This window comes from Mchenga conophoros, linkage group LG19, assembly GCF_057382185.1.
Source record: "Mchenga conophoros isolate Kocher_MC1m ecotype Shallow Benthic linkage group LG19, M_conophoros_male_GT1.1, whole genome shotgun sequence".
Taxonomy (NCBI): Eukaryota; Metazoa; Chordata; class Actinopteri; order Cichliformes; family Cichlidae; genus Mchenga; species Mchenga conophoros.
Window position 1 is genome coordinate 22,058,537 of NC_140544.1, and position 125,930 is coordinate 22,184,466.

The 125,930-nt window shown below is 39.8% G+C and overlaps 5 protein-coding genes across 11 annotated transcripts; 4 read left to right on the plus strand and 1 right to left on the minus strand.

The window, feature by feature from the left end:
• Positions 1–21,952: 21,952 nt before the first annotated feature.
• Positions 21,953–46,037, minus strand: rps6ka5 (ribosomal protein S6 kinase A5). 2 transcript variants are annotated; one of them, XM_085256588.1, is made up of 18 exons: positions 45,906–46,037; positions 45,659–45,743; positions 42,493–42,564; positions 42,099–42,317; positions 41,764–41,879; positions 41,577–41,678; positions 41,159–41,242; positions 40,961–41,064; positions 40,716–40,866; positions 40,449–40,610; positions 39,047–39,172; positions 37,750–37,883; positions 36,926–37,019; positions 35,818–35,988; positions 35,307–35,498; positions 29,957–30,116; positions 29,238–29,401; positions 21,953–28,782 (listed from the first exon to the last, which is right to left on the minus strand). In XM_085256588.1, exons 2-18 carry the CDS (start codon positions 45,726–45,728, stop codon positions 28,477–28,479), a joined length of 2,427 nt encoding a protein of 808 aa, XP_085112714.1. In that variant the 5' UTR covers positions 45,729–45,743; positions 45,906–46,037; the 3' UTR covers positions 21,953–28,476. The 2 variants fall into 2 exon arrangements, with proteins under 2 accessions (XP_085112714.1, XP_085112715.1); XM_085256589.1 differs by lacking the exon at positions 42,493–42,564.
• Positions 46,038–47,566: 1,529 nt separating this feature from the next.
• Positions 47,567–57,040, plus strand: hadhab (hydroxyacyl-CoA dehydrogenase trifunctional multienzyme complex subunit alpha b). The gene is made up of 20 exons (XM_085257284.1): positions 47,567–47,705; positions 49,618–49,659; positions 49,755–49,825; positions 49,912–50,045; positions 50,171–50,309; positions 50,403–50,522; positions 50,865–50,967; positions 53,005–53,127; positions 53,217–53,335; positions 53,529–53,585; positions 53,677–53,786; positions 54,149–54,283; positions 54,433–54,604; positions 54,707–54,793; positions 54,928–55,068; positions 55,159–55,227; positions 55,345–55,540; positions 55,646–55,760; positions 55,956–56,101; positions 56,208–57,040. The coding sequence occupies exons 1-20, from the start codon at positions 47,639–47,641 to the stop codon at positions 56,351–56,353; spliced, it is 2,292 nt and encodes a 763-aa protein (XP_085113410.1). The 5' UTR covers positions 47,567–47,638; the 3' UTR covers positions 56,354–57,040.
• A 134-nt stretch (positions 57,041–57,174) lies between these two features.
• On the plus strand, positions 57,175–63,415 carry LOC146552212 (kinesin-like protein KIF3B). Its single transcript, XM_085256489.1, has 8 exons — positions 57,175–58,891; positions 59,001–59,102; positions 59,186–59,308; positions 59,582–59,700; positions 60,215–60,331; positions 61,036–61,150; positions 62,134–62,309; positions 62,596–63,415. The coding sequence occupies exons 1-8, from the start codon at positions 57,497–57,499 to the stop codon at positions 62,744–62,746; spliced, it is 2,298 nt and encodes a 765-aa protein (XP_085112615.1). The 5' UTR covers positions 57,175–57,496; the 3' UTR covers positions 62,747–63,415.
• Positions 63,416–63,626: 211 nt separating this feature from the next.
• asxl2 (ASXL transcriptional regulator 2) lies at positions 63,627–79,618 on the plus strand. 2 transcript variants are annotated; one of them, XM_085256487.1, is made up of 12 exons: positions 63,627–63,781; positions 65,490–65,572; positions 66,495–66,603; positions 66,831–66,972; positions 70,006–70,124; positions 71,014–71,134; positions 71,422–71,481; positions 72,079–72,239; positions 72,510–72,606; positions 72,715–72,820; positions 74,149–74,881; positions 75,194–79,618. In XM_085256487.1, exons 1-12 carry the CDS (start codon positions 63,725–63,727, stop codon positions 76,982–76,984), a joined length of 3,579 nt encoding a protein of 1,192 aa, XP_085112613.1. In that variant the 5' UTR covers positions 63,627–63,724; the 3' UTR covers positions 76,985–79,618. The 2 variants fall into 2 exon arrangements, with proteins under 2 accessions (XP_085112613.1, XP_085112614.1); XM_085256488.1 differs by lacking the exons at positions 63,627–63,781; positions 65,490–65,572; positions 66,495–66,603; positions 66,831–66,972 and adding an exon at positions 67,017–69,285.
• Positions 79,619–80,507: 889 nt separating this feature from the next.
• Positions 80,508–121,599, plus strand: dtnbb (dystrobrevin, beta b). 5 transcript variants are annotated; one of them, XM_085256372.1, is made up of 20 exons: positions 80,508–80,708; positions 82,943–82,988; positions 84,932–84,999; positions 85,211–85,291; positions 85,409–85,622; positions 91,199–91,284; positions 91,543–91,697; positions 91,797–91,902; positions 92,519–92,685; positions 98,223–98,347; positions 106,747–106,821; positions 111,511–111,601; positions 112,582–112,670; positions 113,118–113,231; positions 114,903–114,999; positions 115,327–115,347; positions 116,546–116,705; positions 116,814–116,903; positions 117,085–117,138; positions 117,536–121,599. In XM_085256372.1, the coding sequence occupies exons 3-20, from the start codon at positions 84,933–84,935 to the stop codon at positions 117,559–117,561; spliced, it is 1,818 nt and encodes a 605-aa protein (XP_085112498.1). In that variant the 5' UTR covers positions 80,508–80,708; positions 82,943–82,988; position 84,932; the 3' UTR covers positions 117,562–121,599. The 5 variants fall into 5 exon arrangements, with proteins under 5 accessions (XP_085112498.1, XP_085112499.1, XP_085112500.1 ...); XM_085256373.1 differs by having other exon boundaries at positions 91,800–91,902; XM_085256374.1 differs by lacking the exon at positions 115,327–115,347.
• The last annotated feature ends 4,331 nt before the right edge of the window (positions 121,600–125,930 follow it).

Below are 125,930 nucleotides of genomic sequence, written 5' to 3' on the forward strand. Positions count from 1 at the left end.
TCAAGGCTCTGTGGGGTTTTGTATCTGCAGCAACACACCAACAACAGAGAAATCACAGACAATTAAAAAGCATTCAAAAGACAGGTAAAGCTGAGAATAAAGACAGGACAAGTGATGGAGATCTGTATATTCTAGTTGAGAATGAAATCAGAACAGACAGGACTAGTCTTCTATCTGAATAATGAAAGACAGACGGACAGACAGACAGACAGACAGATATCCAATATTGATCTGCCTCTTGGCAGATTTAACAGATTTCTTCAGCTTCTCAGCATCTTTTGATTATATTATGTGCTGTATAAAATGAAATACTCAAACAAATACTCTGAGGAACATCATTCATAAATGACTCCACAATATGCAGACCAAGTTCTTTTGCAGACAGGGCAACCTTTGCCCATCTTGACCTCTAAGAAAGTCTGCCTCTCTAAGATGCTCTTTTTATACCCAGTCTTGTTACTGAACTGTTGCAAGTAAACCTAATTAGTTGCAAAATGTCCAGGCGACTGTTTCTTTTTAGTACCAGGTACTTTTCGAGACTTTTGGTGTCTCCGAATGAAGTAATATTTTTCATTAAATTGTAAAATGTCTGAGTTTAAACGTTCAATATGTGTTGGATGATCTATTTTGAATAAAATGTGAGCTTATGAAATTTGGAAAGTTTTGCATTTTGTTTTCACTTACCTTTGACACAGCATCTTTTGGAAAACATTAACATCGATATTATTTATATGAAAAATACATGATCAAGCATCTTTTTTTATGTTGAACTACAATATTACACTGTGGAAGGCTTCAGCTGCACTGAAAACTGTGTAACAGACAATAAGTGCCAGTCATGAAAAATATAACATATTTTTAAAGTGATATGAGTTTAACAAAAAGATAAAATATCAGTATAATTAGCAAATGTTTCCCTCCAACATATTTTTTCTGTGCTTTCATGGACACAAGTGTACTGACTGTTCACTGACTAAGCTTTTTCAAAATTCAGCTCCTTACTTCTAAGGCATGCTCAGACTGGGCCTGAGGTTTCCTGCAAGCAGTATAATATTATAGTATAACATTGTTATTATACATTGTGTGTTACCATCCCTGATATGGTTATCGGAGCTGTTATCTTACTTGTAATTTTAGAGTTTTGGTTCTATGTTCTCACAGCACCATTTCTCTCCTGCAGTTTCCAGATGTTTTCAGTCAAATGTTTTTAATAAGAGCTCTAAAAACATCCCATTGCATTCTACTTGTCGTATTTGTTGTTCTAAGCAGGGTTTTTTACCTTGAAAGGTGATCACATGTCAGTGGTGTGTTCACAACTCATTCCCCACTAAAGTAACAGGTCATAAAGTTATTAGTGTTCTAATATTTCTTATTTTGTTAAGCCCATCAGAAGCTATCGATTTCACTACTCAAGGCTGCACATTTACCTGCAGCTGCTTGGTGCCCATAAATAACCTCAAATTTCATCATCACTCCTCATTTTTCTTCCTAATTTATCTTCAGGTTTGAACATTTCTGCCTTGCGACCTCTTCAACCCATTTAGTGCTCCTGTCAAAGCCATTAGTTTGAGCTCAGCAGGACATACCTGATGAATTCTCAGTCACAGGGATTTTACCGATATTCTCTGCACATTATCTCAAAGGCCACACTCACCAAGACTGTGTGAATCAGTATGTGTCTGTTGTTGTTTGCATGCAAGTGGCTCGGTGCAGCATAACCGTGAATCCATGCTTGTGTGAATGTGGACATGTGTCTGCATGCATGGATATGTGAACAAATGCCCCTTTTTGTGAGTGTCCATGAGTGTGTGCTTGCACTTGTGTGTGATAATGGGCAGTGTCCATCAGCACACAGAACACGAGCCTCTGTATCAGGCAGAAGACACACTTAATGCCTGTCACAGGGTCAGATCAAGTGTGTACAAAGGAGAATTGATTCCTTTGAAAAACAGAATCCAACCAAGGACAGTTTTCCCATTTGCCAAGGAGTAAGAATGAGAGAGGTGTATAGAAAGAGAGGAGAGGGAGAAAATGGGAGAGAGAAGTGGTGTAGGTGCCTGCAGGAGAGAAATGTGTTGATCTTTTGAGATGAAAAGCCCTACTTTCACAGGCTGCGAAATGGAATGGTGGGCTTCAGGGCCAAGGCTATAAGAAGAGGAGTTTCTTTCCCCTCTAGGTTCTTTTGTTATTCGCCCATCAGTCCATCACAGAAGAGGTGGAAGTATAGTGTTAGGGCCTGGGAGGAGGTGACTGTGTCAACTCTCTGCCGAACTAGCAAGAAATGGACTCCCTCCCTGGCCCTCAGGGGGGTAGATACACAAGCTACCTTACACTGGAGATGAAGATGGGCGCAAAGAAGAAGGTGTGATTGAAGTTTGGAGCTGGCACAGAGTAGAGGAGGCTGTTAATGAGGGGACAGCACAAGTAGAAAAGGTTCCACTGGGCTCTTTTTTTAGAAGTTGGCCCCTCTCGCATTATATTCTTGACTCCCCTCCAGGAGGGCCTAATGACACTCTCCCAGGATGGTGGAAGAGGGGTGTGGGGATGTGGGTTGGGGGAAGGGGGAAGGGGGCATACTGGGAAGAAGCACCCCGAACGCCACAGAGGAGGTAGCCAAGAAAGGGGAGAGAGAATGGCGTCCCCACTAGAGAGACGAGTGAGAAGGAGCTCTTTTCTTCAAGACTCTTCATGTGCCCATCTTCCTCTCATTTCAACCTCTCTCTTCTTCTCCACTCACCTCTCCACCTCCAGCCATCCTCCCCTTTCTTGCCGCTCTGTCCTCGGGAGCAGGTTGGTAATTGTCACTACAGAGTAGTACTACTTTCCATTTACTTAAGCATGTACAAGGAGCTAATATCTAACTGAGATAAATGTGCGCTTAGGTGGGAGTTTCAAGCTCCATCGCCTGCAAAAGCACCAACCGTGGCATATGCTTTAATGTATATATAACATTTTTGGAGAATTTCTCATCTTTCTGAATGTGTTTTCTTGCAATTTCAGAAACACATTTAGAACTCACACCCATCCACCCACAACCCCTTCTTTTCCCCAAGAATGCCAGAGTATCCATAAACAAAATCAGAGGGTACAGTAAGGTCTCTAATCAAGGCAATCAGTACTGTTTTCAGAGGTGTACAGCACAGCAGCAGCGCTGGTCTCATCTTTGTCTGTGCTTTAATTACTTGCTTTTGCATTTTGATGGAGGGGGTGATGGGTGTGATTGTGCCTTATCACCTATCTCCAAGGATAAAAGACAACCCAATTACTTTGTTTGGATGCTAATGATTGCATTTCATTAGTAGCCGCTCTTAGCCCTCCTCACCCAGTAAATGAATGAATATGCCGTAATTTCAATTATTGGAATTATGAAAATTGCTTTTAAAAAGACGGCACGGGTATCATCAGCTTTCCACTGTGACATAATGCCATTTTAATTTCTATAATAGTTTTAATTGTCAGTGGCCCCTCTGTGCATTAATCATTTAATTGTATTGTCTTTTTCCTGCTGCAAACACCTACACCCCCTTAACACCCACCCACACGCTTTCCCGCCCCAGCTTTGAAAATACAAATCACAATCAGCACTATCATCTTGAGAGTGGATGAGACACGATGAAAACAAAACCAAGTTAGAGGCGTGATTCAAAGTTCTGAGACCGAGTGAGACTGTTTTTCTCTGGGATTTTTATAGAGTATATGTGCAGCATGTGGACGACGTGTGACCTTGGATTTATTCAATCTCTTGTTCAAGTTTTCAATAAAAAAAAATAATGAAAGTAAACTGAAGAAGGTGAAAAAAGAATTTTATTGTAGCACTGCACTGCAGGATTTAATGGCATCAAGGCTTCATTCCCAAGAGTTTTTTGCAACTTCTGGACAACACATTTTTTGCAAATATGTAGAAAGGTCACAAGCCAAGGACATCACACAGCCCCCCAGTGACAAGAATAATCTCTTTGCCGCCAGAATGACTTCCAATAACCCCACTGCCACCCCAACACATGGACACGCAAAGAAAGGAAATTCCTGGTTCTGAGCATTTTGTGTGTGTTTTTTGAGTCTACCTCGCATCTTCTCCTGAATGTAACAATGACACAAGTTAGTTTTTAGTGCCAAATGTAAAGCAAAAAGAACTTTGTTACAAAACAACTATAAAGAGCAGCTCAATTAATTCAAATTTCAATTTCAAGGCTGTAAGATGTTTTAAAAAAGGGTAAAACCACAAATAATTCTTATAAATAAACACTACGAGCCAGAAATGCAGTAATTTGTTGAACAAAAAGGTGTAGCATCAAACACTCAACATGACAATTTATTCACTGTGTTTTCATTGTGGAGGTGTGAGCTGAGACATCCATGAGAGGATAAAGTCTGACTGGCAGCCCTGAGAAGCTCTCCACTGTCTCCTCCATTGCTCCTCGAGAGGGAGGAGGTCAAGTGTACCCCCTCAAACAAACACACTCGGATGCCCATGTAGAATACCTTGCCAAGCCTTTTAGCCGCAGCTATTTTTCTTAAACTCCTGTCGTCAGGAGTACCAGGAGGCATCTCTCAGGCTTGAACTTCAGGTTGTGCGGAGTGGGCCAACGAACGGGCAGGAAAATACACGAGGAGTGTGAGTAGGATCAGAAAGTGTGCTCCCCTGTGAATACATTCGATGCCTCTGCCTCCAAATGTTTTCTTGCTATAGTGTTTTGAGCACAAAAGAAATTCTGCGAGGATACCATGTACATGTGCAGTTGCACTCTGCTTGGTTTGAAGTGTGTGCCTTTGCCACAGCTGTGCGATACTTCATATTTTTTATTATATATTTGAAAATCTTTAGAAAGTTACGTAACAGATCTCGTTATGCCATCATCCCATAATGAGTTAATGCAAGAACTATTTCAAGAGGTAGCAGTCATTCTTTTGTTTACCATTAGGGACTGATCAAGTCTTTTCTGACTGTACACGTTAACACTTAATGGAAAGCAAGTAAATCAATTTTAACTCACAGTTATTTCACATATTCAGTTATATAGCACCTTATTGGAAAGACAAGGCCACTTTTCACCCTCTTGAAATCAGACATGTTCAAAGTAAAGCATTCTCACTGAGTGCTCGCTGCAAATATCTACATGTAGCCGTATAGCCAGCTTTGTTTCCATCGAAATTACATGCAAAGACTTATCCTTTAAGTTTCGCTGTCTTTTTTAGCTGTCATTCAAAAAGAACCCTGAAAGTAACAGAAAATACACTCATGCACCTGGCATTGTAAGCAGGTTGCAAACTATCTATGTATATATTCCTAATGATTGCTTTATTAACTGTATCTGCACATTCTAACACAGTCCAGTACAACAACAATGCCTTACAATGTATTTTCACAAAGCTCGAAATGTTAATTTTTCTGTCGATATATATAATCATATGTTTATTATTTATAGGTGACAGCTGTGGTCCGCTGGGCTATGATATACTGAGAGGTCATTTTAAGGTCATAATAGCAGAAATAGCTGATTATAAACAATTTAACAATTTAAGCAATGTCCTCCTGGTATTAATAAATAATAGTATCAACAAAACTGAACATTCTAGGTATTATATGACTTCATGGCAGGGCACCTGTGTCGAATTGACTCTATATATCTAATAAAATGCACAATGTGTCCAAAATTTGAATCGTGTATAACAATCTGATATTTTTGAAGAGAATGGTTTCATTAAGCAGTGTAGATGTTTGAATTTGACCACCAGTCTGTTTAAAATAACTCCCTTCTTGATTTCATTTTTTTTTAAAGGACAATTTGTACATTATTGTATTGTAATCTTATTTATTTATGTATTTTAAGATAAGGAAGTCAAGTCCATAAACATGATTTTTCAGTTTTTGGTTGATTGATTCACATCAGTCCACTTATATCAACAAAAGTTTAGAGTGGGCAAACTTTCCTTGAAATTTCAGTGAAACTGCTGATTCTTAAAGTTTCTGAAACACTATCCTCACTAAGCAAAGGATGAAGAAATTCAAAATGTAGCCTTCTTGATGGGGGTCATTAACAATGTCCACACCTCCTCAAAGCAGGACAAAATAGCATTTTGAAGACATTTCTGTCACATTAATTTCAAAGTCCAGGGATAAAAAAGGATCAGTGTAAAGTCCCTGTGAGAAATCTTGCCATATAAAACACAAGGTTTACCTTCAGTGAGGATATTGAACTTTTATTTAAACTTAAAAATCTTCAAGTGATGCTCTTTTTGTTAAGGTTAGGCTAGCAGATGCTTAAATAGTTTTTAATCAAGCAAATGTCCTGTAAGCTGCAGAACACCGGGAACCACCGAGTCGGTTTCTGCTGGTGTTTTATCCCAGCTAAAATTGACAGCCATTAAAGTTGTTGAGGACCAGACACTGTCACTCAAGAGAGCAAGCAAGGACAGAGATAGAGAAACAAAGGCTTGTGTGTGTGTGTGTGTGTGTGTGTGTGTGTGTGTGTGTGTGTGTGTGTGTGTGTGTGTGTGTGTGTGTGTGTGTGTGTGTGTGTGTGTGTGTGTAAGAGAGAGAGAGAGAGAATAAAAAAAGTGTGAGATCGAGCGGAAGACAGGAAAGTACACTCGACTAAGGGGAGGATTTATAAAAGACTCGCCCTTGGTGGGTTTGAATTATATGACTCCATGGAAGGGCTACATACTCTTCATCTGATGCTTTCTTTTCAACCAACATTTTTTTTTTTTTGCAAAACTAAAAGACCGTGACATTTTGGCAACTTGTTAACACTGTCTTCAGGGCAAAGGGTCAAGAGGTCTCTTAACATACAGTGCACAAAGATGGATATACTGTTTTCTATGACTGTCTAAGGAACAAGACCTCAGTGACAAGCTTTTTATATTGCATCAATGGCACCATGATGAATGCCAAGCTTGTGACCAGTTCCTACACAATTGTGCCACCTTCTGGAATAAATGGGAAACTCTATCAAGGACAGGCAAGAATTCAACAGGGACTGAATTTAAGAATTATCTTTTTTGACCACAGTAAGACGAGGGAAACCTGCTTTTCAGTGTACGGTATGTATTATTTTCTCTGGTTCTGGTTCTGTTCCTTCTCTGCAGCTCTGCAAGTCTGCTTTACTTCTGCTTCTTGCAACTTTAACTGAATTCCTAGAAAGTATTACATTCATTTTAATTCACTTTCTTTATTAAGGTAGAAATGCTTTATTTAACTTTAAATGTCAGAATTATTTTTAAAACAGCTTTAAATACATCAACTCCCCGAGCATTCTGATCAGTGTGCAGAAAATCAAAAAATACATTTTATTTTCTTGAGTCAATCATTTAGCATTCAGTTCAACACGAATGGGCCATATTTCTTTATTTCACGTTAATTCCTTTCCATCTCTAATTAGTATTACACTGGTTCTTTTTAAAGAACTTTCTTTAATAACAAATTAGTTGAACATCATCCATATGGAAATAAGTCATGTCTTATAAATCCAACAGTTTTGTTTTGTGTTAAAAAAACAAACCCCACAACAACCTGAATTGAATTTTCCAAGTATTTCTGCAGGGTCATCCACACAACTGGTTAAGGTGGACATACTGTATCTGTATTTCATTTTTCATGTCTTCAGATTTAGGGTTTGCAGAGCTGTCAGCAAGGCTTGGGTGGGGGTTCCAAGGGGCACTCATGAAAGCATGGGTGTATGGATGTGTATTTGGGGTGTGGGGGCCGGGGGATGAAAAGAGAAGATTGGGGAGTGATTCAATCGCTACACAAATGGATTTGGCTAATAGAACGAGCCTCTGATCCTGACTGGTACACAGCTGGAGCTCCCCTAATTGGAGAGGGTGAAGAGTGGAGAAGAGAGTGGAGAGAAGAGAGAAAGAGAGAATATGGCCCCAAGAGAAAATGCACCTCTGCTGTAACACTACTGACTCAACATGGACCATGACACACGTTAACAGGACCCACGCCTGGAAAACAGGTCATGCGGAAGCACATGGTACCTCAGCGTTCATATTCTCAGCTTCAATAGCAGCTTTGTGTAATAATTTCCAGTGTTTTAAATATCTGATGAAGTGTGCCATAGGAGCAAAAAGTGGACCACTTCAAATCAGCAAGGACCATTAGAGAAATATCTTGTTCTGATAGGTGAAAACGGGAGCCTCATAACCATCTAGCAGCACTAAGTACTCCCCACTTTTTGTGAATTGGATTCATTGCGAGACAAAGCATGCAATTCACTATTATTGACGACCTTTGTTATTAGCGCTGCCTCTGAAATAGCTCAAAGCAACAAATGTTAGGCTAGTATGAAAGTATGAAATGATTTCACTCTTAAATTCCTGAATAGATTAAATTGAGTGAACATCACTTCAAGGTACATTTCCAGTTTGCTGCTGCCTTTGTGAAAGTCTGAATAGTTGAGAGCGTGTTCAAAACATCCAAAAACGAGCAAGGCTCATCATATTGACGGCAATAGTCCAGCAATGACAGATTATAAGAGCTGTTATCCTGTAATATTCCACCCGTCAGACGATAGCTAACAGAAAAATGGAGGGAAACTAAGCACAATTTCTATAAAATTTTGCATCTGAGCCAAAATGAAGACATGCGGTGTGCATAAACCTTGTTTACTTGCTCCTCCATTATTAGTTTCTGACAAAATAGGATAGTTGTGATGTGAGCAAACATGTCCAAAGCATCCAAATACATACATTTTCAAAACAGTGAACACAAACACATAATAAATTTCTATGTTAAAACTGCAGTACCCAACAAATCAAAAAAGAAAGAAAGAAAATCCATAACAACCTTTGGCCAGTATATAGTAGGCTAGTATAAAGAGTGAAAAAGCACACATATGAAATAAAAGTGGACTTTCACCTAGTAGAGTAGAGTATACCCTCCAGTGTGAAACTGAATGGGCACTGCCTTATTTGCCTTTGTGACAGGGGAGAGCTGGAGAAGGAGGGCAGTCTGGGGAGTGATCCTGCTCTTTTTTCTCTCGAAAGGTCTCCAAACCTCTCAAACTACAGCCAAAAGTTTTGAGGATTAAGAAAAAAATCCGAGGTGATGCAAGAAATATGTGTGTGTATGTGTGAGACAGAGAGAAGCAGAGTGGGAGAGCGCTTGTGTGTATTCTAAAAGAAGGGGGTTCTTCCCAATCACCGAAAATACAAAGAGCTGCCAAGCATGAACTCACCAGGGGGGCTCTTAGGAAGCCTATCAGCTCACATAAGGGCAGAGGAAAGGCTTACATATAGGAAACATGCTCTAAAGGAGGAGCACACAAAAACGCCTGCACTTTCATCTCTGTGAGGATGCTCTGTGACATAGGAACTTCTTAACTCTCAAGCTGCACCAGAGTATCGACCCCAAATTACACATTTGGATGTGTGTTGCAAAGTGGCGAAAAACGAAGGTCACAAAATTTGCTTATCTGAAGTAGTTCCTCACAAAGATACAAATACAAATACACACACTGTCTCAAATCCTGCATGATGCTCTTATTCACGACAGAAGTAGGAGGAAAACCTCTTACACCTCTTACGCTACTTGAAGGGGAGTTCCTACAGCACAAATTGTCCGTTTGATAATCCACAATCAAGATCAACATATTAATGAGCAAACACAGACATACTGACAGATATTGCGGGAACACGTATACAGGGAGGCAGTCCGGCCAACCCTCCCACTGTGCTTCCTTTGTAGCGACCATTGTAACAGTTTTGTCTGAGCCATATGGGCTGATTTAGGGATGTGGACCCCCGGCAGCTGAGGCTTTGTCCCTGTGTCACAAAGGTCGCTGGGATTGTGTTCCCAGCTAATTCCCTCTTTCAGGGACTGCAGATCAGAGTCTATAATGATCTGGGCGGCCTAGAACAGGGATTACTGCTGCTGCTCCTGACATCAACAGGCTTGTGTGTGTGTGTGTGTGTGTGTGTGTGTGTGTGTGTGTGTGTGTGTGTGTGTGTGTGGGTTGGGGGTGCGAAAGCGCAAGGGAGATAGCGAGAGATGACATCTTAAGATGAAACATTGTTGCTACTCCTTTAGCAGGAATCAATTGATTCCCTCCTCACACCAAACCCACCCCACACACAGAAATAGATCCACCCCCAACTCACACACACACACACACACACACAAACACACAAGTACACTCCGAGTTTTCCACCTCATTTCCCTCAGTCCCGCTTAGGCAAACATTATTAGCAGAGAAAGTGAAGGCAGTGAAGGAAAAGTAATAGCTTCTTGTGTCTTCACTTACCTCCATTGTCATCATGTGGTCTCCAAATTAAAGGCTTCTGTCTGGCTACTTTGTTTAAATCTTACACTTCCAGTATTGCTCCTTCAGGATAACTAATTAGTGCAGCATTTATTACGAGATATTGTATGCAATAGTAGCAATAAAAAGAAAAAGCTATCCCTACCCAGTTCAGCTTAAACTTCTGCAGTCTAATACAGGAGTCCTACAACCTTAATTAAGGCTTAATTAACCTTAGATTGTCTTAAAAGTTCCTTTGAGGGCTGTTGATTCAACTATATGAACATTTTCGAGGACATCATTTTTGGTTTTGCTGACACAAAAAAGGTGGATACAGCATCAATCCTAAATATAAGCTTCATGAAGGATGGATTTATTGAAGGAAGGCTTTTTTTTAGACTGCATTAGCTTTGGCTGGGTTTACCTAACACACTAAGCGGCTGTTTCCAATATCCTCTAAATAAACAAATAAATGAACAAATTGAGGCACAAACTCAAGAAGGCTTTTGAATCAGAGCTCTTCTTATTTGCAATGATCACAGATAAAAAGGATTACAGCAAAGTAGTCTGTTAGTCAAGCATTACATTTCACACTTTAATATACCTTACGTTTCAAAAAATCAAATTTTAGGAAAAATGCCTAGACTATTACTTTGGTAATTAATTGGTAATAACCCGCTATCTCCATATTATTACCTTCTTGTTTCCACCTTAGTACACCATTATTACCACACTATTTCTTATTATTAGTCTTTCTAAATAAATAATGTGTAATCAGATAAAATTCTTTAGTATGTAAAAAGATGACACTCTAACATTTTTCAGTGAAGTGTACTACTTGTACCTAAATGACTTTTCATCAGTGTTTACCTGTAACTTCAGTGAAACACCAGGAATATTCTTCGAGTATGTTTTCCCTCTTTAATACTAGAAACTGAAAAAACATTATGAAAATAAAAATCAGCCTCCACATGGCTCCATCACAAGCTATAACTGTCAGCTACATCACAAATAGAAAATACAGGGTTTGAATGAAAGACCTATTGATACAAGGGCATTTCATTTACTTCAAGGGAAAAAATACAACACTGATGTTGCTGTACCAGACTGCTGTAAACAATCCTGACCAGACAGACTTTCAGGAAATCTAAAAAAAAACAAAAACACACACACACACACAAAAAGAAAACTGAGTAATCAGGTATATGTGTTCTCAAGAAAAGACATGTCTACATGCTGAATGAAGAGCCCTCACATGGATACATGCTCAGGATGAATCACCTTACCTTTATAATGTTTTCCATTGTTTTATGGAGAGTACTTTCAACAAGGGAGCTGAAAACAAAACTTGTTTGCTTTCCTTCAACCCTCTTTTAATTTTCTGCTTCCAATTGTTTCTCTAGGCATTTTCCCCCCGGTATTTTATTCTCTTTCTTCTTCCCCCCAGTGAAAAGAGACTTTCATTGAAATTCATTCTCTCAAGGACCGGCACCCATGCAAGGCCAGAAGATAATAGGCCAACCTATTTATCCGGCAGTTTTATTTATCTTTTTTTCTCCTTCCCTCCACCTTTTCCCCCTGGCTTTGGATTGATCATGGTCACAGCAAGATGACAGCTGTCTCCTGTGCATTAGCAATGCAAATGAATTTGAAGAAAAAGAAGTGGAGCTTCAGTGTGCTGGGCCATAGGTCTGCAGTCTGGGCTGAGACATAGAAGACCACATCCTGACCAGGTGCTTCCAGGACTCTGAGGGACAGGGAGCAGCTGACAGTAGGTCATAGTGGCTACACTGTTAGCTTTAACATTTCATGTTATTCTTGATGAAGGTAGGTAACAGGAATCGAAATGCAGTAGTGATTCAAAGGGGTACATTTAAAAGATTTATAAGGTTTCTTTATGCACCATAACATCAATTTGTTTGCAATTAAAGGTCATGCAAAGGTTGGTGTTAGCCTTTTTTCTGCTACCTTCTATTACTAGGTGGAGTCTCTCATCAATAATTTCTTTCTATCTTTAAGAAAACAATAAACCTTAGTTTCCACATTGTATCATACAAATCATAGTCCCACAGCAATAACTGAGTCCATCCATCCATCCATTCGCTTCCGCTTATCCTTTTCAGGGTCACTGGAGCCTATCCCAGCTGTCGTAGGGCGAGAGGCGGGGTACACCCTGGACAGGTCGCCAGTCTGTCGCAGGGCCAACACACAGGGACAGACAACCATTCGCACTCTCATTCACTCCTAGTGGCAATTTGGATTATCCAATTAACCTATCCCCACAAGTTGCATGTCTTTGGACGGTGGGAGGAAGCCGGAGTACCTGGAGGGAACCCACGCAAACACGGGGAGAACATGCAAACTCCACACAGAAAGACCCCGGCCTGATGATGGAATTGAACTCAGGACCTTCTTGCTGTGCGGCAACAGTGCTAACCACCGCACCTGAGTCATTTTACAAAAAAATACATTTTCATTTTTCATGAGGATTTTCATTCTCATTTGGGAAAAAAATCATCAGGCTTTTCCAGAATCATATTTCACCATTTCAGCTGTAATGTCTTAAGTCTAACAACTTCCAGCTTTTTTCTCTCTCTCTTCAGGTATTTCTTTGTAATCATCTACAGCTTGTATGAAATAATGACAACTAAAAGCTGCTACCAATAACATCAACAATAATTAGATCATTTTTAAAAACACAATATAAGTATTAGGATGCGATACTAACATTCATGACTTAATGACAAGGCATTAATTACAGGCTCTACTGACACAGCCGTTGCAAAACTATGGGTGATTGTTACAAATTGTTACATAGTGTAATGGCTTACATGTTTGCTTAGCAAGTCCAAGGTTGCTGGTTCAACCTGAGCTGGATACACAAAACCTCTCTGTGTTTGCATCAAGAAGGGCATTAGGGATGAAATTCTGCCAAATCAAACAAATTGCACTCCCTTCTGTGGCAAGCATTTTACAAACCAAAGTGAAACTTCAGGTTTCTATAACAGAATTTAAGCTTTGATGGGTTAACCAGTGTAAGTATAAGTAAAACTAAAAAAAATACATATTTACACAGTGATATAGAACAGAAAATAAAATATGTGTCATATAGGTTTTTATTTATGATCATAAATTGGTATTTATTTAAAATTTCTGTGTTTCACTATTATGAGTTGTTGCCCCCCCCGCCCCTCCCCCGATGGTCATTAAGATATTCTTAGTCCCTCTTTTTCATGACAACTCACATAGCATTTCTTTTACCCAGGATCTTCAGGGTCGCTCAATGCAGCGTTATTGATTTTATTCATATAAATTAACCATTACAAGGATGTTGTACATATTGTGTGTTGAAAGAGCATGCGTGGAGGTAATAAGTATTTACTTTGACCATGTAATGAATGGACCTTTGTGAATCCAGAATCGATTAACACAATTTATTCGCACAGTCATGTATCTTGGGACGCAAGGACAACTCATATTAAGATCACTTGTACATTGAAGGAATACAAGGAATACAGGTAGGTGATTGTCCCAAACCTCTCTGAAGAAGTATTGTCATGGTAACCAGTAGGTACTTTAGACAGCACTTCATGTATCCTCATGACTAAGAACTGGAACGCACACATGAACATGAATGTATAAGCATAAATAAACCAGAGAGAAAACTAAAGGTGGTGTTGTGAACGCTGCTAAAAAATTAAAAAATAAATAAAAAAATAGAAGCATACTCTTTTTAAAATTTATCTGGATCCTTTTCAGCCCGAGCAGTTGGTTCTCTATGTTGCTCTTAATGAGCAGTAACTATGTGCCATATCTTGTGCATATTTTTCTTCCTAGGAGCTAAATTGTCTTGTTATTTTTTATCTTGAGCAATACTTCTCCAAGCTTTCTGAAGGTCTTTCAAAAAAAAATTTTTTAAACATGGCTGCTTTTTCAATCATTTTCAGACCAGTCCGTGTTCCTGATCACTTTCAGACAAATGATCTATTGTTCACGAATAGTCTTAGTGGAAGGGTGGCTGTCAAGAAGCCATGTTTAAGTAAGAGAAACAGAGAGATTTTGATCCACCATGCAATATAGAATATGAAATTAATGAAACTGATGACTGCTAGTATATATAATTATGCTAATTTATATCTAAATGATATCTATTATAGATTATAGTGCTAAAGGGAACTGGGGATAAGGATGAATATGGTAAGTCTGTAGAGTGTTGACTGTGGGGTAGGGATTATTCCAAGTCACCGAGACTTTGTTTATTTTGTTTGAGCAAATATGTGTACGTATGTGTACATGTATATGCAGGTATCTGTGTATATGTGTATATACTGGTCTGTTTGCTTTATATGTCCAAAATAAGAGTTTATCATCTGGAAACCATCTTATTGGTAACGGCTACATTTTTTAGCATGGCATGACACTGGCATGACAAACTGGCAATGCGGTAAAAGCATACCTGGATAGAAAAACACACAATGGAACACCATGAGTCAAGGATTGTGCTCCCCAGAGCCAGACGTCAACATTAATAGTAATAATGGATTGCCTTTATATAGCGCTTTTCAGGGCCCTTAAAGTGCTGTACAATTCCACTATTTATTCACTCTCACATCCTGGTGTGAATGCAAGCTATAGTTGTAGCCACAGCCACCCTGTGGCAGGCTGACAGAAGCGAGGCTGCCATATCACACCATCGGCCCCTCTGGCCATCACCAGTAGGCGGTAGGTGAAGTGTCGTGCCCAAGGACACAACGACCGAGACTGTCCGAGCCGGGGATCGAACCGGCGACCTTCTGGTTCCAAGATGAACTGCCAAGTCTTTGAGCCACGATCACCCATTATTGAAGTAGTGTGGGATCGTCTTGACCGAGAATTGAACAAAAGGCAGCCAACATCCAAAGAAGAGCTTTGATTGTCCTTCAAGATACCTGGAGAACTATTCCTGAAGGCTACTTAAAGGAATTACAAGAAAGCTCGCCTAAGGGAGTTCAGGCTGTGTAGAAGAATAAAGATGGTCATACCAAATATTGACTTTGAAGCTTGTTAGAACTGTACAAACTCTGCTTTTGAGTTCAATGCTATAGATCCATGTATGTCTCTAAATTGCCTCTATTTCCCTTTTTCCTAGCAAAATACAAAGAAATAAGGGGCAACTTGAGACTTTTACACAGTACTGTAGTACTCCAGTATGTTTTTTAAAATTCCGCTACACCTATTGACTGTAGGACCTTTCCTTTTTACATTTGACATTGAAATTTTACATAAGAAGAACAAGCTTATCATAGCAGAAGTCTCCCATTGTGCAGAATTCACCTACACTGTGCTGTGTGCAGAGTTTTCATTCTCATCTTGACCTGGCAGTTTTTACACATGTACAAGCAAGGCTTTTGTGTATGGTAGTTGTTTAAAAAGCAGATCTTAGCCCAGGAAGGCCAAAGGTCTTAATGTGTGATTGGGTCCCCAACTTTTTTTGCCTTGTTGGCACTCTCCCAAAAAGTAATATTTAATTGGATTCCTTGTCAATTTTCAGATGTCTTGATCAGCTTCATTTAGATACTATAACAGGTCAATCCCAAAAGAGGTAAAGTAACAAAATATTTTACAGAAAAAGTCAACCCCAAAACCCCATGGACTCTTGGAATACACACTTTCAGAACCATTTATGCTTTTGCTGCATTCTCCTCTACCTAAGTAAGAATTTAATTTCAGGGCTTGTAGTGTCACCCTGCCATACAGGAACTCACCTCACTAAATGTATGTCTTCCATCACTGTTAATAAGAGTCACCTGAGAAAGATCATCTTCTTAAGGCCCCTCAGAATACATGGGTCCAAAGAGAGGCACAGAGGAAGGACAAGCAAACTGCCTGAATCCTTTACAAACCTAGAGTGGCCATCCTCCTGCCAGTCCTCACACAGGGCCACAATTAAATTCTTCGCCCACTTATTCTTCTCCTCTTTTTTTGTCTCTTGAGAAGACACCTCACTTGAAAAACCACTGAGGCTGCTTTTTAAAGGTCCCTGTGTGGCAGGGTGACAGAGGACACCACTCTCTGCCTTTTCTCTAATTTGGAAAGACCGGGTGAAATTGAAAAGGGGGTTCTCAGCTCCCTCCCCAAAGACCCTCTCCACTCCTGCCCCCACCCCATCACTACCCCCCGCATCCCCAGCGTGGCCTGGGTGGACTCCCCTGGTCGGTTCTCAGACCTCCCCTGTCTGTGTGATACCAGTGGTATTGTGAGAGGCTGACAAAGAACAGGAAGCCCAGGGGTCGGTAGGGCAGGCCTGAAGGTCAGCTCAATCAGTCTCTACATGATGGATGCAGCATGGGGGCCAGGTCACCTGAAAATGTACCAAGCAAGATGTCTACATGCGCACTCGTCTCCGCTCACTTTACCCATCCAACTTTCTATCTTTCTACAAGAAGTGTGGGAAACATCTGTGTTTTCTGCACATTTGAAGAGCAAGATTTTTTTTTTTTTTTTTTAAATAATTAACATTTTAGGGACATTTTAGGTCTAACAAATTTTTGTGCAGAAACTTTTGTTTAAATTAAAGCATAAAAGTGATAATAAAGGCACTTTTTATCTACAAAGCAAATTCTACACTTTATTAATAACACATAAATATTTTTAAAGCAGTGTCACAAAGTTTTTGGACTTTACACAACAGTGTTGATGTAACACAAACCAAATAATGTACTGAAAGGGTCATTAATATTTGTCATTTACTAAACATCATCATGCATGCATCATGCATCTTAGATTGTGTTTTAAGGCGTCAGCTCTTTCAAAAGCAGCAAATGTATTTTTACATTTTAATGCATACAAAATGAAGTGTGTGTGAGTCAGTGCGTGTGTGAGTGAGTGGAGTCCACAGTCGTCATGGAGACCTCTGGCTGTGGGAAGCAGTCCAAACATGACAGAGCTGAGTTTACTGACTCAAGGTGACTGGGCCGAGGGTGCAACAGCACACAACGGGGGGACAATGGCTGCTCCATTAGTGCTAATGGGGGACACATGTAACAGAATTAGGGTGAGGACACGTGGGGGGAGACCACATGGGGAGATGGTTCATCCCCATCCCAGCCCCCTCACCACCACCCCCCACCACCACCCCAAACAACCCCTCCCTGTCCTGTCCCACTCCATCAAACTTGCACAAACCCACAAGTCATATGCAGAACGATCTTTGTTTGACATTGATGTTTGACATTTTTCAGCACCTTAGCGTCAACAGAAAACTATGCCACCATACTCAAATTCATCTAATTTTTTTTTTTAAAAAGCCTAAAGGTAACGCCAAACAAATCTTTATGGTGAATGAAGTTGAACATCATGTATTTAACCAATAGCCACTGGGGAAGAAGGGACAAATAACCAAAGTGAACTGCATTAACAGGAAGTAGTGTTGTCATCCTGTATTTGGAGCTGCTTTATAAAACTGATGTAATATTGAATGAAATAAAGTCAGGCTAAACTTGAAATAAAATGTGCAGGAAAGTAGAAGTACACTAGGATTAAATGAAAACGGATATGTCAATTTTTTTGAGAAGAAAAATGTGTTATTTTGGTCCAAATAAACTAAAATTAGTGTATTATACATCTCAGAAATATTGTCTATGTTGTGAAATTAGGTTGGACTCTAAGACTTTTTGAAAAATATCTAATTGCAGCCAAATTGGAAAGTTTTAATATTGCAGAACTTAAAAGTTATTGACTTAAAAGTCATTTTAAAAAATAGTTTCTGTGTTACTGCAGTGCAGCCACCTCCGCATTGCCTCCTATCTTGTCCTCCTCACCGCAGTGTAAATCAAACGGACATAAATCTGAAACAGAGGTCAATGAATCTCTGCTGGTGGACTGTGAATCTTCCTCAGTCATCCCGCCCCTCCATCGATCCCCCTTCTGCAAATTCCTGCACTCTGCCCAAGACACCCAGTCAATTAATAAGACATTGTCTCCTCCCCTTGGAGCCTGTGCACAAGAGGCCACCCAGGAGCCAGCGGGCCTTCCCTCTAAAAGCTGCTTCACTGGTGGCCCCCAGGAATGCCAGTCGCTTTGGGAACAGGCAGAGCAGGGTAGGGTGGGGGTGAGGTGGAAGGAGGGGTCTGGGAAGTTGGATAATAGGAACAGCCCCATCATCCTCATGTGCTGGGGCAAGCCAGTCAAAAATTGGAGGGCAACAAAAGGAAATGCGTTCCACTCCCAGGGATCGAAGGCACTTCACCTCTCTGGAGTCCAGCTTAAACCTCACCCTGTGGAGTACAAACACACACATGGTGAAACACACACATTACTTTGCCCATACCAGAGAGACAACAATGCCTCGGTTTATATTTACTTCCTTCTAAACTTCAACTTATTAAGATTTTTAGATCTAAAGCAGTGAATCATGACATCATAACAGAGCTACACAAAAAGATTCTGCCATGATTCGCCATGCTCACTCCCCAACACCATCTAATTTATTGCAACATCCTCCAGTTTGAGGAAGTTCTCAGCTCTCTGAAAAATGTTAATAAAAAAGTGTTGGTCCTGTAAAGGTATATCACACATACACATCAAAACCACACTCCAAGTTCAACCTCCTCCCTTGCCCTCTGTCCCATTTTGCATTCATCTCTCAAACGCTGCTCTCCTCTTTGAGGACATGCCTGGGAGGAGCTGCAACTAAATCAGAGGCTGTGCAAAACCTTTGAGATTTGTTGGTATATTTGCTTTTTGGTTTAAAATATTCACTTAAAGAATTTGTTGCTTTTAAAAGCAGCTTTTCATTCATAACAGAAAGCATTTGTTATTTCTTCTTGATAACGATTATCTTTAATTAATCTGATTAGGTCTACTGCAAAATATATGAAAAAATATTCAATACTAGTACTGGGACAGTAGAGCCCAAGCAAGGGATGTGAAAAAATAATTTGCTAAAAATTTAAAAACTATGATGTAATTTTATAAAGTTAAAATTTAAACCACTATTAAGAATGACAAAACAATAATTATATGTCCAAATTTCCCACTTATGTTATATTTAGGAACTAGAAATTCTAGGATAAACATGATGCATCATGTCACATCCAAAGTATTTAGAGTAAAAGAAAGTTGAGTAAACAAATTATTCTCATGGCATCTTAAAATTCTAGTAAAATTATTGGTTATTGTTTATTTAAGAGGGGGGCCTTTGAACATTTGGATCATTTGGAATATTTTCTCCAGGTCCTTGGCTCCATCAAGTTTAAAACTGTTTCTATTAAGAAAAAACAAGTAGAAGTAAAACAACAAATTTTCTCATTTGAAAAAAATGAAGGCCTGGAATGATTAAATACTTGGCATATCTCTTAAATTGTAACCTTCTTTATAGACTGACAAATTATAGCAATATCATATATAAATTATTGCACATTTAGTCTTGTTTTAATTGTAATTGGCATTTTAAGCAGGTTTTGTTTCTAATCTGAGACGTTATTTCAGCGTGGCGATGCATAAAATAAGCCATGTGCCTAACTGCATGAATTATCTTTGAGAAATGTCTGTAATCATTTTAACATTTTGCGTAGTGCTGAGTAGTGGCAGATGAGGAGAGACGAAATGCGGACACAAACAAAAGTAACATTGTTTCAGGTTGTGCTCTTTGAAGGTGAACAAAAAAGGCTTTGCATAAATTGTGCTGTATCATACAAAGGTCTACATTGTTTTCACTTTACTACAGTTAGCTGAATTTCTGGTGCTTTGCATTTTAATCACTGTGCCACTACATGTCTACCATAAACCATATCTTACACACAGGCACCCTTGTGATTATGCAGCACATGGTTATAAGATGTTCTGCTTTCTGTGTTTATTTTTGTCTTTTTTGGTGTATTGGCAAATAGTTCTCAGTTATGGGTTTTAGAGCACAGACCTTCCATCTGAATACTTACCTACTGTATACCACACATTGTTTAGTAATGGCTAGCATGTTAGTGGAGAGAGAGATTTCAAAGAAAAGAGATATCATGTCCATGTCCATGTACACACACAGACACACACACACTGTATAATGAGTTTCTCCTGCAGAGCGTCCATGTTGCAAAATTAGCCAGGCAAAAGTGCTCTGTAAGTGCACCATCTGTATTGTTGCATATAGTAGCAAGTGGGGTGAAACCACAATAAGTGGATTGAAAGCCATGAATAGGAAAAATCTTCTTTGTTTTTTAAATATTATGCAGGAGTACTGTCTGTGTCCTGCAGAATCCAGCTTACACTCAAAAACATGACCTGCCTACTGGCTTGTATTAAAATGGCATTTGATTTGATGGTGGAAAAAGGAAAGTATAAAGGGAACAGTATCTTTTTGAACACCCTGCAAAGTAAACATTTGCATGAACAAGTGCGGTTTTCCTGTAGAATTTCTGCTGCCATGTCCTTCAAAAAACAACCCTATAGCTACAAAATACAACATGTTTACATGAAATATTTTTCATAACTGTTATGACGAATATTTAATGTAAACATGTTGTATTTTGTTATAAAGAATACTGATGCAAAAGAAACTGTGACTGGTGTTGTACATTCTTTTGCCTAAATATATAAAACTCCGTCTCCTTCACTTTTCTGGGACTTTTTTCAGAAGATGTAGATGAATTATACTGGACATAGAGTCCTCTTCGGTGAGAGGTGTAGAGCATCCTCTCCTGGTAGCATATGATATTACACAGTAACTTCCAGCTAAGTAAACTGGCAGAAAACTATTTCAAAAACTATATTCATACTTCACCGATTCTGAATTGTGGCACGTATGCTATGATTAATAACTTAATCGACAAATGAGTAAAAAAAGCTAATGATTTACAAATAATTTACAATTTAGTGGAAAAGACATTTAATATGTTGGTATTGAGGAAAACAGATAAAGCTGGTTTAATAAACATCATTCTAACACTAAACACAAACAGTAATAATTTTGCTTTTAAATATTCTGAGAACCCTTTTTTCACATATTTCCAGATGATTAAATTATTACATTTGTCTTATATCTATAAATACTGCCCTGTATACAAATAAGTAAATCAAAACATAAAAATGATATAACAGGAGACTGGCATATTTATGGAGAGAAACAGTCTTAGGGTGCTTAACAAATTTAAAAGACAAACTGTAATAAATGCAAGAAAACACAATTATTACTATTTTAAATTCATCAAATGTGTTTTTAAAAGTAAAAACTATATTGTTATTTATGAGGCAAATAAATTGAATTCTTGTTTTTATGCCTAAATCTGAAATGAATCAATCTTAATATTCAACCCCTTCAAAAAAAAAAAAATATTATTACTATTACTACTAATACTATTTTTATGTTTTTGATAAACAAGAAATTTGAAAATTCACTTCATATTAAGAGCTTAACTGGTGAATTAACCATTAAGGAAATATACAAAATTATTTTGGTAATTATCAATAATGTTAATTTAGGGCACCCATGGCATAAACCTTACATCTGGTGGTGATTTAAACAACCTTGAAGACACAATTTATTGTAGCAATGTTTAAGATAATATATGCTAAACATAATTTTCTACTTGTTTCTAAAGGCTTATTGAACAGTAAACTGCTCTTCTGGTTAAACTTTATTAAACACTGCCATCTGGTGGCTGCCGTCTGACATACTTTTAAAACTCTTGTCAACATGACAAGTTCACACCTGATTTATTAAAATCAAAATCCTCAAGTGAACAGGAAATCGTACGTTTATTGTCTTTTTGACAACTCATACACACAAATCCTGGTATCACAAAATATCTTCATTAATGACGTAAACACTTAAAAATACAATGAAGCAGAGGATCTATTAAAAGACTCATTACTGGTATCAGATTATCAAACGTACACATGTATTCAGCTAGCACGTAAAGCATTTATTGAAGCAAATCGAGGGTTTTTTCCCCTCATACTATCGACGGTGTGCCCAAAAGTCCTGAAGGATGATTTTCACAGTGCCTTAAGAAGCAGGTACGCACATGGTGTCTCCTCGCCGTATCTAAAAAGTACTACTGCTGAGGTTTATTTTATCTTAGAATTATCTGACAACAACCATCAAGAGAAACAGAAAGATGAGAAACATTTGAACCTGCACAAAAGAGGACATTTTTCCTGCAACATATGCGTGACTAAATCAACATGTAAGTGCAAAGTTTTGCCCTTAAAGCTTGATATTGTGTTTTAAACCAGTTTAGTGACCAATCTCAAAGGGATTCACTGCTACAGTACGTTTGGACAAGTTTTGATAAGAACAGAAAGATTGACAGGAATCAAGCAACATCAGCACATGCATGATGGCTGCACTGGTGACGAAAATGATGATGATCACGATGATGAGGATGATGCCTTTACATCCCTTACAACCCATGGATGTGGAAGCATTAATATCTGTTACCAACTTTACATAGAGCAACACTCGCTGAGTCAAATAAATTAACGCAAGAGAACACGTCCTCATGCAGGTAAGTGTAGCTCAGCAAGGCCACTTTGTAGCTGACCACTTGCTTTTAAAAGGCTGAACTGTAAGGGGGGTATATATACATATGGCTGTCACTGCCCCAGAGATATCAGTGTAGTTGTAGTTGGATACTTTTAATCAAAGTAACTGTTAGCATATACTCCCAAATTAAAACAAAAAAAGTTCACATATTTCATTTCCTGGCTGAAATGATTCTGGATATTATTTAACATTATTAATTCCATTATTTGTATCCAAAGTGGAGCGTATTAGGTCCTTTTTATCTCAGTAGTGCCATTTGTGGACACTACCAGGGTGCCTTTGCATGATTAACCTTTCAAATGAATCTCTTTTTTTTAATCATATACTGAGCTTTTCTCCCTTCCCGCTCCCTTCAAGCCAACTTTCTGTTGATTGGCTGCCCATATCTGGGATATCTGCTCTCACTGACATCATAAAATGTCAGGTTCAAAGACCAATAGACCAAAAAAAAAAAAAAAAAAAAAAAAAAAGAAAGAAACCAAGAATTCAGAGCGGTCTGAAGTCTGAGCTTTTGCCACGCAGAGATTACATGTTCAGACATTGAAGTATTTTAGACTTTGATATAAACATCTACAACACAGAAGCACAGCAAAGCTGGACATTTTAACCATTCACTCTTTCTTTTCTCGCTCTTGATCAAAGCTGCTACACCTGACTCATGACTGATGAAAGCTCTACCTTACTTGGAAGTGCTCTAAATTGTATCAATAAATATTCTTATCATTAGCCATAGCGGGAGATTTTGTTTGTTTTGAAGCACTTTTTCTGTGGATTCGTTGAGCCACTTAACAATCATCATGGTCATTTTAAAGGATCGCACTATTATGCTTCTCTCAAACAACTGATAGTTTGAGCACTTCAGCACCTTGGACAGCTCCATACATAAGGCAGTGACCAATCAACATGTCTTGAGTCACCCATCACTTCTTTGTATTTTGCTTCCAAGGAAACATACTTTGTTAACTTTTTTTAACATTTTCTAGAGCAAAAGTTCTGTAATCTTTCTAAAAGTTGGTCTGTGGACACTGGTTGCTTTTTCATTCATTTTTTAGACAAGAAAAAAGAAAAATCCAACAAAGACCTAACGCAGGACCTGAGATAGACATCTGGTCCTGCAGTTGATCATTAGAAATGATCTCAAATGAATAGTGACTAAAGAAACCACTCTTAAAGGAGGGAAACTGGGAGAAAAGACAGGTGTGCCAACTATACAAGTGCTGGACTAAAAATAAGTGGGAAGGTCTTATGGAGTGATGAATCCAAATTTTAACATTTTGGAAGTCAGGAGAGAGGTACAACAGTCTACAGCCATCTGTAAAACACAGTGAAGGTTCAGCCATTGTTTTGGGTTTGATTTCAGCAAGTGGTGTTGGCGATCTTTTCAAAACTGATGGAATCATGAATGCAGACAAGTAGCATCAGATTTTATCCACCATGCAAAAACAAAAAGCATCTCATCGGCACTGGTTTCAAGTTTTAGCATGACAATGATCCCCAAACAAACTGTTAATGTGGTAAGATCATCCAAGAAAGATCATACAATGAAACATTTTGTACCAACTCTGATTTTGCCTGTATACTGTATTTCCAAGTTAGTTTCTATGTGTCCGATAATTCACTGCACATATTTCCAATTTTCCTGGCAAAATATAGAGAAATGAAGCTTGGCTCAAGACTCTTGCACAGTACTGTACACGTCCTTAATGTTGACAAAAAAGAACAACACTAGCTGCAAGGTGTGTCCAAAATTATCGACGTTCACAAACAACACATGCACACGAGCACCATACTGAGAATCAGTACAGGATGTCACTCAACGCTGCCCTTAGTGTCTTAATCCCATGCGTGACTTCATGGACCGGAGCACTAAAAACACACCGCAACATCCCAAGCCAATTTCTCTGACTAAAGTGTACAACAGCAGTCGCTGGTTTACACAAAACAATTCAAACTACCAGCCCTCTAATTAAGTGTTGGAAAAATGCTAAAAAGGTTTAGCATCATTAGGCGTGACGCTTTCAGGCTTAGAAACGAGGAAGCACTGTAGGCAGAAAAGGAACTTTCGTTAAAATTTAAGGGAACTGACAAAATAATGTATCAAAGGCAACAAGGCCTAAAATAAGAACCGGCCTCCCTCTGTCTCTCTTCCTCGTGGTGGCACAATAAACAAGGTGTTCATCAAAAGAAGGAAAGCCTAGTTTGGAAATCAGCCCCAAGAGACATTGATACTAAACCAACCCTTTCCTGTGATGCACTGTTATTTTCCCTACAAAGAAAGTGAGCCGGGTCCCACAGAGGCAGTGAGTAGAGTACGGTATTTTCTTTCGAACAAACAGCACTGCAGCACATCAGCTAATAGAGCCTGGCTCCCAGAGGGGAGCTCAATATAGGACACTCTTCCTCTTCCTCCACTTGAGCTATTAATACACCCAAACAAAAGAAAAGAGGCTTAATGAGGCAGCAACGGGGAACTCATGCGAACTAAGTTAGACGAGAGCTTTGTAGTGTTTAGCTCCAAGGATTCCAGCTTTTTCATACTGGGAATCTTTTCCATCTGTTCCATTTCTACAGTGGCTGACGTTATGGGAGTAAAAGTACAGTAAACACTGATCAGCCAAAACATTAAAAACACTCTCTGCAATGTTCTGCTGAGAAAACTTGGATCGCACCATTCGTGTGGATGTTCCTTCACCGTACGCTTCCCACCGAAATAACTGCTTTTCCCAGCAGGACAGTGCACCTTGCCACACCACAAAAATTAAACAAAAAACATGAGCAAGAGCCCAAGGTCTTAAACTGCTCTCCAAACTGACTGACAGCAGTCCATCTGCCCTGTCCCAGAAACTAACAGCATCTCACGTCTGTTCTCCAACATGTCAGAGCTGTTTCTTCTGGCACAAGCTGGACATTACACAATATTTGGTGTTGTAGACGATCAGCGTATAGAAATTTTGTTACACCTTTTTAAGCACTCTGCTTAAACCCATTCAATGAGGTCTTTGTGAAATGGCAAAACAAGCAACACAAAAGTGTAAAAGAGATGCATAGATTTAAGCATGATAATGTGCTGGGTATTGATATTACTGATTCCATAAAGAATCTCTGAAGAAAACACATTATGTGCTGTTAAAAAAAAATAAAAAATCATCTGTACTAAAAAATATCGTTCATTGAATGGACCAAGAAAAGAAACTCGAACAAACAGAAAATGTGATATATGAAGCTTTTTTTTTTTTGCATATTTGCATGAAAGGTCATGTCTCATGCAGCTTAAAGCAGCTACCTTGAAGTTAATGCTTTGGTTCTGATTCAGAGTAAAAATGGAAGAGGATGACAGCGTGTGTTTAAATGCACACAGTAGTCCAACTGAAAATCTGTATCCTGGCTGAGCAGGAGGATCTGATTCTAGGTAGCTTCACATACGGATCACCAAGTACCCCACACAACAGCAAAATACAGTATTTCAATTATTACAATGAAAACAGACAAAGACGTAATTAAAAAAAAAAAAAAAAAAAACAGTTAACAGAGCATGGCATTTTTTTCCCCTAACTATCCCAACTAACACCAGAATTGTAACACTGGGATATTACAATATTTAGGCTATTGTAACAAGGGGTTTTGTACACCCATCACAATTTTAAACAGTAAAAGTCCCGAATTGAAAATTGGTTAAGCAAGTAAACAAACTCACATTAAATCAAGTAAGAATCTGCCCCCCCAAAAAGCCCACAAAGGCAAATAAAGGAAGTGGTTGATGTTTCGGGTCATATCATGCACTGGGGACCTAATACTAACAAGATATCTGCCTCAAAGTGCGAGCTGTCACACAGTGCAAAGATCACCTTTTCAGTCATGCAGTACAACATGGTAAATAGAGCAAGGACGGCATCAATAGTAAAAAGAAGCATGTGGTAGGGATGCACTGATTGTTAACTTCTGGGCCGACTGGCAAATTCTGATGTACTTATTCCACCTTCTGTTCCAGGGAAGCAAAGAAATCTTCACTATAAATAAGCATAACTGAACTTGAAGTCTTTCAACGCTTCATCACACTATACTTGAACAATAAGCCAGTTAAACACTGATATGATTCGCACATCAGACATTTTTAATTGCTGAAATGAGTCAACAAGGCCCACAACAGCCAGATACCAACATTTGGCTAATATAATCAATCGGTGCATCCCTAATTTGATGATTACAAGTTGTTGAGCACAAAGTTCGGCATTTTGCAGTAGTTTTATGACTGAAGACAAAACGGGGCTACTTTTGCTCTACATTGTCTCCAAATGTCCTAGTGTCTGACCGTCTTTAAACGCAAACATTACCATTCAAATGCAGTTTGGCACATAAGCCTTCCTTTAATTAATATTTTTTAATCTAAAAGAAAAAAAAAAGAGGTCACTTGAAACTGCCCTCAGGCATCTTGGTTCCAAGAAGGCTCAAATCTCAAACTACTTGACGCATTCGACCCTTACGCTAAGCTGATCTTCATTTTCCATTTGGGACATTCTGCTCAATCCAATTGGTTGTAGTGATAATGAGACAATTAGGTCTCTACTGCTTGGCTAAATACTGACTTCAGGATCAGACCACATGGAACAGCAGCAATGCTAAGTCCGGCAGTAGCCATACTCCCACATAAGAGACAAAAAAAAAGTCTAAATATAGCTGTTCTAGTCAGGTTGCACTGCCTCAGGCAGCAGTACTCGCTGATAAAAATCACAGATTTGGCTGAACATACTACATCCACATTTGGTTCTTACAAAAAGATGTGCACACATTTTCATCTTTTATATGAATCAGGAAATGTATATTTTTTAAGCCACTAAACAAATATCAATCTTAAAATTCACCTTAAATAATTAGCAGTACCTATAAAGAACTCTGGTTTCATGACTTTGACTCTTACGATGTATACAAAACAAACTAAAACTGACCTACTAGACTCTTCGATGTGTCTAACTAGAAAGATATATGAAAGATCATTTCACTGTATGGAAAGTTTTTTTGAGCTGATAGGAAAACACACACACACACATACACACACAAAATATCTTCTTTTTTTAGTCTCACTGTATCCATTATTTTTTTTCAGATCATAATGAATCATAAATAAGTTAATAATATAGCTTATCATAAATAAATTTCAGTCTGCAAAATTCACATATAAATAAGCTGCTCCGTATAGCAGAGACGTAAGATTATCCTCCGGCATGTGGCCTTTTGTTTCTCTCTCCTTTTGACAGAAATTACAAAGCATCCGTGGTGTAAACACTGACTTTCCCTTTAAATCTCTAAAAACTCGGACAAAGACAGAAAAGGAGAGGACAGATGTTGTGATTTAATGACGAGACTGAAGATGTCTCTCCATTCTCTGGACCGGGGGCAGTAGGGCAGCCCTTTTCTTTTAGGACACTGGTGACACTTCTTCCTGGTCCAGTCCCTGATTGATAGTCTGTGTGAGAAAGTCAGAGCAAAAGATACGATAGGATAGGCTATTGCTAGTGATGATTGATTGATTGATTGATATAGAGGTGACAGTGCTGCTCCTGCTGCATGCTTGGTTTTAGAGACGTGCTGACATCCATGCAATTGAGCCAGAGACAGAGAGAAAGAAGAAGGATGTCTCTATACTAGTCCAAGCCAAACTTCTTCTTCTTTTTTTTTTTCAGACCCAACTGTCTGAATCTGGATTCTCCTCAGGCTGTCTTACTGTCCTTCTGAGAAGGGAAAGGCTGGAGGTGCTGGCTGGTGCCCAGAATCTGTTCCAGAGGGCACCGGTGTGTTGACAGGGGTGATGACAGGAGTGATGTTAGAGTGCTGTCGATTTGGGTCTCCTTCTTGAAAAGTTTTCTCCTGTGACTGGGAGGAGGAGGAGGACGAATGGGTACTCTCGCTGGAACTGCTGCGGGTCTCTGTGCTGGTACTTGTTTTTTTCATCTTCCTCCTCTTGGCTAGAGGCGCCTTGTCCACCGTCTGGAGGCGGAACCCTTCCCGCTTACATTTGTTAAATGCCTGCGAGTACAAAACAGATGTTTGGTTAGACTTTTACATTTTAGTTTCAATGAAATGCACTGCTCTCATCTTTTTTCAATGGATCTTACGTTTCAGATCCCATCAATATTTGGCCAAAACCCAGGTCACATAATTATATCATTAGTCGCATTAATATCCATTCAGCATTTTGATGAATCGCAATAACAACACAAATCCAACCTCAAGTAAGACAAAAACTAGCATCTGCGCTTTGTTGCAGTATCAAAGTGCCTTTTGATGCATTTTAAATTACTAATATCTTTAGCATTTGTTTGAATTAATCTTCCCACAATACGGTTAATATAATGTGGTCTCCATCTCTATTAATAACAGCCGGTTGACACTTAGCAGAAGCTACACAATCCAAATTTTACACTAGGTTGGAACGTTCTGACCTACTATCTAACATTAGCACCCTTCTGAACATTTCATACATTAAAAGTAGCTTTGACACAAGTGTGGACAGAGGCAGTGGAGGATCCGAGAATGTCTGGGGTCATAAGTGGGTTGGAGGACAACTGGCTGTCGTCCTGGAGCCAGGCGTTGTAACGGAGGCCACACATCTTAATCCTCTTGTTAGGGTCGACCGTCAGCAGCTCTACAGGAACAAGACGCAGATAATTACCTTTAACGCTCTTAATCCAGGTGGGAAAAGGTGAGACACAGGCAGGAAGTTATTTCCTCTTTAGGAAACCTGATCTCTGAAAGCTGCTTTGTGAGTAGAAAGTTCATCCAAAACACGTCATCACTTACTGACATTGCACTAACGGAGCACTACTTGTCCATTTCTTCTTCCAGACTCTACCAGCACCACCAAAATCTGCCCTAAACACGACTCAAAGCTTTTGCATAAACCTCATTTTATTTATTTAACTAATTTACAATTTCACAAAAACAGTTCATACTACTTTATTTTGAAAGTCGATATTTTATTCTGAAAAAATGAGCCTGGAACAAAGACTCTACCGATAACAGAAGTCTTGGAGCTGCAAGCTAACACTACTCACTTTCATAACCATACCCTAAAATTTGTAGTACTATTTAAGTGGAATTTTATAAATTTAGTGCACTATGTTTCTATGTTTTTAATGGGAAAAAAAGAAACCGAAGCTCAAGTTATTCAAAAGAAAATGAGCCAGTTTTTTCCCCTCACCTTGTATGAGGTCCTTAGCTTGCTGGGACACGTTTCTCCAGGCCTCTCCTTGAAAAGAGAAATCTCCCTGTTTGATTTTACGCATAATCTCTTCAGCACTGGTGTGGGTCAGGCTCTTCTCCTGGCACTGAAAAGGCACCTGGCCGGACAGCATGGTGTACTGCAAACAAAGGAAGACCATGCAATCTGCTATGAACATAAACATATTAAAATAAAGATGATTTAGAGATCTCAATGCAATTTTTACAATACAGTCACATTTAGACTGGCTTACCAGTTTATAATAGCTCTCGCTTAGCTTTTCAGTTATAGACTTTAAAGAGAGAACAACGTTTATTTAGGTTTTTGTTACATTGTTGAGAAAAGTCTTGGAGTGAGGCCAACTGTTGGTCACCTAGAATTAATAATTATTAAATTATTAGTTTTTTAATTTTTCTCAGCTCTTCTCTGTCTCTGAGCTAACAATAGCTGCCACATCATCAAACTGTGGCGACTCAACCATAGCTCGCCACAAAGTGTAGACGCACCTCTGACACCTACTTCCTGTTAAAAGAGAGGTTTTGCTTCCCACTGTCACCAAGTGCTTTCTTAAAAGGGGTCTGATTGCTGGAATTTTCTCTGTATTATTGTAGGGTCTTTACCTTACAATATAAAGTGCCTTGAGGTGACTGTTGATGTGATTTGGTGCTATATAAATAAAATAGAATTAAATGTGAAAGATGCTAGTTTGACAAAATTGGGTAGCACAAATAGAACAACTGTGTCAAAACTTGAACAGTGTTTTTGTGAAAAGCTTTACTACAAAGTTAATAACGACTCCATTATTTTCCGTTTTCAGTACAACACACTCTGCAACTTTGATTTCCAGGAACTGGAATGCTGTGTAAAATGTATATCACCAAAATATCACAATAATCCAATGATTTTGAAGAATTTATAAGGCCTAAATAAAACAAAGAACAATATAATCTTGAAAGAGACATTGCACTGTTACTAAACTCATTTTTTCACAGTAAATATGAAAAATCTGAACATCTCTTTGAGACTCATGGATGCTGCGTTCTGCAAACTACACAACACACTATTTAAAACCAGCATCTGTGATAATTGGGAGCAATAGTGCATATAGAATTAGCTACATAGACATGTGTAAAGGCACCATTAATGCAGATTATGTATACAGGTTTGGTAGCGACAAATGCTCTCATCAGGAAAACCTCTTTTTTGGGGAAGATCTTGGCTATTCTAGCAACACAACATCAAACCCCATTCTGCACAGATCAGTGTGGCTCTGTAGTAAAACATTCAAGGATCCTAACTGGCCTTTTAAACATGCTGTCATTAAATTTGAAATGAACAGATATTTTAAGCGGTTTGACATTTTTCTTTTATCTTTATATGTGCTTTTGATGGTGAATAACTGCATTGCATTTTTTTTTTAATTTACATCTTCTAAAACATCCCAACTATCTTTTTTCTCCATTTAAATCTCTAATGCCTTTGTCCTCAGAAATCAGGTATCTCTAGTGAAAATCTAATTTATACACTTTATACAACAGCTGCGGACGAAAAAACACTATGTGCTCATTTTTGTCAGTGCCACACTACCTTCAATAAGCTGGTTAAGTAACTAGACGTAAGTGTTTAAACACATGTACTGTTAAAATAACATGTTTTAAAAGCGCCCTTGACCGATCACGACTGTCCACATTTTTCCATTGTTATGCTGCAAGTTGTTGACCATGGCTGAACTAGCACTCAAGAGAAGAGCGGTTTGTGCTCAGCTGAAAGAACAGGATTCTCTCACCTTGGCCTGAATGCATCTGCCCTCATATTTCTTATTAAAATGACAGTAGTTGGGAACAACCCTTTTGGCAGCAAAGGCTCTGTTGTGCTGTGATCTCTCTCTCCCTCTATATCTCAACTCAGTTGGCTTCCAGGGCATTGTGCACAAAGCATGTCAGTAGCCATTTCATCAAACCTCCAAGAGGCACAGTACACCCATATCCCCCCAGGGGGCGACGGTGGGAAGCAGCACTTAAACATAGAGCCATGGCTCTGTACGGATGACTGGCCAACTACAGAAATCTTTCTCTCAACTATGTGTCCTTTCCTTATCCTGTCTACCTCTCCTTTTAATTCTTCTCTTCCATGCAAAAAAAAAAAAGTTGAATGAGGATGACATATCCGCATAGCCTTTACCAGGTCTAAGAGTGGGGCAGGTTTTGCTTCTTTTTGTGGTGAGCGTAAACTGTGTCAGCTCACCACAGGATGCTGAAGTTTGTACCGCTGAACAAGAGGAGATGAATATCATCCAACACAGATTAGCCTAAACTACTACCAAAATCAGTTAAAATAACAGCTGATTGCTTAATCAGAGTGGCCTGTGTCAAATGTTTAATCCTCAAACTGGATAAGATGTGCAAATCAAGAGTATATGAAGCTTCTGATTAAACATTTATTTGGTTATAGAAACACTTCAGTCAAAAGCATTTTTAGACAAGCTTTAAAGTGGGAATCTGGGTTCTGAAAAGATTTGTGTAAATTATACATTTATATAATCAGGTCACTTTCCTGGAGCATTGTGGAAAGTGATGGCGTTAAGTCACAAAGAAGGATGCTCCTGAATAGGGCTAATCAATGATCAGTTATTTAGTTCTATTACAACCTGTGAGAGCCATGAGTTTCATCAAAAATCTACCTTTCATGTACAGAGCAATACTTTCATAATGTCTTTGAGCTACATGAAATTTTACTTACCAAGAATATTGCATTTCAACAAGCAAAATAACTTAACGCACTAATATACCCTGGAATTTATATTCTGCCTTTTTTTTTACGAAAAAGCACCACACCTATGAACAGCCAACCATTCTTTGGATAACAGATACTACTAAGGATGACAGGTTTGGTATGGATCTTCTTAAGTGGAGCTGCATGAGGGAACGTCTAGCAGAGGCCCCAGTCCGCGAGATCTTCAACGCACACCTCCGGCAGAGCTTCGACAGCATTCCGAGGGAGACTGGGGACATTGAGTCCGAATGGACCATGTTCAGAGTCTCCATTGCCGAAGCTGCTGCATTGAGCTGCGGCCGCAAGGTGGTGGGTGCCTGCCGTGGTGGTAATCCCCGAACCAAATGGTGGACACCAGAGGTGAAGGGAGCCACCAGGCTGAAGAAGGAGTCCTATCGGGCTTGGTTAGCCTGTGGGACTCCGGAGGCAGCCGACAGGTATCGACAGGCCAAGCGGAATGCGGCTCGGGCAGTGGCTGAAGCAAAAACTCGGGTGTGGGAGGAGTTCGGAGAGGCCATGGAAAAAGACTTTCGGACTGCCTCGAAGAGATTCTGGCAAACCGTCAGACGTCTCAGGAGGGGAAAGCGGTGCTCTACCTGCACTGTGTATAGTGCTGGCAGAGCGCTGCTGACGTCGACTGAGAAAATTGTCAGGCGGTGGAAGGAATACTTCGAGGACCTCCTTAATCCCACTGACACGTCTTCCGAGGAGGAAGCAGAGTCTGGGGATGAGGGGAATGACCCGCCAATTTCCGGGTGCGAGGTCACTGAGGCAGTTAAACAACTCCTTGGTGGCAGAGCCCCTGGTGTTGATGAGGTCCGCCCCGAGTTCCTGAAGGCTCTGGACGTTGTAGGGCTGTTCTGGTTGACACGCCTCTGCAATGTTGCGTGGCGATCAGGGGCAGTACCTGTGGACTGGCAGACCGGGGTGGTGGTTCCCATCTTTAAGAAGGGGGACCGGAGGGTGTGTTCCAACTACAGGGGGATCACACTCCTCAGCCTCCCTGGGAAAGTCTATGCCAGGGTGCTGGAAAGGAGAGTTCGTCCGTTAGTCGAACCTCGGATACAGGAGGAACAATGCGGTTTTCGTCCTGGTCGCGGAACACTGGACCAGCTCTTTATCCTCTCCAGGATACTTGAGGGTGCATGGGAGTTTGCCCAACCAGTCTACATGTGTTTTGTGGACTTGGAGAAGGCATTCGACCGTGTCCCTCGGGGTGTCCTGTGGGAGGTGTTGCGGGAATATGGGGTGTCTGGCCCATTGCTACGGGCCATTCGATCCCTATACAACCGTTGCAAGAGCTTGGTTCGCATTGCCGGCAATAAGTCGGACTCGTTCCCGGTGGGTGATGGGCTTCGCCAGGGCTGCCCTTTGTCTCCGGTTCTGTTCATAATTTTTATGGACAGGATTTCTAGGCGCAGCCAAGTGGCGGAGGGCTTTCGCTTTGGTGGCCTCAGAATCTCATCTCTGATTTTTGCAGATGATGTGGTTCTGTTGGCTTCATCGGGTGAGGGCCTCCAGCTCGCACTGGAACGGTTCGCAGCCGAGTGTGAAGCAGCGGGAATGAGGATCAGCACCTCCAAATCTGAGGCCATGGTTCTCAGCCGGAAAAGGGTGGAGTGCCCACTCCGGGTCGGGGATGAGTTCCTGCCACAAGTGGAGGAGTTCAAGTATCTCGGGGTCTTGTTCGCGAGTGATGGGAGAAGGGAGCCGGAGATCGACAGACGGATTGGGGCTGCAGCTGCAGTAATGCGGACGCTGCACCGGTCCGTCGTGGTCCCCCCCCACGACGGACCGGCCCCCCCCATCCGGGAGGGGCTCAGAGTAGAGCAGCTGCTGCTCCACATCGAAAGGAGCCAGCTGAGGTGGTTCGGGCATCTGACAAGGATGCCCCCTGGGCGCCTCCTGGGTGAGGTGTTCCAGGCATGTCCCACCGGGAGGAGGCCCCGGGGCAGACCCAGGACACGCTGGAGAGATTATATCTCTCGGCTGGCCTGGGAACGCCTTGGTATTCCCCCGGACAAGCTGGAGGAGGTGGCTGGGGAGAGGGAGGTCTGGGCCTCTTTGCTTAGGCTGCTGCCCCCGCGACCCGGCCCCGGACAAAGCGGATGAAGATGGATGGATGGATGGATATAAAAAAAAAAAAAAGAAGGCCTACTAATCTATTAATTATATAACCATAAAAAAGATCAGCTATAACTGTAATCAACAATTGTACCTAAAAATATTAATAATAGAACAGGTTAATGGAATTCAAATTAAAGCCTTAAGTCAGGATTTAAAGTAAGTTAAAGATCCAATACCCTTCCATTTCCAGCCAACTCAACCCTACCAACAATGCAACAGTCCTAGGCTCACCACATGAACATCAATAAATGCACTACAATCTATGATTCATATAGTGTAAATGGTAACGTTAGCATAAACAGCTTGTTCACCATTCAAAAACTCAGATAACGGTTTGCTCGTTGTTCTCTCCCCAATTGCTGAACAATCAATGATCCTCGGTCAAATTAATAGTGCTTTGATTTAACCTGAGCGTGGCTGCTCCACTCACCAGGATGACCCCTAGACTCCACAGGTCACAGGACTCATCATAGCCATCATATTTGAGTATCTCTGGTGCAGCATACTGTAGGGTGAAGCAGGGAGTCTTTAGGAGCTGATTGTCTGGTGGTTTCAGTCGAGCGAAGCCAAAGTCTATGATTTTTATCTCAGAGTTCTCACTCTCATCTGTGAAGAGCAGGTTCTACAAAGCAATTTGAGACACGCACAGCAATCATTTTTCTCAGCTCAGCAGAACTGGTTCACTCAAGTAGTAAATTGTACATCATGACTGACCAGGTACTTGTGACCCACGTTGGGGTCAAACAATTTTACTCTTGTTTTGTAAAAAAATAGCAGAGTGAGAACGAGAGAAGGACAGATCATACAAAGTTCAGAAAAACACAGTAATTCTTTTTCAGAAACGTACGATCCAGCCAGCCTGCATTCATCACAAAGACACAAACTGTGCTTGGACAGAAAGAAATCTCTGGCAATAGCTCAGCTGAGAAGCTCTCCAATACCTCCGGTTTAAGATCCCTGTGCACAACTCCTACATCATGCATGTGACTGACAGCAGACACCAGTTTGCGCATGATCCGGCTGGCTTCCGTTTCGCTGAAATGTTGTTTCCGGCGGATTCTCTCCAGCAACTCCCCTCCACCAAGCAGCTCCAGAACCAGGTATGTGTGAAGCTACAGCAAACACATACAGGATAAGGTTACATCTGTTACACCCACTCTTAACCTATATTCTTTAACAACCCTTGAATTAGCTCGGCATGCACAAACACTCTTAAATGTTTGGCAATTAAATAAATATTGGAAAGTTTGTCTTTCCTAAAATATCATCAATGTTGCTTTCAAAGCTTGAACACCACATTGAAAACAACTGAAAAGTGATGGGTGAAACATTAAACTGTAATTTTTCTATTGCGTAACAAACAGAAACAAACACACACAAAAAACCATCCTTGATCTCATGATGGTGACATTAAACCACATTGGTATTAAGTAAAAATGAAAGGGGCCAGACAAAGTGGCAGGAGAATGATGTGCCAGAGCAGCGGGGTTGAGCTTCTCATTAGTGCAGGATCTAGGGAACAAAGACAGGACTCAGCTGAGGCGGGTGAGGCAGCGCTGCTTTGATCTGGGTCACAGACCTGTGAGGTACAGTAATAACCCCACTGAGCTCATCAGGACTAAAGTGGTGCTCCTGGGCATGAAGGACCGAGGCTAATGAAGCTGTACACAGTCACACACACGGTCACACCTTCCATATACCGGGGGTAAGCTACATTTAGAACATATGCGCGCTTAGTTTGGGTTAAGTGTGCGGCTCGATTAGCAAAACAAGTGAATCTAGGTTGTTACTATTCAGTGGCGAAAAATGGATGTTTGTGCAGCTGCAGTTTAGAAATAAATCAGAGGCGAAATATTGAGCACAGTGTGAGATGTTCATGAAACAATATGCAAAGAGATAAAGAAACACCCAGAGGGCTACCAGCATCCCCATTAATCTGCCTTGTTCCATTTCCTCGACTTAATAAGGCTGCAGTCCCCACAGACTAGGCAGAGAGCTATGGAAAACAGAATTTATGGAGGCAAATGTAACGGACGCGATTATCTTTACCTGATCGTGGTAAATTTCATGTAACTTGACAATGTTGGGGTGACCGTCGCAGAGCTTCAGGGCTGCTATTTCCCGCTGAGTCTGGGCCTCCATCCTACAGCAAAGCCAGTCACATATACACACACAGGACAAGTGGAACATTTTCCTACTTTTGCATTACGTGTTTAGGAGCACAATATGCTAAGATTTTCTTTTTTTTTAAAGAAGACAAAACATTTACACACATTACAACACTATTAGTTGTACCACGTTAACGTTTTCTTATAACATGCTCAATACAGTATAAAAAAAAAAAAATCCTTTTATAACCCAGAACACACTGGAAAATATTAGGTTTTAGGAATTAGGTTTCTTTTATTTATTTTGTTTACTTTAGGGGAATTTCCAAAATACTTTAGGGCAGTTTTGCTCTAACCAACGAAGAGCTAGAAAATACTGGACATGGGTTTGCCTTGCATCAGTCCTAATGTCAACTATAATCAGAACTATAATACTGGGTGCCAAACTGTGGAGGAGTGTATTATAAGCATACATGGGATTTTACAGGACGTGGCAGTAAAAACAACCAAGTGATCTACTTATATAACCTGGATTTTTCATAGGGAAAAAAAAAATCAGGAAAATATGTAATCAGGTCGAATTATGACATTATTTGGCCTTTGTTAGTTTAACATTTATTAGTCTTCTCAGACTGGCTTCAGACTTGGCTGAGCAGGGGATGGAGGAGGGTGGCGGTCCAACTGATCCAGTAAATCTATAAACAAAAGACAGAGCCAAAAGCATCTGAGTTGACAAACACATGTGTGCACCCAGTGAACTCGTACCTCTTGCTGACAATCTTGACTGCATATTTCTGCCCAGTCTTCTTGTGTGTGCACCGTCTGCAGATCGAGAAGCTACCCTCCCCCAGAGCACTTTCCTTCAGGTCCATTTCATAACTCATATAGAAAGGCGAGTCCTGCAAATACGCATAAAAATAATCACAAAAAGTAAGAATTATGTGTATATTTTATTATCACGCAAATAAAATTCACATTAAATATTATAGCCTGATATAGGATGTTTGTTTGTAGAATTAAAGTAGAGATTTTGCAAGTTCCTACATTACTTATGACCAAATTAATTTGCCAATTATCTGAGTATTATCTCAGGGCCTTAGTTGCTTTCAGTTTTCTACAGAGAATACTTGGTACACTTGACATTCTTCATTCTTTCTATTCCCTTTCTTTTAGTCAAGTCTTTTCTGGAGGTTGTATGCAGAATTTATATTAAAAATCCTGATTCAATTACAGCTAGAATCCCCAAAGCTATCCCTCTTCTCACCCATAATAATGTTCATAATAATTCTTCTCTCATTCTAGTTTTATGCTACACAAAGGGTTGTTTTTAAGTATATCACCACACCAACCCTGTACACTTCACATGCAAAATCGAAAAGAAGAAATACAAATGTGACGAGGACTTTAAAAAAAATAGCACTGAAAGTCTCGACTTTAGATCTGAACTAAAAGAGTTAAGATCGTCACATGATAAGACAGAAATACCGTTAATAAGCTTCCTGTTTGCTAACCAGAATCTGGTTTAAAACCTATAATGTGCACCCAGTGGAAACTTTAGAAAAGAAAAGCCAGCTACTGTAGTTAAACCACTAATTTCCTTCATTGTTTAGATACAATTTAAAAGCCCAATTTCTTGTTTTTCCCTCCGTTTTCTTGGATTATTGAAGCAGCAAACTGAAAAGGACTAAGATAAATAATTACAATACCTTTCAGCATTATGACTAATCTCATAATAAATAGAAAATGCTAAGGTTTGCAAAACAGCTCAGTTTCCCAGGATGTTGTTGAGAAAGCTTTAAGCTAACTGAGCGCACAAAAAGCACTGCTACCTTTTCAAAAAGCATTATGCTGCAAAGACACGCAAGTGTATTCACGAACAAATGCTATTAAATAAACAGGATTAAGCCTGAAACGGAACGTGAGTGCAGTAAAACTAGCACAGAAGAAAAATAAAGTTCAAGTGGAATGGAAAGGAAAGGAAGGAAAAGTTCTCATCTGTCTGTGACAGCATCCATTAGCTTAAGTGTGTTTGTGCTCGGAGAACCAAGTCCATTCATTTTACCTTCATCATGGCGCTGTGGGCCACCGCAGCTGAGCCTGGCTTTTCAGAACCCCCACACAGCTGGACAGGGTCATCCATCACCACATTCCTTTTGAACAGGATGGAGGGGGCCATAAAAGAGTAACCCTGCAAATAAAAACACAAGAGCCCTAGGTGTTTACATTTTACTAAGACATAAAGCGAGAGATGGACTAGGGCAGGAGAAAAGGAAACTTCCTCCACTGCCACAGAAAAATAGAGTCCCTTAAAATAAAACAAAATTGCGTAGTTTTCTTTAAATCTATCAAAACCAGCCTGTCAGCTCAACAATAAGCCCAATTCTCTTCATGTGTGACTGACAGTGGCTGTCCAGCTGTTCCTATTGTTAGGCCTGTCATTGTGGAGCGCTGCCTGCTTAATTCCAGCTGTGGGGAGCACAGAGCTTTGAGCTGGCATTAATCTCTCCCTCTCTCTTTTACACCGGCACACACACAGCTGTGTGATATGTAGTGACAGCAATGGATGGACGGAAGGATGGGTGTTGAATGAATGAGATGCCCTAAATTGCCGGGCTTGAATATTTGATTGCTCTGCTGTGAAATTACATCTTGGCGCTCTTAATGCAATTTTAATTTTGTTTTGTGCGACACGGCGGGGGAGCAAGTGCACGGTTTAAAACTGGGATTGCTGTCGTTATCGCAGAGATTGCTAGGCTTGCAAATTATAAAGACCACAAAATTTCAGACTACATGAATGGCAGCTGAGAGTGAAAAAAGCCAAGATGAAGTTGGCAATCAAAGACTGAAGGCGTAACCGAGACAGACGTGGTGATGCTCTCAAAGTGTAACCTTTTATTCCATGAGAGAAGCCCGTTAATGGATCTATTGATCTAGCATGCTCAAGGATCCAGAAGGCAATCAGAGTTGAAATTTCATGCAATACATCAGACAGCCATCAGCTGGCATGGAGTTGTGGGCCATATTATGGTTCAAAGCTACATCAAAAATAGTCATTCACATCTGTTACTTCAATAAGAGCTGCATATGGCAGCAATTACTTCAATAAAAGACCCTTTAGTCAATTTGAATACCAATGCACACAGACAGACTCATGTTGACTTACAGCAACCTTTTGAGGACATTCAAAACTTCACTTGATTACTTCAATTGCTGTGAAGTATGTCAAATATAGTCACAGACAAAAAGCGGATAATGTATAATGCGATTTTTCATCCGTGTCAACATTTCACACTGCCTGCTACCAAAGCCCAGACAAACACGGGCTCTAAACAAATGCCGATAAACGGTGTCCTGTGCGATGACCTCCAAGGAGCACAAAGAAATATTCCTGTCTGCAAACAGCAGCAGCATGAGTCACAACAAAACACAGTCTGCTTGTCTAAGATGTCTTCCTTCCCTCCCACCTGGAAGATGCGGTCACAGTTCTGAGGCAGAGCTGCGGGAGAGTAGGTGGGGTCCATCTCTGTGAACTCGTCTGCAAAGTTGCTGACGTCCAGCTCATCCCGAATCACTGGCTTGAATGGCGCAGGCACCTTTTTGGCTGCCAAGTCCTCCCAGTTAATTTTCTAATGTGAAAACCATGTAGAAATACTCAGTACAAAACAATGACATCTCAGTCCATTAGTTATATTAAATATCGTGACCATTACAAGACAGGCAATGAAATCCACCTGGTAAAATGGGTGTTTCTTTACATTCTCCGCTCCATTAGGCCCCGACCCTAATCTCTTCTTTGGATCTTTAATGAGGAGTCGCTGGATTAGGTCTTTGGCCAGTGGTCCCATGTCTTTAGGGAAAGGGGGATCTTTTTTGGCAATCCTCCTGTGATGTGCGAGAGATATACAGCAGCATTATAGACTGATTATAACTGAAATATAGCTGCAAGCTGAGGCTGATGATCAAGGAGAATTCATACTTGGCAATGTCCGTGTGCGAGTTCTCATCTCCATCAACAGTGAAGGGCGACCCACCAGTCAAAAGCTCATACATCAGCACGCCGAGGCTCCACCAGTCCACCGCCTGGAATGCATGAAAGCACCTAACCGTGACTTCTCACTGGAGAGTGTGCAACATGATTTGATCAAACAGGCAATGACATGAAACTAGAATTTACCTTGTCATGTCCAGACTCTCCTCCTTCCACAATTTCTGGAGCCATATATTCAATGGTGCCACAGACAGAGAAAGCTCTTTCAGCCTATTTTTTAAAAACAAAACCAAACATTTCGTAAGACAAATATGACACAGAATAGAGATAAAATACTCTATCCTAACAGACGCTGCATCCTAATATTTCTCTGCATTTGTAATGAGGAAGTGAGAAGTGGTTATATCTCTATACTGATGAAAAAATATCTCTAATGTGAAATACCCAAACCCACACTATTTAAAGTAAAAATCTGGCTTCACAGTTGGGTTTTTGAGGGCATTAAAGAAAAAGCAAAATGTCCTTTTTGGGGTTTTATTAGCTAAAACGTATTTTGAGAATAGAAAAGGTTTGAGAGGTTTAAACACATAAAGGCAAACTGTACCTGATCAAATTCTTTACTAAGGCCGAAATCTGTGAGAACTATGTGACCGTTTGAATCTAGTAGAATATTCTCAAGTTTAAGGTCCCGATAGACAATCCCAAGCTGGAACAAGAAAATGAAACACAGGTTAATCATCAAGGACGGAAGAAGCGCTACTGTTTACTGTTGAGCTAAATCTGAAGGTCACCTCGTGTAGATGTTCTAGTGCCAAGACAATCTCTCCACTATACAGGGCTACTTCTTGCTCCTTAAACCGCACCCTTTGCACTAAGTGCGTGAAGAGCTCCCCACCATTTACATAATCTATAAAGGAAAACATCATGTTTGTTATGTAAGTTAGTTAATGTCCCTACAAGGAAAGACAATTTTTATTCTCTGCGTACATTAATATATTTAGCTGTTAAAAATGTGGGGGTTTTCCACTGGGTTCAGACAGTTGCCATAGGCCTTAAATCTTTGATATAACAATTTAAAATCTGAATTTATCTTAAAATTTAAAAAATTATTATCAAATATCCTCACCAAGAATGAGGTGCAGCTTGGTTTCTGTTTGGAAGGCATAGTGAAGTGTGACAAGGAATGGAGACTGGCGAATGTGCTCCAACACCTGCCGCTCGGTCCGCGTGTGTTCTGCAGTCTTGGCCTTCTGTACAATAGTGGCCTTCTTCAAAACCTTCATGGCATAAAGCTTTCCTGCATCATGGCCACTGACTTTTCTCACGAGGAACACCTTTCCATATGCTGGCAGGAAAATAATCACAGACAGGGCAAAGTTCAATGAAGGTGGGTAAACAGAAAAGACTCGTTCGACAAGCTTAGCATTCCAAAAACACTCTTTTGTTGGATGACAGAATGGCGTGCAAACAAATTTCTGAATGTTCAAGTTTACATTAAGGGAAAGTAACACTGCACTTACCTCCGGTACCCAGCACCTTTAATAGCTCAAAGTTTTCTATCCCCACCCTCTCTACATGGCCCGTCAGGTTGGCTGAAGTCAAAGTAAAAATAACAATATTAATATATTTGTAGTGAATACTTGAAATAATAAAGATGGCTTGATTGTCAATATACACAGACACTTGAAAATATATTCATACTGTATTTTTGGCATGAAAAGTAATTGTCAGTGAAATTATATTTTTAAGATTTCTCCAAAGCAATTAAATCACATAAGGTAAAGTTTATTAGCACTGAAAGATCACTTAATGCTTACTACAAGAAAAACTTTATATTTAGGGATGCTCTGAAATTCTGGATATGACTATTTTTCATTTTTCATTTGGTTTTTGTTGTTTTTTATTCCCCCTTTTGCTCTAGGGAAACAGGCAGGCCAGTGCAAAACGGATATAACACATAAATATTGGCCACTGATATTTGCAAATGCGATTTTGTTTAGCAATATCCCAGTACCAGGCTAATATAGGCTAATACCAATGTTCAGCAAATGTCTCAGTGCTTCCCATAGTGCATCCTTGTTTATACTCACAGCCTGACTGTATGCAGTTGCACTATGAAGCTCCCACCTGGCATTTTTCAGTACCTGGAAATAACTATTAATGGCTAAAGATTAGATAGTAAAGTCAAGATACCTAAGGTTCAAAGAAGCACAAACTGTGGATACACATTGTAATAGAAAACTGAAGGGTTTAATTTCTGGTCCGATCTTTACCCCACAGCTCTATAATATATCTGTTTCCAGTCTTAAATAATAAGGATTAAAGATGGTTTGTTAACTACCATGCTCGTGTGCTCTATTGGGGATGAAATAAAGGACTATGAGTAAAAAATTCTCCTCTTATCTATTATTAATCAACAAAACAAATCTTAATTTGTTTTTAACTACTGTTGAGTTATCAACACTGCATGTCTACCAGTAGACATTTTTTGGTACACTTGTTTTGTAGATTGGGGTCAAGTTTGAATTCTGATGCACTTTACTATGTGACTTAACTGAGACTTAATGAAAAGGTTTAAAAGCTGGAGAATTGGGCTTTCAAATGAAGAACCATCAAATTAAAACAAGAGACAACAAAACACCAACAACAGCAGACTGGTAGCATTGTTATGGTGATTTCACTTCACCATTACGTTAAAAAAAAAAAAATGACCACAAATAACACATGCATGATTACCAAACTTCCTCCATGTAAACAAGTGTTACAAAAACACATTTGCTCTTCCTGTCTCCTAAATATGCAGCACTACAAAATAATCCTCCCTTCCACTGCAAGCAAACTCGCTAAATTAACCAGCAAAAGGTCATTATCTTCCATTAAAGATCTTCACTGAATTCAGCACACACTGTCTGTGACTCCCTGTGTCTCACTAAATCATGGTCTCCCAGTACAGCTGACTGAGCACGGCACACTCTTAGACATGCATGTCCATTGTAGTGAACACATTCCTTCTGTCTCGCACTCTGGAAATAGGGTACTGAGCAATTAAAGCGGCTGATTTAATCTTTTCCTCTGCTTCTCCAGTTACACACAAGACAAAATGCTGCAACTGTTAGGCAATTTGAGCGCACACTGTATCATTTCAGAACAACAAAGCTGTCCTTCAAATTTAAGGTCAGAGATTCAGGTTGCATAACACCCTTGTCAAGCTTACCCTGCCAAGGCCCAGTTTGATTTTGGTGTTTATTAATAGCCTAACAGAGGAGTCCTAGGAATCCCTTTGCTTTATTGGAGGGAAATTATGCTTCCTTTAAAAAAATAAATTAATTAAAAACTTTAAAAAAAAACCCAGATCTGTTAAACTTTGTGCTTGGTTGGTTTCCTGAGCAATTGTTGTTAAAGACCCAACATCTAATACAAGCCCCGGACAAGCAAGAATATTCTTTTATTGTGCAACTGCCAGCACAAGCATGATTACTTATTTTATGATAACATAGCCACATTTAGTACAGCTCTGCCTTGATCTCCAACAGGAAGACAGGGAGGTGCAATGACAACTGATATTGACATATTTTTATATTGACATATGAGCTTGGAGAACTGTGTGGTTGTTCTGGACTAAGACATCTCCACAGACAAAATGGTACAGCTGGATGCAAAGTAGCCATAAGTTTCACTGTGTTAAATGAAACACACAGGGAAAAAAGTGACAACTAGACAGACTGCATTTTTAGGGCAGGGCAATAATCGGGGTGCAGCATAGTCATGTTGGAGCCTGAACAGGAGCCCTGTATCATTATAACCTAGTTGTCCACTGTACAACTTCACTAAGCAGTCTTCTTCACTTCTTCACAGAAACCCTCTTTCGAACAATAGAAATAAAATTGAATTGAATTGAATTGAACACTAACATTAAAATCTCTGTTTATTTGTGAATCCTGCCTAGATTTACTGTAAATTCTTAGTGAACTCACACTATACTGTCCTTCAGTAGATTACCCTTTTAGGGATGAGGCTTAGTAGTATAAAGTTAACCAGGCTGCTCAGGAGATTAATATGTCATTGCATGCACTGTTAGAAGCAACAGCTGTAGCTAAGGTTACAGGTGATCTTAACTATTGTGTAATATGCAGAATGAAACTATAGGCTAACATTAGCGTGTTGGACTTGACATCACTGCAGCTGGCTCTGCCTTTTTTGACTGAGGAGAAGTTAGCTGTGACAGCAAAAACAGTCACACACAGGCAACAGCAGGAAAACCCAGCAAAATAAGTTAAGGCGTTGACAATGGCATTAACTTAGTGAAATCTTCATCGATGCTCTGTTTTTAACCTGGTTACACGCTGACAACTAGCTTAAGCTAATGTTATTTCCCTGGTTGAGTTCGGTTTATAACAAACGCTAGCCGCTAGCTCGCCGTAATAATATGGTCAGATAACGTTAGTTTGTGTGAGTTCGCGGTAACGTTATAAGTAGTAATGACAGTCGGATGTTAGCTTTCCTCTGCCATGTTTGAACTTGTGTAACGTTGATGTTAGTGCTTACTACAAACGATCACTGACAGTGACAGTTGCCTCCCCTAAGCTAGCCCAGCTAACATTTTTCTCGCTCCGACACGTGTCTCCAAAACATAAATATCGAATGAAATTCACAGCATTGAGTTGTACCGGCTCCCAGCTAACTTACCATTTTTCAGCTCGTGTTTCACAGTAAACAGGTCACCTTCTCTGGAAGATCCCTCCATCGGGGATGGCATCGTAATTTCGTGTCCCTATTATATTCAAATATGCTTTCAGACAGATTTAGATTCACCTGCCAAGCTAGATTGCAAAATTAGCATGCAGAAACCATATAATGCATAACAAAGGGATCAAACGCCGATAAATTCGGCGCCTAACCTGACAGATACTCGAGTAAAAGGTTGTTACTAAACCTTGCAGCTAACAAGCCCAGAGGAAACACTTGCTTCTTCCAGTACACCACCACGACCACTACCTTCGCAACCAGCCAGTCCCTATTCGCTGATTGGGGTTACTATGTGAAAAGCTGGCCTCTGATTGGATTCTTTCGTCGTAACGACACATAATCCCGCCTTCTCCAATATATTGGTGCTGCCTTCAAATGTCCGTGTTAACACGCTGTGCCAAAGGTCAGAATGTAAGTATAATAAATACTTCTTATCAGTTTAGACAGCATATACATATGAATACAAACTACACGCATGTCCTAATGTAATAAATTAATGCAGGCCTACAGTGTTAGGTGCAGATCTCACTTTAGATTTTCCACTTCAGTTTTCTGATGAAACCTCTTCAGTCCTATCCTACTTACTGTCAATAAGATAATAAAGTTAGAATGAAGAAAAATGTATCAGATTTAACATATAACCATAATACGGAATATGGTGCATTTAAGAGGTTCAAGAGATAATCCAACAATACAGAGCTGGTATGACTTTTGCCTAAGGATAGTAATATTTTATTGTTTCACTATTATGCACATGTCTAAAAGGAATTATAGTTACTTTTCTTTTAGATTTTCTTTTATCCCCTCATCTGGTCTTGCCACAAACAGCATATCATGAAAGTGATCAGTTCCTGTTAGTTGAGGTAGAGCAGTTCCTCAGAAATACAAACCACCTTATCCAAAACGATCGCACTTCTGAAAGGAAATCTCTCAAAAACGGATTCAACACAAATGTGAACATTATAACATTAATAAATATTGAATTAACTGCAAAACTGTTAGGCTAGTATGTTAACTTCAAGTGGATGGTTGTAACGTAAACTGTCAATCTAATGCAATTCAGTTAACTGCCCACGGGGTGTCGCCCTTGTGCTGTTACTGTGGAGAACAAACACGTAGACAGTAATTGTAAATATTTTTTCCTTTTTTTTTGTTCAATAAATTGTATTTGTAATATCTCCTGTGTGAATATTTCTTAATGTAAAAAGAAAATTTTCTTAGAGCAAATCTGCACTGATCATTCATGCAGTCTACCACAAAATTGTTGGCTACCTGAAGAAATGTGCTTCCTTTATCTATGCAGAAGACTGTAGCTTTAGGCAAATAAATTTAAAAAAAAGACGCAGTTCTTCCTGCGTGCCTTTATTAAAAGGCGCCACTTCTCTGAAATCTGTAGCTAAAGGACATTTTAGTCATAAATACATATACATGGGTAAATATCTCTGCTATTTAAAGAACTCAGTGCAAATATTCTGGTTATGTTTGTATTCACTGATTTCTGCCTCTACCTTGTGGTAGCATGCTGCGATTGCATCATGAATACGGTGTGATTGTTAACTTTAAAATTGAACATTTTCGCTATACACAAAATAGTAATAACAATAGTAGTAATTGCTTGAATTTTTTTATTTTAAAAAATGTATAAGGACAGTGTGGATGAAACCCAGCCGGCAGTACTTACGTTTGGTTCATTTTTAACAGTTTGGTTAAGAGGCGTTTTGTAGTCTTTGGGCGTCCAATTACGTGCGAGTTCCTGAGATTTGACCAATGCTGTGGGGGTTTGTTGAAAGACAGCCAATAAGTACCTTGTCCGATTGACCGCTTTCAGGAAGTAGTACAAGTCTTGTTCTTCTCTTCTAAAGCACCTCCTAGTTAGCTAGCTTCCCTTCACGCCACCGCAGACTGACCTACGCTCCCAAGATGGCCGGTGTACGAGCTGTTGGTGTTCTCTCCAGACTCACATTAAGGAGATATAACGTTTTTACAGGTAGACTATACACTTGTTTCATGCAGACATTTTAAGCAAAGTCGGAAGAGAGAATGGCAGCGAGAGTCCAAATGTATTTAAGTGTCGTAAATGTATTAAATGTATAATTAGCTTGCGACTAGCTCTTATCGCCAATGAATGCCCTGCATAAACGTGTGGTAGTGCAGGTTAAATAACGCTAATTTTGAGTCAGTAAATGTATATCTCAATTAAAGTTTAACCAGAATTTCAAAGTGCGCGACACTCTTAAACTTTTATCTGTGCAGCGAGAACACTTTTAAGCGCTAGCTAGCCTACTGCTACGGAATCCCATAAGTTAAAGTGGGAGTGGATCAAAGCTGTAAATCGATTTGCTTCACTTTTAAGCCTTACATTGTATTGATTAAGACAGTTCAGACTGAGATTTAAAGGCTTGTGTACAGTATTCTCAATTGTGATGACCGCGGTTTCTGTCCTACTGGTGAGGGGAGAATGTAGGTGAAAGGTCGCTGTGCACTGAGGTCACGGAAATGTTGTGTGAACGTCTCATATACATCAGATGTATTTAATGCACGAGGACATTCGGTTTAAGTTCCTTTTAAATATGACATTGACTCTTAAATCTGTACGCAAAAGATATTGTTTAAAATATTTCAAAATGTTTTAAAAACTGGTTATTCCATCTCGGATCATGACATTTTTTTCTGTTAGATCATTTCTTATTTGTCTTTTATGCCCCAAGATTTGAACATACATAATGCTTGTTGTGAAAGTTTAGCTTCACGCACGTATGTGTATATGTAGAAAGAGAGATTTTTGTTATAGAAGGCCTGCCCATCCAGTTTCAGGCTTTTTTTCCCGCACATTGAAATCTGACGCCATTGAACATTAATATCTCAAAAACTATTAAAGGTAAAACCCTGAAATTCTTTCTTACTATAACATTGAAACAGAAGCTGTAACATGGGACAGATATATCTGCATTTTTAGTTCAAATATGAAAAAATAAATTTAAGCAGTCTTAGAAAGTGTTACATTTGAGCTCACACTAATATAAACCTTTATATAAAAAAGACAACGTGACTGTTTCTAAATAATATACACTTGTATTTCACGATTATGCAAAACAAAACTCCTATAATACTTTTGAACGTGAAATGAATAATCAACTTACTTAACTTTGGTGCAGGATTGAGCTAATATGACAAGTTATGCAATAACAATTAACAATTAACAAATTTCCCACGTGTGGGACTAATAAAGGTTATCTTATCTTATCTTAAAAAAGAAATATCTGTAGCTATTCCGGAAAAACAAAACTTGTGATTTTTCCAGATTTTACTCTAATTATAACTAAGAAAATGATTTTGTGAAATACATGCATATTTCATATCCTTTTCAATACATCCTATACCAACCATTTTGACATCTGCTACCCTGAAGGATTGTGTTAATTCAGGTTAAGTTTAACATATACCAAGAGATTTCAAGGGCTCAGAAAGTATAATGTAAATATTTTTCTACATAAAAAAATAAATGTATATTCGAGTAATTAACAGTAATAAAAGGGGGATTAGTAGCTTCTTTCGGGTAAGTAGTATTCCAAGGCCAAGACCCCTGGCTCTGATTGAACTTTATGGTAATATTTATATTCATGTACAAATACTACCTGAGAATTAACTTTGTGGGGAAAAAATGTTGGAAAAGGATTGGACCATTTTTCAAAAAAGTGCATCTTAAATGGATTTCCTATATAAAGCTAAAATTGAACAGCAATTAGTGTATTTATCCTAACTTTAGATCATAAAATTTTCAGGCAGATGGGACATGGATCAGCAGAAGTCATACAGAGATTTGTGATGGAAAAACCCAATAGTAAACTAACTTGGCACATAAACTAATAATGCACTGTCTTTTCCCTTGGTTTTTACAGGCCCATCTTATCGCTCCTTCTCAGTATCTCCTGCCATGCTAGGTAATTTCAGAACAATCATACTGTCAATCATCTGTATAAAAATATGTCAGACACTCGCTGAACCTAATTACACTCTCTTCTTTCTGTATTTGCAGCCCGAACACATGTGAACTATGAAGTCAAGGGAGACGTCGCTGTTGTACGGATTAATGACCCAAACTCAAAGGTGTGAGCTCAGTAACAGACGGTTAGTTTATTTTACAGTCTTGCATCGTGCAGGTTAAATGTAACTATAATTATGTTTCCCTCTAGGTCAACACACTGTCTATTCAAATGCAAAAAGAGATGACAGAGGTCATGAATGAAGTGTGGGAAAACAATGCCATTAACAGTGCTGTTCTTATCTCATCAAAGCCGGGATGTTTCATTGCAGGAGCTGATATCAAGTAAGCACAAACTCCTTAAGGGTGGTAGTGCAGACACAAAGCGTGACCCTAAAATGAGTGACGTCTCTGAATAATGAGTCCAAGTGGCTTGTCATTTTATTTAAAATATTCTACATCTGATTCAGTATGATCCAGGGCTGCAAAACCCCAGAAGAGGTTACCAAACTTTCTCAGGAAGGACAGAAAATGTTTGAGCAGATTGAAAAATCTCCAAAGCCCATTGTCGCTGCCATCAATGGTTCTTGCTTAGGAGGCGGCTTAGAGGTAAATAAGTGTTATTTTTAGCAGCTTGCTGTGTTTAACAGGGATCGATGATGATAATGTGTTCTCTAACCTGCTCTTTGTGTTGCATTTCAGTTTGCTATTGCCTGCCAGTACAGAGTTGCAACAAAGAGCAACAAAACAGTTCTCGGGACTCCAGAGGTGATGCTGGGTCTTCTACCTGGAGCTGGTGGTACGCAAAGACTCCCCAAAATGGTTAGTACTGGAATTTATTCCCCAAATTGTCTTTGATTTTGTTGAACTTTATTCACTTAAAAAAGTGGCATTCAGGGAGATACTTGTGAAATGGTAGCAACGATGTTCTATATTGGCAAAGCTCTAATACAGAGCAGTCAGGTAATGCTCGTAATTGGTTTAAGCTGTTGGAGACTTTGCAGACTGATTATCACTCCAGTTCATCATGTGCTGTTTTCTAGTGTGGACCACATTATAACCTCTATAAAAATTAAAAAAATATATTAGTGTATTTTTCTTTCTCCACACATTAAATAGTGATGATTATTCAGTGCATTATTGATCTGCTTTCTTTACCTGTAGGTTGGCCTCCCCTCTGCTTTTGACATGATGCTGACAGGACGAAATATCCGAGCAGATAAAGCCAAAAAGATGAGGCTTGTTGACCAACTTGTAGATCCTCTAGGTAAAACTCTAATGCTACCCAAGTAAAATTAAAAAATGGTGAACATGTGGGTAATTTGAAGTATTATAATTTGCTGTAATCTGTGCAGTTTGGTAAGTACCGTATTTTTACGACCATAAGGCGCACTTAAAAGTCTTAGATTTTCTTCAAAAAGTACGCCGCGCCCTATAGCGCAGTGCGCCCTGTGTGTTGTAAGGAGGACGTAGTAGAGAACACCATGAGAAGGCTAAAGGGTGAAGTGTGGGCATTGATCGTATATACCGGACAATCGCACATACCTGTATAAAAGGACAGGTATGTGCATTATGTGGAACATCGTTGTTTTAACAACCCTGAAAATGGCAAAGAGACACGCTTATGAAGCACAGTTTAAACTGAAGGCCATCAGCTATGCGGAGGAACATGGAAATCGAGCAGCGGCGAGAGAATTTAAGATTAACGAATCGATGGTTTGCAAATGGAGGAAGCTAGAAAACAAGCTCCGGCAGGTCAAGAAAACGCAGCAGAGTTTCCGCGGACATAAGGTGAGGTGGCCCGAGTTGGAGGAAAGACTCGAGCGGTGGATCATCGAGCAAAGAACGAGCGGTAGAAGCGTTTCGACGGTCACCATTCGGCTAAAAGCAGTTTCACTAGCTGAAGAGATGAACATTGAACATTTCCAAGGAGGTCCGTCTTGGTGCTTTCGTTTCATGAAACGGTGCCATTTTTCCATCCGGACCAGGACTACGGTAGCGCAGCAACTTCCAGCGGATTATAAGGAAAAGCTGGCCATCTTCCGCTCCTACTGCAGCAAACACATCGGCGACAAAAACATACAGCCCAGCCACATCACAAACATGGACGAGGTCCCGCTCACTTTTGACATCCCGGTGAGTCACACTGTGGAGAAGAAGGGGACCAGCACGGTAGCGATACGCACAACGGGGTATGAAAAGTCTTCTTTTACTGTTGTGCTTGGCTGCCATGCTAATGGACAGAAACTGCCGCCTATGGTGATTTTTAAGCGAAAGACTTTGCCTAAAGAGAAGTTTCCAGCAGGAATCATCATTAAGGCAAATGAAAAGGGCTGGATGGATGAGGAAATGATGAAAGAGTGGCTGAGGGAGGTGTATGTAAGGAGACCAGGTGGTTTTTTCCACGCATCACCATCGCTGTTGATCTGTGACTCTATGCGTGCCCATCTCACAGCCGATGTGAAAAAACTAGTGAAACAAATGAACTGTGAGCTTGCTGTCATTCCGGGAGGCCTGACAAAGGAACTCCAACCGCTGGACATCGGTGTGAACCGCCCGTTCAAAGTAAGGCTGCGAGCGGCGTGGGAGCGATGGATGACCGGTGGAGACCACAGTTTCACTAAGAGTGGAAGGCAGCGCCGGGCGAGTTACGCCACAATTTGCCAATGGATTGTAGATGCTTGGGCTAACATGTCTGCTGGCACTGTTGTTCGAGCTTTCGCAAAAGCCGGCATCATTTCCGAGGAGCCGCACGGCACGGAAAGTGACTCTGACAGTGAAGAAAGTGAACTTGGCATGTTTGATGGAGATTTAGCGCAGCTGTTCAATTCAGACACAGAGGATGAGGACTTCGATGGGTTTGATTGATGATAAAAATGTGAGTACCAAACTTTGTTTTGCTCCTGCTTTATTTTTAAATACGCACACTTGTATGCTTGTGTGTTGTTGATGATGACAATTACTGGTAATAAAAATGTGAGTACCAAACTCAGTTTTGCTCCTGCTTTATTTTTAAATATGCACTCTTGTATGCTTGTGTGTTGTTGATGATGACAATTACTGGTAATAAAAATGTGAGTAAGGTACCGAACTCAGGTTTGCTCCCGCTTTATTTTTAAATACGCATACGGTACTTGTATGCGCCCTATAATCCAGTGCGCCTTATGCGTGTGTTAAATACAGTGATGGCACACATAACTGAGACTGCGCCTTTTAGTACAGTGCGTCTTATGGTCGTGAAAATACGGTATTTGAGTGTACGTTGTTCAGTCTGAGGATGAGATTATTTCTGTTTGTATTAAAGGACCAGGACTGAAGAGTCCAGAGGAAGGAACAATGGAATACCTTGAGGAAGTTGCCATTGAGTGTGCCAAAGGGATTGCCAACAAAAAGATTTCTCTTCGCAAAGAAAAGGGTACAATGCAGAGTAAGTTGTATTGGATTTGTTTATCATTTGATTCTGTAGTCACTCTTGCTTGTTTTATCGTAATAACATTTCTGTTCTTATCTCCATAGAGATTCAAGACTATGTTATGAGCTTCCCCTTTGTCCGGAATCAGATTTACAAAACGGTCCAAGGCAAAGTTATGAAGCAAAGCAAAGGACTTTATCCAGCACCCCTGAAAATCATCGAAGTAAGTAAAAGCGCCTTCTAATGAATATGTTTTAGGAAATACAGTGAAAGATATGAATAGTACAGAGAAGTCAAAGTCATGGCATCGCTTTTGGGTAAACCTTTCTCATGCAATCTGCACCTTTGGCTTCTATGACGAGATTTTTTAAGAAAATAATATAACATTTTTATTATATATTTTTTCCTCCTCTTAGTGTGTGAAAACTGGAGTTGAACAAGGACCTGCTGCTGGATACTTAGCGGAGTCTCAGGTGAGGTTGTTTTCCTAAATTATTGGCACCCTAAATATTTACATTAATAAAATGTGTCTATAAACGGCATCAATATCCATGTTCATCACAGAATTTTGGTCAGTTGGCTAAAACTTCAGAATCGGCAGCCCTGATTGGTCTGTACCATGGTCAGGTTGCATGCAAGAAGAATCGCTTTGGAACCCCTGAAAGAGAAGTGAAGTAAGTGTAATGCAGATGGGAAGGGAGTTAGCATATTTGCATCCAGCAATTTAAAAACAAAACAACTTAAAGAATTTTAACACAACTGGTAATTTGCCAGAAGTCAAAACAGAACTATAAACAAGCCAAAAGCTTTCAAAAAAGTACAACCCACATGAACATTCCCAAGCAAGTCTTCCTCTTTTAATAATTAAAGTTGCTAATGTCCTGCCCTTGATATTTTTTTTAATGAGTTTTAGTCCTGCGTGAATTCTTGCTGCTGATTTTATTTTATTTTTTTATTTTTATTTTTTTTAAATAATATGACATATTGACCCTCATGACAGTAAGTTAACATCTAGGTTGTCTTTCTTTACCACTAGCACTCTTGCCATCTTGGGAGCAGGTCTTATGGGAGCAGGTATTGCTCAAGTGAGCGTGGACAAAGGTGTGCATACAATCCTGAAAGACACCACAGTGGAAGGACTGGCAAGAGGCGAACAGCAGGTTTACAAAGGGTGAGCTCATTTCTATATCACCCAGCACCGAACCCACCTCCTGATGGGAAATGCAGTGACACAGCCATGATAAAATAACGGTCAGGTCACCTCTGGTAATGTTATAGCTTTTTTTGCTGACTCGTATGACTTCTTTCTTTTAAAACAAGGCTCAATGATAAGACTAAAAAGAAGAGCATTACATCGTTTGAGAGAGACTCTATACTGTCTAACCTGACTGGCCAGTTGGAGTACAAGGGTTTTGAAAAGGCCGACATGGTTATTGAAGCTGTGTTTGAAGACATAAACATCAAGCATAAAGTTATAAAGGAGGTGGAAGCTGTGAGTATAATTTTTTTTTTAAACCATGTGATTTATACTTGGTTTGTAAGCATTTGTAGCACTAACTGTAACTTTGAGCTGTGATCTTGCTTTTGTCCTCAGGTGATCCCCCCTCACTGCATATTTGCCAGCAACACATCTGCTCTGCCCATAAAGGACATCGCAGCTGCCAGCAAAAGACCAGAAAAGGTCTGTACTTGAGTTTAACTTCCTAAGATCCACCTTTCAAATAATGCTATATATAAAAATCCATAAAAATGGTGCTGATGTTGACCTAACCTGAAATCAGAAAGTTTTGATTTGTTTTATTTCTCCATTCTTAGGTGATTGGAATGCACTACTTCTCTCCAGTGGACAAGATGCAGCTCCTTGAGATTATAACCACTGATAAGACATCAAAGGACACCACTGCCTCCGCTGTGGCAGTTGGCCTGAAGCAAGGAAAAGTCATCATAGTTGTTGGGGTGAGATTTGGCGCCATGTGTGTTCTTTCCCCTCTTAGTTTAAACTAAAACTAACAATGGTTTAACTTAAAATGTAACATGTTTTTGCAGGATGGACCCGGATTCTACACAACAAGATGCCTGGCTCCCATGTTGGCTGAGGGAGTGCGATTACTTCAGGTTAGTGTTGTTCCAGTAACAAATTCCAGCTCGGAGTTCAGTGCTGACTGCTGTAAATGATGTAACAGCATCAATATTTAATAGAGAATATGTTAATTTATCTTTCCGCATTTACAGGAAGGTGTTGACCCCAAGAAACTGGATGCACTCACCACAGGTTTTGGGTTCCCCGTGGGTTTGGCCACACTGGCTGATGAAGTTGGCATTGACGTTGCAGCCCATGTGGCAGAGGACCTTGGGAAAGCTTTTGGCTCCCGCTTAGGTGGTGGAAATGTGGAGGTTTTGAAGACTATGGTGGACCTTGGATTCAAGGGTATGTACTTCACTTCTTACTGAAATATGGTGAGTGACTTAAGGGCTTAAGTTTTAATTTTACTTGATTCTCAATTGTGTTAATGTTTTCTTTATTATTCTCAAGGCCGCAAATCAGGAAAGGGTTGCTACGTCTACCAGCCAGGAACTAAAGTCAAAGATGTGAACCCGGATATTGGAGACATTTTTGAGAAATATAAGTTGACACCAAACCCCTCTGTGTAAGTTGACAGTTATAGAGGTAGTAGTAGTAGTAGTAAAAGGACATTCAGTTCAGACTTTTCTTATTAAAAAAAAAAAAAGGGGGGGGGGGAGAGAGAGAAAGTGCTATCATTGCAGGTCTAAATCTAAAAGTTCATGCAGTGTTCTACTTGCTTCTTGAGGTTGGGATGTTTAACCACTCGTGTTTCTCACAGTTCATCAGACTCTGAAGTGCAGTACAGACTTGTCTCTCGATTTGTCAACGAAGCTGTGATGTGTTTGCAAGAAGGTATTTTGAACAACCCCTTGGAAGGAGACATCGGAGCAGTGTTTGGTCTTGGATTCCCCCCCTGCCTTGGAGGTCAGATTTGATTGCAAAGACATTTCACAACTGAATACTCATCTTGCAGTTACTCCTGTTTAATGTATGTAATACTAATATTTCTCATACATCTTGCTGCTTCCAGGACCTTTCCGTTTCGTGGACAGCTTTGGTGCTGACAAACTGGTGAACAAGATGAGGCAATACGAGGCCGTCTACGGGAATCACTTTGCACCATGCCAGCTTCTACTGGACCATGCAAAAGATTCCAGCAAGAAATTTCACAAGTGACCGAATCACCATGCTGTGCCAGTAGCTAATAGTAAAAACTCCAGCCTGCCATTTGAATGTGCCTAACATTTATATCGGTATAGGGTGGGGAAACGCACTGAGTCTAAACCTTGACCTAACCTTAAGTAATGCTGTTTAATGTAATAGTCCTACAGTAAATTCTGCCTTCATGAAATTTGTAATGTTCTGTTTTTTAATGTGTTTTAAAGTGGTGTAGATCTAATTTTGTGATTATTTGACAGGATGCAATCTGAGGTGTGTTGAATTCTTTCCCACGGTGTGTGTGTGCACAAAAGCATCCCAAATTATCATAAAACGCAATCAATACCTCTTTAAAACTGTCAGAAAAACTGGAACATTTCCATCTTCATGGAGATCAGACTGCATTGGTTTTTGTTAGGTCTATCTAATAAACTGGCAACGGATGATCTAAAATTGAAGTTGTTTTTTTATCATTAACAAAAAAAATTGCATAGGTGTGTTAGGGGCTAATTATTTACACATTGCATATGTAAAAACACTGTAGATGTAAAATAAACGGCTCCAAATGGTAACAATGAAATTCCTCTATAATGAATGTCTACAAGTATGTTTTAGCGAATGCCTTTTCATTCTTTTTTCTACGTGGAAGATTTTCTGGTTTGGTCTGGACAATGTGATGTGAAATAAAAGCTTGAATGAAATAAACCTGCGTTGTCTTTTGCAAGGTGCGTTCACGTCCTGCTCAGATGGGAAACGAGCCGCGTCTGTGGGCCACAAGGTTTGCTGAAATCTAATTCGTTGCGCAAGTCACATGTCTTATTTCCATTGTCCGCAGAGCAGGGTGTGTACCGGGGACGTGTGGGCTGGGTCTGGATGGATGGATATTCTGTGGGGGGGGTTTTTCCCCTCTTCATCAGCCTCCTCTACAAGCTTGTGACATCGCCTCTTTTCTGAGAGATGCTCGGGGCGGAGGAGACGCTGCGGTCATCGGTGGGTGATGAAAGCGGCTCACATGAGGCGTGTCTGACTTGTTTGCCTTTCTTCACTAAATAAAATGGGAGTTGCTGCACCTGTACGGAGAAGAGAAATTATGTGGACTCAGCGCGAGATAATTGCTTTTTTAACGTGGTGAGGTGATGTTAGCCTTTTTTTTAAGATAAAATGTCCAAAACCAAACATTGTGAGGCGGTCAGGGTAGTGGTCCGCTGCCGGCCGTTCAGCAGGAGAGAAGAGATAGCGGGGTCTGAAAACATTTTAGAGATTGATGACAAACTGGGGCAGATCACCATCAGGAACCCGAAGGCACCACCCGATGAGCCAATGAAAGTATTCACGTTTGATTCTGTTTACGGATGGAATTCAAAGCAAAGCGACATTTATGACGATGCGGTGAGACCTTTGGTGGAGTCCGTCCTCCAAGGCTTCAACGGGACTATATTTGCTTACGGACAAACTGGGACAGGTAAAACCCACACCATGCAAGGGGTTTCAAACGACCCAGAGAGGAGAGGTGTCATACCTAATTCATTTCAGCACATTTTCACACAAATATCCAGAACCCAGAATCAGAAATACCTGGTGAGGTCATCCTATCTCGAGATCTACCAGGAGGAAATCCGAGACCTGCTGTGCAAAGATAACAACAGGAAACTGGAACTTAAAGAAAGCCCAGACTTTGGCGTGTATGTTAAAGACCTGTCTTCAGTGGTGACCAAGAATGCCACAGAGATTGAACATGTGATGAACATAGGCAACCAGTCCAGGTCTGTGGGATTCACCAACATGAATGAACGCAGCTCTAGGTCTCATGCAATTTTTGTCATCACTGTGGAGTGCAGCGAAGTAGGGCCAGACGGTGAGGACCACATCCGAGTTGGGAAGCTGAACATGGTTGACCTGGCTGGCAGCGAGCGTCAGAGCAAGACAGGCGCCAAGGGGAAGCGTCTGAAGGAAGCTGCCAAAATCAACCTGTCCCTTTCTGCGCTGGGGAATGTCATTTCAGCTCTGGTGGATGGGAAGAGCACCCATGTCCCGTACAGAGACTCCAAACTGACCCGCTTGCTCCAGGACTCCCTGGGTGGCAATGCAAAGACTGTCATGATAGCAACAGTGGGGCCTTCGCACAAGAATTTTGATGAATCCCAGGCCACGCTGAGATACGCCAGCAGAGCCAAGAAAATAAAGAACAAACCACGGATTAATGAGGACCCCAAAGATGCCCTGCTGAGGGAGTTTCAGGAGGAGATCGCACGCTTGAAAGCTCAGCTAGAGGAGCGGGGAATGCTCGCGAAAGAGAGAAGAAGGAGGAGGAATAGCAAAAGATTGAGTAAAAGTTTGGCTGGCATGGAGGAGGACGTCCTTAGAGAGAGGGATGCTGATGTGTGGAAGACTGTGGAAGAGGACGATGGGAACTTGAAAGATGCAGGTGACATCCCAATAGTCCTGGCTTGCCAGGGAAGCAGTGAAAAGCTAAAGCACCTGAATGAAAACAGAAGAAGCGTGGAGGACATGCAGTGGGATCAAGATTCTGTGGAGAAGATCATAGAGAAATATAAGGTATTGTAAGTGTGAAACCAGTGAATTAATCAGTAAAATTTCAGATTAACGAGACACTGGTGGAACAAAAGAAATCTGCATAAATAATTAATTGCATCTTTGTTCACAGGCCATGGAGAGCAAACTGTTAGTTGGGGGAAAGACTATAATCGATCACACCAATGAACAACAAAAAATGCTTGAGCAGAAGAGACAAGAAATTGCAGAACAGGTTATTAATTGCGTCTAAAATCAAATCAATAATAAAGAAACTTTTTTGTTGCTTTTATTCAGCTTGGAATGTTTAATTTGCAGATAAGACAAGAGCGAGAGATCCAACAGCAGATGATGCTGCAGGATGAGGAGACCGTGGAAATGAAAGAAACATACTCCTCCCTGCAGCAGGAGATCGAACTTAAGACAAAGAAGCTGAAAAGAGTAAGATGACTCACCCACTAATGCGTCCCAATGGCATTATTGGAAAATCAATTAACTATTAGTCTTATTTACTATAAACAATCCTTTTTACACAGACAATGTCAGTAAAATACTTAGATTAGCCATTGTTATTGTGCGCTTAAATTTGAGGTTTTAATGACTTTTCTTGTGCGGGGGTATTTTACATTTGCATAAACCATCACTGTTTTCATGCAAACATTTTGCTACTCCAGGTTTCGTGATGCAGACCTCTGTTCTGTCCTTTCTGTACAGTTGTGTACCAAACTACAGGTACTGAAGAGAGAGATGAAAGAAATCATTGACGAACACATCACAACAAGACAGGAACTTGAACAGACGCAGAATGAGCTCACCCGAGAGCTCAAGTACAAGTAAGTAGTACATAAAACATACATGATGGAATTTTTCTTTTTAGAAAGAAAGAAGAAAGAAATCCACCCAATTTTGGCTATAATGCATTTTTATTTGATAAACTAATAAACTTTTTCATGAGTTGGGGTCTTTAGCGTTGTTCTTTCTTAGTCATCAGGAATGCAAATTATTCATGCATGCTTGTAACCAAGATAATATTTTTTGTTGTTCATTGGTGCAACTTGTTTTAGACCTCACCTGGAGATATACAATCTAAGCTTTTAAATTTTACGCCATCATTGAGGTGTCTTCCTGTTATACTGTATCACTATAATATCATTAATATATATCAAGTTAAACAGATGTCTCACCTTCATTCAAAACAACAATTATCTAAAGGTACTCTAAGACTATCCTAATGAAACACACATATGCCCAAGTTTTTGTTTCCATTTTACACCATTTTATACAGGAATTTAATTTGTATTATTTTGGCTGATTTCAATTTGCACCCGCTTGTCTTCTGTATTACAGATATCTCTTGATTGAGAATTTTATACCTCCCGAGGAAAAGAACAAAATTATAAATAGGCTGTACTTTGACAGCGAGGAGGACCAGTGGAGACTCCGACCAGTTATTCCATCAGAGAGGTCAGTAAATTAAATATCTGTATCTGTAAATGGTACATTAAAGAAAGAACATTCTCATAAAGAAATTGTGAGCACGCAAGAAATCCATCACTGAAACAGAAAAACACCAGCCGCTGTGTACCTGGAATGTGTAAGGTTTTAAATAAGGGATACACATGTGCTTTTTCTACTGTAGCTATTAGAGTTCTTTTGATCTGCATGCTTTACACTTAAATGCACCTGCACATTTCTTTTCTATGGGCTCTCAATCAACCCCCTGGAAAATATAGGAATTAAGTAACAGAAGCACATAACCAGAAAAGTGGATCTGGCCAAAAGATATTTTAGCACTTCATATACTGACTATATTGATAGAATTTGTGTCTAAATTATAACATCTAACAGCATATCTGGTATTTTTCAGCCACAATAATTTTAGCTACCACTGGGAGTCACTAAAGTAAAAAAAAAAAAATCCTTCACATGAAAATGGCTCTGGTCTTAAGGATTACAGATAATGATATATTATGAATTCTCATGAATCTGGTGTATTTTTATTTCCTAACCTGGGACATTTGCCATGTTGAGAAATATTGCTACAAGCTAATTAGCTGGCTATCTATGGGGAACATGGGTCTCAAAAAGGTTTACATCTCAGGTGACATCCACCCTAAGTGTATTTAACTGCAGAAATTCATCCTTTCCTATGTTTTTTTTTTTTCCAGTACACCCACCCAGGTCAGGAGAAGGCCTCTCTCAGCTTTGGGTTACAAGAGGCCAGTCAGCCAATATGCACAGATGGCTGTTGCCACAGCTACCGGGGCCCCATCTCGATACCAGGTCAGTGTTTGGAAATTCACAAGGCCAGTTGGCAGAAACAGCAGCGAAACAGGGAAGTTGTGATCTAATTTCCATTTTCATGTTCACAACCACCAACCTTTGCTGAAGGATGCGGAGACCATTGTAGCCATGGAAACTATTCACAGATTTAACTTTCGCATCTTTAGCCAGTGAGCCATTATTGTAAGAAAGCATACAGTTTACATTTCAGAAGAATCACTCATCACTCTATGGCTGTTTAATGTTTCATGTTTTATCAGTGTTAAGATACTGTTAATAAGACATTAAAGAGCAGAAGCTTTACAACAGAAGCCTTTACTGGAAAGGGAGAAAACTATTTGCATAAAATGATGGAAGGTTTTTGGTGTGCAACAGTTGCAGACCATTTTTGAATCGCAAAGAATTTGGCTGGGTCCAAACTTTTAACTCTGCATCTAGGCATCACTTCAGCTAATTCATGTCACTGGATTGGATCTATGTCTGTGGCGTTGGTGTTTTATGGAGTCTTTTTAATGCAGTTGTCTGGTAAATATTATAGCTGTCTGATTAAGTGTACTAACAGACTGTTAGAAATATCTGATTACCTGATAGCCATCTTGTTTAAATATAGACAGGTATTTTACAGCAGTGGTCTTTAACACCGGGTTCTCAGTTCAAATACACTCACGGCAGGGAAGACCAGTCAGCACCATGGAAGAGTCTAACACTGATTTCAGGCTGTGCAGCACAACCAAGGAGTAATAACCACCATAGGGATCATATTGATATCCTTATATCCAGCAAAACGAATATTTTTATAAGGATTGCATCAGTGTCAGTGTAACCCAACATTAGACTGAGCTGGGATATCTTGGTCTCTTGTGACTGTTCAGATTAAATCTAATGTGCTTCTCCATGGAAACTGGCTTAGAGTGGAGGCTGGATTTTTTTGTGCAAGTAAATGTGTTTTTTAACTACATTTTTATTGTTGTATATCCTTACAGGCTGAGAACATCATGCTTTTGGAGTTAGACATGTCTCCCCCAACCATGTTCATGTTAAATCTTGATGGTACTCACCTGGAGAGAGCCTTTACACCGAGGCTAATACACGATCCCCTGGCAAATGTTTTCTTTAGAGAAAGGACTGCATCACCAATGGTCAGGAAATCTAAGTCCTGGTAAGAGAACAGCAAGTAGATAATTTCTTTATTTATGGCTCTAACTGAATTTTGCAGCAAAATTTTAGAAGAATAATTTTGTAATTTTGTCTTCAGTTTTCCTCTTTAATAAATTGGATTTCCTGAAAACATGTCTATGCACTTTACCATACATTGCACCATTCTGCTTTAAATACAATTCACATATTTTGTTTTGTTTTTTTATATCTCACCTATTAAATCTTGTGCATCATTCTGTGATATTAAAGATTAAAATATAGTCAGTGGTTTTTGCAATGGTTTGCAGGTATCAGGCACCACAAGCAGCATCTGTCACATCATCTTCTTCGTCCACCACTCTGACATCAGAACTTCAGAACTTCTCTCCGTCTCAGCGACAAAGACCTTCCTCAGCTGCCTATCTTCCACTGGGAAGTCCAACTCAGACAAGCCCCTGATTTATGTCGATTACACCTGCACTGTAGGGCCGGCCTTAATTAATGGTGGCACCAGTAATGTCTGGGAGAGATGGGGGGGGGTGGCTATATGTCTTGACTTTAGATTGCTTTAAGTTCTCTTATGCAAAACGGTGAAGTAAGCATGTGTTCAGCTTAACCCAGAAGTTAACCTTTATTGATTTTTTTCAAATGCCTGACTCTTAAAAGTGATAGTTTGCTGTTTGGCTTAATAAGATTTGGCTTTTTTCTTTGTTGCCTAAGCCATGCAATTTTCTTGGCTTACACTGCCCTATCAAAATAGCACAGACGAGGCTTCCAGGCTTTTTTCAGCTAATAGGGGTGTATTTTAGTCCAGTTTGTATTTACTGAATCTGTCCCCCACCCCCAATAAGAACACTTAAATACTTATTTTTTTTCTGTTTAGCCATATATCAGTCTTTGCCAAAACACTGAAGGGTAATGGAGGTGGGGGGAGTGTCTGCAAGACCACTTTGGTTTAGCCTGTATGCTTGATGAATTGTTGCTTCAGTTTGTAGCCAGTGTAATTGTAAGCCAAAAATGTGAAGAAAGCTTGCAGTGCTCTCTATATCAGCTGCCTTATTTTTTCATAGTTGTGAAATTGTGCAAAGTCCATTTGCTTACACATGAAAATAAAGAGACTTAAACAGTCTTAAACTCATTATTATTATACATATACATATATATATATATATATATATATATATATATATATATATATATATATATATATATCCTCCTTTCTCGTCATAGTTGCAGCTGGCAAATGTGTAAATACATGTGGGAAAGTTGAGGACTTGGAATGACAGCTACATACAGTAAGATGACGTTTCTTTTAGAGTCACATGACTCTTTTACAGTAAGTCCAACATGGCAGACGGAGTGGATCTTACGCGGTAACTAAAGCAACATTTTAACTGAAACAGAAATTGAAGACTACTCTGCAACAGGACATTCGCAATGAGGGAGAGACAGAAGAAGAAGAAGGGGAGGACGTGGGCGGAAGCAGCGAAAACGGTATTCTTGGTGTTTTATGTAGCGTTTGTTGTGGTTGTTTTCCTTGAACGCTCCCACTTGTACAACTGTGTTTATGAGTTCACGACCTGCTGGTGAAGATGAAATGTTGCGTGCACCGCGCAAGGCCTGTGTTGACGGTTCGACATTTGGAAAGACCGCTGTCACTACTAGCCTTGTAGCTTTCATCAAGTGGCACCTCAAAGCATAAATACAGCGAAATAAATATAAGTCATGTGCACCCAAGCATGCCTCTGAACCCACTGTATGTGTTTTGTGGGGATAGTAAGGCTGACAGGTCTCGTAGGATATTAAGTCCAATGAAGTAACCGTGAAGTAATCACGCCAATGTTGCGCGCTAGCGCGACTAGCATGGGCTAACGCAACTCTGTTCGTCAACAAGTTTGATTTGTATTATTTGGAAATAAACCACTACAAAACCTCCTGTTTCCGTAGTTAAAGCAACCCAAGAGCAAACTACTTAACTACAAAATCGATGACAAAGTCCGTCTAGTCATGCTAGCGTTTTGCAAGAGTACAATATATGTTGTTAGCATTGAGCTAGCTGACAGCATAGCATGCTAACGAGTATAAAATTATCAAAACGTCCAATAGTAATTTATAATTTAAGCACATTGCAATCGGCTGTAACGCCTTGCGTTAGCTTCATACAGGTATTTACACTTTATAGTTTGCGCACAGCGTGTAGTATGCTAACTGCATAGAAAATAAATAGCGATAACGTTTGTAGGACTCAAAGTTATGTTTCATTGCAGTGCTCAAAACACTAGCTAAAGTAATTCAAGGCTTTTCGAGAGGGTTTGGGAAAAGTGTAAGCGCTACATCTTAAGGTCAGCCATAGTAGTTTTTTTAAATTACCGATTTAAAGTTGCTGATATGTTGTTGTTATTATTATTATTATTATTATTATTATACTGTTATGAGAAGCTTTTATTGTCATGTTTTTTTTTTTTCAGCCAACACTCAGAGAAGTGAGATGTTACAGCATAAGGTGGTGCATCCACCTCAAACCCAAATGAAACTTTAATTTACCACCCCTTATTTATTACTAGACGGATTCTGTGCATTTTCTCCAGAGATTGCAAAATATTCATGCCAAATATATTTCTAATAGTGGAAAAAAGGAAGAAATACAAAACACAACTGTGCTGTGCTTGTTGACTGGATCATTTTAACCATAGTACAAACTAGTTGAGTTTTTGCATAAATTGCTCAGGCTTTAAGCTAAGATTGAGGAAATCGTCCTGGATCAGGCAAGTCTTGCATCGAAAATCAATAAAAATCAAGACAAAAACCCTAAAAAGGCACACAGTCATTAGAACAAATAACAATTAGTAGATTAAAAAAAAGCTTCAAAACCTTTGCCACTTCTCTGTCAGTCAGTCATGAGCACTTTGCAGTTTAACTGACAGAGAAACAAATGGATATTTACAGTGGTTATACTTACATAAGGGGAGCCTGTACCTCCTACTACAGATAAAATCCTGTTAGCTTGCCGAACAGTACAGAAATATCTTGGTGAGTGAGGAGTGTTGTTCCTGTGGTTATTTATTTTAATTTAATTTTACTGATGTGTAAAAAATGTGATATCTTTAATGAAGTAACCTTTGGGCTGCCTCTTAATTTCTGAATATTTTTCCTTTAAATAATCTCTCAGCAAAATATAATCATCTGCATTTTTATTTTCTAGGTTCTGGAGAAGTACCCTAATACACCTATGAGCCATAAAGAGATCTTGCAAGTGATCCAAAGAGAAAGACTTAAGGAAATAAGGTACACAGGTCCTTGTTGTCATAGCTTTGGAGCTGCAGATACACTTCATATATGAGACATTTTCATGAGAGCACAACAGGTGTCATCTGTCATTTCTCAGCTGCTCATATCATGTGCCTTTTTGTTATTCACATAGTCACAGTTACTTTACTCAATTAATAATTGTTTTATTTCTTTTTGTTTCACTTTCACTATTCTCATCCAGAAGGTAAGAAAAGGTAGCCCCCCCGCTTATCTTAACAAACTCACAGCAATGCAGGTTTGTTTGGAGTTGCCTTTTTGCATGTTAATAGGAATAACATGTTCTAGGTGAGGTTGCATAAAAATGCAATGCTACGTTCATAGTTTGAGCTTCCACAGCCACCTGTTGCATAAAAATTACATTTTCTTTTTTTTTCCGAGTAATTAACAAAATAAAAATTAGAAATATTTAAGCATAACTAGAGTAATTTCCCAAAAATTAAAAATAGACTTTTGTTTTTTCTAGTAATTATATTGTTCAAAGCCTTATGTGTTATACTGTGTAAAGCAGCACAAATGCAATTTGACCAAAAAAAAAAAGTAAGGTTCAATTTGTCAGTCTAGATTTGTGCATGACTTAAGCAAAGCTTGACAGATTAATTTTTTTGCAACAGGCATTTTTATGTCAGACCCCTTTATTCTGTGAATATCGGTCCATCACTTTAATTAGATGAGCATTGGATCAGTTTTCTGCAGCTGATTTCTCATAAAGCACAGAGCAAATTTCCCCTCTAACTGCACTGATGCAAATCTGACCTAAACTCACACATGTTTTCCTGATGCATGATAGCAGCTTCTCCCAAGTTACCAGACCAACCTCTCCCCTTCCTTCGTCTTTTCCCAGCCATCTGATTTATGGGGGAACAGATGTGTAAACTGTGTTTTTCCTCTTGTGATCCAGCGGAACGTCGCCGCTGGCGTGTCTGAATGCAATGCTGCACACGAACTCTCGTGGTGAGGAGGGAATCTTCTACAAAGTTCCGGGCAGAATGGGAGTCTACACATTAAAGGTTTGTGAGACACAAGGCACTGTTTATTACTCAGCCAATACAGGAAAAAAGAACTAGCACATGTTTTTCTTTGCTAATTGCAGCTTTTCGGGTACCTGGACACAAATTAAGTTATGAATGTACATGCCGTAGCTGGTCATTTTCTTATTTACTTCTGCTTAACTGTTCCTCCGCTCTGTTTCCTGCATAAAAATAACATGGAGTCTTTTGCTCTGTTTTTCATATAGAAGGACATCTCAGATGTGGTGAAGGAACTGTCGGAAGAGGGCTCTGAGGAGAGCAGTGACAATCTTTCTGACTCTCGAAGCTCAGAAAACAACAGTAGTGCTATCAGTCAAGAGGGCAGGAGAGGAAGGTGGATGCGAAGAGGTATTGTGCCCTTGCATACAGGTTCTTTAATTAACTTACACATGACCATAAATTTTAAAGTCACTTGTTTGCAATGAGTTTCCAGACATTTCGTTGTTGCAAGATAATTTGGTCCTACCTTTACTGCTACAGCATTAATATGTGCTGTCTGTTTGTAATCTAATTTGTAATTATGGCTTTAAAAAAAAAAAAAAAAAAGTACTCATTGTAATTATCATAACTCACCATTGCATTGAAATACTTCATAACACAAAAATGTGTGCTTTATATGAAGTATTTTTTTATTTAGCTAAGAATGATGAAGATTTTAGCTGTAACTGTGAATTAACATAATTGATGCAAAGCAGTAAATTCCGTTAAAGTAAATATTTGATAAGCAGGCTACTCAGCATCACATTTCAGACATGCCAAAAATTTAGTTGTACCTGATGTCTCAAATACAGTTTTGGTAGGTCTTTTAGTTTTAAGTGTTCACCAGGAATTCTCAGAGGGTAAGAAAATCATATTCTATCAATATGTAATGAGTATTTGTTTTTTAACTTGTGACAGCAGACTGCTCAAACATTATGGTCCAAGTCAGTGTATGAACTGTACCAGTGTATACTTGTAGTGGATGAAATTTGCAGCTGTAATTTTGAAATGCACTGCAGGATGGCTGATTTACTCTACTGAATAGTAGACTACAGAGTGAATAAATGGGCAGTTTGAACAGTCAGATTGTCTGCCATGAAGAAAGGGTCTCATTCTTAATAGCTCGATTACATGTTTAGCTTATATTTCCTGCAGATTTCAAACAAAATTATCCATCCATCTTCCTCTGCTTATCCAATTTCCGGTTGCAGTGGGGCTGGAACCTAATCCAGCTATTACAGATGAAAGGTTGGGTACACCCTAAACAGGTTGCCAGTCTATCGCAGAGCTAGTTGATGGAGCCACACAACCATTTGTGCTCACATTCAGCATTAGACCTTAGATTTCCAGTATAACTAACTCAAACTAGCTAACCTGGTTAAACTAGTTTTAGTTGCATGTCTTTGGACTATGGAAGGAAGCTGGAGTTTGCAGTGAGAAGCTGATTTTAGATATGAAATCTAATTAACTTTTGCGCATAAGATTTTGGAAGTACCCATCATATTCTTTTAACACTTGAATATCATTATAATGTATCAGTGCAATCTCTGGAATGTTAACTATTTCCCATTAAAACAGTTTTAATGTGTTTTTTTTTCCTGAAAATAAACAAGAAGGTGATATGAGAGACACAATAAAGCACATTTTCAGCGCACTTAAAAATGTTCGAGGCACTTGGTTTTTTGCTTCTATATCTGTCTCTCCTTGCAAGAATTACCCTTCATCCTCGGATTAAATTTTTCCTGATATCAGTTTTCCATCACTTTAATATCTTGATTAAATTTTTCACCATGCTCATCACTGACATCGCTCAGATTTGATGGAAAGAACGTTGACAAAACAATAACATCATATCATTAACTGATATGATTTCAGCATGTTAAACACAAGTTCTCTGCTCTGAGATTGCCAAGAAAATTCTGGCTACTTGCACAAATGTTTCCTATGCTGCTGATCCAGCTGGCTACAATTTCCTTTCAAACTCATCGTCAAGCATCAGTTCACGGATTTCAGGACTAACAAAAACATCTTTGTTGATTTTGGCTTCACTTTTCTCGAGACCAAACTTACATCTTAAATGTTGAAACGCATTGCTGTGTGTGTTCAGTCATCCCAGTTGTCCAGTACTTGGAATGGCTTAACCAGATGAAAATGGTTTTCAGATTTGGGGTCAAAAAGTAAATTTTGAAAAACAAAACACTTGTTGATCAGTGTTATAGATTTGAAATATGTCACCATTATCTAACTTCCAGACCACCTATATAGATTAACAGTGAATACTACTTAATAAAGCACTGAAATATGTCTTTACTAACTCCTTAAACACCTTTAGATGCAACCCCTGTTGACGTTTATTAAAGAGTGAGCGTGTGTTTTTTGCTGAAGTGTCATCACTGTTCATCAGTCAACAGAGAAGGAAAAAACCCCATCAACAGATCATAATGCAATAATGTTTGGCTTTTTTTTTTTTTTAGGTGATTGTAGCTGATTGGTTATGCCAGTTAGAGTTAACACCCCCCTGTCAGCTGATGATGTAGGTTATTGTGGAAACACCGGAAACTAGCTCAAGTCGCATTAGACATGCCAAGTTGGAAAGTGGCTTTACCACAAACATAAAATACACCACCTCATCAAAAACATTTCCTGGAATACACGCAGCACTGAACATGATGATAGCGAAAGGTGGGTTTTATCTTTGAGCTTTACTTTGTCCTTAATGCTGTCTGATAATTGTTCACCAAGAGCCTGCTGGCAGCGCACAACAGCCACATTACAACGGTTTCTGATCTTTTGTGATTCTGTGGGGTTAAGATATTGCTTTATTGTGAAATGAACACCTGATTGTGCCTGATTGCAATGCGGTTTGAGAGAGGGAGCTTTTCATCAAGTGCCAATTATTTTGTTTTCCTCAGGTTGTGGTCTTACCGATTCTTATTATTTCTCACTGCCACTTGAATAACTTAAGTGACGGTTAAAACAGGAAACTGATTTTTCTCAGTATGACCCGTGACCACTTCCTCATTATGCACAACTTAAAAGTACCAAGCAAATAACCTTGGTTTACAGCTGAGTAGGAGGGCTCTGATATTGCTTTATTTTTGAAATAATCGATGCAAAGGACTGCAAAGTCAAATGCAAATTAGGCAGCACTGGGAAGGAACTGCTGCAGAATGTAGAAAGATGTTCTGTAAGAAACAGAAGGCAGATAGTAGGAGGGGGATTGTTCTGAAGTTGAGCTCATTTTTAACAATATGATATTTTAGTAAGGTAATGTAATCTGCTTCTTTGTCTACAGAATTGGTTTCAGTTTCGCCAAAACAAAAGCACAATGTTATAAAGTCTGCACACCGCCCTCAGGAAATGTATTTGGTAACATCTGTTTTGTGCTTCTGTATTTCATAGTTCCCTCCAAGCTGCAGTCACAGCCGTCGTCTCCACAGCCTCGATGCTCGTCGCCGTCTGTCCCCACCAGTAAGCTCATCTCTCCCTCGCAGAAACACAGCAAGAAAGCTTTGAAACAGGTACAGCAAACAACATATATTTCTTGTTGTTTTTCTTTTTTAAACATACATTTAAGTTGTTAACTTATCCTCCCTACTCAGATGAGTAACATGAGTTCCTGCCACACCCCACTCCCATATAAATCACTCCCTCTGTGTTCTGCACTATGCAAATCCACCCTTTTGTTTTTACATCAGTATACAGAGTGTGGAGTCTTAGACTTGGGCTCTTTTTGGGCTACAATGAGAAATTAAATTTGTATGATTATGTTCATTACTTTGTTTTAATTGGCAGCATATAACTCAATGGTAGTGTTTCAGCTGGTGTTCTTTGTTTTTTTTGTTCTCTATCTGACATCTTGCTGATTATTTCAAACATCAGGGAGAAATGCCTGTAGCTGTTTTTTTGTTGTTTTTACAGTGTTAATGTTTTCAAAGAACCCATTTCCCATTGGCTGTCTTTTGCCTTTTGTGTTCCATTTAATTAGATTTAATTTGATTGCACACATTGTAATTCACTCCATCTGTGCTGGTGTGAATTTGTATTCATTATTTGGGCGTAGGTAACACTACAAGATGGCGACTTGGCTGAAACATTACTGGACGGATCTGTTTATTGTTTCCTATTTTATATCTTATTGTGGTGGACCTCCTTTCTTTGCTTCTTTAAACGTGTAGAGAAATTTGTGACAAATTTGATCTGACTTGTTCTCAGATTTACAGCAAGGCGAGGATTTATGCCTCTGTTATGCAACCTATGTTCCATTGCTCTGCTGTTATTTAGCTGTTATTTAACCAGGCAAGTGGCCCTTGGGGAGCAATTGCAGGGAAACAGAGGGTTACACATATTCACACTCTGTTTTTCTCATACTGCTGGCTATTTGCGTCTTTCTGTGTTGTTCATTTTAAGGCCCTAAAGCAGCAGCAGCAGAGAAACCAGCGTAGACAGGGGGGAATGCCAACCTCCTCCAGTCCAAGACTGCTTCTGAAAACCCTTAAAGACATGGCAGATAACATTACAACAAAAACTGGTAGGTGGTAACTCTTACATTGCCAAATTGTTGGATAGTTTACTGATGTTAATTGCATGATATTACTTACAGTTTTGTAGATAGATGATGGATAGTGATGTAGTTCTGGGAATTATCCTGTTTATTATTGCAGGTTTTTATAGCTAGACTACAAAAGGTTATGTATCATCATCATCCAAACATGACTCATATAATTGGCAGCTTTAATGTGGAAACTGAAGCAGTCGGATCTCTGGCTTTCATTTCTCAGAGCATTTCCTTTAGCTCCTCTTCTTCTTTCCAAACAGATTTATGCCACCCAGTCGTACCCAGAAAGGTTCCCCAAAGGTCCAGTCGCCTCAGTGCAGGTAATTCAGACAACTGCTTTTATTTAAATCAGTTGTGTGGAAATTTTTATGATTTAATTATAATATTTAACAGAAAAAAGTTAGCAATTAGTAGTTTCCCTGTAGTCCTGCTTTGTTTTTAAGAAGCAAATAAAAATACTCTTTAGGACAGTTAGGAGCACAATGGCACACAATAACAACCTCTTAGTGTATTTTAAATCACTCCCACATTAATCAGCCTGATAGCACAAATATCCATTAGTATGCCACAAATAGTCACACACGCACTATTAATTCATATGTGAGTGAAATTTTCTAACATCGGGTTAACCAAATTATTTACAGTAAGAATTTTTGTTTCGAGTGTTAAGAATAATCTGACAGTTGGGTTTAACTTTATATGTTCAGCTTTTCTGTGTCTGCTTGTAATCTAGAATTAATTGTCTGCATAGTTATTTCTTAGGTGTAAGTAAAATTATTCTACTTTGACAGAAAACAGTTAAGTAAAACAAATTATTTTACTACATTTAAAAGTGAACTACATAATTCACAGATGTTTCTTTGCATTATTGAATCTCCCTTGGTTTACATCTGTTTCCTGTTTTGTTTGTATCGCAGGGCAGATAAAACGTGCCAAGTATAAAATAGACGTGGAGACGCCAGACTCTATTTTGGTTAACACCAACCTGCGAGCAATCATCAACAAGCACACTTTCTCTGTCTTGCCTCCAGACTGCCAGCAAAGGCTGGTCAAACTTCTGCCAGAAGTAGACCGCCAGGTAGCCCTAAAATTATACATATGTTATAACGTTTGCTATTTATATTACATTAAATGTAAATGTGTAAGTAAAATTGTTGCTGTGTGCAGTATCTGTCAGTCATTATTTGATATATGCCTCATAAAATATCTTTTTAATCTCTGTAAAACATTTGTATGATTCTTGATGCAAATTCTAGATCATAGGCAGAATCCAAATAAGGTCAATGTACCGATGCAGTGATGTTGATCGTCATGCTGTTAGTCATAACATTGTGCCTTCTCTCCTCAGGCTTGCATGGACGGCCTTCTGAAGGTCACTAGCTCTGCCTTAAACAATGAGTTTTTCACATCAGCAGCTCAGTCTTGGAAAGACAGGCTGGCTGAGGGTTAGTTCAAAAGCTTTCAGTTCATAACTGCAAAATTCAATTCACATTAAAAAAAAAAGCACAACACCAAGGTTTACATTTGCTCTTTTGTGACTCTTCCATTTTTAGGGGAATTCACTCCTGAATTGCAGCTCCGAATGCGCCAAGAAATTGAGAAGGAAAAGAAAGTTGAGCACTGGAAGGAAGCCTTCTTTGAAAACTATTATGGGGAGAAGTAGGTTCTCTGTTTCATTTATAATTTCTTGATCCACTAATCCTACCTAGTTCTCATGAACCTGACATCATACAGTATCTTGCTAATCTGTCAGTCCAGCTGTTCGGTCTCCACTTGGCAGGTGAAGATCTTTAGCCCCGAATAAGTGTGTCGTAGGTTTGGGGTTGTTTAGATGACCAATTCTAATATTTTAGCTAAAATTTTAGAATCTCTGTGTTCAGGGAGAATGAGTATGAGGCATGTTTGCTTGGCTTTTCTTGTGAGGACATGTATTGGTGTTATTGCTTTCCCGAGACTCTAACCCCACCTAATCCCAAGTTTAACCATCACAAATAAGTGTGACATCTTTATCCAAACCTTAACCTAAACCAACTTCTTACTTTAACTGTAAAAAACCCCATGTCTTCACTCTCAGAAAGCCCTTTGAAGGCTTTCAAAGAAAATGAGAGCCAAAAAGAGTTCTCAGTCTTACCAAAGGTCATCTAATCCTGACCTGGCAGAGTTTTTAATAAGATATCAGGACAGGTTTTATTTAATTTTCTTTATATACTGTCCTTGGTGTCCTGTATCAAATGACATCAGTCACTCATGCCTGGTCTAAACAGCCATGGCACAGTCACACACACCTTCAGTTAGTTCACTTTTACAGCTGTCATCTTTTCCATCATCCTCTAGGGGAACTTTAGGGGACATCAGGAAATTATATCTACAAAAACTGGCCTAGGTTACACCCTCCCTTATCTTGCAGTGTAGTATTTTTTTCTTAAATATCAAAAAAGACTAAAATCTTAGTACTTGTAGTATTTACAAAAGGAAAATGGAACAGTCACTTTTCTTAAGAATATTGATTGAATATCTGTTTCTAAAGGATATTTACTTTCTGTATAACATATTGGAACAGATTAACCAAACAGGGCAAAATAGTATGTCAGTGCAATGCCCAGATAGCGCTCATAAGTGTCATTCGTTTTATGGATGTATGAATTTTTTCCAACAGTTTCACTTTTAATGCACAACTTCAGATTAGATTCTGTGATTCAAAGATTTGTCATTTGTTGTCAAGTTTGTTGTTAAAAATTAAGCAATTCATAAGAAAAAGAACAGATTGAAAAGTAAAATACTACAATGAATAAAACAATACTAGCTGATTAATAGTTTTTAGTTTGTTTGGGCTATTGTCATTTTCAAAGCTCTTCTTGTGTATTTTAAAAAAAAAAAATTTAAAAGATAAGTGTTTAATGACTTTTTCCTCATTCAAGAAAGACTTAATTCGTAGATTTATGTTTTTTTTTTCTCTCTTTTTCTTTGTCTCCCTTTCTATTGTACAGTTCTGGGCTCAGCTATGAGGAATCCAAAGAGCTGACAAAGGCTGATTTGAATCAGGAGTCTGCCAGGCCTCAGTCCCCCTCTCATCAGACAGGACCTGTCGCTCAAGCACTAGAGGAATCTAAGTGCACCAAGGACAGCAGCCTGACTGATGCTCCTGCAAAAGACGTAAAGCCAGCGCAGACATCGTCACAGGAGCCTCTGAAAGCACTGCCTGCTCAAAAAGAGCCTCTCTTTACTGCAGAACCCATGAAGACGCGACGCTCACAGTATGCTGAGGATCGGAAGATGAATACAACTGCAAATACTGGACTGGCGGCTGCAGTGAGAGCACCAGAGGTTGAGAAACGTGGTGAATGGAGTGCAGCATGTACAGTGCCAGAAAAGGAGCACAAGGAAGACATGAAGGAGGAGAAAACTGAACGCTCCCAGTTGTCTGTGGACAGCAGCCCTCCACCAAAGGCTAGTTCAGAGTTGAAAGAAGTTCAGTCGGTGTCTATGGTTAAGCCTGCTGCAGAGAGCGAAGAGATCATCTCTGAGCCCAGTGGCTCCTCAGAGCCACTGAAAAGGAAGTCTCTCAGTGAGATAGAGGGTGAATTAACACCAGAGAAAAGACCCCGCATGTCGTCAGTTTCTTCAGTGTCTTCATTCTCATCTGCGTCTCCCTCAGCATCATCCATATCCAGCCCTGCTACACCAACTTCAACAACAAGTCAGAGGGTTCCACCACTAAAGGTAGGAATAAATGTGGCAGCTCAAAGTCTGCTCAGATCACTCTATTTTCTGAGCGGACCTGACAGGTCTGTAGCTTTATCTTTTCAGAGTTGGGAAACTATACTTGCTGAGTATATTGTTAGTCTCACTATGCTCCAAAGACTTAGAGTTTTCCCAGTAAATCCCAGAGTTTGTTGTTTTGTACGTGTGGGAAAATAAAATAGGATACAGCTTGAAGCCTATTTATATTGTTATATGTTTTTTTTTTATTTATATTTTTTAGATATACAAATGGGAATTCATCTCCGTTTTGTTTTTTTTCCCATTTTGCAGATCCCAGTATCACGAATTCTTCCCTTGCCTGTGTCACCTAGCCAGATCTCACCGAGGACTCCCCTCCCAAGCCCACTTAGTAGCCCATGCCGTACTGGTGCTCGCACTTTGGCAGATATCAAAGCCAAAGCTCAGCTTGCCCGAGCACAACGTGCAGCAGCAGCATCATCTGCTTCAAAGGGGGCAGTGCCAGGCCCAGGGCCAGGTGGAGGCAGTAGTGAGCAGACACACCACTTATCCAGCCCGACATCCCCACAGGGATCTGCTAGGTTAGCAGCCACACAGTTTAGTATATCTTCTCCTTGCCAAGTGGACTCTTTTGGTCCATGTAGCCCAAACCAGTCTCAGAAGTACTTAAGCAAAACTGAAGAAAAACATACAAGTCTTTCTGCTGGTACAGTCAGTACAGGAATCCATAGCGTCCAAAAGAGTTCAAGTGTATCAGCACAACCATCATTGGTGCATGCTTCAAAGGAACAGGAAATCCCATTAACTGCTGGATCAACAACCAGAATCAGCTCCTGCATCCCTGCAAACAACCCGCTGGTCACTCAGCTTCTGCAGGGCAAAGAAGTTCCACTGGAGCAGATCCTCCCAAAACCGCTATCCAAGGTGGAAGTAAAGATGTCAAACTTCTCCTCTGGTACTATGGCAAAGGCGTCACATTCTGCTGAGCACAGGGCTGAGAAGTTCAATACATCAGGCCGAGCTGGTGTTTTCTCAGAAAACACAAAACATCACAGGGAACTTCCTGACAAGGAGACTCAGGAGCAGATCCTACAGGCTCTAATGCAGAGGAAAGTCCAACAAAGTCAGCCTTATGGAGGGGGTGTAGGGCCTCAGTCACCTCAGTACAAAGTTCAGCAACTGATGCACGCAGAAGAGCGACAGGATCGATCCAGGATTTCTGTTGGTTTTTTGGGTCGAAGGAGGATGCCAAGGCCTGCCATGACAGGACATTACCTGCTCAATGTCTCCACGTATGGCAGAGGATCAGAGAGCAGGAGACTTCACCTGTCTGCCATTCCAAACACAACTGTAACCAGCACAAAAAGGGAAACCACAGAAGCAGAGGATGCAGCCAAGGAGGACCAACCAGCCAGGAAGGTTTTTCTGTTTCCTTCTGGGGTCAAAACAGAGCAGCAAAGATGCTCAGTAGGCAAGTCTAATGAACCAGCGGGCTTTCAGCATCACTATAACATAAAGACTGAGCCTGGATCAGAGTATTTTGAAGCTGGTGGTGATAACAACAACACCAGCGCAACCACCAAAGACACCAGCCCCTTTTCTCAATCACACCGAAGGCACCTCGAACTCTGCAATAGTAATCAAGGAAACTCCGAGCCATATCTTACCCACGTGGATCCCAGTCACCAGCGGCCGACTGCCTTTCAATCCCAGAGAACACTCGATAATCAGGAACCCCCGGTAGCGTCACGCTACGGTGGCACTATCAGCATGTCCGTACCTCACACTTTGAACCGCAGCACTGCAGGCACCGGCTCTTCCACATCCTCATCAGAAGCTGATGGTGGTGGCATCCACGGGAGCGTTATGTCCTTCTCAGTGACTGTTACCACCATACCTGCTGGTCACTCATTAGACCACGGCCACCAGGGCGAGCCCTCACCTGAACAGTCATTCATTGAGGGCTCCAACATGGAGGACGTCCAGTCTAAATGCTACTGCCGACTGAAGGCAATGATCATGTGCAAGGGGTGTGGAGCTTTTTGCCATGATGACTGCATAGGCCCCTCAAAACTATGTGTCTCGTGTTTAGTGGTACGATGATATTAAATTAACAGTAACAAAAAATTGGTTAGAGTTGTATTGTCACAGCACAAAGCAGAAGCAAGTGTTTTAGAATCAGTGCATAATAGGCTGAAACATGTTAAGTCACACTCTGGAGAAAACGGCTCTAGGATCGGTTCGTTGTGGGAAAGGCAAGGATTTACACTGGATGGTCTTGTTTTTCCACTAACATCTAAGAAAAGTCGTTTTGTGCAATTGTGTCATAGAAATGCCAATCCATTTTCAATCAAATGTTGTCAGATATGTGAGAAATGAAAACTGGCAGTGTTTGCACTTGGCTAGATTAGTGTGATATATTTTTTTAAATATATATATGCGTCTAGTTTTTTTTTTTGTTTTGTTTTTTTTTTCTTTTTGAGGAGGGAAAATGAATGTTGCTATTTTTTTTTTTTTAGAACATAATGACTGTTGTGCTTTAGACTGACACTTTTTATTATTGGTCCTAATCAGTTATGGTTTAACGGCAAAAAAAAAGAAGAAAAAGGGCGCTAATGATAATCATTTGATGTAGAGTACCTCCTATTTGGCATTTATGCACGTGTGGCAGGGAAATGCAACTTACAGTAACTATTTTATATGAAACTGTACTTTTATTACTGAACACACTCAGATTTAAGAACTAGAAATGAACATGTATAGTTTTAGTAAGAAGATATAGAGTGATTTTTGAATTATACTTTATATAAATCAACCTGACTTGTTTCCAAGGCAAAGAACTCGAAAACCACCTGGATATAAAGTAATAACAGTGTACAGCACTTAAAATCAAACCTAAAGAAAAGAGAATCATATATAATTCCTCTATAATCCTTGTTGGTAAATTAAGATCTTTTCACTTCCAATGAAGGTCTGAAGTCACTTCCTACTGCGTGAATCAGCATTTCCTCCCCAAAAATCAGGTTTGTGGATATGATCTCCCTTGGTGTGGGATTTCTAATGCTTGTGCGTCTGTATAGATAAATCAGCAGTGGCAAACTTAATTTAAACACTCAAGGCGGGTGGAGAAAATGCTGACAATTTTGTTAGTTTGCTGTATATACTTGCTCATGTATGGTATTTGCCTAGATGTAGAAATATTGTTATTTTATTCGTGCTGCACACCTTGCTTGAGCATAACTGGCTCTTTATTTCAAAATGTTTTTCTTTTTTTGTTTTTGTTTTTTTTACTGTGGAATGAAAATAGAGAAGAACAGTGAAATATGCTAAAAACAGGTACAATATGTCACCAATACATCAATAAGTGAGTGTAACACTTCACTTTAACGTGGCCTTTTTCCAGGAAATTAAGAGAGTGATCCTCTATAATACTGTGGTTGGAAGTATTGTAAAAATGATATTTGTCACATATGTATTTAATCAACAGTAATTTGTCTTTGTGATGCACAACACATTAGTGGTGTCAGCACTTGTTATAACCTTTGCAGGCCCGTTATGATGATTTTAACATTAGTGCTTAGTGCGTACTGACTTGTAAAAAGGCCACTGTGTTTGAAGTGTTATCTCCAAAAGTTTTGTGTTTTTGCTGGTTACAAATATTGACACATCTACTATATTTTAGAATCTCCTGGAGGTACAAAACATGACCTCTTTTATAGCAATTATTTCCAAGGTAGTATGCCAAAGTCACCTTAAAGAAAACAAAAAATAATCAGAAGTTGTTTTTAAATGTCTGACTAGTTAATCAAAGTAATATATTTTAATTAATATATTTTAATATAAAAGATCTATTTGCTAATTGTTTTTGACAAATCAACAGGGTATTTACTATATTAATATATTGGCTGTCCCGTTCTTTCCTATAGTGTTTTTTTTTCTAGGCTGGACAGACCACCGTGCAGAATAATCACTTTTCAAATAGTCCAGGTATCTGATATTCTGTATGGTCCAGGTTTTTTAGTGAATCCATTGGTCTATATTTTTCAATGAAGATGTTGTCTAAAGTGTAGCTTTTACTTGTCTATTTGCATCATCACTTTATGAAAAGATAATGTTTTAATGCACCATTTAAAAGTCATTCATTTAATATAGTTTTATTTTTTAGTTGGTGGGTGTGTCTTGTGGAAAGTTGTTTTTGAGGGCTAGAATCTAGTAGGAGTTTCACAAGGCATAGAAATTTCACTTATTAAGGACATAATGATGTTTTAATTAGTGATACAGATGTCTCTTTTATTCTCATTTTTGATCCCCATTAAACATTTACGTCATATTTGGTTGAAAGTGATGTTAGAGTCCTGCTGGACTGGATTGCACTGCAAAAAATATTAACAACAATCATTCTCAATCCTAAAGGCAGCTGACATTTTGGTTAATGATGACTGAAACAAGAGTCCAACAGCAGTCCCAATCAATACTAAGGCTAACTGTGTGTGTGCATTTGGATGTGTAGAGCACATCATATAGAAAATGGCTGGAAGAAGGGAAGGGGGGGGTCTCCACTTTTTTTCCCTTCTTCTTTTAATGTCATGTTTGACACTAGGTGAATTTCTTAAATGTCAGTGTCATTTTGTCTCCATTTAAAACTCCAGGTGAATGTAATATAGTAATCAGAACTTGTAAACAAAGTGTATTTTATCAAAGTAATAGAATATTATGAATAAATAATAATGGAAAAAGTTTCTTCTTTGACTTCATCTTCATTTTATTGTATTTTTTGTCTTTGGTACTATTTATAATTATTTATATATATATATATATATATATATATATATATATATATATATATATATATATATATATATATATATATATATATATATATATATATATATATATATATAAATTTTTTTTTTTTTAAAGCACAATAATGTTACGACCCCTGTATGGGCCAGTCTGACAAAAAAAATTCTGTTGCTCCAAAGTTTGACATAATAACCCTGATTGCTGTAGCTGAGTTATCCCTGACTGTCTTAGAAAAATGTAAAAAAGAAATGTGGTGGGGTGTCTCCTAAAGATCCTAAAGATCTCTGCCCTTAGGAGGGATACATGTTTTTATATGAGGTCACCACACTGTCACAGTTGGGGAGGGGGTATTATTTTCATTAAATAGCTTCAAAAAATAAACTATATTTAATTTAATATTTAAAAACATTTGGGGTCAGTATATTATCCACAAGAGTCCAGTTGTTGAATAAAGAACAGGAACACTCTATGACGCTGTTGAACTGCATTATGAGAAATGTAGAGCCCAGGAGTTATGGAGCTTGGTTCTCCAGACAACTAGAAAGTCATGATACTTTTCCGGTCTTTTAGAAAGTATTTGCGCCGGCCACATCTCTTTCTTTCCCCTCTTTATGAAAGTCCCAAACTGCTGCAGTATCCCTTTAAATGAGTCTAAATGAATTCTGTGCTTCTTCCTATTCAGTGTATAATATTGGGGATTATATTTCAGAGTAACAGCGGTATTAATAATAGTAGTGCGCCTTTAACCAGTGTGCGTGCGCACATGCGTAAAGTGTACTAGTAGTTGGTCGCGCATGGCATCTTCGTGCCTGCTTGTATCTACTGTCCTCTGCCGCTGGGTCGCTGACGATGCCGAGCGGAGCAGGGCGCCTCTACATTTCTATGTGCGGCTACAACCGCAGTTGCGAAGACTGAAGTCGGATGAGACGGGAGAGGGGCTTGAAAAACGACGATGGATGGTCCGAGCTGTTTCTCATCGCCCGGACAGCTTTAACATCAGGGGAAACGCGTGGATTTATTAAAGGTGAGAAGTGGGGCTGTCCAGCACGGAGGAAATATCCCCCTTATTCGCCCATAGCCACTTACATCCTCCCTATCTGATGCTGCTGCTGCTGCCACCGATGATGATGATGCTCTAAACGCAACCTGCGCGATTTTCCTCCGGTAAAGGCCAATTCCCCGCCATGTATCTTACTTGGCTGTGGAGACACCAGTAGGATTTGAAGAAATGCAGAATTGTCATTGTTTGTTAACCAAAAAAATACAAATTAAAAAAATAAAAAATAAATGTATGGACATCACGACACACATTCCCCACTGCGGAAATAAGGTAAATAGGCGGTTAAATCAGCAACATGGCTGCGTTGATGCTCTGCCGTCGCTTTAGAAGTGATTTTTAAGTGTTGCGGTGCTGCTCAGCGTTAGAATTAAGGCTCGTAGAAAGGGAGAAGTGAATGATATCAGCGGCGGAGAGATACTGCAGTAACCGAGTCCTTATGTTGACTCGCGTCAAAGGATGTTGTCATTACCTTGGAGCTGAAGGTGCGGTTACAGTAAAATGCACCTTTCCAGGCCTGTGATGATTACTACACAGTCTGACTTCACTGCAAGCATCTGACATCCAAATTATTACGAGCTTGTGATTGTTTATGGGGAGATGAATAAATGGCACTAGCCAGAAATCCCATTGATCGGGACCGGTGAAACAGTGATCACACCGACTGTGATCTGAATGTGCTGAATTTATTTTGGCATGAATTATTAAAAACTTCCATCAAATAATCAACTTAACCGTTAAACTGTCATCTGCTTACAGGCTCTGATTACACGTCTGTGAACACGAACTGCCAGTGTGCAACCCTTGTTGCATACTCATGAATTTCAGCAGTTACCTCATAGAGGGAATTTATTTACAATGAACCATTGTGATATTTTGCTGACATGTCTCTGCTGGGTCTTCCACTGCATAACCAATGTTTTTTAACCATTTCGCCAAAGGGCAGCCGTGCCCCTTTGACATATCTGCTCTAAAAATGCCCCCAAAGCTCTTTTTTTTTCTCTATTTAGAATCACAATTATGATATATAATTGGTCTGACTTTATCCAAACTACCATGCTTTGCCAGCTCCAAAGGCATGTGATGGTGTTTATAAGCACTGAAGCAGATTTTTGACTATTGCACAGAGTGGTTTTGCTGCTTGTGAAACGAGTGGTTGTTGTCAAAGAGCTGAAGATGAGTCATTCAGTTGCTCAAAAAAATTAATTATTTGGAAAAAATCTGACATTTCGTTTGGTTTTTCAAGCAAACATCAGATTCCCACAACTGGATTTTCTGCTTTACTCAACCCGCTGTTTAGGAAGTGGGAGGTTTTGCTTGTTAGAAAGCCAGGCTGTAGTTAAAGAAATCACCCAAAGCTGTCGTATGGCAAAAATATTGATTGAACATTTGAGAAAAATATCAGCAGATTGTTTGATGTTGAAAATAGTCTTTAGATGTGGCTCTTATTATATTAATATCTATTATTTAAAACTTAATTTCAATGAAGCGTCCCCTTTAAAAATCTTTGCTGGCTCTTGTAAGCAGCACAGAGAAATGTTCAAGACAAGGGAGAGGTGCGAGTTTGTGACTGGAAATAGGCTCTGTCATAACATTAGAGATCAGTCTGTCTAAAACAAGGTTGGATAGAAGTGAAAGCAAAATAAAAAAAGGGGGGGGGGGGGGGGCTTCTTGTCTACACACTTCGAACCTTGGCTTCTATGGTTTGCTGATCAGCTGAATGCCCTCAATTCACCATGAGAATAAGCAAGTAATCTAAACATGTTTGGGATACTCTTGAGTCCTTGGTCCCAGGGACACCCAGTGCTAATGGCTTATTGGCTGTCCCTAATGTGCTCTGTGTCCGTCATCATTAAGTGGTTCCTTTGCAGCTCAGTCGGTGTCATTAGCCCACAGGATGCAGTCACTGCTGAGCGGGATGTCATAGAGAATTATCATTTGCACAGACCACAGGCACTGGAGTGCTCCCTTGCTGGCTCACCAGTATCTCTACAGGAGGCGATGGAGGGGAGGTTAAGAAAAGCACAAAGTGAGAGTTAATAAGTCCTTGAAGGAGGTAAACAAGGGAGGTGTTAATTACTTATTTAAAAGTCTACTACATTTTGTCAGCGTGAAATAGCTCATCTCTCGTAGTAATGGTGGTGTCGAGTCAATATCAAGACACCCTCGCTGACCTTTTTCAATTTGTTTTTTTTTCACAGGGTCAACGTTTAAGGCTTCACTTTGTTGACATACAGTGTGCGGCAGGTAAGTACTTTTAAAATCAGTGTGACATAATATGTCACATGTAAAGCATGTCATATAAGCGCTTGGTAAGCAGGAAAGGATACGGTGTCCATGTGCAAATTGTCTTCACGGTAAATTATTTTTGTCAGATAAGAAAACAAGTCCAAAAGAATTGGTGGTAACGGTAAATTAAATTGTCCTGTGTTTGAGAGAAGTGACACTGTAAAGAAGTGACTGGAATCGCAATAATAAAAGCCATGGAGATGCTTTTGAAAAATAGTACAGAGAAAGAAGTGAATGAAGTAATGAAACCTGTGTTGTTTCAAAGGGGGCTTTTCTTTCCCTGCTGAGCTGAGAAGAAAACATACACCAGCAGTGAATCCTGTTTGAAAATGCACAACAGAGTCAACAGTGAAGTTCAATCAGGCAGCAACAGTTAAAGCTGTTCAATAGGCATCTCTTCTTTGGTATCAGATAATTATTTGGGGGCACTGAGAAATATTTACATGCTCGTGAGTTTAGAGCTAAATAGATTTTGTCATCATATTTTAAAAGATTTGTAGAGATTGCAATTTCCTTGGCTTCTTGAGATTTTCTTTCTAAGAACTGCAATAGACAGCATACTTTTCTTTAATGCAAAATTTATTTTCACTAGTAAAGAATTGATAAGATTGAATAATTTTGCCAAACTGCAGTAAGTTACACTTACTTACTCTTTCATTGCTCATACCGAGGCTGATACTGATAGCTTTAGCCATTTTGCCTTTGCTACCTTTTTAAAATATCCATGTTCAGCTTGGTGAGGGGGATTTAAGTGTCTTATTAAATTTGTTGTTCCATTTTGTGGCGATTTATTTTGCCAAGGTTTGTGTCTTCACCCAATAAGATGCTAGTATATGACTGTTTGCCTATGCCATTGTGGTCTGGCCCATAATAAGCCATATATGTACATGAGGCTGACTGGCTGGTCACCTGTCTGGGCAAAGAACACTGGAAATCAGCTGATTCTGGTCTCTTGTTGGTCAGTTGGCGCATCTCTAGTTATTTCCACTTCCCCCAAGAGTTAGATCGCGTAATTGATCTAAAACATTCTCACATTGGTAAGCTAGTATAGCCAGAAACTGGTAAAACTGTCTATGCAGAAATACTGGAATACTATATATAAATATCCCTTATGTAACCCACCCTAAACTACAACCTATTCTGGTCATTATGTGAGTTTTAGAAGCTGGAGAGCAAACAATTTCCACATTTTCAAATCTTTATACTAAGCTAAGCTATTTGGCACCTGATTGTAGCTTCATATTAAACCTACAAATGTGAAAGGATATATTTTTTAATTTTTCCTTATATACCTAATGAAGGAAGTAACATCATCCGGACAGTGTTAAACTCTTCTTTTTAATAAAAGTCACAGTTCTGACACGGCTATTCTTTTACCAAGCACACTCTCAGTATAATGTATATATAATTTCTTTTCAGTTCTCTGTCCCTTCTCGGTAATAGGGAATGGACTAGTAATAAACAAGTGAAATTTCAAAGCAAAATCATCTACATAGTTGACCAAGGTTATATTGATGACTAACGCTGTCCTTTGTGCAGAGGGTAAATTGCAAACTTCCTGCTGGTACAGCCGTATTCAAGGGTTCATCTGAGTGTTTCAATAATTCATTATAGCCACATAATGGATCACTTACTGTGTGCCCTCCACTGGTAAATGTAATTTAGACTTGAACACCAGATCCTTTTCTATTCTGTTTTATCCACAAAAATCATCTGTTCTGTATATATCTGCATTTTCTTTAGTTTTATGCAAGAAGTGTAGTTCATTCAAATCCTTCTTAGTCCTATCTCTATGACTTCTGACACTGAAATGAGTTGTGTGTTGCATTTATTACTATGCTGCTGTGCAGTAAGCACAGTAAGAGTAAGTGCTGCATGCACTGGTGTTTGATGTGCCACAGAATGATCGAGGAAGGCAGTAAACGAGGCAAGGCCATGGTGGAGAAGAGACAGCTCTTCATGGAAATGAGTGAGTGGAGTCGACTGCGAGAGATGTCTTTTCACTATCTCATGTAATGCACAAACATGCATGGTCCCTCGCGTGTAATTCCTCCCACACAGAGCGTATCACTGATTAAATAAACATTCAAAAAGCTTTAAGTGATATTTTTACTTTGATATCAGATTACATTTGTCAGGTATAGATGATTTTTTGAGACTGCGTTTCTCTTATTTTTCAGGAGCTCAAAACTTTGATGTCATCAGACTGTCAACTTATAGGACTGCCTGCAAACTTCGGTTTGTGCAGAAGAGATGTAACCGTAAGAAAAAAATGTCACCTCTTTTCAGCCGTTATAACACCAGCAGAAACATTTGTTTGAACATGAATGCAGACTTGATTGATTGTATTCTGTCTGTTTGCCAATCCCCCCTCACAGTTCATCTGGTGGATGTCTGGAACATGATCGAAGCCTTTCGTGACAACGGGCTCAACACATTGGACCACAATGCTGAAATCAATGTGTCACGACTGGAGACTATTCTGTCTTCCATTTACTACCAGCTCAACAAGCGGCTGCCCACCACCCACCAGATCAATGTGGAACAGTCCATTGGGCTCCTGCTCAACTTCATGGTGGCCACATATGATAGGTATGGAATAGGTGCACAACACAGAGAAGTACTATACTGTAGTCTAGTCTGTAGGTGGTGTTGTTTGGATAGAAACAACAAACAACAAAAGAGTAAAGGCACAGCTCTTATTTAGGATCTTTTAAAGATAATATTTACCAAAGGAGGGTGGCACATTGGAGCAGTGGTTAGCACTGTTGCTTCACAGCGAGATGGTTCATGGTTTGAATCTGCTGGCTAATAGCAAATTCAAGATAAGTGTAACTGCAGGACTGCAAGAAAATTTACTGTATGCAGTAAAAAAAAAATTCAACAGAACAACAAGCAAAGATGAATCCAACATGAGTTTTGCAATAAACTGTAAATAGTTTTTATAAATAGGTTAAAAAGACAAAAAGTGGCTACAGATTACTGGATCAAGTCCACTAATATAAAACATGTGGAAACCTCACATTGTCACAAAAGAGGAGCTGAAGCCATCAACTATTTGACATTGTTGCTTCAAATCAGTTTTTAGGTAATAATCAATTCTTAATCGCTTATAAAATGCATTGCTTAAAAAAAAGCTTTTTCTTATTTGAAATAAGATACACAAATCACACAGATATCACAAAGATACAGACTTGGCACTGACTGAGGAGACACAGGAAACACGGAGCACAGGAGGAGCACAGGAACAGAAACCAAGAAACCAGAAATGATAAATTATGAAATCAAAGACTATATAATAACTGAAAATACAAAACACTGCGTCACTGACCCAGGACCGTGACATAAACTTTGTCACCTGCTATCATTCTGTTGTCAGTCTGCTATTGAATGGGTCAAGCTGGCAATTACGTACTTTATCAAGCTAAGTGTTTTTCCAGTGTTGGATTTAGTGTAAACTTGTTCAGCTAACATTATCTCAGGATGGTCATGCAGTTGAGTCGTATTCCCAGGGTATTTTCATTTATTATTTTCTATTTATTTTCATTCTTTTAACAAAAAATATTGATATTTCATGTCCCTGGGTTAATACAGTATCACCATGCAAAAAATCACAATACTGTGCTGGTTCGATTTTTTTTCCCGCCACCCCAAATATCTCAGCAATTGAAGTTCAAGAGAAGAAGTGACAGTTCTAAAAATGATCTACAGCAGATCAATGGTGTCGAAAGTCATCCCCTTAATAGAAGAAAAAACTAGTAAAAAAATCCATCAAAAACCTTACACAGGATCCGAGAGATACACTGGAGCCTGCAGATAATCCACTGTTTGCTAAAGCCTCAAAAGAAATGGTAGGTTGGCTGTCAAGGAAGGGAAACTAGGATAAAAGACTGAGGTGTGCCAAATTACACAAGAACCGGAATGAAAATCAGTGGCAACAGGTCTTGGATTCATATGATTAGTATATATGGAGGAGATCAGGTACAAAAGTATCTGCAGCTATCTGTAAAACACAGTACAGACTCTGTCATGGTTTGACTTTGCATTTCAGTCAGTGGTTTTGGGGGATCTTATCAAAATTGATGGAATTATGAACGTAGAAAAGTACCATCAGATTTTGATTCGCCATGCAATACCATCTAATATAATCTGATTAGCAACAACTTCATTTTTCAGCATGACAATGATCCCAACCTTGCCACTGCAGTAAAAGCATACCTGGATAGAAAAACAGTAGAAAACTATCAGTCATTTGGAGTGGCCTCCCCAGAGCCCAAACCTCAACAGAATTAAACAAAAGGGAGCCAACATCCAAAGAAGAACTTAACTTTGAATGTCCTTCGGGAAGTGGGAAGAGAACTATTCCTGACGACTACTTAAAGAAATGGCAAGTAAGAGAGTTCAGGTTGTGTTGACGAATGTAGGTGGTTAAATTAAATACTGACTTTCAAGCTCACTAATAAATCAGTAATTTCGGGAGCCTTTTCTCATCTTCCTAGCAAAATATATAGAAATCTGAGGTGGCTCTGGACTTTTGCACAATGCTCTTTTTGAACCTTTTTTAAATCAAGTGCAGTTTTAAAATTTCAACCCATAAATCTTCACAAATCCACATTTCTGACTCTGTGATTTGTCACACTAACAGAAAGACTGCCACCTCCCAAAGATTTGCTTGGGCACTTCCAAGTGTTCTCCTTCTGGTTTGTGTTGTGTTATATGTGATTAAAAAGACCAGGGGAGAACATTTCCTGTAGCTGCTTAACTTTCAGGATGTTAAATAGACACTTATACATGGCTGAGTTATTTCCAAACATAATCAAAATACAGTAAAACCATTACTGGCACTTAGATGGTCCATGGATCTTGTTTTCAGAAATCCCAGAAATACAGATTGGTGCAGAGGACAGAGTATCAATGACCCAGCAATCGATGAAGAATGTAAAATGTTATTAACTTCTAGTAGGTTCAAAATCAGGATTTTAGGTGGGTATGGATCAGGCTAACAAATAGACTCTAAGCTAGCTAATAATTAAGATTATACAAGCATATTTACTTTTATTAAAGGACCCTGTCTATGTACATTTAACTAACTGAAATATTAAACCGCTCATCAATCAAAAATGTTAACATATAAGCTACCCTGTACCGGTCGACAAAGTCTGGTAACCCTGGAGATGTTTTACGGTACGTCCCTCCTCTTAATATCCGCTTCCTGAATCAGGGAGGTTTATTATTGACCATAAAGCACTCTCTCATTATTGTACCTCGTGTACTCAAATTGATTGGCTGCTTGCCCTCTCCATTCAGGGATCCATTCAATTGGTTTACTTTTATCTGTAAAGCCATTCTGGTCCCACTCTGTTATTATTCATGCTCCCGTATCTCTGTGAAACTTTTGGAAACGACTTGCTGCAGTCACAGGAAGCAGTTTTGCTATCTGTCCCTCAGGTCCAAACTGAATTAGGCAGGAGAGCTTTCATCCACTCTGTTACTTCTGCTCGGAAGCAAGAGCTAAATGAATCTCAGACGAAACAAGCTGGTCTCGCTAGGCAAGTTAAAACGATTTATAAGAAGAATACAGGGAGTGCAGAATTATTAGGCAAGTTGTATTTTTGAGGAATAATTTTATTATTGAACAACAACCATGTTCTCAATGTATTAGTATTTTTAGTATTTATTTATTTATTGTCATTGTCAAGAACAATGAAATTGCGTTTGGGGCTTCCATACAACCCAAAAAAAAGAAGAAAATAATAAATACCCCTTAAAACCCAAGTGTACATATTTAACCCAGTGTGACTCCAATGCAATAAGACAATCCTTAGCAATAATGTTCGTAGAAATTCAGACAAAGACCTGAGAAACATGACAAAATACAACAATGCAACCCATTCAATATTATTGTACTGTGAGATATGATATCAGATATGATAGTTATCTATTTAAGAAAGAGGGGGGGGGGCAGGAGGGGGAAGAGAATAAAGATATGATGCACCAATGCAGACCAGTTCATTGCTATTAAGAAGTTGGATATGGTTATTGTCCGTGAGAGGGGGGCAGAGAGTTCAGGAGCCTCACAGCCTGTGGATACAGGCTGTTGGCCAGTCTGGATGTTCTGGCCTGTATAGACCTGTACCTTCTCCCTGAGGGCAGCAGATGGAAAAGGTGGCGCGCAGGGTGATGTTGGTCCCGCAGGATACTGTGCACCCTCCTCAGACAGCGAGTGGGGAAGATATTACTGATCTCTGGCAGACTTGTTCCAATAATTCTGCCAGCTTCTTTCACCACCCGCTGGAGTGCTTGCTGATCGGCCTTGGTGCAGCTGGGGAACCACACTAGAAATCCATACGTCAGAACGCTGCATGAACCCAAAAAACTCATTAATATCAAAGCTGAATGTTTTTGGAAGTAGTTTTTAGTTTTAGCTATTTTAGGGGGATATCTGTGTGTGCAGGTGACTATTACTGTGCATAATTATTAGGCAACTTAACAAAAAACAAATATATACCCATTTCAATTATTTATTTTTACCAGTGAAACTAATATAACATCTCCACATTCACAAATATACATTTCTGACATTCAAAAACAAAACAAAAACAAATCAGCGACCAATATAGCCACCTTTCTTTGCAAGGACACTCAAAAGCCTGCCATCCATGGATTCTGTCAGTGTTTTGATCTGTTCACCATCAACATTGCGTGCAGCAGCAACCACAGCCTCCCAGACACTGTTCAGAGAGGTGTACTGTTTTCCCTCCTTGTAAATCTCACATTTGATGATGGACCACAGGTTCTCAATGGGGTTCAGATCAGGTGAACAAGGAGGCCATGTCATTAGTTTTTCTTCTTTTATACCCTTTCTTGCCAGCCACGCTGTGGAGTACTTGGACGCGTGTGATGGAGCATTGTCCTGCATGAAAATCACGTTTTTCTTGAAGGATGCAGACTTCTTCCTGTACCACTGCTTGAAGAAGGTGTCTTCCAGAAACTGGCAGTAGGACTGGGAGTTGAGCTTGACTCCATCCTCAACCCGAAAAGGCCCCACAAGCTCATCTTTGATGCTACCAGCCCAAACCAGTACTCCACCTCCATCTTGCTGGCGTCTGAGTCGGACTGGAGCTCTCTGCCCTTTACCAATCCAGCCACGGGCCCATCCATCTGGCCCATCAAGACTCACTCTCATTTCATCAGTCCATAAAACCTTAGAAAAACCAGTCTTGAGATATTTCTTGGCCCAGTCTTGACGTTTCAGCTTGTGTGTCTTGTTCAGTGGTGGTCGTCTTTCAGCCTTTCTTACCTTGGCCATGTCTCTGAGTATTGCACACCTTGTGCTTTTGGGCACTCCAGTGATGTTGCAGCTCTGAAATATGGCCAAACTGGTGGCAAGTGGCATCTTGGCAGCTGCACGCTTGACTTTTCTCAGTTCATGGGCAGTTATTTTGCGCCTTGGTTTTTCCACACGCTTCTTGCGACCCTGTTGACTATTTTGAATGAAACGCTTGATTGTTCGATGATCACGCTTCAGAAGCTTTGCAATTTTGAGACTGCTGCATCCCTCTGCAAGATATCTCACTATTTTTGACTTTTCTGAGCCTGTCAAGTCCTTCTTTTGACCCATTTTGCCAAAGGAAAGGACGTTGCCTAATAATTATGCACACCTGATATAGGGTGTTGATGTCATTAGACCACACCCCTTCTCATTACAGAGATGCACATCACCTAATATGCTTAATTGGTAGTAGGCTTTCGAGCCTATACAGCTTGGAGTAAGACAACATGCATGAAGAGGATGATGTGGACAAAATACTCATTTGCCTAATAATTCTGCACTCCCTGTAGAAACCTAATAAAGCAGGTGAATAATCATTTGTACGTCCACGGTCAACCGTAGTTTAAGGTTTAGTTAAAGATTCTTCACATTTTGTATGCTAAAGGATGCAAAATCAACACTGCAGTCATATTTTTCAATTTTATTTTTGTTCGTACTCCTGAATGTTAGTTTTTCCTCTTAAATGACAAAACTTCAGGTTAAATTAAAAAAAGAAGCATGAAAAGCATAAAAACCATAAATTCCTAGTACTATAGGAGCAGAATTAATAAACAAATGTATATTTTATTCATTTTGAATTCAACTTTCTGCTTCTTGGAATGCTTTCCACTTGCAGTGAAAGCCATGGGAAGTTGACAGTTTTCTCAATGAAAGCCATGCTGGCAACAATGTGTGGAGGGAAGATTGTTGACAAACTACGCTGTAAGTACAATTTTGACTGCTTTTTTTAAAAGCTGATGTTTTGGTTAATTACATATGCCAGGGTCTGCATGTAGTTACTCGAGTTAAACACACAGGGGCACTGCTGCAACATATATACAGTATTCATTTATTTTAAATGCATTAAGTTAATGCTGAGTCTGTGTACCTAGGATCAATAGTTTCCATTCACATAAATGTCAAGTGCCGGTTTGCATCCTGTTTTTGCTCAAAAGTAAAATGTGACATTTGCTTTCTCAGATATTTTCTCGCAGATCTCCGACTCCAGTGGCGTCATGGTGTTTGCAAAGTTTGATCAGTTCCTTCGGGAGGTGCTGAAACTCCCCACAGCCGTGTTCGAGGGCCCATCATTCGGCTACACGGAGCACTCAGTGCGGACGTGCTTCCCTCAGCAGGTAGGAAGAGAATATTGAATCAGCTTTCTCCTTTACTTTTTTCAAAGTCTTCAGTGCTTTACACTTGTTCAACGCATGCATGTGTGTGTTTGTATCTAGAAGAAGATCATGCTGAACACATTTTTGGATGTGTTGATGGCAGATCCTCCCCCGCAGTGTCTTGTGTGGCTGCCGCTCATGCACCGACTTGCTAATGTTGAAAATGGTAAGTTTTCCCAAACCAAATTTAATACTGAGAAGAGATGCTTGAGAAAGGAATAATAATTCACTATTTTTAGACATTTTCTCTCATGGTAACATTTTATAAAGTGAGTGAAATATCATAAAAAACCAACAAGGAAATCCTGTTATACGAAAAGCCAGAAGAAATCATGAAACCAGTCTTGGCTTGGCTCCAAGACCAAAATCAAGACGATGACAACAAATTGTGTAAATAAATTATAAATGTACTTTCCCGTCGCTTATTTCTCCAAATGAATAAAAATATTTTCTCTCTACATTTCATATGCTAATGAGGGGGCGGGGTGGGGGGACGTGGGCTGTCTTAAAGATGTGTCATAGTGTCAACTTTCTAGCTATTGGTTGTTACAGAAGTGGTGGAGTCAACTCAGAAGATCATTTTTAATTGTCCTTTATCTGTAAAGCATTGACTAATTTCTCAAGTAAATATAGTGGAGTATAAGGTAACATAAAATTGACATACGTAAAGTATCTGAATTTTTTTATTATTTAAAACAAACCAAATACAGAAGTAGCTCTGAGATTAGTGACATCACCACTCTGACAGGAAAGTGTCTTTGTTTTCGTGTTTATCCACTCAGTCTTCCATCCGGTGGAATGTTCTTATTGCCGGAGTGAGAGCATGATGGGTTTCCGGTATCGGTGCCAACAGTGCCATGGCTACCAGCTCTGTCAAAGCTGCTTCTGGCGTGGCCATGCTAATGGTCCCCATAGCAACCAGCACCAGATGAAGGAGCACTCGTCTTGGGTAAGGGGAAAAGGCTCTGATTATTTCTCAGTCTTACATTATGCTTTTCCCATTTCCATACAATTGAAAAGTCAATATCTCTTCGGTCTCATCTCGACTGATTTTATGACATAGCAACCCTGTGCCCACATTTCTCGTCCTTTCAGACAAATTCAGCAGGGATTTAATGGGGTTTTACTCATCTTGGCAAATAAAATTGTATTGACTGAATTTACTGTGTTGCTGCCCCCAAAGCTCAATCATTATGTTATAAATTGAAACATGGGAAGTCTGAACCCATTTCACATACCACTTGGATTTTACACAGAGAAGAATGACTGCTCTTGTAGCCTGAGGACTGGAATGACATGCCGGAGAAAAACAAAACGCTTTTTCTCTGATATAAAAAAAGAAAGAAAATTATAACATGGGGTAGGTGCATGCATCTGTTTGGGATGTTGTCCTGCTTCCCTGATAAATTGGTATGATGTACGCACACCAGTGAAATTATTTGCTGTTGCCATTTGGATGCTTTTTCTGTTAACCTCGGTCCTGATTACCTGGCAGTATTACTGGCTATGTGACAGAAAAAAATGGATGCTCATCCATTTTTCAATTGCTCTCTATCTGCCTCCAAGTGCAGTACATTTATTTTTCCTACTTTTATTTGTTAGTTAAATCTCAAGTGTGAGATTATACAGGCAAGGACATGCATTTTTATTCCTACACCACATCTCACTACGTTGTGCCAACATTAAGGTTCCTGGGGTCAGCGGGGGAGCTGGCCCCAGGGAGGGGTTACCTGCCCCTCCCTTCCTTCCCTCCCCATCTCCAGCTGCCTCCCTCTTCCCGCTCCTCCACAACCACCCACACATGCAGGGCCTTGGAGTGGGGGTATGTCACCAGGGTGCAGAGGAGGCTACCCCCCCCCCCCCCCCCCCTGTCCCCTTCTGGCTGCCTCTGCCTCAATTTTATCCCACAACTTAGACATTCACATTATTCACACTCTCATTACACATACATATAGGATCTTGGGGGTGGGCACAATCACGGAGTCCAAATCACCATCAGGGTGTATACCTCACCCCTGACGTCGTTGCCCACCTCTCAATTTTTAAATACACTTAGTCATTGAGGGCTAGCAGGAGGGACTATGCGCTTACCTGCTGCTCCTTGGCAGGTAGCTCCATGCCCTCCTGGGTTTTAATTGCACCTTAGAACACATATGCATCAACACTACAATGAGCGGGTGGAGGGAGGTTTGGAGTCTTCTCCCACCCCCATTCTCTGCGGCCTGCTGGAGCGGGAGGGCTAGTAGGAGGAGTTGGCCGTCCGACTGCGGTCTGGGTGTGGGGCCTCCCTGCTGCTGCGGAGTCGGGGTGGTCTGCCTCTCCCCACCGCAGGGAAAAGGGTAACACCACCTGGGTCTGGGTGCAATTCCCCCCTCCAGGGGCAAGGGTACCTAGACCCGGTTTGTAGAGTATGCTTGGGGAGTGTGATCGTGTGTACAGTGTCTCTTTATGTCTGTCTCCACGTTGGTTGAGTGTGGAGTGAGTGCATATGAGAGCATGAGGGTGGGAATGGATGTTTGTGTCTGTGTGTGCCTGTATGTCTGTGTCTATATGTCAGGTTGGGTATCAGACGCCACCTCTCTGGGGACACCTCAGGCCCTCCAAGGTTTGGAGGCCTATCTCCACCCACCACCACTTCCCCTGCCGGTGGCGGACTCCCTCAGGTGTCGGTGCGTTGGTGGTTCTTTGTGTCTGGGGGTGGGCGTCCGGGTACACACCGGCTCACTCCTTGGCGGCCGCTTGTCGGGGCCTGGGGCCTGGGGCTCGCTCGGGCCCCTTTGGAGGTGGGGTGCCCCCGGCCTCTCGGCCTGGGGCTCGGTCACTCAGGCACAGCTGGGGGCCGGCGGAGCTCACGGGCGCGTCACTGCAACTCCCCCTGACTTCTGCTCCGCGGCTGCTGGGCGAGCCCTCATCTGGGACTCTCCTCAGCTCTTACTGGAACAGTGGCGCGGCTGCCCCTCTGTTGGTCTTCCATGGTCTCTTGTGTTCTGGGGGCCTCTGGATGTCTGGAGTTTTGATCTCCTCCATACCCGCTTCACACCCTGGAGGACGGGGCTGTGGCCCCCCCACACTCCCTAGCAGATCATTACATGGAGAAACCTTTGGAATGCAAGCATGCTGATCCACACAGGTATGCACACATGGGTATTCACAGACGCGGACTAAAGCTTTCTTGGCTGCTGCCTCAAAGCACACTGTGCGCTGTCTATCTTGCGTGCTGCACAATATCGTTTATTATTTAGTAAATATTGATATCTATGACTAGCTAGTTTATTGTGATGGTGCTTTGTTTATTCTATTATTATGTTACTCTTTGTTGTTTGCTGTCTCCTCTGTTTGTTTTTTTTGTTTGTTTGTTTTTTTTCTCCATACAGGTGACCCAGGAGTTCTTTTTTTTTTTTTTTCTCTCTCTTCCCCCCCCCCTTCTCACCGTCTCTTCTCCCCTTTGGTTTTCTTTCTTTCTCTCCCCCTCTTTCTCTCATTCATTCCCCCTGTCCTATTTATTAAAAAAAAAAAAAAAAATGACAAAGGATGAACTGAAGCTCTGCCATCACGTAATGTCGCATACTGCTGTTTCTGATGTCATTTAAAAAAAAAACAAAAAAAAACAAAAAAAAACATAACATTAAGGTTCGTAGCAAGAAAGAGGAGTGCTGTTTACTACAGCTCTGCACGTCGCCCCGATTTTCAAGAACAAGGTTGATGTGCAGAGCTGTAGTAGCTACAGACGGATGTGTTTAATCAGTCACACTATGAAGATATGGGAAAGAACTTGAACTGTATCATTTTTATGTGCATAAAAACTAAATACCATTTCTGCTTGCCCTAGGGAAAATAAACATTTAGCTCAACATATGAGGACCATAATAAACAATAATAAATAAAATAAACATTGGTACTTAAAAATATCTGGATCATATAAAACATGGTTAAGAAGCATTTAGAATAAAATCATTATAGCAGAATAAAATGCTTCTTTACCTTCTTCCTGACTGCAGGTGAGAAAACAGGCTGCGAGATAGATGGCAGGGATCATTTATGATGCTGTCACCTGCTGTTTTCACAATCCTGTTCAGTTTGTGTCTTTCCTCAGACCTGCTGTTTCCAAACCAGCAAGTGATGCAGGACATGATTATGCTCTCGGTGGTGCCTCTGTAATAGACTGTCAGGGGTGGAGTGGCGAGGTCCCGCTTCAGGTTCAATGTCTTCATGTTACAGAGGAGATGGAGACAATGTTTTACCTCCTTAATGAGGGCTGTGGTGTTGTCACTGGAGTTCAAACCTTCCTTCAGATACACTTCCTAATACTTGGTGCACTTTGCCTGCTCTACTATAGATCCACTGATGGTCAGTGGTGGGACACAACTGGAGGTTGTCCTCCTGACATCCATGATCATGTCCTTAGTTTTGTCTGTGTTCAGAGTGCTGAGTGTTATCTGGTAGAGTGGGGTCATTAAGACCTGATTGCACAGTGGGTTTATAGCCTTCTGCTGTCTGGAACGCAGCCACAAGCGCTGTGTGTCCTTGTTGTTTGTAAAATGATTTGACAGTTTTTCACATAATGCTTGTTTTCAGTTGCTTCTTCGTATGCTATAGGCTGAGCTGTTTCCAGATGATAACTCTGATCCTCGGTGGTGAATAGACCTCAGTTGTCAGCTGTGGCTTGTCACCAAGTGTCTTGACAGTTCTGATGACAGTCACATCGTCTGTGCATTTGTTTACAAATTCAGTGACAGCATCTGTGTATTCCTAGAGGTCTATACAACTCCCTTGATGTAGCTGTGTCTCTAAAGGTCCACCGTGCGCACTCAAAGCTGTCCTGCAAGGATGTATTAGCCTCATGAGGCCGCTTTCTGATATCTGACTTGCCGGAGGCATTTGGCTCATTCTGGGCCTGCATTCAGGTGTCAACATGACAGTCAAGTGATCAGAGCTACCAGTGAAAGAGTTGGTGAAGGTAGTTTAAGAAGAGAGCTGAAAATTAGTGAGCAGCAGTACAGCTTCATGCCAGGAAAGAGCGCTACAGATGTAGTGTTTGACAGCGCTGATGGAGAAGTACAGAGAAGGTCAGAATGTGTTGCAATGTGTCTTTATGGCTCTAGTAAAATCACATGATAGGATGCCAAGAGAGGAGCTGTAGTACTGCACAAGGAAGTCAGAAGTGACAGAGAAGTATTTGATGGTGGTGCAGAACATGAGGGCAGCAACAATAGCGAGGTGTGCATGAGGAGTGACAAGGTGGGGGTGGGATTACATCATGGATCAGCTCTAAGACCCTTCTTGTTTGCAGTGGTGATGGACAGGCTGACAGATGAGGTCAGGCAGGAATCTCCAAGGACTATGATGCTTGCAATTGACATTGTGATCTGTAGTAAGAGTAGGAAGCAGGTGGAAGAGAGCCTGCAGAGATGGAGTCATGCTTAGAGGGGGAGGTGAAGTTGAAAGAAGCAGTGAAGGTGCATGAATATAAATACCTGTGGTTAACCATCCAAAGCAATGGACAGTGCACAAGAGAGGTGAGTGGAGATGAGCGTCCGGGGTGATTTGTGACAGAAGGATAACAACAAAAGTGAAAAGAAAAGTTTCTAAGTTGAGACATTCGGTCAAACAAAAGAAAGACATGAGGCAGAGTAGAAGGTAGCTTAAGGTGCTAAGATTTTCATTGGGAGTGATCAGGAGGGACAGGATTAGAAATGAGTACATCAGAGGGACAGCTCAGGATAAGCACTTTGAAGGCAAAGTTAGAGAGGCACTGAGATGGTTTGGACATTTGGAGAAGAGTGATAGTGAATATATTGGACAAGGGATGTTGAACACAGAGGTGCCAGCCAGGTGGAAAACAGGAACACCAAAGGATGTAGTGAAGGAGGACATGCAGAGGATTAGTGAGAGCCGAAGAGGATGCTAGGGACAGGATGAGATGAAGGCAAATGATCTGTTGTGGTGACCACCTTGTACCGCACTAAAATATGTTGAAAGATGCTCTAACCTGCCAGTATGAGAAAATATAATTTAAAAAATCATAAGATATGAGTGACTTCAGTTAAGAAGTTAAAGTATCACTCATCAGAAACATTAGGGATAGTACTGTATACTTTTCCCATATAATTCAGAGTTTCCTAAAGAGTGAAATACAAGTGCTGGAAATCATCCTAAACCATTGGTCAGAGTAGCCAAACCTAAATGTGTTTGTTATATTTTGAAGCTTCTTCCCTTATTTCTCCTGAATGAAGCATTGCTGTCAAGCTTCACTGCAGTTTTTCAGCCATTTGGATTAAAGAATCCACCGAACCTGCTCAATAGAAGCTTTTACTGAGTATGCAACAAGTACTTCTCATCCCCACTTTTCCCACAGTAAACAACGTCTTGACCTAGTTATGTAAATGACTTCTAACAGCGTAAAACTGTTTTCACTCCAACACAGTCACAGCAGTCAACAAAATTGCAAAGCTAACCAATGCGTTGTTTGTCTTGCCTAACTCACAGAAGTCTCCGGCTAAAAAGCTGAGCCATGCCATCAGTAAATCGCTAGGCTGCGTCCCCATCGGAGAGCCGCCACATCCCGTATTCCCTGAGCAGGCCGAGAGACCACAGGAGCTCACCCACACTGTGTAAGTACTCTTCCCAATGCATTTGTTCCTGCTCTCTCTGTCATTATTGAGGGAACCCCAGCAGATTTGTTGATTAACAGCATGGCAAGGATCAGTATCCTCATGATCTATAGTCTGCTACCGTCATGTAACTGCCTCCATCTTTCCACTTTGCTGTCACCACATGACTGATAGTGCGCCATCCTGCTCAGACATCTCGTCCCTGATTATTTGCTACCATGGAAATGCTGATATACTACACAGATTCAGCCGCTGCTGCCGTTAAGCGCAGTCATCCTCATCAGTCTGTTGGCAATGAAACAGGGACGATGGTATAAATCTCAGATTCTAGGCTTTGGGAAATCATTATAGAAAATGCATTATATTCTGCTGGTGTCCTAAACCCTGAAGACTCATTTACATTTCAGCTGAAAAATAGTACTATTAACATAATCAATTCCACCACTGAGATACTTTCACGTAGCGTCTTCTTTGTTGCACTGAAACTCCAACGCTTTATGGTCTCCACCAAGACAACATCTAACTGTGTTTTGAGTATAAAAACAGTGGTCCATGGTTGTTCTTGTCTATGGCGTTAACATGATCGCAGGAAATCTCTCAACTTTTGTATTTGAGCTTTCGACAGTTCCCATAGCACGTTTCATAACAAAATCCCGCTTCATATTCCAGTCACGACCATAAATCTAAGCTGTCTGTATATCCTTTTGTTGCTGGCAAGTGTCAGTGAGTAATTGATAGTGCACTGCATCACAGGGGAGAAAGTAGCTTCGTGAATACCAAGAAAATTGACACAATGTAAATACATTCGCATGATTTCCTGTTTTACCCCGATTCGCTTTTATATCCAGACTCTGCCCACTGCCAGGGGGCTTTTTCTGCATTGTGCCCAAACTTATGCGTTTAAGATGGAGTTTACATTTGCATAAATTTACAATTCATCACAACAGGGAGAGCCAACTGTCGACCCGGATGTTTTCCTCCTACTGAGAGATAAGGCGATTGGATTAGCTTGCACACTATAGGCTGCGTAGCATGAAATTACTTCACACAAGTAGATTAATATTGATAAAAAATAAAATTTGTGGCTAAAATATATTTAGAATTATGTATCTCTAGGGGCCACAGGAAGTTGCAATCCATATCTATATCTATCTTTTTTTTATGATGTTGATTATTTCAGACAGTGTAGTCACGGAGAATATGGAGCTCCGTCACAGAGAAACCAGCTGGGGCTTTTGTTTAGAGCTCTAAAACTGGTTTTAATTGCTCAGTATTTTCTGATGTAAACTAAAATTTGCAGTGAGAAAAGGCCCTTGATTAAATAATACTGAATATAATATAGCTTAGAGGAAGTTGTACCACGATTATTTCTACTTTTTATAATTTTACTTTTAAGTTTTAATAGCTTATTGGGCTTTAATAAAAAAAATATGTTTGGCATTCTTTCTTTGAAATTCCAAGAACTTATTGTTATGATCTCCTTTGAGGGTTTTGAACACAAAGTGCATCCTCATGCTCTTGCAGATGGCATTTTCAGGTTGCTGAAACTCTGTATTCGTGTTTGCTGACTTTTAGGATAATGGATGTGACTGTTGACCCCTTCTTTTTATATCTTTTTGTCTCTATTGTTATGTCTGAAAGGGCATTTACAAAAAAAATAAAACATCTATTTTTGGTTCCAGAAATGATTTTATGTTTTGATTTGTGTGGCGATGAAGTAGCGCCTCTCATCAGCTGTGCAATGAAAAGAAGCTTTTAAACCTGACAACCCTTCAAAATATGTATTCATCAGCGACTGTCATTCTCAATTTTGGTTCGGATTAAAAGCTCCCAAATTTAACTGTGCAGGTCTTCAAAATAGCAGGCAGATACATCTGCAAAACAACACACAGGGGGAAATAACAGTGTTGTTTAGTTCTTTGGAATATGATCCTTAGTATGAAATTATACATTAAACATGACACTTAAGTCTGCTTATCTTTAGATGTGAGAAAAGTACTAGCATGGCTCTATCTAACTGTAACAAAATCTAGAACCTCATTAGCATTTTATATGTTACACAATTACTGGACACTTTATTAGGTACACCTTGCTACAACAGGGTTGGATCCACTTTTGTCTTCTCAACTGCCTTAATTCTTTGTGGTATAAATTCAGCAAGGTGCTGCGAGTGTTCCTCTGAGATTTTGGTCCACATTGACGTGATAGCGTAAACGCAGCTACTGTAGATTTGTCGGCTGCACATTCATGAAGGGAATCTCCCATTCCTCCACATTCAACAGGATTTCTATTGGATGTGGCGAGATCTGGTGACTACGCAGATCATATGAGTGCAGTGAACTTGTTGCCATGTTTAAGAAATTAGTTTGAGGTCATTCAGTTCAAATCAGGTTAATTTATATACAGATAAGGACAATATTATTAGCTTCTCTCCCTTTATTTAAAGTATTTAAAGTATTTTCCAAGCGCTTTTAAACAGAGCAAGGAATTTTTTAACACAGCTTTTCCAAACATCCTGGTTTTATTTTGTATGCTTACTTTATTTTACCTTGCACACAGAAACATAATCATAATTCAGTAATGTTCACTTTGGTCTTCTGGAGGTAGTTCTTCACCAGGAGTGATGTGTGTTTGGGATCATTGTCGTGTTGGAAGACAAAGTGATAACTCAGACCCAGTTTTGGTGCTGACCGTTTGAGGTTTTTCATTCAAAATCTTCACATATCCTTCTTCCACTTTCCACCTTCCACCTCACAGTTCCAGATGCACTGCAGCATCCCCACAGCATAATACTCCCACCACCATGTTTCACTGTGGGGATGTTGTTCTTTGGGTTGTACACGTCTCATGTCTTTCTCCAAGCATAAACAGTTTCAGTATGACCAAAGAGCTCTAGTTTTGTCTCACCTGATTAAAGGGAGTGACTCCAGTATTTCTGTTTCTCAACGTTGTCCTTAGAATACTTCAGGCTTGAAGTTATCTTTTTTGTATTTGTTTTCTTGGTGTACGCTGCTATAGCTTTGCATATCCATCTCCTGCTTTGTGAGTGCCAACAGTTCTTTTTATCTCAAGTCCAAACCGATTTCTTTTGTTTTTGGCGTGATGCTTTCTCAAGTGACAGCTCAAACCCATGCCGAAGTTTTTATACTGTGTGCAAATTTGGAGATAACTCTCAGTTTTAACTTGATTTTACAACCTTTACAAGGTTAAATTTCATCAATACACAGCAGTAGTTTGTGCAGTTGCTTAATAAAAAGGTCAGTTCTCCAGAGGGACTAATAATATTGATCATGGTAATTGGTAGATGTTTTTTGTTTTGTTTTTTTCTGAAGTAATGTGTCTAAAAAGAAATTATTTCTGGTTTCTAAAGAAAACTACAATGTATGGAAATTCTATGTTACAAATCCCTTGCTATGTTAAAAAAACACTTTCTTCATCTGTAGTGCCAAATCACAATAACAGCCACCTCAAGGCACTTTATACTGTAAGGTAAAGACCCTACAGAGCAAGCACTATGTGATGGTGGGAAGCAAAAACTCCCTTTCAACAGGAAGAAGCCTCCACCAGAAGCAGCCTCAGGGAGGGGCACTCATCTCCCTCCACCAGAGATGGGCGCGTTACTGTAATCCGATTACTTTTTTCAAGTAACGAGTAAAGTAAGGGATTACTATTGCGAAAACGGTAATTAGATTACCGTTACTTTCCCGTAGGAACGCTGCGTTACTGCGTTACTAAAACTGTGATGTTTTTGCGAGAATGTCTCATGACAGTGACGTAAGCGAGTGCAACGTTAGTGACAACAGCTGTGTGCAGATCAACAATGGATAATATATCGAGTGCGGAGAGAGTATGAGCATGCAGCGTTTAAAGCGTGGAAGTACTGACCTTACTTTGAGTTTGATTCCATAAAAAGTGACAAAAACATTAGCGTCTGTTGTGCGTGGGAAAAAAACTTCTTTTTACAGCGAAAAAAACCCCTAAACTTCCGAACAAGCACGAGTGCGCTATGACGTAATGGGAAACTCACAGAGAAGCTCGCGGATTCTTCCACTGACCGCTGCGGCACACCTGCACCAGGGCAAACCTCCGCCTACGCCAGTCCTGCTTTACAGGTGAAAATAGAGCAACAGGACCGCTGAGTCTTTGATTTTATTTATTTTCTGCTGTGTTTTACTTGCATCTATGTGAAAGAGTGAGTGTAAACACAAAAATATTTTATTTTATGTGCTGGAATGTGCAGAAAATAGGTTTAAATGTTAAACAAATTTTTTCCGTCAGAGAATGTTGCATATAATTAATTTTTGCTTGATGCATAAAGTTAAACGATTAAAACTAATGAAACAAGTTTTAAAAAGAGACTTTTCCATTTGATTGCCTTTTGTATGATGGATTATGCAGAAAAAGTAGAATTGGGCTGAAAGATCTATCGCTTTATCACCTATTCAGGTTGTAAATCATGTTTTTAAAAAGTAACTAAGTAATTAATTACTTTTGAAAATAAGTAATCAATAAAGTAACAGGATTACTTTTTGGGGGAAGTAATCAGTAATTAGTTACTGATTACTTTTTTCAAGTAACTTGACCAACACTGCCCTCCACCAGTTTGGGGTTAAGTGGAAATAGGGAGACAGGACAAAACCAACTAAGAGAGAGAAGACTAAATTGTAATGACATACTGCAGTGGTAAAGAGTGAAAAGAGGTGCTCAGAGTATAAAAATTACAGTTAGTGGCTGTGAATAGAGCGGTGCTTCAACCATGTTTTTTCAGTAATTATGAAGAAGCAGCTTTAAAACTTAGCTTAACTTAGCATAAATACCAGAAATGGGGGAGCTAGCTAATCTGGCTCCAGATGAAAGTTTAAAGTTTAAAAGCCTCCCAGCACCTCTAGAGCTGATTAATTTACATCTGTGATGTTTAATAAAACATAAAAACTGAAAAATAACAACTACGCTTTGATGTTATATGATATTTGTTGTTTGACTGTAAGACAAGGACAAAATTAAATTGAACTGTACCGTTAAATCCAACATCAAATTGTAAATCGTATGCCCTCGTTGTAGCCATGAGCCATGAGTTCTGCCGCTAATGGAATAATTCTGTTTTTTAATGGGCAGTTTAATAAAAAAAATGATGGGGGAACACAGCAATTATCTGCATACCATTCCGAGTTCCCTGCTGGCTATAGAAATGGATCCCTCAGATAATTAGTCACAGGAAAACTGCCAGGCTTCTACTTTTATTCTACATCGACTTCATTTTACTGGTGATGCATAAGAGTGAGAGAGATGCAGTGTTGGAATACTAAAACTATTGCTGCTGCTTGCCAATTCTGATGAATGTTATTTGTGAAGAGATGGTGTTTCATATCGTAAAAGCAGAGGACATACATCAGTGCGATCTCTTAGGTGTGTGTGTGTGTGTGTGTGTCTGTGATGGCTGACGGAGCTTCTGTGAGTGACTAATAATGGCAGAATCAGGCTAGAGAGTCAAGTTTGATCAAAACGCCCAAATCGAACGGACACGAGTCTCCCAGTTGTCCAAACTCTCATATCATCTTCAGACAAAGTGCATCTATTCTGAAACTATTCTGAAATATTTACTGGCATCTGAAAGCAAAGACCAACAGTGAGCTGAGCTGTGAATTTCTTCTCTCCACTCTAACTGTCAGCGAGATTCTTGGGGATTTGTGTTTTAGAGAGGAGTTATAGGTTTGGGATGCACTGTCTGTCTCAGAAACTTTAAATCTAGGATGCGGCTTCTTACCTTCAGACTTAGCACCGCTTCTGCCAAAAGACTTTAAGCACCAAAACAGACTAAGAGTCAAAAAATAGGCATCTTGCCGTACTTTGCATTTAATGTGGAACACACCAAGTCTGTGAGTCTGTAGGCTCAAATTCTCTCTTCCAATGTTTAATATTTAGTAACCAATTTTCCACTCTCTATATAATCCCTAGAAATCCATTAACATTTTAAAATGCTTTCCTCTGTTTTATGCCTCTTCTTCTTTTTCTTTTTTTTATTCTCCAGGTCAATGAAAATTCCATCAGTGTCATTAAAATGTAGAGAACAGGCATATAATTCACTTCACTGAGAGCGTGATCCATTGGGTTTTTATGGCCGAGGTACTGTCAGCCTCGCGGGAAATAGGAGCACAGCAGGAGAGGATGCTTCACGCTTGCTTATTATTTTTAGCCGACTGAGGACGATTGAAGGCACCCGTCCTTTTCAGAAATAAGGCGAACGAGTGTGCATGAGGTGCCACTAGACTTAATTTTCCCAGTACCCCCTTCAAAGCCAAGTATAAATAGCACGTGGTACATTGTCATTCGCTGCACGCAGGTAACACAAAGCTTAGCGCATTGCAGACTTTGATCTCTTAGTGCCTAAATGTTGTGTCAATTCACTCCTGGTTGACCTCTGAGGCGCCGCCCAAATGTCTGGCCTGTGTGTCCTTAATCAGCGTTCAGGGAGTCAGTGAATCACAGCGTTGCAGACACTGATGTGAACGAGTCGGGATGCCTGTTAGAGTTCATTCTAACATTTAGAGGAGAATGAAATACTGCTTTACATAAGAGGAAGCTTTTTTATGGCACCCTGCTGTGCCAGAGGAGTTTTATTGGTATGTTCAAAAAGGGCTGATGATTATTTATAGAAGGCTAACTGTGAAGAGCTTTGACTTATGTAACTCACTAAAGGTAAGGGGAAGAGTAAGGATATATAATTGCAATTATAGTAGAAACTGTAGAGTTCATTGTGCGCTTGTCTGCTGAGGAGATGATAAAACATTTGTGCTTTTTTTTTGTTTAGAGGTTGCAGAGGAGGTATTTTGAGCAAAAGGCATTTCCCCCTAATTTCCACTGTGTTAGCGAGAGGTGAAGAGAGGAGAGTGAGCGTGTGCGAGAGAGAGAGAGAGAGAGAGAGGGAGAGAGCAAATCTACGTCGTCACAAAGTCACATGACCGCTGAGTTTCCTTGGAGACAACAGCAGTGTAATAGTGAGATGCTCGCCTGCTCAGTTGAGGGCAGATTAGGCATCTGGCAACAGCAGCAATTGGATGTATTTTGCCAGCCAGACAGGTGCTTTCTCTCCTCACAGAGGTAAGTGTGGCGCCTCGCTTCCTGTCCTCAGACTGGAGCTCACCTTCAGGGTGGATTCTTTTTTTTTTAATGTGATTAAAAAAAAAAAAGAGGTAAACATTTTTCACATGCGCTGGGATTTTAGCCGGAGTGTTTGTCAGGGAGACTGGAAGGCAGCGCGTGGCCATTTAGTAGTGACACTTTTGCGTTCCTGTTTATCCTAATGCGTGATCCAGAAATTAGCAGTGCTGTGGTTGTGCAAACGGCCCCAGAAACAAATACTCGGACTTGCGTCTCTTACGACCCCATTAGGCAACTCTTGAGGGGCATAAACGTCTGAATGAATTAATAATTGCAGTGTGTCTTCAAAAAGAACACACTGACCCCCTTGAGCACCCACGTTAATGCGAGGAGCATGCATTTAGAAGTACTGCTGCATTTTTTCATATATTTTGTGCTGATTTCTGTTTTTAGTAGCTGAGTAATATACAGAACTGCCTGTGCTGTTGATGCACTTTGTGGGGGGGTAAAGGTGGCTTTTTTGCACAATGTAGATATAAATAGTTTGATTTGGAAAAAAGAAAAAAGGAAAAGCTGATTGGACAAATAATCTTAATAAGACACAGTGCTCTACATTGCATTTTCTTTTATGTGGTAATGAGTGTTTTAAATAAAACTGTTACAACAGAATCAAAGCTGATAACTACACAAAGATACTGCGGATGCGTCTTCAAGGATTTGAAAATCAAATGCTTTCCTCTGCTGTTTTCTGTGTCGGATGTGAAGCTGAGAGGACCTGAGATGTGCAGAGTGATATTTCGGCGCGTTAATGAGACTCTGTGGTCCGGGGGTTTGGACTCCGATGAGTTTGCCACTGATTCAGCCGCCAGATGGACCCCACTGCTTTGTTTACTCTCACAAAAAATTACCTCCTACAATGTCACCTTTACTAGTTTTTCACAGACTTCCAGTTTAATTAGATCTCTTGTCTGCTGCTCTTGCTCTTGCTCATGTTAATTAGGTTTAAGCTAATAGCCCAAAAACATCTAATTCGCTGTTCCCGGAATAGTCAATTATTTTGCAACAATTTTAAGTTAACTGGAGTACAGCATGTTGCTTTTTTTCCTGCAACACACTCAGTGGTTTATAATGATCCTCCTGCTTCCCTCCTCACCCTCCTGGTACAGTTGGATTAAACTGAAGCCAGGATCGCTGATTCATGATTATTAATAAAATGCAAATGCCCTCTCCTCCATTCCCTGGTGACAAGCACCACAGACCTCTGCAGCGCAGCATTAAAGACCTCTAATCTTGTCTTTTAGTCAGCCGAAACCAGCGGCCAACAACATGAACGACACAATGCTCATGTCCTCTGGGGCACCTACTCCAACTAAAAGGTAAGCGACCCTCAGGCCTGGTGTCATTCTGAAGGTATAACATCTTTAAAAGATGACCAGACGTCACTTGCAGTTGCACACTCTGGCTGTCAGTTCTTCTAATCACAGGATTCAGATGGTTTCGGGTTTCCTCCCATCAGTGGAAATAACAGAGGGCAGTCAGTGAATCAAACTACAGATGTTATTTGTTCCTTCACACTTGACACACATTTCTTTTTTTTCTTTTTTTTTTTTTCTTTTTTTTGCATCCGAACAGCATTGCCTTGTGAGTAATTTTAGAGGAAAATTAGTTCCGCTGTCGTGAAGAATATGCGAGCACTCCTACTTAAAGGGCTGATTTGACAAATGGATTATGATAGAACTGGAGCCTTATCATGTAAGCAGATAGCAGGCGAGGGCCCCGTGAAAGCAGCCTAATTGTCCTCTTATTTCTGCCCCTCTCAGTTAAAGGCAACCTCAATTATTATTTACTCACAGTGCTAATGAACCATTGTGGTTATGAATTCAATAATGGAGAGCACTCCGAGGGAGCTGTAATGTATCTGCACTCTCTCTCGCAGGTCTGTGCTGGTTAAATTTTCCTTTTTGTGTTCACAATCTCTTTATCATATCTTTCCAGCAATTTGTGTTTGCAAGACAGGCACGTTAGCAGACACGCTACAGTCCACTGTAGAGAATGAATAGAGGCATGAATATCAAACCTATTTAGCATGCGGCGTTTGATTGAACTCTAAAGAATTTATTTAAGAATTCAGTGTGCAGTTTAATGAAGTCCTGTGGATGCTTTTTTTTTTTTTTTAATCCACTTGTGTTTCTCCAGGCTGAGGTATCATACAATACTATGCCAAGGACCCTCGCAGCTGAAGGGCACCTTGTAAAAAAAGGGTCCAATGATGTGCAACTAGATTTAGCCCTAAACTGTGTTTTTAAAGAGACGTGTTAATATAAGCCTGTTTTTCTGTTTTAAAGATCAGTCACTTCACCTGGTAACAAAGTGTAAGTATTTAACCTTGCTGAAAGCAAAGTAGCAATCAATACCGGATTAGTTTTCTTTGCAAGATCAACATTTTGTGCAGTGCAGTCTTGTCTGTGTGGCCCGACGGTATCGAGATTACAGCTTGCATTGAGGGAAGCCGACAAGATAGGGTCACCCGAGGCTGTAAACAATACCTCACATCCAAACCTGTGGAGGTCAGTGGAAGACATTACGTTTTGCAGCATGGGCAGGCAGAAGGCGACACTCTCCTGAGATTTGCTTCATTGTGTGCATTGAAGAAGCCCGATAACCTTTGTCTTGACATTTTGCTCTGTGAGTCATGGCTGTATGGGAAGATGTCATGCACCGAAGATGCTGTTGCCTCGGAGGGGTCCTAACAACCACAAAGCTGCCATTTTTAGGGCAGGAATTGTGCACTGAGCCATTGTGACGCTTCTAAAATAGGTTGTGTTGTGAGTGGCAGTGAGGATATCAGTAGGCAGGTCAAAGTGGGTTCATATTATTGTATTTGATAATTGCGCAGCGCTAGCCTGCCTGCTTTTTTTTTACTAAGGATGTACGAGTCAAAGATGTTACTGTTGAATAATGGAAAGCTCCTTGTGGCTCTGCTTCAGTTTGAAAGCCTCAAACTGACAAGCAGCACCAGTGCAGTCCTTGTTTGTTGACTCTTTCAGATTTTTTACTGCAGGGAAACAAACAAAAGAAAAAACAGAAACAGAACTATAAGATGTCAGGGAAAAGAAAAAAACTGATGCTCTCTAAAAAAAAAAAATAGTGCGTGTTGTGCTCCTAGCCTCCATCACAGTGTGCTCTCTGATACTGTCTGCTCTGCTGACAGGGCATCTGCTCTCTTCCACATCTCCCTCTCACACAGCAATATCTCAGCATAAGCAAGCAAACCAACAGCCCACAATTTAGAACTTATTAGCCGCATTATAGCAGCAAAAAACAAAATGCTGTCTCAGACTTAAAGGGCATTAACTCAGAGTCAACTCACTATTGACCAAACGTCAGTATGAAAGCACTATTGACAAAGCAGCTGTAGTTATATGTGATTGATGAACTGCTATTGCTTGCTTAACATTGAAGTTGAGAATAATTTTCATGAAGCAGGCTTACCTGGTGTATTTAGTGAGTAAATGAAACGGAACAGATAGAGTTAGGTCCATACACATTTGGATAAAGGCACAATTCTTGTACACCGTCGTTGTATTTTTTTAGTCAAGCATTTAATATTAGACTGAAGTGCAGATTTTCAGCTTTAATTCAAGGGTTTTAAAATGTATACAGAATAATGGGCAGCTTTTTACAGGCTTGAACGTAATCGGACAAACTAACCTGATTTTAAATAAAATCAATGGCTGTCTGAGTTCTCGAACCAGTGGGAATCACCAAATGCTTCATTTCCTCACATGACATGGCCTACCAGGCCTTTGCTGAGTCTCTGTGCATTCAGATTTGTATTTATTAACTAAAAAAACATGTTCTGTTGGGTTGAGATCAGGTGACTTATTTGGTCAGTGAACAATATACCATTTGTTTAACCTGAGAAACTGTTAGGTTGCTTCTGCAGTTTGCTTTGGGCCATTATCTATCTACTATAAAACACTGTCCTATTAGGCTGAATCTGAGCCGTGTACACCCATCACATTCGTACAAGTTCACCTTGGTTTCATCTGTCCAAGGAATTTTTTTTCAGAAGTGTGCAGGCTCTTTTAGACGTTTCCTCGCAAAGTGACCTTCTAGTTCTTGAGTGTAACCAGTGGTTTGCATCTTGTTGTGAGCCCCCTGTAATTATATGTGTGAAGGGTTCTCTTGATTCTAGACTTCGACAATAATACACCTTCATCCCTGAGAGTGTTCTTGACGTAGGGTGTGAAATTTTCTTCTCTCTCTGATAGATTTTGATTTTTGGCTGATGATAGACTCCTTGAGTTGTTGCAGAATCTCTTTGGACCTGATATTGAGATTTCCATCGAAAAGCAGCCAAATGTTCAACACTTGGGATTTAGGCGTTAGATCTTTTATCCACTTAGATCGTTGTAAATAACCAGGAAACAGGCCTCACCTAGCCACAAAACTGCTCGTCATCCAATTGTCCATTTAATTCTGAGTCTCTGAAAATGGCAAACTATGTATAAATGGCTGAATGTCCTAAACAGATGATGCAAAACTTTTGAATTAAAGCTGAATGTCTTTATTTCAATGACATATTTAGTGTTTGGTTAAAATCCAATGTGATGGTGACCTAGGTAAAACTACAAACACTGCGTCATTGTTCAAAAACATATTAACGTCACTCTATCGTACTTATAGTGGTTGGCAAATGACCTAATGTAATGTTTTGCTGTTTTTTATGAAAATGGATGAATTTACTCTAAATCATATATATTGATATTAGTGCTGTAAACACTTGATATCCAAAATCTGTCACTTAAAAGTCATTTAGTCTTTATTTATAGGAGCGTCAAAGAAACCAGAAATCTGAACTCTGAGCCTGCCCACGCTGAGCTGAAATAGGTAAACATGACAGACACAGTGGTGTCTGAGAAATTGTGTTTGAGTAAAAATGCTTACAACTAAAATAAGTATCTGGGAAAGATGCCAGTTTGGAGCGCTTAAAGGTAGTTCATGCATCTCTGTCTGAAACCTGGCTCAGGCCATCAGGTGGTGCCAAGAAACTCCCTGAAGAACAAAACACTGGAGCTGCTTCCAGCCTGAAGATTCAACCCAAACGGCTCCCTGACGTATGTTAATGCCTTACTTTAATTCTACAAGAAACCTCAGACTCTGCCTGTGCTTTGGCCTGAGGACGAGAAGGTAAATTATTTAGAAAGTGCCCCACTTAACGAGACATTTTCAGAGATCTGGCTCAAAACGACTGCTATGACATGTTGGTTGAGTGATTTCTCCTCTAGTGGACCAAGTTTAATCTCCTCCAGTCAGGTGATAGTATCTAAAAATATGTCAAATCGTACAGTGACTATTTAATGATGTAATCAGTGAAATTATAGGAAAAAAACATTGAAAAAAATAGCTGAAATGATCTCAGTACACTAGCAGATTTATGTGTATAGATAAGATTCAAATACAAATGTTAATTAAGAGGCTGATTATCAGTCCTTTTGAGGCCGTGTGGTTGCTGATGCAGCGGGTTTGAAGCCAGATTGGGTTTAATGGTCTTAATCATCACTTACTCTCAGATAGCGCCCAACTCCATATCAGCTGTCCTTCACTCTTCACTGCAGACCGCCTGCCGAGAAAGAACAGCATATGTCCTGTCGTCTGTCCGCACCATATGCCACACCCATGGTCATTTAAAGTCTTGCGCCTTATTTGACATTTCCAGTCAGTGATGAAATGGCCAGAATGGGCATTGGCACAGTCACAAATGCATTTGGCATGCTGCATTCTCTCTTATCCATCACAGTTCATTGTTATGACCAATTACTGTACCTCAGACTGTCTATCAACACTGCAGTCAAAGCCAATTGTCCTTTGTAAGGTCGCCTTAATTATGAAGTTTTGTTTTCATGCAAATTATTTTATATAATCACTTGCGCCATGCAATTTTTTTTGTTCCTTTCTACTTACATAAGCGCTTTTGACATTTGAGTCACTGTTGCTGTCTATGCTTGTGTGCATGTGTGCACGCGTGCATGATGTGTCTTTCTATCTTTGACTTTGGGCAGTGTCTTGGAGAGTCCCAGCCGGCTAGATGAAGAGCACCGCCTCATTGCTCGATACGCTGCCCGCCTGGCAGCTGAGGCGGGCAACTCCACAGTGAGTATGAGACCCCATGGTGGGCATCAGTCACCCTGCATTTCAGATTTGATGCTTTGAAGTTTTTGTCAGGTTTTCTTCATCAGCACAGGGAACTTGGATTTTGAAACTGAAATGTGAGCTTTTATTTTCCATGACTTGTATTTGTTTTAGAAAGACTTAAGGAATTTTTACTTTTTGGCAGAGCGCTGTAGAGAAATAGGCAGGGCACATGGGGCAGTGAGCAGGGAAATGACTCAAGTTGAAGGTCAGCCAAGCTGGGAGTTGAACATGTTCAGGGCATTAAAATCTCTAAGCAATGGGAAACGTAGCCCTTACGTTGATGACTTTTCTAGAAATACAGTGAAGTAAGGAGCACATGTCATCTGATTAAAAGTTCTAGTCCTTTCTATGCTGGTAACATGTTAACAGCAAAGTGTGGCTCAAATATGCAACAAATACTCCTCAAGCCAGATTCCTTATCACAAATACACCAACTGCTGGGTCTGTTTACTCTGCAGCCAAACAAAATCAGGTTCTCTTAATAAAAACTGCTTTCTGATTTTATGCTCCACTAGTCGTGAGCTGGAAGAGTACAACTCTCTCCTTCTTAACTCTTTCATATTCCATTGCTACCTTTTAGAAATTTAAACATAAACCTCTCCAAGAAATGGAAAAAAATATGTTTTGAAGGCACATTTTGGTGAAGAAAAATGGTAACGAGGGTGACACATACATGCTTCAAAATAAAAAGCGCCCCGCTGGTTTCGCCAGCTGAACTCTTTTGTTGTGAAGCAGCAGCAGTAGATTTCTTTGTCACTGTTTGTTATATATGGAAGGGATAAAGCGACGCTGTGGTTCCTGTTTATGCTGAAACATAATAAGTCTCCAGCGGAGCATCATTACTGCTCGCTGTGGTCAGACGCGATAGCTGTTTGTATTTAACTTTTGTTCTCCCCACCGTGTTTTTAATACTGTTTTATGATAATTTTGTTTTTCAGCAACAATGTCCTCCAACAGATCTCAGTTTCAACTTTGATGCCAATAAGCAGCAGAGGCAGCTGATTGCAGAGCTGGAGAACAAAAACAGGTACAGCTTATCATGCGACCATTGTCATACATGTGTGACAGGTTTTGATTTGATTTTTTGGCTTGTTGGTGGTAAAGCAGTGATGCATGATTTTGTTGCACTCATTTGCTTTCTGTTACAGCCTTTAGTTGAGATGATGATTATATATGTGTGCTAAAAATATTACAACGGTGCACAGCGTGGCTAATCAAGCTGTTCCTTTGAAAGTTTCTCAGCCATCTGTAATATTAAAATGCTGCTTGCATGTGAATGCATTAGCAGTAAACCCATTATTAAATCTTTGTCCTTTGACTCATCTGAGTACAGTATGTAAACAATATGTGCTTTTCCTTTCACATTTTAAATCATTTCAAATGCAAGTTTTGCATTTAAGGTATTTTTAAACATGTGACAACACAGCATGAGTAATAAAGCTCACGTTTCGTCTCTGCTGTCTGCTATATTCAGAGAGATCCTGCAGGAAATCCAGAGGCTGCGTTTGGAGCATGAACAGGCCTCTCAGCCGACACCAGAAAAAGCCCAGCAGAACCCCACACTCCTGACCGAACTACGACTCCTCAGGTATCAACCTGCCGACACGATACATCACATATAACATCATCATTAAGGGGTCAAAAAGATAAAGAAATAAAAACAAACAAAACCTCAGGGCGGTTGTACCTTTTTGGACTGAACTCATTCTTTACGTAAAATTAATGTGTGCCTAATTAGGGAGCATTTGCTTCCACAACAGCATGGACATTTGTCTTGCTGGCAGGACACTGAGACCCTTGGGTTCAGTTGCTGGGAGAGAGTCACCCTGTGAGGACATGTTACAGCACTTTTTACCTTGAACGACTCCTTGATTGTGTCAACTGGCCTAAATAATGCATCAGAGGCAACATTGCAAGTCAACAGTTGTGCCAAAGGTTCAAATCACATCATCTTTTAATGTTTTATAGCTTAACTGTTTAGCTTCTAAATTAATCTTTAGTCATTCATCCATTTGTATCATGGGGTTTTTTTTTTTTCAATTTTACTCCCCACGCGGACTCTTTTTGGCATGTTAGTGTTGATAATATTTTCATAATATGGTAATTATTAGGTAATTTCTGTCTTATGTCACGTAACCACATTGTTTCTTACTAGTAAACAGGTTTTCATATATTAATACGCTCTCTTAGTATGTTTGCTTTAGGGCAGACATCATCAAATGGTAAATATTTAACAGCACAGTGTTCTGTGTGGAGCTGTATTTGGACTGAACAGATGTCCTATTGCATTTATACAGCCACAGGATGAAGAACAGATAACTGCTGCTTACAATCTGCAAATGTTTGTACGTTTCTTATAGGACAACTTTAGCCATACAAATGATTGCTACTGTGCTTTAATTTTTTTTTTCAATATACAGTTACATAGTATGGACACCAGGGGGTGATAAAGAGCCAGAAGCTGAATTGAAAAGAGGCCACAAGCAGTCACAGAGTCATGTTTTTATATATAAAAGAATTATTTTAGACCATTTTTGTGCATGTACTTTATGAAAAGCAGCAAATCAAAACTTTATCCTAAAACAGACCTCTGAACAACAAAGAGCTCATGAAGAATAAAAGGGAACACTGGGGCTTAATCATAGCAAGAACAGAAAAACACACTAGAGCCTTGTTATTTGGCATCCAGGAGTCTTTGTTTCCTGAATGCCAAAACGTGAAAGAACACATATTCTGATAGCATAGTGTTAGTGTCAGGGTGAGGGTTAATGGCTGGATTTGACCTTAATGGCTGTAGGTTGACACACTTGGTTTAAGGTGTGACATTGATGTCATTTTTTCAATATCGAGAAAACATATTACCTAATAATGCCGGTTATGGTGCACATACTTGATGCAAATGCCGTGGGACTCTATATATATTAGAGACTGCCTACTGGAGTGGCTCTAATTGATCCGGGGATTATTGGACCTAAAGGCAAGTCTGTCTCCCAGACACAAAAATAATCCCCTCACTTAGCTGCTCTTCAGGAAGTGAATAAGTGTATGAAATAATTTGCTAATAGACTTTGATGAAGTCTCTGAAATAGACTTCATCTGAAATGCTTTCAGTTTCAGATGACACCGCCTTCTTTACAGAATATTTTCCAGGAATCTTTTGTTGTCTGTTTGGAGTTTAAAGCAAAGCACTGGTGTAAGATTATGCCTTACAAATAAAACAGGAATGCATAAATCTTTTGTTTTCCTCCTTCCTCGGCAGACACAGGAAGGATGAGCTGGAGAGGCGCATGTCAGCCTTGCAAGAGAGCAGGCGGGAGTTGATGGTGCAGCTGGAGGGTCTCATGAGGCTGCTAAAGGTAAAACTTTCACCTGCTTGGAGAAGATTTATCTTCAAGTAGGGATATATAATAACCCAGAACAGAACAGATATTAACTGTCCTAAATCTGCTGTTATTCTTTTATATTTCACAGGTTTTATCAATGATATTCTACCTTACATAATTAGGCTTTATTTGATGAATTGAAAATTTCCTTAAGTCTTCAAAACCAAGACAGCAGTAATCTTATGTAAACGTGCCATGTGGTGCATGCAGAAACCCCTTTCTTCTTCTTTTATTGCTTTAATTCTGTTGCTCTCACTCTCCTTGCTCTCTCACTCTCTGCTTACCTTTGCTGGCTGATAGGATGAGGAGCAGAAGCAGGCTGTAAGTTGCCCTTAATTCAGTTTGCAAGGCTCAATACCTGCTCTAGTCACATCACTTAGTCCACTGCTCCCCTCTCCACACAGATGTGATTGAAGGAAGCGTTTATAATAGGTTTTAAGACGACTGTTAAGAAAGATGATAGGATTCCACTACCTAACATGATTCCACTGATCTAGTTGTCAAACTTGATTCTGCTCCACCACTTCCTTGTTAGCTTCATGCCAGTGCGGTAGAGGCACAATCTTTAAAATTTGTTTTCTAACCCAGGCGAGTTGAGAGAACTGTGTTTTTCTTGGTCCAAATGTCAGGGACCTGTTCCTTTCATTGGCGCTAACAAACTCACTTCTAATATGACTGCAGTCTGGCTGGCCATCTGCTGCCTGGCACGGAGCCATCAACCCAGGCCTGCAACAGTCCCAGAGACACACACTGATCCTTTCTCTATGAGATATAGCTCCCAACTCAGCACAAGCCCCACATGCACACCTACGCATGGTTCTCATTAACCCTGTGAATGCAGTAAAGGTGTACTATAGACAGACAAGGTAAAGCCAATCAGTATAGCTTTACCACAAGTCTTTCTTTCTTTTTTTTTTTGGGGGGGGGGGGTTGTGGCTTTTAGCCAATATTTTGTTTGTTTGTTTGTTTGTTTGTTCTCCCAGTAAGGATTAAGTTCTTTTGGTCACATCTGTGTCAAGATTTATTTCATTAGAAGTCACCTTTAGAAACAAAAAGGTTTCCTAAAGCTGCAATCTGTGATCCCAATAGAGCATCATCTATTTAAACTGGTTGTTCGAGAATTTGATTAGTTGATGTTAGGCTGATATTTAGGTTTCTTTGTTTTTTTATCTTCTTTCTGTAGAATCACTAAAGGTTAGCAAGCATAGATTCCATGTTTTTCGCTTATTATGCTTCTGGAAGAAGATGACACCGGTCAGCTAGTGTCTTTGTACCTGCCAGGGTCAAACACATAAATATCAGAAATCAGTCCTGATGTAAATGTAGCCAGTCTCTTCTTTAAGCTTATCTGGTTGTATACCTCTCCAATTTCAACTTTGCTACTATTTTTAGAGTGCTCCCTGGAAGTTGTGCTCTACCCTCTTGCATGTGAACTTTCAGCATGTGGTTCCTACATTTGGAGGTTAGGTAATGTGCTGATGATTACCGTAACTATCATAAATGGTTTTATCCATTGCAGTCACAGTCTGGAGGCTCCCCTCACTCTTCTCCCAGCCACGGTGCGGGCTGCTCAATGCCTATGCCCATACGTTCCACCTCGGCTGGGTCCACCCCAACTCACACACCACAGGACTGCCTGGCAGGTGTGGGAGGGGATGTGCTGGAGGCCTTTGCTCAGGGTTCGTCTGAAACCAGTAAAACAAAGAGGATTTGAAGCAGATTATACTTACGCAAAGTTACACTCCAAGACTGGTCATTTGATGTCTTCTCCGTTCTCTGTTCCTCAGGTGTGCCTAGAAATCTTCGGAATGATCTTTTAGTTGCTGCTGACTCAATCACAAACACCATGTCGTCACTGGTGAAAGAGCTTCACTCAGGTTAGTCTAGACAAAATAGGTTTTTAGCTTTTTTTTCTTCCTCTTCCTCTTCGCCTTCAGTCCTTTTTTCTTATCTTAAAAAAGGCACTTCTGTGTTCTTTCTGCTATATTTTAGCCTTTTGTGCCCAAGTATTTACATAAGGAACTGCTGTCACTAAAATGTAGTTCTTGTTTTTTAAAGTGGACGATGCCGCAGAGGATGAGGAGACCAACATGAGGAATGGTGGAGACAGAGGTAAGTCTGGTAATAGTAATTATAACGATTGGCCAGGATCAAAATATGCAATATTTGGTTTCTTTTCTGTTGCAACATAAAATCAATCAAAATTTGACAGGATAATATAAAATTACTGCAGAAACAGCAGCTTTTGATGACAATGACTGTGTTGTTTCTTCATTTGTTGGATTTGAATGATTGGCTCCGACTAAATATTTGCATGGCACCTATATCAGCCAAGAAAAATATACTTGTTTGGCTCTTCGAACTGGGCTCCTTCTGTCACACTTCATCCAAAAGCAGCGATGCACTGTGGCGTATTGCCACATTCTTTTTTTTCTTTTTAAAAAAAAAAAACAACTAATTCATCTAGACTCTTCGGGCTGTCAACAAGCTCTTCTGTTTGTGTATCCAGGCACAGTGAGATTACAGAAGCACTGAGGGAAAGAGAACACCATCCCATCCTGTAAGGACATACAGTCATTAACTGGGAAGAATCAGCAACAATAACAACAAGAACCCCCCTGGCATTAGCACGTAGAGTAATGCATGCTGTAATCTAACAGGATTTCACTATGTGAAAAAAAAAAAGTTTCTTCGCACCTTGCTGGTAGCAAGATGTGTATAATTAGCAAGTATGTATGTTGTCCTGTAAACAAAAACTGCTGTAATTACCCAATGATTTCCCTCATGACTGCTAAGGAATGGCTTGCTGTGCTTTCTCTCCCAACTGTTCCACCGCAGCAGATCATCTGTATATAAGATTCTGTACACACATGACCTTGGGAATGCCCCGACATGAAGGCGACCTGCTGTCACCACATGTTCCCTGTCATTGCTTTTTGTATGATTAGCACTAGCATTTCTTTTTTTCTGTTTTGATATTTTTTGCATGACGTTGCACTCGTGTCTTGATAAAGGTACTGTACCACACTATGCCAGCTCTTTGTGGGTTTATGATGACAGCTGGAGTGTCAGAAGTGTCCTGCCTCAGAATTCATGCTGAGTGTGTTTACCTGCACATCTGTATTCTGCCACTCTAGTCTCCAATAGCAAAGACGCTCTATGCTCTGGTCACAGCCTGGAGAAAAGCTTCATATTAAGGAATATTTCATTTCCTTTCTCGTAGTGCTATGAAAGGATTAAGCTGGGACAAAATTTGATTAATCTAGTATAAAAGCCGGAGGAGGGTTAGCTGGTCTGTCAGAAGCCATTGGCCTGGCAATCAAGAATCACAAAAACAAAATACTAGCTAACTTAGCTGGGAAAAATAAAATAAAATCACTAGATTTGGTTGTTTTTTCTATTTTTCTTTCAACGAATATTTAAAAGCAAGCAAAACCAAGTTAGCTGTTGAGCACCCGCTTCTAGCCAAGAATACTGGCTTAAGCCTGACTCACACAGGTCTAGAAACCAGTCAACGAGCCCCTGGTTGCTAATTGAAACTAGTTGCACATAAGGTGATGCATCAAAAACCTTTATCTGGCTACCTGTAGTTTGCAATGGAGATGGTAATTTGTCTGCAAGCAACAGTGATGCTGTGAAAAGTGTGAGAAAAAAAAATATCAAAGTTTCCTTATCGTCTGCAACTAACACATTTCAAAAGGCACAACTTTTACTTTGACGGCATAAGTTCTCCATTTCTGGTTTCTGTTTTACTATAAACAGTTTCGCTACAGCTTGGTGAGTAGTTTGCAAATGTTTGCAGACAAGTCTTTCATGCAAACTGCTGGTGACCATGGCAACCTTTCAGCGACCACGGTGATTGCAAGGATTGCTATTGTCCTGCATTTACCTTCCAGACCAGAGTACACATCTGACACTGATTTTGATTTTCTCCTTTTGGCAAGAAAGCAAGCAGGTGTAGTTTCCACAAGGCTGAATTTTTCCTTTAATCGTGTAAAAAAAAATCTTGGAATGAATAAGGAATAGCATGGAACTTTTACCACTGTTGTTTCCAGAATATCAGGAGCATGTAAACACACTCGATGAGTCTATACTATTCTGCTGCTAATGTGCTCTCAGTGAGCAAACCCTTGCAAATAAAGAGGGCTGTGCGCTTACAAACCGAGGGGCTGCTCTATACACAATAATGAGCCAAGCCTTGTTTCCTCCCAGTGAAAACTGAACCACCTGAAGGGCATTGTACTGCTCAGCACAGCATGGTGCCTCCTTGCAAATGACACTGACTAGCTGGTAGCCTCAGTATTTATTGTTTAAAGCAGTGTTTCCCAGCCACTGTGCCACGGCACATAGGTGTGCTGTAAGAAATGATCAGGTGTGCCGTTATCTGTTTCCACCTGATTAGTACTCAGCGACTGGCAGAACTACTGTATTACATTCTGTTCCACTAGAGGGCAGTATAACTGGCTGCTCTAATTAAATGGGTTGCTGTAGTAGTGGTCAGAAGAAAGCAAAAAAGGTATACTGGGGACAAACCAAACCAATTCCGCTATGGCCGGTGCCGGGGAAAATGATCAATATGCTTTTTGTGACATTTTTGTTTGGTGGTGTGTCGTGTGATTTTTCTAATGGGGAATATGTGCCGTGGCTCCAAAGGGTTGGGAAACACTGGTTTAAAGTATAGAGAAGCACCTCAGGATGTTAAATAGTAATGAATTAGGCACTGACTTTTAGTTTTGAGTTATAAAATTTGAGGATTTAAGGTTTTAGTGAGCAAGTAGATAATGTTTTAATAGCTTTATTTTGTTATTTCGAGAATATTGACAATGTGTATGTGCAATGAAGGTAGGTGCTCAGGGACTGCAGAGGTAATTTAGGTGAAATGTGATGGTAACATGAAGAAATCTTTTGCCACAAACTAAGATCAATGTTAATTGAAGATGGAGGATTTAACTGCAGAATAGTGCAGTTGTGGTCACTGGCTTTGTTGAAGTTTCCCAAAATAGTTTCACATTCTACCAAGTCAAGTTTGTTTTATTTATTGGATTCGAAGAAAAGGAGATTTCAGTGAAGCATGTTGTTGAATATAGTTTGTCTGTGTGTGAATTTGTACTTTTTGTGGAAAAGCAGAGTGATTCGCCTGTTAAGGAGGCAGCTGTTAACATGAAAGGAAGTTTATCCTACGTCACTAGTAGAGTGAGTCTCAGTTAATTTTACATTTTTGTCTAGCTCACTGTTTTGTCCTTCAGAGTAGCCTTTCATCTCATATGAAAACAGGCAACGTCGGGTTTTTAAGTAAATGCTTGATTGGTAAACGTTGGTGAGCAGTTTAAGAGGGATGTGTTCAGTCCCAGAAAGAAGCGCAGGGTAAAGTCTGCCTCAGTTAAACTACAAAAAGTGTGATCTATTTATTTACATTTTTTTTTCTGCTTTGAGATTTGTAAATTAAGCCTGTGCTATAAGCTAAGTATAGGGTTTGAACAACCTGTTACACTGTGTCAAGAAAAACAACAAAAAGACACTCCTCTGTTATTGTTGTTCTTAATGTGACGTTTTTCATTAAGTTCTCTTTTCTGCTCTGCGTTATCATTACTGTTATTATGGTTTACAATATTAGTGGAGTATCGTTATTGTAATGATTTTGTTGGAATAAGGATTCACTTGTATAATTGCCCAAATATAATATATAGCAGGTGCCGTAAAGTACAATTCTGGGACCCCTGCTGTCAAAAAGTTCGTCCGGCGTCAAAGGTCCCAAAATTACAAAACTGCACAGGTAAAAATTTAGCGAGTTCCTGTCTTCCCCGTCATTTCAACCATGCATTCCGGTGCAAAATTGAGCTTTCCGTTTGTTCTTTCAGTCCGTGCCTGTAGCTGTTCTGTAGAGTGCTGTACAAAGTAACCATTCAGCAAATACTGTCAGCCTTTATGTCTGTTTTAGCTTTTGATTTTATTTATTTATTATGTTCTGGGGGAAACTTACTCATGCTCAGCCTTTACATTTGTGCCAAACTGTTTGCAGACATTGTGTGTCAAATTCCAGGTATATATCAAAGTATATCTGCATTAGTACGTTGTTGTTCATAGTTTATTCACAGAATGCCTGAAGATGTTCGTATTTAATGATTTCATCTGCTAGGGGAAAAAAAATCCCCAAACAAAAACAAACTCATATTAAATATTTCAGAAAAAAAGATAATTTAAAAAACCACACACACATTCCAGATCTACTGATAGAGAGTCACTGATGTCATTTTAACCAACGCAGAGGCAATACTGTATGTACATACCCTGTCAGACCAAACTCGGGGTAATACAATTATAACATAGCTGGTCACACAGAGGTGCATACATCGTGATCCTTTTAATGTTTGCAGAGAGACAATGTGTAACGAGGACAACCTCGGCGACAACGCTCCCCTGATGTTATTTATCTATGTATGTGTTCTGTATGGTTATGCTTCTGGTACCCATTGTTTCTCATGTTGATTTTACAAAACAGAGTTTTATGTCACAAAGCCACTGTCTTTTGTAAATAAATCAAATGTGAGATATATTAAAAAGATTTAAAATATGGCTGCGGCTGGTCACGTTTTTTTATTTATCATCACTCGATGCATACATCAGCTATCATTGGTGGCAAGTAACATGTACTCACTGGCAAATGCTCATTAACATGCATCTCTAATGAGCCAAGCACACGGCAGCAACTTAATGCATTTATGCATGTAGACATAGTCAAGATGACGTGCTGAAGTTCAAACTGAAGCGATTTAGGTGACTTGGTTGTTGTTGCCAGGCTGGTTTGAGTGTTTCAGAAACTGCTGGCCTGTCGTCTTTTTCTCAAACAACCATCTCTAGGGTTTACAGAGAATGGTCAGGAAAAGAGAAAATATCCAGTGAGTGGCAGTTTTCTGGGAGAAAATGCCTTGTTGATGCCAGAGGTCAGAGGAGAATGGTCAGACTGCTTTGAGGTGACAGTAAAGCAACAGTAGCTCAACTAACCACTCGTTGCAAATGAGGTATGCAGAAATTTGCATACAGCATGTCTTACCTAGAAGCAGATGGGTTACAGCAGCAGAAAACCACACTGGGTGCCACTCATGTCAGCTAAGAACAGGAAACTGAGGCTACAATTCACACATAATGGAAGCATCATTCATAGCAACTCTCATCACTATTAATTTATAGTGAATGTTCTTACAAAAATCTCATTCACTAATTTTAGTTAGTGTTTCATTGCTGAATTGTACATAGCAGTATTATTATTTTTAATTAGACTACGTTCTCCAGCATTAATTATACCAATTAAAAGAATAGGGGCAGTAAAAGTCTTAGGTTTCATTGTAACATAGAAACATTAAGATAACTGCCTTTGAATCCTGAAATGTACTTGCAAGTTTGTTGCAGTGCAAATGTTGAGTTGGGTTTCTTTGATCACTTTTTTTGTCTAGTTTGATGTTCACACTTGTAAATGAGGTCATTCTTACACATTTAAAGTATTACTTCCTTTATTTCAATGCATTAGTGGTGAAGACACATGCTGTTATGCTATTTTAACATGTATTTCACTTAATACAGGAAGTATAGAGTTCAAGGAAATAGATAAACTTTGCAAGTAATGTTGGTCACATCCCTTTTATTTAATATGCACTTCATTCATGTAGAGTAGATTAAAAAAAATGTTTACTCCAATGTGTATTTAAGGACAAATCATCACTTGCTGTCTTATGAGTGTTTCATCCTTTGTTAATATAGGTAAGTCTACAGTGTAATATCCATCCATATTTTACTTGTTTAACAGGCTATTTTCTTTACATCTCAGTTTCTGCTTGTTTCGCCAACCTTACACAAGTATTTCCAAGTTGCAGACACAAGAAAGTGTGAGTACCCTTGATTTTAATCTTTTGTGTACGACCACCTTTTCAGCATCTTCTTTTAAACAAGAAGCAGAGAAACAGAATAACCGAGCAAAAACTGAAGCCCACCAAACTCTATATCAAAAAGAGTGTGGCCTTTTTCCCAATACTTCAGGCGTAGATCATATCAAAAGCTATGAAGCTGACATGAGGTCAGGATACTGTGACCTCTCAGTATCCTCCTCTTGGGGTTTCCACGAATAGACAAAGGGTGTCCACTAGCCAGCAACACGCTGCTTATGTCTGTAGGTCATGTGCCATCGTCTTGCTGCTGCTATCCTCAGATGAACCACTCAGTCCCAATGACACTATGAGAAAGAGGAGCCATTGCTACTTCCATATCAGTGAACCACATCTGCCAACTACGCACACATGTCCTCTCTTCCTCATTGCCCATGAAAAGCCTTCAAGCTGCCCCAAAGGGATTTGTTCGGTGAACATTTAGCCTTCCCGGAATCTGGCATTGGGCGACTGCGTCTAGTGGCATGTACGGGTATAGATGGTTGTTTGCAATAGTGAGTAATAAAATGAAAATGATAAAACCACAGACATGGTGCAAGATGAAGAATTCTATATGGACTATAGTCCCAAACATTTTGATATACTGCATGCATTTTTGCACGTTTAATTTAAGATACATTTGAAATAAAGTGAATCTTAGACCTTTGCACTGTTTTTTTTAAACTCATACCTTTGTCCAGCTTCTTTTTTATTGTGTTGTTTTGCCATCTTAATAAATCCTACTAATGTGACTCTTTACTGCGATATAAAGGATACTAACTGTTCCCAGGGGGCAAATTAAACAAGGACTTAGAAGTTACTGAGTAAAACCGAGCAAAGATCTCAGATACTAAATGTTAATACCTTTAATATTGTGTATTGCCTTCAGCTGAGCCTTAAAAGCTCATCATGAATTATCCTACTCTTACATCTCTAAACTTGTTTTTATTTCCTTTTGTTTGATGTTCTGTTCTTGTAATTTGCATTTAAAAGCCTTATTATTATTATTATGTATTAATGCATAATGTAAATGACTTTAAATTGTCTTTGTGTAAGTAAACTTTCTTTTACAGGAAACGTACCAAAGTTTTTTCAAAGAAATTACTTTTGATTTGTCACAGCCTCCACTCCAGCGCTTACAGGCATCACAGTGAAACTTTGAACATTTTATTAGTCCCAACTGCGTTTCGCCAGTTGAACTGTCTGCTTCTCTAAAACTGTTGATTTGACCGAGAAAGGATTGAAGGCTACTGTTGTCCTCCCATCCCTTATTAGATACCAGAGACAAAGCATCGCAGGTACCAATTAGCGTACAGAATAAGAAATCTAGGATAAAAAAAAGAATGAAAAAGGAATCATAAATGTCTAAATCTAACAAAGGCACATTTACGAGTAATTTGAAGGGTCTGAACAGGGATGAACAGACTGTACAGGGAATGTTACAATCCATAAATATGTAAAAAAAAAAAAAAAAAAAAAAAAGTGGGGCATTAAAAGAAAAAGTCTACACCAGCGTCAAGAAGTAAAACACACATTGCAGTTTAATTAAAATAGGCATAGATGACACAAGTGTTACTTCACCAGACCCCAAAGCTGGCTTCAGGCATCAGCTAATTACATGGCTGCTTGGGGCCCCACAGCCACCAGGGGGCCCATAAAAGAAACAAAATAAAAACTAGGAAGTCTCTCCAGGTTCCTGTGTGTGTGTGTGTGTGTTTTGTCATTATTTTCTATTACACATGTATTACTTGTATTACACACTACATTTGAACAAGTTCAAGCCTTTGTGTGTTTCAGTGCCAATACTAAAAATGCAACAATCATTTTCAAACAGGAAACTTCTTGCATGCTTGGTTGTTTCATTTTTCTCAACTTAGTATTTGTGTATTTTGATACATTTAAGAACTTATCTTGCATATTTTGTCAGTGTGTCACTTTTACGTGCACGGCATTTCAACAGCTGCTGGTGATAGCTTTAAATGATCAGGTTCATCAGGTTTTTGACATGTGAGATTTGGACAATCTTTTGAATATGCAATGAGCAGAAAAGGAGATGGGGACTACACACACATAAAGGACAAAACAGCTCAGGACTGGTTATGACTGCAAGTGCATATTGTCATTTGGCACAGGCACGCAGAGACTCTCTAAGGGGCAGTGGTAAAAATGTGGTTTGGTTTACTGCTTATTTTTACCCTAAGGTCACATCACTGGGGCCAACCAGAGCAGCACTTAGGGGACATCTGGACCATTAAAATGTCTCTGGTGTAAAATCAGTTTAGAAACTAAGCATAGTATTGTTCCAATTGTGCAATAATGCATAGACCTGTAAATAAAGTTATAGAGGCATCCCTGCAGCCTTGTGGTCTTCAGTGCACACAGTGTGGTAGCATGAGTCCCAGCCTGAATTATCTTTGTTATACAGGATTCCCCTTTACCTGTCTCATGTTAGAGTATAAGGTAAAGGCCAGAGTTACTAAAGACTTGCATTTCCAATTGAGCTTTTTTTTTTAAATTTTACTTTGAGTGTTTGTTTTCAATTCAATTCAGCTTAGTTTCATTTATTTTCACAGTCATGCACACATTACAATGTACACAAATCTCAATAGACGCATTCCCCAAATATTCGTTTAGTTAATTATAATAGCTTTGGTAAATACTCAAGAATAAACATATGAAGGCATCCCAAATGTTCGGGGGATACACATGGAGTAGGGCTGGGTTTCAATTATCGATTTTCTTATTAACACAAAGACGTAAACACAAAGCGCAGACTCGACACCTCATAGATTTTGATGGTGCAGGTTTTGTCGCTCTCCGACCAAAATGCACTGAACCAGCAGTAAAAGAAGATCAAACTACGCTTTAAATTTGATAAATATGGTCATTAATTACTCTTATTTTTGCTGTTTTGCTTCCATCAGGATAAAATCACACTTCCTGCACAGCTCTCTCTCTCTGTCAGTGTAGTTCAAGAATAGTTTCCCA

What these genes read in the sequence shown, in the direction of transcription:
- hadhab (XM_085257284.1), top strand. Translation starts at nt 47,639, where the DNA reads ATGGCCGGTGTACGAGCTGTTGGTGTTCTCTCCAGACTCACATTAAGG. An exon ending in CGCAAAGACTCCCCAAAATG is followed by an intron (nt 50,523 to 50,864) that starts GTTAGTACTGGA and finishes CTTTACCTGTAG; the next exon opens with GTTGGCCTCCCCTCTGCTTT. An exon ending in TTGACACCAAACCCCTCTGT is followed by an intron (nt 55,761 to 55,955) that starts GTAAGTTGACAG and finishes TGTTTCTCACAG; the next exon opens with TTCATCAGACTCTGAAGTGC.
- LOC146552212 (XM_085256489.1), top strand. Translation starts at nt 57,497, where the DNA reads ATGTCCAAAACCAAACATTGTGAGGCGGTCAGGGTAGTGGTCCGCTGC. An exon ending in AGATCATAGAGAAATATAAG is followed by an intron (nt 58,892 to 59,000) that starts GTATTGTAAGTG and finishes CTTTGTTCACAG; the next exon opens with GCCATGGAGAGCAAACTGTT. An exon ending in ACCCGAGAGCTCAAGTACAA is followed by an intron (nt 59,701 to 60,214) that starts GTAAGTAGTACA and finishes TCTGTATTACAG; the next exon opens with ATATCTCTTGATTGAGAATT.
- asxl2 (XM_085256487.1), top strand. Translation starts at nt 63,725, where the DNA reads ATGAGGGAGAGACAGAAGAAGAAGAAGGGGAGGACGTGGGCGGAAGCA. An exon ending in GGGCGGAAGCAGCGAAAACG is followed by an intron (nt 63,782 to 65,489) that starts GTATTCTTGGTG and finishes TTTATTTTCTAG; the next exon opens with GTTCTGGAGAAGTACCCTAA. An exon ending in TGGGAGTCTACACATTAAAG is followed by an intron (nt 66,604 to 66,830) that starts GTTTGTGAGACA and finishes TTTTTCATATAG; the next exon opens with AAGGACATCTCAGATGTGGT.
- rps6ka5 (XM_085256588.1), bottom strand. Translation starts at nt 45,728, where the DNA reads ATGCCATCCCCGATGGAGGGATCTTCCAGAGAAGGTGACCTGTTTACT. An exon ending in AGAAACACCCATTTTACCAG is followed by an intron (nt 40,611 to 40,715) that starts GTGGATTTCATT and finishes TTTTCACATTAG; the next exon opens with AAAATTAACTGGGAGGACTT. An exon ending in GGAGTCTAGGGGTCATCCTG is followed by an intron (nt 30,117 to 35,306) that starts GTGAGTGGAGCA and finishes CTTTGTTTGCAG; the next exon opens with TACACCATGCTGTCCGGCCA.
- dtnbb (XM_085256372.1), top strand. Translation starts at nt 84,933, where the DNA reads ATGATCGAGGAAGGCAGTAAACGAGGCAAGGCCATGGTGGAGAAGAGA. An exon ending in ACAGCTCTTCATGGAAATGA is followed by an intron (nt 85,000 to 85,210) that starts GTGAGTGGAGTC and finishes CTTATTTTTCAG; the next exon opens with GAGCTCAAAACTTTGATGTC. An exon ending in TGTGCAGAAGAGATGTAACC is followed by an intron (nt 85,292 to 85,408) that starts GTAAGAAAAAAA and finishes CCCCCCTCACAG; the next exon opens with TTCATCTGGTGGATGTCTGG.